We start from the raw sequence: 120,000 nt of genomic DNA, 5'->3' as shown, positions 1-120,000 counted from the left end.
ATTCATATAGCAATACGATCTCACTGCAAAGCAGGCCAGCAGTTAGCCGAGTCCGCAATCCATGTTGAGGCACAAGTGCCTCAACTGGCTGCTGATCACCGCACCGTCTCTTCTCAGTATTTGAACGGCAAATGTGAAAATTCAGCGTTTTTGAATAAAAATAATCTAAAACTGGTGAAGTTAAATGGAAAATAACTATATAGTATAATCACTTAATACATATAACAATTTAATTAATTTTTTTTCTTTTTACATTTTTTTTGTATAATATATATATATATATATATATATGCCTCTATTGACATATATATATATATATATATATATATATATATATATATATATATATATATATATATATATATATATATATATATATATATATATGCCTCTAGTGACCGCACGTCACTGATCTACACACACATATTTTTATACTCTTTGACTCCATGATATTACATGCGGAAGTTTTGGAGTAATACGAATACATAGGAAACAATTTGTTAAAACATTTTTTATGTGCAAAACAACAAAATTAACAGAATACAATAAATGTTTTTGTTCTAGATAAGATTATGTTCCTTTTTATATTAAGAGAATACAAAGCTGATTGTCAACAATGGGCAGGAGTGTGAATTAGCACTCCAAACAGGAATCGGCCAAAATAAGGAGGCAGTAGGGCTGAAACACCAATAATTGCAAAAACACAATAAACTAATCATAAAAAAGTTTTGGCGGCGTTGCAGGTGACTTAACTGGAGCCGAACGGAATGGTGGTGGCGTTGCAGGTATCAACCTGACAGTTTAGTTACGTTTTGGTTTTTCCTCTGTCATTTCCTGTCAGTGCTCTTATTTTGGTTATTTCCTGATTGTTTCCCTGAGTGCTGCTTCCCCTCAGCTGCGGCTGATTGGCACTTGGGCACACCTGGTGTCAATCAGCCAGCTGCTATTTAAACCTGCCTTCCCCTCCAGTCAGTGCTGGATTATTGTCATTTCTACCTGTCGTGTCGATATCGTTACAGCTACTACCTGTCGTGCTACTACTTGTCCTTGTACCTGTCGTCGTAGCGGTAAACTGTTCCTGTTAGCTATTTGTAGTTTGCTCTCTCCTAGCTCTTTTGTTTCGTGTTTTCTTGTTAGCCATTAGCTGTTTCCAGGTTTTTCTGTTTGCTGGTTCCTGTTTTCAGTTTTTGCTATTCCTAGTTCCTGGTTTGTGTTTTTACCTTTTATTTTATGAACATTAAATCATGTTTTCCTGGACAAAGCCTGCCATCTCTGCATCTTGGGGTTCGTCACCACCAAAATGTGACAGCGGGCAACCTCGCTTGAGCAGGATTTTCAATCAGTCATTTCCATTAGAAAGGTAAAACTCACAAAAGTAGAATAGCCTGTAAAAATTAATTCATTTCAGCATTTCAACTTCAAATGTGATATAAACGAATTGCATGCAAAGTGAGATTCGTCAAAACCCACAATTTCTGAGACTTTAAATTCAAGGTTGTCATAAGCTGTAAACCATAATAATAAAAATTACATCAGAAGAAGGCTTGAAATATCTTGAGTTTGTCATGTATTACAAAACCCAAAACCAGTGAAGTTGGCACGTTGTGTAAATCATAAATAAAAACAGAATACAATTATTTGCATATCCTTTTCAACTTATATTCAATTGAATACACTGCAAAGACAAGATATTTAATGTTTGAACTGAGAAATTTCTTTTTTTTTTTCAAATAATAATTAACTTAGAATTTAATGGCAGCAACACATTGCAAAACAGTTGGCACAGTGGCATTTTTACCACTGTGTTACATGGCCTTTCCTTTTAACAACACTCAGTAAACATTTGGGAACTAAGGAAACCAATTTTTGAAGTTTTTCAGGTGGATTTCTTTCCCATTCTTGCTTGATGTACAGCTTAAGTTGTTCAACAGTCCGGGGTCTCCGTTGTGGTATTTTAGGCTTCATATTGCGCCACACATTTTCAATGGGAGACAGGTCTGGACTACAGGCAGGCCAGTCTAGTACCCGCACTCTTTTACTACAAACCCACGCTGTTGTAACACGTGGCTTGCTGAAATAAGCAGGGGCGTCCATGATAACGTTGCTTGGATGGCAACATATGTTGCTCCAAAACCTGTATGTACCTTTCAGCATTAATGGTGCCTTCACAGATGTGTAAGTTACCCATGCCTTGGGCACTAATACACCCCCATACCATCACAGAGGCTGGCTTTTGAACTTTGCGCCTATAAAATCCGGATGGTTCTTTTCCTCTTTGGTCCGTAGGACACAACATCCACAGTTTCCAAAAACAATTTGAAATGTGGACTCGTCAGGCCACAGAACACTTTTCCACTTTACATCAGTCCATCTTAGATGAGCTCGGCCCACCAAAGTTGGCGGCGTTTCTGAGTGTTGTTGATAAATGGCTTTCGCATAGTAGAGTTTTAATTTGCTCTTACAGATGTAGCGACCAACTGTAGTTACTGACAGTGGTTTTCTGAAGTGTTCTTGAGCCCATGTGGTGATATCCTCTACAAACTGATGTCTCTTTTGATGCAGTACCACCTGAGGGATCGAAGGTCCGTAATATCACCGCTTACGTGCAGTGATTTCTCCAGATTCTATGAACCTTTTGATGATATTACAGACCATAGATTGTGAAATCCCTAAATGCTATGCAATAGCTCATTGAGAAATGTTGTTTTTAAACTGTTCGACAATTTGCTCACGCATTTGTTCACAAAGTGGTGACCCTCGCTCCATCCTTGTTTGTGAATGACTAAGCATTTCATGGAAGCTGCTTTTATACCCAATCATGGCACCTATCTGTTCCCAATTAGACTGTTCACCTGTGGGATGTTCCACATAAGTGTTGGATGAGCATTCCTCAACTTTCTCAGTCTTTTTTGCCCCTTGTGCCAGCTTTTTTGAAACATGTTGCAGGCATCAAATTCCAAATGAGCTAATATTTGCAAAAAATAACAAAGTTTTCCAGTTGAAACGTTAAGTATCTTGTCTTTGCAGTCTATTCAATTTAATATAGATTGAAAAGGATTTGCAAATCATTGTATTCTGTTTTTATTTACGATTTATACAACGTGCCAACTTAACTCGTTTTGAGTTTTGTACTTTCAAAATGTGCTCTTAATTCTTACTACACTCACTGTCACCAAGTTTTAAGAAATGTAATGCCTTGCAGTTAAGTAAAACTTTTAAAAACTTGCTTTGATTGCATTCTGACTACAAAATTGCATTTGCGTCCAAATATTGGGGTATTTTCTTTATCTCTAAATTTTTAAATATGCAAACAAGTAATAACCTGTGATTAATCATGAATAATCACAGCTCAAATGTGTGATTTAAAAGAAGAATCCCTTGACAGCCCTAATAAATATATATATGTTTGATACAAGAACATAACAACCTCCTTTATGGATACACTTACAGTGAAGTTCAGGAGCAGACACTATTAACTAGTTGAAATAAATAATTCAATGAGATGTTACTTAAATTTGAACTGCTGTATTAATGTTCCTTATTCATGTTGACAGTTGAAAGCTCAACACTTCACAAGGAAACTAAAAAACTGAAATAATCAAGATAAAATGAACTTGCATTTCTTGTTTGCCATTAAAGGGTGATCTTGACCTAGATAGGTAGGTTGTAACTGTGAACTACAGTACTATGGGAAACAGAGTCGTATCATGATATTACCCTTGATCTTACTGCAGAAAAAGTCAAACATTGGGACAGAAATATTTGGATTACCAAATAGTGGTAGTGTTTGGAAAAAAGTGCTGTAAAACAGTGAGACCCTGCACATGATTTGCCTGTCATCTAATAAAACTCCGGTAGAGGGTAGCACAGCCAAGCTCACCCAAAATAGCCAGACTGACTACAATATAGATCTTTTCCAAAATAAAATTTTATGTCTAAAACATATGTTTTAGAAATTGAATTTTAGTTCCGTGTATGAGAATTAAAAAACAAATATGTTTTGATTTTGATTTTAAAACACAAAAGTAAAATTAAAAAATAAACTTAACCCCTGAACACAACCGCACACCTCTTTCTCTTATATATATATATATATATATATATATATATATATGCATTTATATATATATATATATATGCATTTATATATATATATATATATATATATATATATATATATATATATATATATATATATATATATATATATATATATATATATATATATATATATATATATATATATATATATATATATATATATATATATATATATATATATATATATATATATGCATTTATATATATATATATATATATATATATATATATATATATATATATATATATATATATATATATATATATATATATATATATGCATTTATATATATATATATATATATATATATATATATATATATATATATGCATATATATATATATATATATATATATATATATATATATATATATATATATATATATATATATATATATATATATATATATATATTTTGCAAAACATAGTTCACGCAGTGGTAGATCTTGCTTTGGTTTTTGGCTGAGACCAGAGATCTTGGGCTCGAAAAGTTGGTGATCACTATAGAGAGACCAAATTATCTAGAGATAGTAATTAGGAGAACTGCGTTTATTTGGAGGACTAGCGACCCCTTTTTAGGAAACCAGCAACAGAAAAACCAAATACGATTGCACAAAATTCAATTGCATCAAGGGTTAAAGGCCTACTGAAACCCACTACTACCGACCACGCAGTCTGATAGTTTATATATCAATGATGAAATCTTAACATTGCAACACATGCCAATACGGCCGGGTTAACTTATGAAGTGCAATTTTAAATTTCCCGCTAAACTTCCGGTTGAAAACGTCTATGTATGATGACGTATGCGCATGACGTCAATCGTTGAAACGGAAGTATTCGGACACATTGTGTCCAATACAAAAAGCTCGGTTTTCATCGCAAAATTCTACAGTATTCTGGACATCTGTGTTGGTGAACCTTTTGCAATTTGTTTAATGAACAATGAAGACTGCAAAGAAGAAAGCTGTAGGTGGGATCGGTGTATTAGCGGCTGGCTGCAGCAACACAACCAGGAGGACTTTGACTTGGATAGCAGACGCGCTATCCGACGCTAGCCGCCGACCGCATTGATGATCGGGTGAAGTCCTTCGTCGCTCCGTCGATCGCTGGAACGCAGGTGAGCACGGGTGTTGAGCAGATGAGGGCTGGCTGGCGTAGGTGGATAGCTAATGTTTTTAGCATAGCTCTGTGAGGTCCCGTTGCTAAGTTAGCTTCAATGGCGTCGTTAGCAACAGCATTGTTAAGCTTCGCCAGGCTGGAAAGCATTAACCGTGTAGTTACAGGTCCATGATTTAATAGTATTGTTGATTTTCTGTCTATCCTTCCAGTCAGGGGTTTATTTCTTTTGTTTCTATCTGCAGTTAAGCCCGATGCTATCACATTAGCTCCATAGCTAAAGTGCTTCGCCGATGTATTGTCGTGGAGATAAAAGTCACTGTGAATGTCCATTTCGCGTTCTCGACTCTCATTTTCAAGAGGATATAGTATCCGAGGTGGTTTAAAATACAAATCTGTGATCCACAATAGAAAAAGGAGAGAGTGTGGAATCCAATGAGCCAGCTTGTACCTAAGTTACGGTCAGAGCGAAAAAAGATGTGTCCTGCACTGCACTCTAGTCCTTCACTCTCACGTTCCTCATCCACGAATCTTTCATCCTGGCTCATTTAATGGGGTAATCGTCGCTTTCTCGGTCCGAATCGCTCTCGCTGCTGGTGTAAACAATGGGGAAATGTGAGGAGCCTTTCAACCTGCGACGTCACGCTACTTCCGGTACAGGCAAGGCTTTTTTTTATCAGCGACCAAAAGTTGCAAACTTTATCGTCGATGTTCTCTACTAAATCCTTTCAGCAAAAATATGGCAATATCGCGAAATGATCAAGTATGACACTTAGAATAGATCTGCTATCCCCGTTTAAATAAAAAAAATTCATTTCAGTAGGCTTTTAATTCTTCCCTTAAAGTACCTTGAAAATTCCTCATATTTGCGTGATGACTTCCCCTTAAATCCTAAAGAAAGGAAGATGTTTGATGGCCTATACTAAAGGACAAGGTTATTGGGTTGCAAATTACCTTCATGGACCAACACTAAGGGCCTGATTTACTAATGGTTTGCGTGCACTAAAATATGTGCAAACCTGATACCACAAGCAAAGCGGATCTACTAAACTTGTGCAATGTGGATAGTGTCTGTTAAGTGAGCAGAACAAGGCATGCCATCCATTTTGCTGTCTTCATTAGTGTGCAAAATATATGCTGATCATCAAAACGGCCACAATACTGAAAGGAGAAAATGCTAATATAAGCATACACAGTGATGGGCAGTAACAAGCTACATGTAGCTAAGCTACGTAGCTTAACTATATTTTCCAGTAGCTTGGCAGTAGCTTAGCGAATTTTTTAACGAGTAGCTTTTCCTGTAGCTTAGGTACTTTTAGACCCATGTAGCTAGGTAGCTTACTTTAAAGCTACAAGCTACAAAGAGAGAAAATCGACTCCTAATCCAGGCCAAAAAAATATGGAGAAAATACAATGACCTGGATGATGAGAACATCCATACATATTGTAGCGTTGGACGGGTTAACATAGGTCTTTAATCGAAGATGTCAAGAAATGCTGATAGGTTGTATGATCTTTTAGCTGGTTTAATGATCACATTAATTTTAAGCACACACACACAAGTGAATGCCACGCATACTTGGTCAACAGCCATACATGTCACAGTGAGGGTGTCCATATAAACAACTTTAACACTGTTACAAATATGCGCCACACTGTGAACCCACACAAACAAGAATGACAAACACATTTTGGGAGAACATCCAATTCCATTTCATGGAAGCTGCTTTTATACCTGTTCCCGATGAGCCTGTTCACCTGTGGGATGTTCGAAATAAGTGTTTGCTGAGCATTCCTCAACTTTCTTAGTCTTTTTTGCCACTTGTGCCAGCTTTTTTGAAACATGTGCAGGGATCAAATTCCAAATGAGCTAATATTTGCAAAAAATAACAAAGTTTACCAGTTCAACCGTTAAGTATCTTGTCTTTGCAGTGTATTTAACTGAATATAGGATTTGCAAATCATTGTATTCTGTTTTTATTTACGATTTACACAACGTGCCAACTTCACTGGTTTTGGGTTTTGTATATAGACCAGATTGTAACTCTGTGGGTTCTGGCACTCTGTCCCAGGTAATGTTACGAGCTGGATGAGGGAGATAGTGGACCCAGTGTCCACAAGGGCTCTGCACTTGGTGCCATCGATGTCACAGTCTACGTACAGTCCATGAGTTTGCCCCAGGTGGCCAAGTTGGAAATGTGGTAGGGCAAGGGAGAACTGGGTTGTTGGGTATGGCAGGTCTGCAGTCGTGCCACCCTATTCTAGTTTGACGGCAGCTGAGGGGCTAGGCTTCTTGGAGCTGGTGCAGGGCAGTAGCGCGTGATGTGACTTGGTATCATCCCTCCGTAGGCTGTTGGGTAACCTGGTTTCTAGTTCTCCATCGGGGTCGTGATGGGGGAGTGCTGATAGCTTGGCAGGTCACCTCCTTGGAGTCACTAACGTCAAAGTCTGCTTGACGAGCTATATGCATCATGTCGGGTGGCGGTCGCTTTGTGCTCAGTATGTGCTCAACCCGCTCTGCTTCAGTAAAGGCCTCAGCTAAAGTGGAACGAAGGCCTGTAGAGCAAGCTCTTCCTGTGCAGCAGCATCAAAGTAGGGGTCCTCCTGACGTGCGTAAAGGCGGAGATCTTTTATTTTAATTTTTTTGTAACCTTTATTTAATCAGGAAAAAAATCCCATTGAGATTAAAAAACTTTTTAAAGGGAGTTGTGGCCAAAAGGCAACAAAGTTACATATAAAATTACATTCACATTACACATTAAAATGACAGGATGGATATCAAATAAAACAGTTACAGATAACTGAAGCTGCTTCAAATGCAGTTTACATTTAAAAGCATTTAAGGATGAAAATTCTGTCAGATTCCAGTCTCTTTGTAACATGTTCCAAGCACAAAGAGCTGTATAGACAAAAGCTTTTTCCCCAGCTCAGAGTGAGCAAAAGGCACAGAGAGCAACAGCTGATCGTTGGATCTCAGAGCATAGGAGTCCGTACTTCTCTGTGTAATCAATGTACGTAAGAGGGTAATAGTCCCAGAAGAGCTTTGTAAATAAAAGTGTACCAATGATACTGTCTCCTAGTGCAGTGTTTTTCAACCACTGTGCCGCGGCACACTAGTGTGCCATGAAATACAGTCTGGTGTGCCATAGGAGATTATGTAATTTCACCTAATTGGGTTAAAAATATTTTTTGCACACAAGTAATTATAATCCGTAAATAATGTGCCGTTGTTAAATGCCTGTACTGTCTAGAGCTCGGCAAAGTAACCATGTTATACTCTTCCATATCAGTAGGTGGCAGCAGGTAGCTAATTGCTTAATAGATGTCGGAAACACGTCGTGTCATGATCCCAATATGCAGACAATGGTGGGAAGCAGCGTGCAGGTACTAAGGTATCTTATCCTTAAACCAAATATAAACAAAAGGCGAGTGCCGCTAAGAAAAAGGCATTGAAGCTAAACTAAAACTGAACTCGCTGCAAAGTAAACAAAACACAAAATGCTGGACGACAGCAAAGACTTACAGTGTGTGGCGCAGAGACGGCGTCCACAAAGTACATCCGTACATGACATGACAATCAACAATGTCCCCACAAAGAAGGAAAGCGTCCGCACAACTTAAATATTCTGGATTGCGAAAACAAAGCAGGTGTGGAGAATAGCGCTCAAGGAAGACATGAAACTGCAGCAGGAAAATACCAACAAAACAGGAAAAACATCACAATTGGAGCGCAAGACAAGGACTAAAACACTACACACAGGAAAACACCAGAAAACTCAAAATAAGTCACGGTGTGATGTGACAGATCGTGACAGTACACCTACTTTGAGACAAGAGCTATAGTAATGCATGCTTGGTTATGGTTTAAATTCATATCCAACAATTGCGAGAACTACTTTTTATTGTCAATATCGGCTACTAAGTTTCGTTTTTTAATGATTTCTGCTTGTGGTATGACCATACTTGCCAACCCTCTTGTTTTTAGCGGGAGAATCCCGGTATTCAGCGCCTCTCCCGACAACCTCCCGGCAGAGATTTTCTCCCGACAAACTCCCGGTATTCAGCCGGAGCTGGAGGCCACGCCCCCTCCAGCTCAATGCGGACCTGAGACTGAGTGGGGACAGCCTGTTCTCACGTCCACTTTCCCACAAACATTTTTTGTCAGACTTCTCCATTGAACACGGTGGCCGAAATGATATACTCATCATGAACGGAGAAGTTAAACAGGACAATACTGCCATCTAATGGATAGCCAACTGAAGATGGATAGCCAAGAACACTGAAATTCAAGTATTTTTTTTTTTTCTATGTAAATAATATATATATATATATATATGAATATATATATATATATATATATATATATATATATATATATATATATATAGCTAGAATTCACTGAAAGTCAAGTATTTCATACATATATATATATATATATATATATATATATATATATATATATATATATATATATATATATATATATATATATATATATATATATATATATATACATATAAATGAAATATATATGAAATACTCGAGTTGGTGAATTCTAGCTGTAAATGATAACTGTAGATGATAATTAATTAAAACACATTTAGGTATTTACATTCATGCACCACTGCTATGATATTCCCTTCAAGAGTGGACACCACCGGTGGAGTTTGCGGCACCTTCTTATGTTTGGAAAACAGCATAAGTTTTGGCTTGTCAGCGTTGAGAACCAGTTTTAAGTAAATAAGATAATTCTGCACAGCAAGAACGGCTTTCTGCAGGGAATTAACAGCTTTTTCAAGAGATGATCCAAAGCAATAAATAATTGTATTGTCAGCATAAATGCATATTAGCATCAGAGAAATCTTGTTTGAGATCATTGATGTACGAGATAAATAGAATAGAATAGAAAGTACTTTATTGATCCCTGGGGGTAATTAAGATGGGCGCTTAAACAGATCCCTGAGGCACCTCCTTATGATCAGTGACAAATTCCGAACAAAGGCCCTCGTATTTTTTACACTGGGTCCTGCTTTCTAAATCATTTGAAAACCAAGCGACCATATGTTCTGACAGTCCAATGAGAAACAGCATGCGTTTTAAAATAGTGACAAACGCTTTAGAGAGGTCAATAAAAAGTGAGGCACGGTGCTGTTTTTTATCAAGCGCTACAATTATGTCATTTACCACCTTCATTGAAGCAGTGATAGCGCTGTGCTGTTTTCTGAAGCCTGATTGATAATTAGAAATAATTTTATTTGAATAGAGGAACTCTTTCAACTGATCGCAATCAAGAGATTCCAGGATTTTTGAAAAGGCACATACATTTGATATTGGTCTATGATTTGTAAGAACTGCTGGATCACCTCCCTTTAACAAAGGGAGGACAAAAGCAAATTTCCAGCAGATCTGCGGCATAGGCGCCAGACGTTCCCCTTCTTTTTTGTGGCGCCGGACTAGCTTGTCCCTAGCATCATCAGCGTACGTGCGGCCACCAAAACGATGCTGTGGTGCTCTCTCGATAGCTGGCCAGTTCAGTCTCTCTTCTCCCTTATTACGTGGCAATTTCATCGCAGGTGAGTTTGAGTTTGAGTTTATTTCGAACATGCAAGCATACAACATGATACATCACAATTTCCAGTGGGCCCCCTTAGTTCCGGCTGTGGAGTCCCGTTGATTCCACTCTGGCTGCTCATGAGCGAGGTTCTAGGCGCGCTTCCAGCTATCACGTTCTTCCTCGCCAAAGCTGGCTGGAGGGTAATTCCTCCCTGGACCTGGAAGCGGCAATCACTCTTTACTGGTCGAAAATCACTGTCTCCATTGGGACAACCAGCCGGCGCTTCCGTGGGAGGAATTCTTCTTGCCGCAATGTCGCTGGCATTTTGGGTTGCATGAATACGTGAGATCAATTCTTCAATCTCCTCCAGCATAGCTGCCATTTCTATCCCACTTCTGACACTAAAGTGACGAGCTTGGGCTCATAATGCAAGAATGCGCAGAGATCCGGAAGCCATAAGAACTTGTTTTTTTCTTCTTCTTCTTTTAGTTTTCTGGCAGGTTGCAGCCGTAACTTAGAGGGGGAATACCACCATCTGTTGTACCGGAGTATGTAGCATGGACTCATTATGCATTATATTCTATACCTTTTATTTATAATTATACTAGATAAAATATATATCTCTCCATCCATCTATAAACATACACACACCCCATAAAATCCAGAATATCCATATACAGTACTTAGATTATGAAAAAACATACATATAATAAATAAATGTATATGTATATATATATATATATATATATATATACACCGTATTTCCTTGAATTGGCGCAGGGAATATAGTATTCGCACGTCTAGAATTACTGCCGGGTCAAACTCGTTTCTCAAAATAATTAACGCATGCTTGGCCTTATCGCCGGTTCATTATTAACGCCGGATCAAATTCGTTTCGCAAAATATTAATTTTATTATCGCATGTCTATAATTTTCGGCGGGTCAAACTCGTTTCGCAAAATATTTAGCATATGTCTAGAACTTCCGCCGGGTCAAATTCGTTACGTCACTAGTGACGATTTACCTGTCCTCATTTTCAAAATGGAGGAAGCTGATTTCAGTAGTTTGCAATCGCACAAAGGAAAAAAGATAAAGAGTTATTCAGTAGGATTTAAGGTCCAAGCTATTGAATACCGATACGGTATGCTAAAAAGAACAGTAAGCAGCTATGTTTTATTAATATACCGTAGCTGCGTGTGTCAAATACGGTATGAGTCATTAAATGATTCCCGCCTCCTGGTGGTAGAGGGCGCTAGTGATCCTTCTTGCGACTTCCGGTACTGCAGAAGAAGTGACAACACGCAGCAACAGATCGTCTTTTTTTTCCTCTCGCCTGAACTTTTAACATGGAGGATTACATACCGGTGTCTAAAATAAAACAGTTTTCTAAACTGGACTTATAATCGAAGCAGGAGGTAATATTTAAAGGAATATCTCCATCGAGACAGAGAGACTTTTAAAACTGAAGAAAGAAAATAAGGAAGACTTCTATAAACAAGTTATCGATGCTTTTGGTCAGAAGGAGCTGCAAATGGACTCCATTTATAAGTACAGGTAAGACCATAATAACGTTTTTTTTATTAAATGTGCTTTTCATGATGGTATGCTTACATCACACTCGAAGCGCACGCCTAAATTTACCGCATTCCTTTTGGTAAACGCCGGAGTGAGAAGAGGTTTTAAAATAATTAGCGCATGCACAGCCATCCCGCAGGCTTCCGGTAAACGCCGGAGTGACAGGAGGTTTTAAATTAATTAGCGCCCCTGCGGCTATTCAAGGAAATACGGTATATATACATTCAGTGTATATGTACCCGAAGGGAATAAGCGGTAGAAAATGGATGGATGGATGTATATTTATATATAGACTTAAACAAACTTTAATGATCCAAAAGGGAAATTTATGATTTATATTCTATCATATAGTCCTGTATCTTTGAGGTATTTAATAACAGCTCTATATTTACTGCAAACCCCATTTCCCACAGTTCCCAATATATGCTATATTTTCCAATTCTTCCCTCCCTTACTAATCTATTCCTTTAACTTCCATCTGTCTTCTGTATACTTCTTGCAGTACAATGTAATTTGTTCTACATCTTCAACAGTTTTACATGTAGCACATATTTCTGTTTGACATTTTCCTGGTATTGCCTTTCTTTTATTTAGCCATGTATGATCGAATCGTAATCTTCTCAACACAACCTTTTCAATTCCATTCCTTCTCCTAATCTCCTGTGCATTAATACATTTTTGTATGTTATAATATGTTTTACCTCTGCAATCATTATCCCTCCTCTGTAGACATTTCATCATTATTTCTTTTTTTAAGCTGCCATCACTTCTCCTTTCCTAATGTCACCTTACCTTCTTCATTTTTTAAAAATCTGTATATAAACCTACATGACTAAATTACATGTTTTTTATGTTTTATTTATTTATTTTTTATTGTGTTCTGTTTGTGTTGTGTTGTGTTTGCTCGGTACTCGTATTATCTTTTAACCTGCCCATTGTACAGCACTTTGGCTACCCCTGTGGTAAATTTTAAATGTGCTTTATAAATAAAGTTGATTTGATTTGATTTAGAATATTTACTTTTAATGTATTTATTTGCCTGATATCCTATCATACTCTCTGACCATTCACTCTTTAATTCTACTATTTTAAAGTCTATGTCTGTTTCTGGAAACAACCAATTGAGAATATTACTGATACGGGTAGGTGAGTTAACAATGATATTACTTATTTTAAATTTCTGTTTTTATCTTTGACTATTCATCATAAACTATTGCCTTTGTATGATTTATATTCCCAACATTCCTGAATCGACTCCCATACATAAGCATTAATTTATCTCTCTGCAGGTCTGAAGGTGCTTCTCCCAACTCAGTTTTGTAGCACTTTAACCGCGGTTGTGTTCATTGCTCCTGTACAGATCCAAAATGCTTTGTTTATGTTCCTCTCTATTTTCATTATGTGTGTTTTAGCTGCCATCCCATGAATAAAGATTTCATAATCAATAGCTTCTCTCATCATATACATTAATGATTGTTGGTTTGAGCCTAAATCTTTCCCAGCAATAGCTCATTAAGCTTATTATCTTTTGACATTTATCGTCCACTTTTTCAGTATGAACCTTGCACGTGCATTTTTGGTCAAACCACATGCCGAGATATTTAAAATAGTATACTTCTTCCATCTTTTGCCCGTATAGTTTAATGATGTGAACTCCTTTTTACCTGGTAAACATCATATAACAGGAATTACTGGGAGAGAGATTAAATCCCCAAACTGATCACTGTTCTATTTTACTTATTGCATCTTTATTGCACATTTACATGATCTCGCCCACCCACCTGAATAGTTCCATCATCAGCATAAAGAGCAGACCCAACTATCCTGTCCATATTCATAAACATATTGTTAATCATCACATTAAACAGAACTGGACTAATGACACTTCCCTGTGGTATACCATTTACAAACTCATATTCATCAAACACTTTAGATCCTACCTTAACTTTGAATTTTCTGTCGGATAGAAAATCAAGAACCCAATTATAAAACTTACCTGTAATTTCCATCTTGTTAAAATTAATTAATAATCCTTCCCACCACATCGAGTCATAAGCCTTTTCTATGTCAAAAAACACAGCAATCATTATTTCCTTCATTCTGAGAGTCTTCTCTATTTGGTCACTCACTTTCACTACAGCGTCCATCGTTGATCGTCCTTTCCTAATACCACACTGATAGTGTTGTATTTTTCGGACTAAAAAGCGCACTTAAAATCCTTTCATTTTCTCAAAACTTGACAGTGCGCCTAGTAAACCGATGCGCCTAATGTACGGAATAATTTTGTTTGTGCTTACCGACCTCAAAGCAATTTTATTTGGTACATGGTGAAATGATAAGTGTGACCAGTAGATGGCAGTCACACATAAGAGATACGTGTAGACTGCCATATGATGGCAGTCACATATAAGAGATACATGTAGACTGCAATATGACTCAAGTAAACAACACCAAAATGTTATATGTCCCATTGAAAATACAGAACATTACTACACACGGTGCTCAAAAATCGATCAAAATGTTTTAGTACAACTTTGGTAAGCTATGAAGCCGCACCGCTTGATGGATTGTACTGTGCTTCAACATACAAGTATTATTATGGTGTGTGTATGAGGTAAGACGTATTATCTGGCGTTTTGTTTCGCAATAATATGCAAAACCAACTTTTCTTACCTTCTGGTACCTGCTAATCTGTATCTGGGATCTGCATAAATCCTGAAAATTTGCGCGCGTCTTCCGTTGTAGTCCACACCGTAGTCGATAAGCTTCTTCTCTTTCTCTATCTTCTTGTTATGGGACATTCATCCTCCGCTGTTGCCATTTCTAATATAAAGTAGTGTAAAGTTCTTACTTATATCTGTCAGTAAAGTCGCCAAGAAAGCGCTAAATCATACCGGTGTAGTGAGTTTACATTATTCACCCAAGGAACTTTAGTTATTAGAGAGTTCCGGTCGGACGGTTTTTCACGGGACACATTTCCGGCGTTGTTATTGCACTAGTGAGCCACGGATGAGAAGATGCTGCTCCGTTATTGATTTAAGTAAAGTCTGAATGTCATTAAAACAGTTAGCTCCATCTTTTGACACTTCTTCCACTCCCCTCCTTGCACGCTACACCGCTACAACAAAGATGACGGGGAGAAGACGCTGCCGAAGGTGAGTTGAGTTGAGTTTGAGTTTGTTTCGAACATGCAAGCATTCAACAGGATACATCACAATTTCCAGTTTCTCTTTTCAACATGTTCGAAAAGGAGTAGGAAGAAGCAGAGCTTATTTAATCCTACCCCTTTTCTTTTACATAACAGTTGCTAAAACCTTTGTTCACTTCCTGTTCTCAATTTATTCACAATATACTCCATAAGTAATCACAATAAGAATAAATAAATAAATAATAATTAGTGAAGTAAGTTATATTTCATATGATGAGATGAGTAGGATTATTTTGAGAATGAATGAATGGATGGATGATATAAATTCAGAATGTTTGTCATGGTTCTTCTTTTTTGTACTTTGTAAACACTTTAAGTTTGAAGAGTTTCTTAAAATGGATCATATTACATTGTTTGATTGCTTTGCTTAATCTATGCCATAATTTAATTCCACATACTGATATACTGAAGGTCTTAAGTGTTGTACGTGCTGTGGAGCATCACAATACCTCCGAACAGGTGAGACTGGGCGGAGGGCCAGCCATCACAGTGAAAACATGCATCAGGGGGTCAAACTACGCCACTCTTTAGGTGTGCCCCAAGGCAGCTGTGTCAGGTTGGCAATCACTGTTTGAGTTAAATAGCACCTCAGTGTTTGACTCATTGTGTGGCTGGCTCCCTCCTGGGAAAGGTCTGCTTCCATCGGGCGGTAAGTGTGTTGCTCCACTGAATATAGTTTGCTAAATGTGTAAGATGTTTCATTCATTTTAATGCAGTGATTTATTGAACTTTGCACTGATCAGTTTTCTCTGCTATATGTTCCAGGCAATTTAGGAGACATGATCAAGACTTGGAAAAAGTGACAATTTGTTTGTTTCAATGGAAGCCCCAATCGGGAAGAACTTTAAGTTAACCTATATTCAGAAAAACTGACTGAATAAAACAACGCTGCGGCGTTTGAACTTTAAACAGAACTGTCTCTGGGAGGTTGGTTTGTGACCGCACATCACAAATTGGTGGAGAATGCGGGTATAGAAGACCCTCCCCAACCACAGTATGGAGCAAGCAGTAATGGCGCTTTTGCAAAGCCAGGCGGAGTTGCAGAATGCGATGAAGGAACTGCTCAAGATGGTCGACAAAGACGAAGCAGTGGTTCGAGCCCCGGGGGGAGTCCTCACCAAACAAGGCCCAGAGGACGACGTTGAAGCCTATTTGGAACTCTTTGAGCGCACTGCTACAAGGGAGCGATGGCCACCCGGTGAGTATGGGTACAGCCTACCAGCTAGGGCTCAGCGATACCACGCCTGGGCCTACTGTGCCAGCCATCCGCCCAGGGCCCAGCTCGCAGAGCTGCTACGTCTTACCAAGGGCTGGCTGATGAGTGGCGGGGAGACACCCTGGATCCAAAGATTGGTGATTGATCGGTGTATTCGAGCTTTGCCGCCCGATGCCAGAAAGTATGCTGCGCAGGTGAGCCCCACCTCCCTGGATTCTCTGGTAGCTCTGTTGGAGAACTACCAAGTTAGCAACGAGATGCTCCGAACCACCAGACCTGAGCCAAGCCGCCCCACCCCTGCTGAAAGGATGGGTCGTGAGCGCCGGCGATCTCCGCCCCGTACTCCTCCACGTAATGCTCCAAGGGATAGTAACCCACCGGAAAGGTTGGCCCGGTCCCCCAGAAGGTGCTATGTCTGCGGGCGAGAAGGCCACATCTCCTGGGCCTGTCCGGAGCGGGACCGAGACGTCTCAATGCCCTCTGCCGCCAGCTCGGGTGCCCAGCGACCTTGCTGGCACACCGGGGACACCGGCCGACCCCATGCCTCCCTGCCGGTGCGGGTGGGAGGTACCGACGCCCATGCCCTGATTGATTCTGGCAGCGTCGTCACCTTGGTGAGGGCTGACTACGCTGGTCCTGTTGGCTCAGACACCGTCCCGGTCACCTGTGTCCATGGTGATGTCCGCCATTATCCGGTCAGCCATATCCGGGTCCAGACCCCCCGTGGAGACGCCGTTGTGGCTGCTGGGGTGGTCCCCAACCTACCTGTCCCTCTGCTGATAGGCACGGATTGTGTCCTCTTCCAGCGGTATTGGAACCCAGGCTGCCGCCGCCCACATCCTCCCCGACAAACAAGACGCCGGGACCGGCGCCCCGCAGCCTCGACCCCGTGGACCGCATTCCCCACCTTCCGAGCACCTAGAGGAACCTCACCAGGAAGTGGAGCATCTGAGAGAGACGCCAGTGGGGGAGAGACCCCTCCAGCCAGTGAAGACCCCTTCTCTGAATTCCCGCTCATGCCGGTCGAGGGGAATCCACCTCAAGGCGAGTACGCCACAGCCCAATGGGCTGACCCGAACCTGGAAATGGCCCGCCAAAGCATCGCCACCATAGACGGTCAACTGGTCGCTGGGGTGAGTGGGGCGTCTTATCCTCATTTTTTGGTAAAAGCGGGTCTGTTGTACCGAAGTGAAAAAACTAAGGGGGGGGGAAGTTGTCGAACAACTATTAGTGCCGAAAAGTTACGTCACCCGGGTGTTGTACCTCGCTCACTCCCACCAATTAGGGGCTCATCTGGGAGCCCAGAAGACTTACGACTGAGTGGTCGCACGCTTTTATTGGCCTGGGGTGAAACGAGCCGTCGAGGACTTTTGTCGCACATGTCCGGAATGTCAAAAAGCGGCACCGCGGCCCTTTCTCCGGAATCCCCTCATACCCCTTCCTATTATTGAGACGCCATTTTCACGGATAGCTATGGACATTGTGGGGCCGTTGCCAAAATCGTCTCGTGGACACCGCTATATACTTGTCATTGTCGATTATGCAACCCGATACCCCGAGGCCATTCCCTTGCGTGTTGCTACCGCCAAGAATGTTGCCCATGAACTACTCATGCTTTTTAGCCGGGTTGGAATAGCAGACGAGGTTTTGACAGACCAGGGTACCTGTTTTATGGCCCGTGTAATGACCGTGTTGTATAAATGGCTTAAGATAAAACAGATCAGAACCTCCATCTATCACCCACAAACTAACGGACTAGTGGAACGCTTTAATTCAACCTTGAAGACAATGTTAAGGAAACTGGTTGAAGTTGACGGGAAAGACTGGGACCAATTAATTCCTTATGTACTGTTTGCTATTCGTGAAGTGCCACAAGCCTCTACAGGTTTTTCCCCTTTTGAGCTGCTCTACGGGCGGAATCCACGGGGTCTGCTGGACCTCGCCAAGCAAGCCTGGGAAAGTCAGCCCTCCCCCCACCGGAACGTTATAGACCACGTGGAACACCTACAGGAGAGAGCCAGAAGGGTATGGCCACTGGTCCGGAACCATATGGAGAAGGCTCAAGCTGCCCAGGCACGAACATACAACAAGGGCTCCCGTCTCCGTGAGTTTAAGGTGGGTGACCTTGTCTTAGTATTGGTCCCGACGGCAGAGTGCAAATTCTTGGCTAAATGGCACGGCCCGTACGAGATCGCTGAGCGAGTGGGGGCCGTCAACTACCGTGTGCAGCAACCCGGCCAGAGGAAAGGTTTGCAGCTGTACCATGTAAATGTATTGAAAAGATGGCACACTGCTGCACCTTTGCCTAGCCCTGCCCTTCTAACGGACCTCTTTTCCCAGAAACCCGCCGTCAATGTAGGCGTAGACCTTGGCCCAACACGAGTCCAAGATGTCCAAGAGCTCTTGGGCCGCTACCGGGACATTTTTGCAGAGATGCCCGGGCGCACCCATGTCATAGAACATGACATAGAGACCCCGCCTGGGAAGGTGGTCAGGCAACGACCATACAGGGTCCCAGAAGCGCGGAGGGAAGCGATAAAAGAAGAGGTAAAAAAGATGCTGGACCAAGGCGTCATTGAAGAGTCCTACAGCCCTGGGTCCAGTCCAATTGTCATCGTCCCTAAACCAGATGGCTCCTTGAGGTTTTGCAACGACTTCCGAAAACTAAACGAAATATCCACCTTCGATGCATATCCCATGCCTAGAGCCGATGAGCTGATTAACCGCCTTGGACCTGCCCGCTTTGTCAGCACCATGGACTTGACAAAAGGTTATTGGCAGGTACCCCTGACCCAGAGAGCCAAACCCAAGACGGCCTTCTCAACTCCAGATGGCTTGTTCCAGTACACTGTCCTCCCCTTCGGCATCCACGGGGCCCCTGCGACCTTCCAGCGCATGATGGACAGAATCCTCCGTCCTCACCAAGCCTATGCCGCCGCCTACCTTGATGACATCGTGGTCCACAGCGCCACCTGGGCCCACCATCTGGAACACCTGGATGCTGTCCTCAGGGCCCTTCGTCAGGCTGGTCTAACAGCGAACGCCAAGAAGTGCCGGGTAGGATGGACCGAAACCGACTACCTCGGGTATACGATTGGGTGTGTGCGACCCCAAGCCCAGAAGGTAGAGAAGATACGGAATTGGCCCCGCCCCGTCACTAAAAGACAGGTGCAGTCTTTCTTAGGTCTGATCGGCTACTACCAGAAGTTTATCAAAGACTTTGCCACAATAGCGGACCCCCTCAACGACCTCACTCGCCAACGGTCAACCCACCGAGTATCTTGGACCACCGAAACGGAAGGGGCCTTCGAGAAGTTAAAGCAGGCTCTGTGTGAGGAACCCATCCTTGTTGCACCTGACTTCAAGAAGCCATTCGTCCTCCACACAGATGCCTCTGGCACTGGGATCGGGGCAGTCCTAGCCCAATTGGTGGGTGCCGATGAACACCCCATAACCTTCATTAGCCGAAAACTGCTGAAGCACGAGAAAAACTACTCGACCGTGGAGAAGGAGTGTCTCGCTGTGAAGTGGGCCATCCACCATCTCAGGTATTACCTATGGGGAAGACGCTTCACTCTGGTGACCGACCACGCCCCCCTCAAATGGATGGCCACCAATAAGGACAGCAACGCTCGGGTGACACGCTGGTTCCTGGAACTGCAAAATTATAAATTCACCGTCGAGCACCGCCCTGGAAAGGATATCCGCCACGCCGATGCGATTTCCCGCCGCTACGAAGATGAGGAACAGGAAGCTCCTTGTACCAACAAGGAGCTTAGGGGGGGGGATATGTGGAGCATCACAATACCTCCGAACAGGTGAGACTGGGCGGAGGGCCAGCCATCACAGTGAAAACATGCATCAGGGGGTCAAACTACGCCACTCTTTAGGTGTGGTCATTGAAGGCAAATACATCCCTAACTTTATCCTCAATCAGGCTGATGTGTGGCCACCTGCCCCAAGGCAGCTGTGTCAGGTTGGCAATCACTGTTTGAGTTAAATAGCACCTCAGTGTTTGACTCATTGTGTGGCTGGCTCCCTGCTGGGAAAGGTCTGCTTCCATCGGGCGGTAAGTGTGTTGCTCCACTGAATATAGTTTGCTAAATGTGTAAGATGTTTCATTCATTTTAATGCAGTGATTTATTGAACTTTGCACTGATCAGTTTTCTCTGCTATATGTTCCAGGCAATTTAGGAGACATGATCAAGACTTGGAAAAAGTGACAATTTGTTTGTTTCAATGGAAGCCCCAATCGGGAAGAACTTTAAGTTAACCTTTATTCAGAAAAACTGACTGAATAAAACAACGCTGCGGCGTTTGAACTTTAAACAGAACTGTCTCTGGGAGGTTGGTTTGTAAACACACATCACAGTACATACAAATGTTTTAAATTAAAGGTGAGCCACGTAAATAAGACCGGCCACAAAACGGCGCATCCTGAAGCGACTGTCAGAAAGCGACTTGAAGATGATCTGTAAAACATAATTTATGCAACATTTTGACCAAAGAACCACCATTACATGTTATGTAGACCACAAGGAAGTGTTTTGAATTTAGAATAAAATAATAAGTGCCATATGTGTGTAATGCGCCCTATAATCCGGTGCGCCTTTTGTATGAAATTAGACCCGCTCATCGGCTGTGCGCCCTATGGTCCAAAATATACGGTAGTCCCAGACTTTCAAGTACTGTATATAATTCAGTCTATACTTCCTCCGTGCATTTTGTTTACTAGTCTTTAAGCTACAGCTTTTTTAAATATAATTTATTCGATTTTCTTGGTTCAAACTGTTTCTTAGTCTTTTTAACGCACGTTCTTTAATAACTTCTGTACATTTGTCACTCCACCATGGGGAAATTTTCTCTTCCCTCAACTGACATAAAAATAATACTTTTTTGTACTGCATTTAATATTTGCTTAGGTATATATATATTGCACATATCTCAATATCTCCCTCTACGGAGATTATTTTAACTGATGTTCTACATTCTTCTCTGAATTTTTCCCAATCAGCTTTTTCAAAGCACCACTTTTTATGTATCGGTCTTCCTTGCACAGTTACTGTATGTCCACATTTCCAATACTTGTTTTTCTGATAACAGTCCACTCACAGGAGCTACCTAATTTGTTTGATGCTAATGTTAGGTCAATATATATATATATATATATATATATATATATATATATATATATATATATATATATATATATATATATATATATATATATTTCATTTAAACGTATATCCATTCTTGTACCATTAGGATCATTTAAGTTGTTCCGCAACCTCTTTATAATTTGTTTCCTTGGTTCCCCATAAGATGTTATATACATTAAAATCACCCCACCAGAACTCTCTATCATCTTGTTTCCTTATTTTACCTGGATTAAATATATTGAACAGTAATATTTCCATTTGTTTGATATATTTCCATGACCACACATTCTATTTGTTTCATTAGTGATTTTCCTAAATGTTATTTGGTCTCTCACAAATGTTGCACATCCTCCACCTAGAGTTTCCTTTCTGTTACATCTCACTGATTCATATCCATACATGACAAACTGTAGGTGACCAAGTTTCTTGTATACATATTTTATCAGGTCTTACTGTATTTTCACTAATGAATCTTTTGACTTCTTGACCATTTGCAATTAAGCTTCTAGCATTCCACTGTAAAAGGTGAAGCACCATTGTGAGTTTAACTATTAGAGGGAAGTTCATACTATTTTATGCTTCCACAGCAGTCTTAATTCTGTCACATTTCCTTTATTGTCTTGTAGTCACATTAATAACCTTATGTGAATGCTACAAAGCTTTTCTTTTTTATCATCATGCTGTCTTCTTCTATGTTACATCTATGATTGCGTGTTTGCTGTGGAGGATCAAACCATGCTGCACTATGCTTCCCACCACAGTTACAGCACTTTAGCTTAGCATCTTGACCACAATTTCCATACTCATGATGACCTCCACACTTTGGACATCTTTGCTTCCACTGGTATTGTTGTATCGTGTGCCCAATTATTTGGCTTTTAAAAAATGGCGGTATATATTCTCTCACTTTATTGTTTATACATCCAATTTTTAGCTTAACAGGCATTGTTGTGTCAAATATGAAAAAGACGGATAATCTGTCATTTTTCACGCCTCCTCGATTTGTCTGAAATCTTTTAGAGCAGAGGTGTCAAAGTTATTTTCACTGAGGGCCACATCGCAGTTATGTTTGGCGCCCGGAGGGCCGATTCTATTATTACACAATTTTTTAATGCATTTTATTAGTAGATTTTTTTTTAACTAAAATGTCAAAAAAATATGGCAAGTTGCAATAATTTCACCTCTAAATTTTGTGTATATTACTGTAAATGGAAAAACAGTACTGCTGTTTTTATGGTATAAAAAAAAGGCAGCTCAGTTGCCAGAATTTTACTCTAAAATGTACATTATTTTTTTTACTGTAAATAAAAAAAACTTCAATTTTACAGTAAAATTTTGGCACCTGAGCTGACAGTTTGTTTGTTTTGTTTTTTGTTTTTTTTACCACAACTCAACAACTGTAGATTTTTCGGTTTAACACCGTAAATGCCAAAACGGCACCACAGTTTATTACGGTAAAAAAAAAAAGGTTCTGTTTTTTTTATTTGGATAAAAATGCTGTAAAAACTACAGTAAATTTCACAATTTTACCATAAAATCTATTGCTACTTTTACATTGCACAATTTGATGGATAACTTGCTTTGAAATCATTATTATTCATATTTATTTCTATTTAAAAAATGGTTTGAATGTTTGATAATGTATTTTTGCATAATTAGATAATATTTAACTTAACATAACTTTCGGTTACATGGAGTACATATATATTTTTTCTCCCAAAATAGAAAGAAAGAATACATTTAGTAAGAAAAGTTACAGTACTTTATGGATACATATTATTTCCAGGCTTTCAAGGGCCAAATAAAATGAAGTGGCGGGCCACATCTGGCCCCCGGGCCTTGAGTTTGACACCTGTGTTTTAGGTATTTAAAACCCCGCCCCCCTCACATACACACACTCTTTTTTCACCTCGTCCATCGACATTTCCAGCGGTACTTTCGAAATTACGCCTCTTAATGCTGCTGATGATCCTGGTGTATGTCCTTTAATCTGTCTGCCATCTGGATAACTCAGTTTCAGTATATTTTCTTGCTGTTTGCTATTACAGTAGGGCAGAGATTCAAAATGATGGAAAATAGCAACAGACGCTGTGGTCAAAGTTGGAATTGCTACAAAAAAACATTTTAAGATATTCAACACCCTACTGTCATCCGGGGGGCTAAAGTGCATCGTGCAACCCACCAATTTGTCACGTTTAACGTGTCAGGTAAACTGCAACAAAAGCGGTCACATGAATGTCACGGTTTGGTTTGTTCTCCCAGGATGCAAACGGACTATTCCGGACAAGGCGTGCAGGTAAAAACATGATTTAATTCTCAAAACTCAAAAAGGTACAAAAACAGAAAACAAGGCGAAAGCACAACGCGCTGATCGCACTTGGAGTTAAAGTAAATACTTATCATAGACTATGGACATAGAGAACTTATGAAACTGTAGCATGAAATAAACACGACTTACATAGTACAGGCATGAGACAAACAAAGACGCCAGGACGACTGACTGGCAAAGGCAGGCTTAAATAATGTCTCTAGATTGGAAACAGGTGCGCGTTCCGAACACCAAAGGCAGGTGAAAATCATTAGTCGCCATGGTAACTAAAACAAACAAGGGTGCACAAAAACAGGAACTATGGTGTCTAAAACTAACAGAACATAACAAAAACATGATCCGGACCACGGATCATGACAATCAATCCCCTTCATACACTAGCTGCAGATATCAGTATTCTTGTATTGTTTAGCATTTTTGTGTATTTCACTTTTCCCATTTCTTTTTCTATTTTTTTGGTCAGATGTACGGTGAAAATGGCTTTTGTCAATGCTAAGTGTAACTATCACTTTCCGTTATTCTTCGTGGCTGTTTGATTTAGCTTTATTCTTCTTCTTGAAATGGCTGCTATCCCTCCCATTGCTTAACTCTGACAAAGACTTTTTCTTTGCCATTTTGGTATGGCCACACTTTATTTCCCCTCCACTACCATCTGAGCCAGAGCTCATGCTACACTCACAGTACAGCTGGCTGCAACCGCCCGTCAGCAACTTTATCATCATTGTGGTTTATGTTCCTTCTGGTTTGTGTTTCCCGCGTCTGTCCGTCTGCCTTGGCTCCTCTGTGCAACTTAACCAACAGTGACACTACCTGAACTTGTGGTGCTAACTAACATATTTTTCTTTTTTGTAAAGTAAATCTGTAGCGCCGATATGGGCATCTACATCAACAATATGATTTGCCTGAGTAGCTAGACAGGACACTTTTTTTTTTACCTGTGGTAGTGATGGGATGGCCATTGTTGTCAGCTGTGGGGTGGTGTGTCCAAATGAGGGCAGCATCACCAGATGTTTGGCTGCCTCATTCTGAGATTTTTGATGTTTAATTTGGCTTTCCGCTCCAGCAACCTGTGCTTTGAGAACAGTGCCTTTTCCTTATCATCCTTGCTGTTATATAACCTCTGAAACAACTTGACATGGTGTATAATGTTGTCTTTCCACAATCCCTCTGGCATACGTAAAAAGCCAACTACCTCTTCACATTTTTCCTGACTCGAGCAGAAAGTGTCTTCATTGAAGCATCACAATAAAGCAGGAGTGAGGTAGGTATGGAGTTAGGAACTACACTTCTGCCATCAACCCCCTTCTCTTCACAACGCTTAATGGGAGTGTCAGCATCCACATTTCATCATGAGTCATGGCTGTCAAAGGAGCTGCATCGGGAGTTGTTTGATACTTTTCCCGCAAATCTGACCAATAATCATGTGAATGGTTTTTCACCATCTACAGTCCGTGATATCATCAAAAGGTTCAAGGAATCTGCAGAAATCACTGCATGTAAGCGGCAAGGCCGAAAACCAACATTGAATGCCTGTGACCTTCGATCTCTCAGGCAGTACTGCTTCAAAAACCGACATCAGTGTGTAAAGTATATCACCACATGGGCTCACTTAACACTTAAGAAAACCACTGTCAGTAACTACAGTTCGTCGCTACATCTGTAAGTGCAATTTAAAACTCTACTATACAAAGCGAAAGCCATTTATCAACAACACCCAGAAACGCCGCTGGCTTCGGTGAACCCGAGCTCACCTAAGATGGACTGATGCGAAGTGGAAAAGTGTTCTGTGGTCTGACGAGTCCACATTTCAAATTGTTTTTGGAAACTGTGGACGTCTTGTCCTCCGGACCAAAGAGGAAAATAACCATCCGAACTGTTATAGGCGCAAAGTACAAAAGCCAGCATCTGTGATGGTATGGGGGTGTATTAGTGCCCAAGGCATGGGTAACTTACACATCTGTGAAAGCACCATTAATGCTGAAAGGTACATACAGGTTTTGGAGCAACATAACGTCTTTTCCGTTTCTTATTTTAGCAAGAAAATGCCAAGCCACATTCTGCACGTGTTACAACAGCTTGGCTTCATAGTAAAAGAGTATGGGTACTAGACTGGCCTGCCTGTAGTCCAGACCTGTCTCCCATTGAAAATGTGTGGCGCATTATGAAGCTTTAAATACGACAACGGAGACCCCAGACTGTTGAACAACTTAAGCTGTAAATCAAGCAAGAATAGGAAAGAGTTCTACCTGAAAAGCTTAAAAATTGGTCTCAGTTCCCAAAGTTAATGATTATTTGCAAAAAAAAAAATGTTTCTCAGTGCGAACAATAAATATCTTGTCTTTGCAGTCTATTCAATTGAAAATAAGTTGAAAATTATTTGCAAATCATTGTATTCTGTTTTTATTTACAAAACGTGCCAACTTCACTGGTTATGTAGTTTTCATGATCAAATATGGAGGTGTGGAAATGTAAAATCACTAATGCTGATCAGTAGCATGTCTATGGCAAATTAACATCAAGCTAGCACATTTGTAAAAGTGGAGCATTTCTGTTTGAATTTGGTCGCTGCCTATAAAAGCACCTAATTTGGTACCCATCCCTGTACGTCAACATCACTGTCAATGTAAACAAAGAAGTAAGGATGTGGGTGGGCAACACAGGCCATTGCAGGAACACATTTGATTGGTTAGACAGTTGGTTAGAAAATAACAATGATTGGCCAAAATATAGGAGAAGTTTTGGTAATTGGGCTAAGTTACAAGGCTGCAAATAGTGTAATGAGAGGGGACTGATTTCATTTGCATGAATTAGTATAATCACAACATCACAAAATCCTGTAAGGCGGGGCTTGTTTTTTAACGTTATTCTGGTTCATTGTAGCAATAAGAAAAAATGCCATTAGAATGTCCTAGACAAATTTAAACTTGGAGAGACATACAAAATAATCAATCTCATCATTTACAAATTCAGAGTGAGTGAAGGAATAACTGCATGCATGTTCACAAAGCCAGAAACACAGAGGTTGAGAGCCTAAACAGCTCGTTTTGAACTCACAAGAATTGTCTGTCCCATTGATTAAAAATCCAGAGTGCTGACTCTGGTGAACTGAAGCCAGTCTAATCAACGTCTGTGTCCGGTCGGCAGCAGCTAGCCAACTCCAAATTCTAGACAATGTTCACCACCCTACCCTACAACTGCCCGGCTCATTTGCTCTTGGCCGAAGAGTATATAGAACCACTAAGCCTGTGTTAACAGGCCAAAGCCCTGCAGGATTAGACTACAGTAATACCACGAGTGGTGAAAAAAGCATGGGCAGTAACCCCTTATTTGGTTTTCATACATTTTGTTAAAAAATGAATGTTACATTTGAGATCTTTTGCCATTTACTTTTAGGTTCAACAGAACGCAAAGGGCCTGATCTACTAAAGGTTTGCCTGTATTAAAAAAATATGTGCAAACTTGATAGCCCACGCAAAGTTGATCCACTAAACTTGTGCACAGAGGATTTTGTCTCTTTAGTGGGCAGAATAAGGAGCGCAATCCGTTTAGCCTGCTTGTCCTCATGAATATGCAACTGATTATCAAAACGGCCACAATACTTGGACAAAAAAATGAAAATACAATTAAAACTCAACTGCGAGTGCTATTTTGCGTCTTTATTTAGCACTTCTGAAAAGTATGTGCACACTGACACAGTTACACACATAGTTGTAAGAAAAGAGGCAATTGCACTGCAGCTCCATTTTATGTATGCTTGTCAATATTTACCATGTATCCAGAGAGTATCCAGTAGGGGTGTCAAATAAAAAATCGATTTTCAGATTAATTGCGATTCTTATTTGGAGCGATAATTAATAGAAAATAAAAAATCAATTTAAAAATGTTTTTTTTCAATCTGTCCTGTCCAGCCACTCAAGCAAACCATATTGTTTATGTAGATGCCCATATTTGCTTTATAGATTTACTTTAAAAAAGAGAAGTGTTGGACACATATCTTGTTGCCTTATTTGTATTTGACTTTATTAAATGTTTGGCAAGCATTTTATTAAACAAAACCAGTTTTCTTTTAAGTAATATAGAAATTGATCAGAGCTAATTAACTGAATGTAGTTAATAATAGAACTGGCATCCAATGTTGTTAAAAAAGTACAGATTTTCAGTCGAGAATAGATTCTGAAACTAATCGTTACCCCCAAGAATCGAATTGAATCGTGTGGTGCCCAAAGATTCCTAGCCGTAGTATTCACAGCGCTTTACTTTTTCTACATTTTGTTATGTTCGAGCCTTATTGCAAAATGGAATACATTCGTTTTTTGGCCTCAAAATCCTACAGACAATACCCCATGATGACTATGTGAAACTTTTTTTTAAAAACAAATTTTGCAAATTTTTTTTTTTTTTTTAAAGAAATCTTATGTACATAAGTATTCACAGCCTTTGCTCAATACTTTCTTGATGCACCTTTGGCAGAAATTACAGCCTCAAGTATTTTTGAATACGATGCCACAAGCTTGGCACACCTATCTTTGGACAGTTTCGCCCATTCCTCCTTGTCCATTCCTTTTTGCGGCACCTCTCAAGCTCCATCAGGTTGAATCGGGAGTGTTGGTTTTCATCCAGGGTGTCTCAGTATATTGCTGCATTGTGATCGGCATAAGTCCCGAAAATCTTGTAATCAAACCTTAGAGGCATTGCAGACATATTTATAAAACAATCTTGCCTTCCTTCATACTAAAACCAAACAAGCCCTTTGGAATTTGCCTCATTTGTGACATTTTTCCCCAGTTATGACGTCAGCGGATATCTCCATATATGGTAGAAATTTAGCCAAAGTGCTTTGCGCGAGTCTGCCATTGACAATATAGTCCACAAGCTCCTTCTTTTTCTCTATCCTCTTATTATGGGCCAGACTGGCTCCCATTGTTCCCATTTCTAATACAAATTAGCGTTTAGTTCTAACGTATATAAAGTACAGGCCAAAAGTTTGGACACACCTTCTCCTCATTCAATGCGTTTTCTTTATTTTTCTGACTATTTACAAAATAGATTGTCACTGAAGGCATCCAAACTATGAATGAACCCATGTGGAGTTATGTATTTAACAAAAAAATGTGAAATAACTGAAAACATGTTTTATATTCTAGTTTCTTCAAAATAGCCACCCTTTGCTCTGATTACTGCTTTGCACACTCTTGGCATTCTCTCGATGAGCTTCAAGCACACCTGTGAAGTGAAAACCATTTCAGGTGACTACCTAGCTCTTGAAGCTCATGAGAGAATGCAAACAGTGTGCGAAAAAGTAATCAGAGCCAAGGGTGGCTATTTTGAAGAAACTACAATATAAAACATGTTTTCAGTTATTTCACCTTTTTTTTTGTTAAGTACATAACTCCACATGTGTTCATTCATAGTTTTGATGCCTTCAGTGACAATCTACAATGTAAATAGGTATGAAAATAAAGAAAACCCATTGAATGAGGAGGTGTGTCCAAACTTTTGGCCTGTACTGTATGTCAGTCACAGTATACTTGCTATGGAAGCGCTAAAAACTACAACATGGATGACGACGCATCCTGAAGAAACTGTCAGAAAGCAATTTGAAGATAGTCTGTAAAAAATAATCTATGCAAAATGTGGACCAAAGAACCACCATTACATGTTATGTAGACCACAAAGAAAATGTTTTAAAAGTAGAAAAAAAAATCTAAGTTGTATTTTATTATATGTATTACAGTGCAGTATTTGTCTTATTTTCTATCATCATCATCTTGTTGTCAATCGATAAAATATATACACCAAGCGGGACTGTGGTATCTGGGTTAAGGCTGAAGCATGCTAACGGTTTAATTTTTCAACTATTTGATAAACTAGACAAAATTACAAGTTTTTCATTTGTGGCAGTTGAAAAAGTTCTAGTTAAAAAAAGAATGCCTCCTGAATACCACCCTCTTCCATGCACGTACATTTGGCTTTAGGGCTTGTACAACCAGAGCTCAGTTAGCTTAGAGTGTTGTCACCCTGTGTGTATTCATTCATATCGTTTCACACTCCGGTTAGCAAGAGATGGATGGAAAAGGATAGCAGGCAGTGAGGGGGAAAAAAAACCCTAACATTTCTCCTGGTTAAGTTTTAACCTGGCTTGCTGCCAGGAATTTTTGGGCTCGATGAAAACTATTACTTTAGACACCAGCAGACGAAAAGTAGTTTTTCCTGATTTTGACCATAAAAATCAAGTGTTAGCCTAATACCTGCGTGGGGCCGATCTGTAGAGATAAGCTGTGGTTCTTCCACTAATCATTAGTTTCTCATCCTCGCCAGAAAATACATACAGTATGTAGCACAGAGTAAAAAACAAATATTAGTATTTATTTGATCAATTATTTGTTTTTCATCAAAATAACAGAGGCTCTGCCTCGCCTGCCTGCTATACCCTGAACACACGTCCCTGTAACCAGAAGTCTTGTCTTATTGATGAATTATACCAGACCTGGGCAAATTAAGGATCGGGGGCCGCATGTGTCCTGTTAAGCTTTTCTACTTGGCCCGCCGGATATTCCCAAATAATTTTTTTAGATCTTTAAGATCGAAACTGTAGCTGCCATTATGATGTGCAGAGATGTTTTTAAATTACCATGAGTCTTGAACTATATAAAGTATTTCAATGGTTGGAATCTGTGCTTTTGCATGATATACTAGTTACTATGGTAATGTAAATCACAGCAGTTCAGACGAGGCACCAAGCAGTGTGGGTGGGGAGCGTTTCCACAGAGTGTTTCCAGAGCGGCCTGCCTGAAATGCAGGTGTCAGGGACAGATGCGGAAGGAGATTTTTACAACAAAGTTCTAAAGCTTAGTGATATATCAGATATATTAGATGGTGGGTTTATTTTTTACCCCTCGCGTTCATATTTCACTGTGTTTGTTGCATTTTTGTTGCGTTTCACTTGATTGTAAAATATGTCAATCAAGAGGGGGTGTGACGTTCATATGTTGTCAATATTCCGTGTTTTATCGTTCATAGTTAATATTGTAAATCACTCATTCTTTATTTTCATGTATATTCTGTGTTTCTCATTCAGTAAAAAAATTTAAAATTCCATTCTGTTTCTTAAGGCGGTGTGTAATAAAAATGTTAGCATTCAATCAGACATTAGTGTGAGGTTTTGTATTAGTGTTCTTAAAAATATATATACCGGCCCCCAGACACATTTTTTTTCTCTAAATTTGGCCCCGAGTCAAAATAATTGCCCAGGCCTGAATTATACTATACTGCTGTACTTTCCAGTGGCTGTAAATTGTGTCATTGAAACAATTGAACATTATTTTTTTCAAACTACAGATACAGAACTAACATTTCAACATTGAAGGCACTAATTGAAATAACCTGTCAGGACTTGGACTATGGGGTGTCTTGTTTTCCTGGAATGCAAAGGAAAGTTGGCGCAGGCAAGGCGTGAGGGTAAGGACATCTTTTAATTATTACTATAAAAAAGGAACAAAAGGCGCGCACGAGGCGGAAGTACAAAAACTTAGCTAATGAAACAAAAACTTGCACAAAGGCAGACACTATGAACATGAAGCAAAATGTCACTAACTGTGGCATTAATAACAAAAACTTACTTGCCATGGAACTATGGAAACATGGGTAGCAGAAGTCATCAGAGGTAAACAGGAGTCACAGAGTGAATGTCGCCAGGCCGACCAACAGAAAATGAAAAGCTTAAATAACACAGACATGATTAACAACAGGTGCGTGAGTGCAAATGAATCAGGTGTGTGACATGAGGACAGGTGAAAACTAATGGGTTGTCATGGAAACAAAACAGGGAGTGAAAAAACAGGAACTGACAAAATCCAAAAAAGCACATGGCCAAACAAAACATGGTCTGGTTGGGCAGGGCCAGGGTTAAGGGGGAGGAGTATATTCATAGCTAATATTCACTTAAATTCAAGTATTTCTTTTATATAATATATATATATATATATATATATATATATATATATATATATATATATATATATATATATATATATATATATATATATATATATATATATACATATATATATACACATATATATACATATATATAAATAAAATAAATACTTGACTTTCAGTGAATTCTAGCTATATATAAATATGTATTTTATTATATACATATATAAACATATAAATAAAATAAATACTTGAATTTCAGTGTTCATTTATTTATTTATTTAAAATTCCTAGTTTGTGAACCCGTTCTCAAACAATGGCAATAAAACTATTCTGATTCTGATATACACACATAACACTCCTCTCTACTCATTGTTGTATTTGAAAGTGCAATGCTTTGCAGCCAGTAGCACAGCCTTTGAAGGAGCATAGGTATGTGCAGTGTAATATTCTGGGTTGGAGTCAATAACCAGGCGAGGTGATGAAGTTACGTCTCTTTACTTCAAACTTCAGAACCGACTCCCACACTTGCCGTCAGGGTGCAAAATACAACGTAAACTGTTGGCCAACCAAAAAGTAACCACAGAACACTTCTGTGGTTACTTTTTAAACCATTGGCACACAAAAAAGTAACTTTTTGGTTGGCCAACTGTTTACATTGTATTGCTCACCCTGACGGCAAGTGTGGGAGTCGGTTCTGAAGTATGAAGTAAAGAGCGGACGTGACGAGAGGCTGTCCTCATTCAGGTCCGCACGGACCTGGAGGGGGCGTGCCTTAAGTCCGGCTGGAAATCGGGAGAAATTCGGGAGGATGGTTGTCCCGGGAGATTTTTTGGGAGAGGCACTGAAATTCGGGAGTCTCCCGGAAAATTCGGAAGGGTTGGCAAGTATGCTCTATACCAGGAGTCACCAACGCGGTGCCCGCGGGCACCAGGTTGCCCGTAAGGACCAGATGAGTCGCCCGCTGGCCTGTTCTAAAAATAGCTGAAATAGCAGCACTTACTAGTGAGATGCCTCTATTTTTTTAATTGTATTTACTGTATTTACTAGTGTGACAGTCCTAACTGTCGTGCGGGTTCTCAGGACCATCCAGGGAAGACATTGTCGTGAGACGGTTTAGACTTCTTTATTATTTCAATCACAGAGTCTTTTGCGTGCTTTTCAGCAGCTGCCTTTTTTCTCACGTGAGCACACGAATGGTTTCCTCCCGTTTGCCGTCTGCTTTTCAGCAGCACGTCGCCGTCGTTCGCGTGGTAGCAGAGGATGGTTTCCTCCCGTCCGCCGTCTTTCTCCGTCTCCTTTCTTGATGTTCATGTCTCTCACCCTTTTATACGGTCCGAGAGGGTGATTGCACTGTCCACAGCTGCGCGCACCACGCACCTTATGCTGATTGCGGCGTCGCTTCCAGCGCGCCCCACCTTGCCGCTCGCTCGTCCACGCCTCCTCGCCGCCATCTTGGAGCGGGCACCGTCGGTCCGCCGGCCCCGCCTTCCCACAACTAGCAAGCTGGTCTCGCTTTGCTCGACATTTTTAATTCTAAGAGAGACAACACTGAAATAGAATTTGAAAATACAAGAAAATATTTTAAAGACTTGGTCTTCACTTGTTTAAATAAATTCATTTATTTTTTTACTTTGCTTCTTTTAACTTTCAGAAAGACAATTTTAGAGAAAAAAATACAACCTTAAAAATGATTTTAGGAGTTTTAAACACATATACCTTTTTACCTTTTAAATTCCTTCCTCTTCTTTCCTGACAATTTAAATGAATGTTCAAGTAAATTTATTTTTTTTATTGTAAAGAATAATAAATCAATTGTAATTTAATTCTTCATTTTAGCTTCTGTTTTTTCGACGAAGAACATTTGTGATATATTTCTTCAAACTTATTATGATTAAAATTCAAAAAAATTATTCTGGCAAATCTAGAAAATCTGTACAATCAAATTTAAATCTTATTTCAAAGTCTTTTGAATTTCTTTTAACATATAGAAATAGAAATAATGATTTGTCTTTGTTAAAAATATAGCTTGGTCCAATTTGTTATATATTTTAACAAAGTGCAGATTGGATTTTAACCTGTTTAAAACATGTCATCAAAATTCTAAAATTAATCTTAATCAGGAAAAATTACTAATGATGTTCCATAAATTATTTTTTATTTTACACGAGTTATTATTTGTACAAACATGGTGCAAAGTAATTCATGATTTGTTAAAAAAATGTAAGTGGCTACTAGTTAAAATGGGATATTGTGATTTCACAAGACTGTCTTAGAAGTAAACATTTGAAAATGTTAAATTTGAAAAATGTGCACTTAGAGAAAATATAAAAATAAAGTGTTGCATATTGATATTTATCTGTTTCTATATATATTTAATGTGAGAAATCATTAAGATGATCAGTGTTTCCACAAAGATAAATATCATTAATTATTAATAATAACATAGAGTTAAAGGTAAATTGAGCAAATTGGCTATTTCTGGCAATTTATTTAAGTGTGTATCAAACAGGTAGCCCTTCGCATTAATCAGTACCCAATAAGTAGCTCTTGGTTTCAAAAATGTTGGTGACCCCTGCTCTACACAAACGACACCTGTAAAGTCCCAAATGATTATTTGCGGCAACACAACCATGTTTTGTTCAGGAGAGATCACACACAAGTCAATAAAAACAGTAACTGAAGAAATTAATAACTTAAAAAGGTAGTTTGATGTAAAAAAAAGACTGTCCTTGAATTTAGGTAAAACTAAAATACTGTTATTTGGTAACAATAAAAAGAAAGTAGACAGGCATTTGACAGGGTAAATGAAAACAATTTTTTTGGCATATTAATAGATTGAAACAAAAAATTAAAAAACGTAAAACAAAAGGTTGCTAGAAATACTTCAATAATTAAGAAAGATACTTTCTACACCAAACATCACTCCATATTCTCTACTCTTCTCTAGTTCACACATGTCAAACTCAAGGCCCGGGGGCCAAATCCGGCTCGACACGTCATTTAACGTGGCCCGCAAAAGCCAGGGAATAATGTGGATACTTCATCTTTCTTACTAAATGTTTTCATTATTTCCTTTTGACAGAAAAAAATGAAATACATGAAATTTCATTAGTTTTAAAGACTTTGATATATATACAAATTGTTATAGGTGTGAATCTTTGGGCATCTCGCCATTCGATTCCGATTCTTGGGGGGAGGATTTGATTTATAATTGACACTCGATTCAACACGATTCAAACTGATTTTTGCAATGTGTTATTTGGTATAATAATAACACCTTAACAAAACAGTTTACAGGTTACAAAGCCTGCTTTTGGTTGCTGACGTATGACACATACGTGCACCAAGTAAGCATAGAGATGGCCTAAATTGTTTTTGTATTTTTCTGAAATCGTCCAAAAAATATATATATATATATTTTTGAAAATGACAACAAAAAAATCGGGATTCAAATGTGATAAACATTTTTTAGCACCCCTAATTATTATATACAATATAATAGTTTGTAAAAAATAACGATAAATACTTAAATATCTGCTTGTCACCTTGACTTACGATTTCAAAGCAAATTATCCATCAATTTGTACGTACAAAAATCAAATAACCAAATGCATAGGCAATAATATAATGAGGCTAATATATATATTTTTATATTCTTACATTCACTGTTACAAGCGGCCCTCTGAGGGCAGCCATGACTACAATGTGGCCCTCGATGAAAACAAGTTTGACACCCCTGCTCCAGTGTCACCAGATCTGAGTTATTTTATTGAAACATGGGGAAATAACTACAAAAGTATGCTTCATTTACTAACCGTGATACAAAGAAGGTCAGTTAGGATAATACATAACATCGGCTATGGAGAACATTTAAACTCTTTATTAAATCAAATGAAATATTGAATTTCAATGATTCACAAGAGCTAAAATCATGCGCAAAGCAAATAACCTGTTAGAACAGGGGTCCCCAAACTTTTTGACTCGGGGGCCGCATTGAGTTAAAAAAAATTTGGCCGGGGGCCAGGCTGTATATATATATATACATATATATATATATATATATATATATATATATATATATATATATATATATATATATATATATATATATATGTATATATACATATATACATTGTCTTTATAATCCGTTTTGTCATTTAACATCTATTAACATTGATGTTCATCAACATTTAACATTGTCACGTTATCGATGGGAAAATTCATTTTTAGACAATATGATTTGCCTGAGCGGCTTGGAGACACCAAGAGTAACAAGCGGTAGAAAAAGGATTAAAAAGGAAAGATTAAAAAAATATTAAAAAAATAAATAAATAAAATAAATAAAAACACTTTTTTTTAAACTTGGGACTTCCCGTGGGCCGGATTTTGGATGCTGGGGGGCCGGATCCGGCCCGCGGGCCGTAGTTTGGGGACCCCTGTGTTAGAATGTACAACAATTCTTCAAAACAAAAGAAGAGAAATATAACCTTGGGAAAAGTTGAACTTAAAACACTTTGAGCACATCAGTATGTGGGATCAAATTAGGGAACCGATTTGTCACGGTTGGGATGAGGCAGGGAGGTGGACCCAAATGCAGATTAGCAAGGACAAGGCAACAGTCAAAAGAGGTTTATTCCAAAATATGGCAGTAAACAAAGTTGAAATTGAGCACATCAAAAACATAAACAACACAGAAAAGCTATAAACTTTAAAACCATCTCGGAGTGAAACTTACCACAAAAGACATTTGACAGCCAGACAAAAAGAATAGACAGAAAACTGAGAACTTAATACACAGATTCATTAAACAACACAATGCACATGGACAACAAAACACAATAAGAAGAAGAGGGCCGATTGGTGAAAACAAAGGTCAGGGCAAGACACAGGTAAAACACAAACGAGTACAGGGGTAACAAAACACAGGACTACCAGGAACAGATATCATGACCGCATCAAAGAAGTCAAACAATGTATTGTAGTTAAAAAAAAAAAAAGCTGTTCAAAGTACAAGGAAGAAGAATCCTGATAAACATTTTGAACCTTATTTATGAAAAAGGCATAATCTATCATGTATTACAAATGTATCTATTTATGTGAACATTTTATAGGGAACTAAACTTTTTTGTAATTTTGCCTTTTATTCACAATCTATTCATGAGACAAGAACACTTACGTCTTTTGTTTTTATGCATTCTTACATGTAATATACAGTAAGTATGAGGTGGCTAACAATCAAGCAAATGGGAGTCATCTATTGCGCCAATAAAGACCCTCTAATAAAACATTTACATGTTGTGACCTTCATATTAACCAAGTATTAGCGATATTATTATAAACTCTAACGCTGAGGAATTGCTTTTAGTAGCGCCATGATCACAGAGAGTTAACCAGCTTATGCAGCTGCAGTGTTGACATACTGAGCTGAGGAGCTGCTGTATCACCGCTGAGTTGGTAAAAGTTTGTGCTGGATTATAAATCATGCCTCTCACTTGTAGAAGCTTGTGGCCATAAACTAGAACTTTGACATTCAACTTAGACCCGGATATAGCGAGAAAGACACAAAAAAACGCTTGTTTGCGCACACTTTTAAAAACATTTTTTAACCTTTGTGAGGCTTATGGTTATTTCTTCATCTAAATAAAAAGACATAAACATCCTGTTAGTCAGCACCCCAGTAAAAGAAAACATTGTACAGTAAGTGATTATTTAATTATGTTTGTATTTTTTGTTTAGCACTGAGCAATAGAGCTACTTGCCGAATCTGCTTATCACTCAGCTTCTAAAACTTTTAGCTCATCCTTCCTATATTCAGGCTCAAAAATATAAGTTTCTGGATCCATCCATCCATCCATTTTTTACCACTTGTCCCTTTCGGGGTCGCGGGGGGTGCTGTAGCCTATCTCAGCTGCATTCGGGCGGAAGGCCTGGACAAGTAGCCACCTCATCACAGGGCCAACAGAGATAGACAGACAACATTCACACTCACATCATCATTCGATATTATTAACCGTACCCACTTGGTATCAATTGCACCCGGTGGGTGGCTCCTTACATCTGTGGTCCCTCCTAAGGTTTCTAATTTTTCCATTGGGTTGAGTTCCTGTCTTTGTGGTTTGCAAAGCCCTTGGAGGCACTTATGATTAAGGGCAATATAAATAAACGTGGATGACTGATTGACATTTGTCCCAAAGTAGTCATCGCTGGCTTTGTAGTCTGTCTGGATTTCATTATTAATTATTTATATTAAGTAGATTGTCGATTTTACTGTAAAAACTACATTTACAAAATGTTATTTTAAAAGTTTTTTTATTTTTATTTTTTTTACAGAATTTTACGGTAAATGAAACAACAGTACCATCCATCCCTCCATCTTCTTCCGCTTATCCAAGGTTGGGTCGCGGGGGCAGCAGCCTAAGCAGGGAAGCCCAGACTTTCCTCTCCACAACCACTTTGTCAAGCTCTTCCCGGGGGGTCCAGAGGCGTTCCCAGGCCAGCCGGGAGACATAGTCTACCAAACGTGTCCTAGGTCTTCCCCGTGGCCTCCTACCGGTCGGACGTGCCCTAAACACCTCCCTCGGGAGGCGTTCGGGTGGCATCCTGACCAGATGCCCGAACCACCTCCTCTGGCTCCTCTTGATGTAAGGGAGCAGCGGCTTTACTTTGAGCTCCCGGATGGCAGAGCTTCTCACCCTATCTCTAAGGGAGAGCCCCGCCACCCGGTGGAGGAAACTCATTTCGGCCGCTTGTACCCGTGATCTTTTCCTTTCGGTCATAACCCAAAGCTCATGACCATAGGTGAGGATGGGAACGTAGATGGACCGGTAAATTGAGAGCTTTGCCTTCCGGCTCAGCTCCTTCTTCACCACAATGGATTGATACAGCGTCCGCATTACTGAAAACGGCGCACTGATCCGCCTGTCGATCTCACGATTCACTCTTCCCTCACTCGTGAACAAGACTCCGAGGTACTTGAACTTCACCACCTGGGGCAGGGTCTCCTCCCCAACCCGGAGATGGCACTTCACCCTTTTCCGGGCGCTAACCATGGACTCGGACTTGGAGGTGCTGATTCTCATCCCAGTTGCTTCACACTCGGCTGCGAACCAATCCAGTGAGAGCTGAAGATCCTGGCCAGATGAAGCCACCAGGACCACATCATCTGCAAAAAGCAGAGACCTAATCCTGCAGCCACCAAACCAGATCCCCTCAAAGCCTTGACTGCGCCTAGAAATTCTGTCCATAAAAGTTATGAACAGAATCGGTGACAAAGGGCAGCCTTGGTGGAGTCCAACCCTCACTGGAAACGTGTCCGACTTACTGCCGGCAATGTGGACCAAGCTCTGACACTGATCGTACAGGGAGCGGACCGCCACAATCAGACAGCCCGTTACCCCATACTCTCTGAGCACTCCCCACAGGACTTCCCGAGGGACACGGTAGAATGCCTTCTCCAAGTCTACAAAGCACATGTAGACTGGTTGAGCAAACTCCCATGCACCCTCAAGGACCCTGCCGAGAGTATAGAAATGGTCCACAGTTCCACGACTAGGACGAAAACCACACTGTTTCTCCTGAATCTGAGGTTCGACTATCCGGCGTAGCCTCCTCTCCAGGACATCTGAATAAACCTTACCGGGAAGGTTGAGGAGTGTGATCCCACTAATAGTTGGAACACACGCTATGGTTCCCCTTCTTAAAGAGATGAACCACCACCCCGGTCTGCCAATCCAGAGGTACCGCCCCCGATGTCCACGCGATGCTGCAGAGTCTTGTCAACCAAGAGAGCCCCACAGCATCCAGAGCCTCTCATCCACCCCCTTGCCACAGAGGAGCTTTTTAACTACCTCAGCAACCTCAGCCCCAGAAATAGGAGAGCCCACTACATATTCCCCAGGCACTGCTTCCTCATAGGAAGACGTGTTGGTGGGATTGAGGAGGTCTTCGAAGTATTCCCTCCACCGATCCACAACATCCGCAGTCGAGGTCAGCAGAACACCATCCTCACTATACACGGTGTTGACTAGGGTTGGGTATCGTTTGAATTCGAACGATTCCGATTCCGATTCCAATTCTTTGTTTCGATTCCAGTTCCTGACGATTCTCGGTTCCGATTCTTTTAAGAGGCGGGGTCAAAAAAAAGTTTAGGATATTTTAAATGAGCTAGCTAACCTACAGTCTTTCTGAATGAAATAGTCTGACATTCTCCATCAATTTTAATTCTATTAACTTTTCATGAACTTTACTATAAATTCCTCACAGGGCTGTTTTCAACTAGAATATAAATATCAAATCTATGAACTTGAATATCCATCCATCCATTTTTTACCGCTTATTCCCTTCAGGGTCGCGGGGGGCGCTGGAGCCTATCTCAGCTACAATCGGGCGGAAGGCGGGGTACACCCTGGACAAGTCGCCACCTCATCGCAGGGCCAACACAGATAGACAGACAACATTCACACTCACATTCACACACTAGGGCCAATTTAGTGTTGCCAATCAACCTATCCCCAACAAATATTATAAATACATTTTCACAGGGGTACACTTTCCTCAAGAGAGCTTTATTTTTGAAAACATCATGAAAACACATTTACACACACAAGTGTATGATGCTGCAGGAAACCTCATGAAAACACATTTACACACACAAGTGTATGATGCTGCAGGAAACCTCATGAAAACACATTTACACACACAAGTGTATGATGCTGCAGGAAACCTCATGAAAACACATTTACACACACAAGTGTATGATGCTGCAGGTACTTAAAAATGTTACCGTGCTCCCACTGATGGGCTAACCTGGTGCAGAAAAGCAAATAAACAATAAGAAACAACTTGCAAAACCCAGTCCAGATTAGCAGCAGGTACAGTATAAAATCAGAGACAGATCTTGTTTAGGAAAATGACCATATCCGCCTTCTCAGGCAGGATGCGTGAGCGTTCTGGACAGATAGTGTCTCCTGCTGTGGAAAATACACGTTCGCTGGGTGTGGAAGAAGCTTGAACGCATAAATAGGAGAAAGCGAGATATGACAGCAAAGGACGAGTCTTTTGTTGGTTCCACCGGACCACCACCATGCAGCAGGGTCGTCAGACATAAGTATCGTTGGAACGTCCTGGTACATCTGCAGCTCTCTCTCCACTCGTTTCTTGATGGACATGGAGCTCTGTTATTTCGCGGTTATTTCTTTTTTTTTTTTGTAAAGTTAAGCCACACTTTCGACCGCCGACGCCCGCTATCCATGCTTGAGTTTGACTGACTCTGCTAACACTTCCGGCGGTGGGCGCTTCTTCGTTGGTGCTCAGCGGCTTCTTCTTCCGGTTCGGCGGACATTTTTATTTTTTATTTTTTTCCGGTCGGCGGACTGGTATCGAAAATAGGAATCGAAATTTAAACTTTTGAACGATTCCGGGAGAATCGGAAAGTTAGTCCCGGTTCCAATCGATACTCGATACTCGATACTCAACCCTAGTGTTGACAGTGCACTGCTTCCCTTTCCTGAGGCGGCGGATAGTGGTCCAGAACCGCTTCGAAGCCGTCTGGAAGTCGTTTTCCATGACTTCCCCAAACTCCTCCCATGTCTGAGTTTTTGCCTCTGCGACCACTGAAGCCGCACACCCCTTGGTCTGTCGGTACCTGTCCGCTGCCTCCGGAGTCTTATGAGCCAAAACAACTCGATAGGACTCTTTCTTCAGCTTGACGGCATCCCTCACCGCCGGTGTCCACCAATGGGTTCTAGGATTACCGCCACGACAGGCACCAACTACCTTGCGGCCACAGCTCCAATCAGCCGCCTCGACAATAGAGGTGCGCAACATGGTCCACTCGGACTCAATGTCCAGCACCTCCCTCGTGACATGTTCAAAGTTCTTCCGGAGGTGGGAATTGAAACTCTCTCTGACAGGAGACTGCTAGACATACCCAGCAGACCCTCACAATGTGTTTGGGCCTGGCAGGTATGTCCGGCATCCTCCCCCACCATCGCAGCCAACTCACCACCAGGTGGTGATCGGTAGAAAGCTCTGCCCCTCTCTTCACCCGAGTGTCCAAAACATGAGGCCGCAAATCCGATGACACAACTACAAAGTCGATCATGGAACTGCGCTAGGGTGTCCTGGTGACAAGTGCACATATGGACACACTTATGTTTGAACATGGTGTTTGTTATGGACAATCTGTGATGAGCACAAAAGTCAAATAACAAAACCCACTCGGGTTCAGATCCGGGCGGCCATTCTTCCCAATCACGCCTCTCCAGGTTTCACTGTCGTTGCCAACATGAGTGTTTAAGTCCCCCAGTAGGACAAGGGAATCACCCGGGGGAGCACTTTCCAGTACTCCCTCAAGTGTATCCAAAAAGGGTGGGTACTCTGAACTGCTGTTTGGTGTGCGTAAGAACAAACAACAGTCAGGACCCGTCCCCCCACCCGAAGGCGGAGGGAAGCTACCCTCTCGTCCACTGGGTTGAACTCCAACGTGCAGGCTTTGAGCCGGGGAGCAACAAGAATTGCTACCCCAGCCCGTCGCCTCTCACTGTGTGCAACGCCCCTGTGGAAGAGAGTCCAGCCCCTCTCGAGAGAACTGGTTCCAGAGCCCTTGCTGTGCGTCGAAGTGAGTCCGACTATATCTAGCCGGAACTTCTCCACCTCGCGCACTAGCTCAGGCTCCTTCCCCTTCAGCGAGGTGACATTCCACGTCCCAAGAGCTAGCTTAAGTAGCCGAGGATCGGACTGCCGAGTGCCCTGCCTTCGGCTGCCGCCCAGCTCACAACGCACCCGACCTCTATGACCCCTCCCATGAGTGGTGAGCCCATTGAAGGGGGGACCCACGTTGCCTCTTCGGGCTGTGCCCATGGGGACAGACCCGGCCACCAGGCGCTCAGCATCGTGCCCCAACTCCGGGCCTGGCTCCAGAGGGGGGGACCTGGTGACCCGCGTCCGAGCGTGGGAAATCGGAGAGTCTGTTTTTGTATTCCCATAGAAGTCTTCGAGCTGCTCTTTGTCTGATCCCTAACCTAGGACATGTTTGTCTTGGGAGACCCTACCAGGGGGCATGGAAGCCCCGGGACAACAAAGCTCCTAGGACCAAGGGGACACGCAAACTCCTCTACCACGATAAGGTGGCAGCTCAGAGAGGAGTGGCAGCTCAGAGACAGTACCACTGTTTTTTTTTTGGGGGGGGTTACAGAAAAGCTGGCAGCTTAGTTGCCAGAATTTTTGTGTTAAATTGACATTGGTTTTTTACAACATTATATTGTTAATGGAAAAACAGTACAAATTATTTTTTTATTCTGGCAACTTAGCTGGCAGTTTTTCTACCGTAAAAACAAATGTACCGTCATAACAACCGTAGATTTTATTGTCAAAAACTGGCAGCTCAATCAACAAAATTTGAACGCAAAAAAACAGTAGTAGTTTTTTTTCAATTCACTATAATATGCTGTAAAGAACAATGTAACATTTATTGTCATATTTATTAATTTCATAGGTAGTTTGCTGTAAAGATAAGTATTTTTATTTAGACAAAACATGTTTGGTAAGTATGATAACATACTGTAATATTTGTTGCAATAATGGATACTATTAAAGTTTAAAAGGCATGCAACTTTAAGCAGTACATATATTTTTTCTGTCAAAATGAAAAAAATCCATTACCTTTAGTGAGAAAATATCAAATACTTTATTGACACATATCAATTCCAGGTGTTTGCGGGCCAGATAAAATGATGTCTCGAGCCAGATCTGTCCCCCGGGCCTTGAGTTTGACACCTGTGCTTTAAATGAACAAAAATGTAAATATTACATGTTCTCATGAATATGCCTGTTACTATATTACATATATACTTACAGCATATATATACATATATATAAACATACATATATATATATATATATATATATATATATATATATATATATATATATATATATATATATATATATATATATATATATATATATATATATATATATATATATATATATATATATATATATAAATATTTTAGAGCACTTTATAGGTGGAATAGACCATTGTTAGCTGACTTTTGCTAGTGTTTATTTACAAGTTTGAATGCATAAAAAAAGGAAAACCATGTGTATGCTTGTCTCACATAAGGATTGTAAATGAGACATTATTTTAAAAAAGTGCACTTCCCATTTAATAACTATCTATTTATGTAAACTTTGATCATTCATTATTATTTGTAATAGCGTGAACACAAGAAGTGAACAAACCTGTTAGTAATCGCTGTGAAATGTAAAACCATATCAATCAAAGTTTACTTACATAGCCCTTAATCACACATGTCTCAAGGGCTGAACAAGCCACAACGACGTCCTCGGCTCAGATCTCACATCACCCTTGGGTGACCGGTGCAATTGATGCCGAGTGGATATGATTAATAACATGACAGTCAAAATAGGTAGAAAAAAATAAACGTTTAATTTTCCTACTCCATTTCGGAATGAAGTGTGAAACTGTAAATATGTTATGTGCCACATTGTAACCTTGTAGTATGTTCGAAAAACACTAAAACCATAACCAGTTTTCAAATCCTCTTTATCCAGTGGCCTTGTCCCTACAGACTCCTGGCAGAGACACCCACCATGAAACAATACAGCAATTCACAGCTTCCTGACCTGATTCCATTTGTCCTGCCGTCCACATGTAGCGTGGTTTGTTTTGGCAGCCCCGAGTGGCGTGTTGGTGACATTGAGTCACATCAGGCTCTCGACTCCGCCCTGAAACCCCACCATCCCAGACCCCATCAGTACATCCTCAACCCGCTTTCTGCTGACGGTGCTAACTCCCCATGACATAATGCCATTCCAGAGGGATCGTGGCTAAAGCCTCTCTTTCTAGTTCTTAGATATATAAAGAGGTAGCTGTTGAGCAAGTTGATCCATTCGCTGTTTTCATCAACGCTCTGACCTCCATCTCTTTGCCTGCTGGACTCTAAGCTGAACAGCCAAATTTAAATACCAGAGTCAAACCAAGCTGTGCCAGACTAAAACCTCTCAACAGTCACTATGGATATTGCCATCCAGCATCCCTGGTTCAGACGCGCTCTGGGTTCGGTCTACCCAGCTCGACTTTTCGATCAGTTCTTTGGAGAGGGCATGTTTGATTATGACCTCTTCCCTTACACTGCCTCAACTCTAAGCCCTTATTACAGACAGTCCCTGTTCCGGAGCTTTCTGGATTCTTCTAACTCTGGAACATCAGAGGTAACAACTGGGCTTAAAGTGTGTAACACGGATGCAATTATTCATTATATCCTGACTCATACATCCTCCAGGTAAGGTCCGACAAGGATAAGTTCACAGTTTACCTGGACGTTAAACACTTCTCCCCTGATGAGCTGAGTGTGAAGGTTACAGATGACTATGTAGAGATCCAGGGCAAGCATGGAGAGAGACAGGTGAGTGCTATAAACATTTATTTTAGAATGTCTAATGATGCAGTTTTAACTTGTCTCTGTTGCAGGATGACCATGGTTACATTTCCCGTGAGTTTCACCGACGCTACCGCCTCCCTTCCAGTGTGGACCAATCAGCCATTACCTGCACACTGTCCGCAGACGCCCTGCTGACGCTGACAGGGCCGAAGCATGGCGGAGGGAGCGAATCTGGTCGTAGTGAGCGCAACATCCCGGTCACCCGTGATGACAAGCCCAATGTTGCTGCCTCCTCCTAAAAGCTTGAGTGGTGGGTGTCGAGCAAAATGGATGACATCATCCATACTCCTCCTTTCTCCATCCCCTTACAAGGACTCCCGAGTCCTCCTTGCTTGACTCTTGCCCCCCATAGATTGTTTTAGCATAATCTCATAGAGCATCACTAGTGAGTTTTAACAAACATGTTCCTGTGAGAATGTTTCGGTCATCTGGCCAAATTTTAACTACTGATTAAGGGTAAAATGTTACACTTGTCACCGATTTTCCATCTGCAAAATTGTCTATACCTGACTGCTTCCATTACTGCAATCACCATGAAACTTCTCTCAAGTCTCCAATATATTCTGTGTTATAGTCTATGCCTTGTTCACTGAATACCCTTATACTGAGAAGTCCATGCTCAAGAAAAAAATAAAGCTGCACTTAGCTGCAATTAACAACGTGCTACTCTTTTGTGCTTCTCTCAAAACCATTAACACAATAATGTACAAACTTCTCCCATCGAGGATCACACACAGAAAAATTGAAGGATGCTTGTGGCCACTTTGACACATTTTGAGCATTAAATGTGCCAAAAACTAATCCAGTGGCAACAAGGTCTGTGAACAAAAACATTGACATCTCATCTTTGTGCTACAGGTGAAACAGCAAAATACTGTAATACAGTATCTAATAGTACAGGGGTGTCGAACACGGTTACACTGAGGGCCATCGCAGGTATGGCTGCCCTAAGAGGGCCGCTTGTAACCATATATAATTGATGAATATAAATGTATAACAATTCACCTCATGATGTTATAAAATTAATTGCTGTGCATTTGATTATTATATTTGTATTACACACTGTAAAAAAAACTGCTGCGTCGCCACAACTTCACTGTAAAATGTACGATGGTTTTAACAGCAACTATAGCGGTACTATAGTTTTTTTTTTACAGTAAAATCCTGGCAACTGAGCTGCCAGTTTTTTTACTGTAAAAATCTATTGTCATTTCTGCAGTGTGCAATTTGATTAATAGCTTGCTTTGATATAACTTAAGCAGATATTTATTTTGTTTTAATTTTAAAAAGGTTGAAATTAATGATAGTATTATATTTGTTGCATTTTAGATAATAAAGTTTAAAATATACTCAATAGCATGCAATACATGTATTTCTGTCTGTCACAATGAAAATATTACATTTAGTAAATGATAAAATGCTTTATTGACTCATTATTTCAGGGCTTTCGCGGGCCGCTTTAAATGATATGGTGGGCCAAATCTGGCTCCAGGGCCTTGAGTTTGACACATGTGTAATAGTATATACCTTTAATTCTAAATAATGTAAGTGTAATTGCACTGAATTATGTACACAGGAACTAAGAACCACATTTTATTGAAACATATTGAAAGTGGGCAAATGCTCTTTGTACAGAACTTTTAATACAATTATTTTCATAAAACTGACACATAAGTCAAACAGTTCTCGTTCTTTAAACAGAAACAGCATTTATGACTAAACATAAATAGTTAAACATCTAACTGCTCAGGTATGTATAAGTACACCAGAACAATTAACACATTTCAAAGGATTGAAAACTACTGAGGCATGTCACAGGTTGTTCTGTTTACATCCTCGACCCTGAAAGCACACAAAGTTGTATGCCATTCAACGTGTGTGATTTGCGGTGAGGTTGAATTAATAAAAAATATATATTTGAATTGTGGTCTGATGGTTTTTGGGGCTCTGGTTATTGTGTTTTAAACACCTAAATTGCAATCAAACTATCTTTGAACCAAATCATTATTCAATAATGTACGGTGTTAAGATATTTTGGAATGTATTACCATCATAGATACCTGTTTGAGTACCTGGATGTCGTTCAAGGTCTGTTGCGCTATCAGTCTCAGACTCGGCTCGACACTGCAGGTAAGTCGGGTAACACGGGCCTGAAAGTCTGACTCAATTACAGCGGCGGCCAGACGGTTGTGCACTCCATCTTCCATCAGCAGCGACTGTAAGAGACGCAGGGAGTGGAGGCACACCTCCCAGGATCTGTCTGTGGACCAAGTAGTTTGGGAGACACAATACTTTGTGAGGTGACAGCGTCCTCCAGTGGCTTTACATGTTATGTGAGGCAAGATCTAGAGCCTAACCGTAGATTTCATTAATGAATAAAAAATAAATTAATTTAAAAAAACTAAATACCGGCATTTAGTTTAAAACTAGTCTGTATAAGTTGTAGTGTTGGTGCATGTATCCAGTGTGTTTCATATTTTCTGCTTTACCTTCAAGAAGAGTCCGAATAAGAGGCAGCAGTCCTGGGTTGTTACTCATGCACTTCAGCCCAGTCACACTGATACTGGCATTATAAAGAGCCATTAGAACCAACCTGCAGCAAAACACCAGCATTTAGCATGCAGAGTGTAAAAACACAACTTAAAAAAAATAAATCTTTAATTGTGTTATTGTGAAGACTGCGAATAAAACATTCACACTATGCCGTTCATATCTTTGTAAGGTAGTAAACTTACAAACACTTATTTTGAGGGTTCCAATTTAATCAAAATTAATAGTGGTTATCATATTGCTTTAAATGATTAGCCCCCTAAGACCTTTTGAATGTTTTTAATTTCTTTCTTACAATGTTTGCAATATTTATATCAGTCTTTAAAGTAAACCATTATACAATAAAATGGCCTCTTTCTGGTACATTTTTAATGTAAAATGGATTTTCAAGAGAGTGAAATCTGACATTGCCAGAATTATTAACCCCCATGTAAGTTTAAGCTTTAAAAACACCCCTGCATATTCAATTTCATTTGAACCACATCTGAGCATTTAATTAACACTGAACCACAGTGTTGTTGCAGGATCAGATAATATTAAAGTGTACAGTACAGCAGTACATATTTGTCAAAATTGAAATAACAATAAAGGCATTTGTTCAAAACGTGCTTCATTATTCCCAGCCTTTTTTGCAAGCCACATAAATAATGCGGCAGGCCACATAAAATAATGCTGCACATCACATACAATGACATGGTGGGCTAAATAAATTAATGCGGCATACCACATAAAATGATGTGGCGTACCACATCAAATAATGCGGTGAACCACATAAAATGATGCGGCGGACCACATCAAATATGTGGTAAAGAGCAATAAAACGATCAGACTGTAAAACAGTTTTTATTCCTATCGCAGTGAACCGTTTACATTCTGCCAAATTTCTCTATAAGTTCTGTGAAATTCTTCAACGGGACCCTACCAAATGTTTCTGTTTTTGCAAATAGTGAACTTTGACTAATGACTATTTGTATTTGTATTGCACTAATGTATGGCACTTAATTTCGTTGTTAACTATGATGACAATGACAATAAAGGAATATTCTATTTTCTATTTTATTCTGTTCTATTCTATTCAGGTAGAGGAAACATTGTTCGCGTGAATGCGACCATTTAAAAAAACAACTATGTTGATATTTTCAAAGCCCATATCTCAATCCTACAGAAAATCTGTAGAGCGAGCTGAAGGTTAGGGTGCATGCTCAGAGGCCAAGCAATTTAGATGGTCTTGAAAAATTTTTAATAGACTGCAATTAGCCAATGACAGTACACATACATTCCACACTACCTCACCGTCCCCTCAGGTCACAGGTACAGGTCTCTTTCAGTCACGACTAAGAAAGCAATGTCCAGCTTGGTACCCACCTCATTTAGACTCATGAACAGTAATTCATACTTGGCATTTGTTTTCTTTTTTTTTTTTTATTAATTATGGATTTTTTTAAATTATTATTAACTCCTGGTGTTTTAGCTCTATAGACCTATTGTATTTCATTGTATCATTGATGTCAAATTCTTGACATTTTTAGCTATCTAACAGATTTATTGTTTATGGGTTATCTATGATATTGGTGCCATGTAGCCTGTTTGTGTTTGTGTGTGTGTGTGAGTGTTTGTGTGTGTGTGAGTGTGTGTGTGTGTGTGTGTGTGTGTGTGTGTGTGTTTGTGTGTGTGGAATTGACGTTTGTTATTGTGCCTTTTTTATGCTCTGTAAACTAACTTAACACTGCTTTACACCCAAAGTTCTTAACAGATGAATAAAGTGAGTTAGTTGAATTTTAAATTGAATTATCAGAGGGCTAATAATTTTGACATGTCATTTTTTAAAACTTTTTTCAATTTAGCAATTGAATAAAAATGATGTCTTTGTTCTCGTGGACACACACGCAACTATGAACATTTTGGGTTATGACATATTTCATAAAAAAGAAAAAAAAAAGTTGTATTTATTATTTTATTTATTGAAATGCTGCGTTCACAATATGTTTCGGTACTCTAAAAGTATCTGCTCTATATAATTTCCAAACGGTTCAAATTCAATTATTACATGTAATACTAATGTGTTAGGCAGCATACGTACACTTTCAGTTTTGGGAAGACATTGGGCTTCATCAGTTCTAACAGTTTTATCAGGGTGTTCAACAGATCATGTGCGAGAAGGAATTCCCGTCCACAGGTTACAGCCGCAATATCTGATTGGCGAGAAACAAGATTAGTTACAAGTTTATTGCTTATAGTGAATGACTGAATTACAAGAAAGCAAGCTCTTCTTACTAGTAATTGTTCCAGCTAGCGCCAAAACAAACTGGGTGTTGTGGTCTTCAGGTGAACTCTTTGCTGCTTCATCCAGAGTCCTAACAAAGCTCTCCAGAGTCTGAGTCGCTACCGACAGAAAGGCCTGCAGGTTTCCCTACACCACAAGCATTTCACACACATTGGATACACAATATGTATACCACATCACAGTAACACACAACAGGCTATACTCACTTCAGTCAGCCACAGTCTAACTGTGTCCTCCCTTGTAGAGCAGTTCCACAGCAGACTGCAGGCTACAGAACCCAGACTGGAGCAGAAGTCGGCCTGCTGCTGCACCTCGGCTTGGCTCTGCCACAGCTGATCATGCAACAGACATTTCTCCTACAGACACAGACAATACATGGGACCTTAACTTATCAAAAGTGTTGTTAACCAATAATATTATTTCATTAATACGATACAAGTAGAGGTTCACACATCAATCGTAATGTTCTGCAATAATTGACATCACACTTTATCACTTCTTTACAATAGAATCTTTCACGTGAGGTATGTTCAAAATCTGCCTTTACTAAGATAAGAGTAAGTAATATACTTCTGTTTGTTAGTGGTTAGGACAAACAGTAAAATACATGTATGTGAAGCTAATAAATCAACACAAATACATGGCCACAACTAGGCAACTAAGTTAAACACCACTGCACATTACATGTACAAAAAATGCATCAGTGTGAAACACAATTAAAGATGACTCAAGTGGTTAATGTGTCTGTAACATATACGTTACAGTTCAGTTAAAAACAATCCTGAGACTAGATATACTACATTTGTCATAAAAATGAAATTAAGTATTCTTCACTCAGTCAAACCTGTCTCTCCTTTTGACATTCAGTTTGTACCGCATCCAGTCTGGACTGAAGATGAAGACACTCCTGACGCAGAAGTTCCGGTTCCTGTGTAAGATGCTCTTTCACTAAAAACAGACACACATGCAAAGAAATAATGAAAGAAGACTAAGAAAATATTTTTGAATTCAACATTAGTTTACTGTATACAAGCCATTCCACCGCATCGGTGCCATTCACATGCCGAGGAAATAAAATGTACAAATGCACAATGAAATTAGTTCTAAAATAATTTTTTGTAAACATTTATTGTATTAATTACTTATTCTGTACATCAATTACAGCACAATTTCATATTAAAATAAGTAAGTTGAGTTAGTAAATAAATATAATTTTAATAAAAAATATTTAAAATAAGTTAAATTACCTTGAACAAGGAAACTGAGCACAGTCCTGTCCTGACCTTTTATCAAATTTATAATCAGATTTAAAGTTGGGGAAAAAAAGACTAATTTAAGTTTATTAAAGAGAGTTGCAAAAATAGGTCACTAAGAGAATTACAAAATCCTCCATATAATTTCAGAACAACAGGGCGGTCACTGCATGTTCTTGCCGCAAATGAGAGTAATTTTTTAGGGCATTACGGCAAATGACTTGCCGCAGTTGCTGTGGTTAAATTCGATAGTGTACGCTTAAGTCCAGAAAGTGCTGTACGCACAAAATAATTCACATGTATAAAAGCGTGCACACATTAATCCAAGCACATTTCTTTTGTACATTCAAGTCAACGTGGAATTGAACGCACATGTTGGAGTGGCTTGTCACTCACCGTCTTTGCCTATTTAAATACGCACATTTTATTCATATTAGCCATTTGCCTGAAATACAGCACTCGGCACAATCAAAAATACAAAGATAATGAGCAAGATAGCAAAATAGAAGAATTTCACCAATACTGAGGTGGAAGTGCTTCTTCCTGGAGTGGAAACAATTACTCTATTCCACTCTTGTTGCACGTTAGTGCAGGACTGCATGCGCAAGGGGTGGTTTAGTATTTAACACTTTATAAAGACATGTTTAATATGAGTACAATTTGCACAAAGTTGTTCCCAATCATGCTGTTACTTAGAATTTAAGAATCACACGTTGAACCAGGCCACATTCTGTTATCATGTTATGTTTCCCGTAAAAACATATGCATGACAACGATTTGATTATTCACAGAAACGTATTTAATGCGTTCAGGTAGGACATCAGCTATTGACATACACCTGGTGGTTTGTTCTTCGCTGTATACAACTAAAGCAGTCACCCAGACACATGATCTTAAGAGTGCCATCCAGTGGCTCTATCGTGTACAACAACTATCACCACAGCTACAATGTTGAATGTGCATATGAAAGCAACACATTATAATTATTATAAACAAAGTAATATGGCAGAAACAAAATAATACTATAAATAAATACAAATAAATGTGAACATTTCGCAAGATGGCACCTTATGGACATAAGACGTAATTGCACTTATGTCCAGACAGATTAAAATAGTGTTCATATATGAGGTCTAGTCTTACACATATGACTGCATGATTACGGGCAAAATAACAATTAAGATACTTTTTTACAAATTTGAAATCATGTTTATTAATCAGGATTATTCACTATGTTAGGTAAAACAGTGTTGGGGTGTGAACGCGACGCCACAGTGTAATTTGTAATATCTAATAAAAATGCTCTAGATAACGTTATCTGTATATTTAAAGACAAATATTTGTGTTTTTGTTCATTAATAGTATCAGCGTGTCAGCTTTTTTATTACATGATGCCTTTGTCTCTATTTTTACATTTTCATAGAGAGAGGTATTTTTTAAGTTATGTACATACATTTACATGTACTAAAGTGCATACATGTACATGCTGTATCTGGACAGATCCGTTGAGAGTTTGACCAGAAATATGTCGTACAGGCATTAATTACACACCATAAAACATTAACAAAATGCTGTGTCACATGAATGTTTTTTAAAGTAATTACTTTGTGGAATGAAAAAAAACACAAGTAATGTAAAAAACATGGTGTTTACGTTTTGATATCAATCTAAATCACAAAGCAGTTTGGCTAATGAAGATCAAGTCAAATAAACAAGCTTTGTTCTTCAACAACAACCATGTACTTCAGTGCAATAGTTTGGCCAACAAAAATACACAGGAGTGATACTTCTCACATCTAATACACAATCTTTGTGCCTCACTGACAACTCAGCAAACGTTCAATTCAATGAAATGACAAACCATTTTAGCTAGTATTTTTGTTATTGGAACACTTACAAAGTTAGCAATGAAATAAAGGACGAGTACACTTTGTAAACAAGTTTTGCAATGTTGCTGCATGGTAACTTTCAGTGCCAGCAGCTGATGGAAGGACGCTAGTTGCAGTTTCAAAATGAAACATCTAATATTTTTCTGATGAATTGAAGCAAAGCGATCGGCTCCGTTAGCTCGAAGGGAACATTTTCAAAGCAAAGTCTTTGAAGTCGCCGCCATGTTTCGCGAGCCGAACGGCTGTAGTAGTCATGCGCAGACGCTGAGGCGCTTCAGTATTCAGGAAGTAAGCAGTGTTGCCTAAAATGCATGGTTTAATTTAAACGGTGTTACTAACCGTCTGGAATTTTTACGCGGTTTATCATTATACCGTTTATCGTTACATCCCTATATGCACATTGATTGAATTAAAATGTTTTTGTTGACATATACATATTCGTCATATGATGGCGAGCAATATAGTTGCAGTTGATAGCTCCGATTACATTAGGAAAAAGGGCTGTTGCTTTAAATTGCGCTTTAATTCCCACCTGTTCAGCTGCCTTGTACGGTAATTTAATATACCTGGCTAACATGCCGATAATTCAAGGTGTTTTTGTACTACTTTGCCTGTGCTTTTATATGCATTGATGTAATTGCGCACACGGGGGTGTGTTAATTGTTGATATGCCTCTGATCCTTGTGAGTAGGGCTGTACGATTAATCGCCATCGAATTGACAACAAGGTTTTAATTAGTGCGACTAATAACCTCAACAGTTATTTTTTTTCCCTCCGCCGTCACCGGGATTTAAGTGTCAGACATGTTTGTTAATCAGAATTGTTGTGCCTCGCGTTTGTTCGGCTCTTGAATCAAACAGGGGAAAAAGACGTCTCACTCTGTGTATCCCACTATCTATCCACCATGAAAACGTACTTGGTATGACCACATTAATTTCGTCTTAAAGTCCAGTTTAGAGAAGTATTTGATCTTGAAAATATATCATCCTATGTATTTACACATTCATTCAGTCATTTCATTCCATTTAATTCAAATTAGTAAAACTACACTTTTGGATCTGACAAAAAAACACAAACGCTGGCTTCCTGCGATACAAATGCCATGTTTGTTATAAATAAAATTGTGTGAAAAAGATGCTGGCTTACATTGCGTCTGCTAGCTGGAGCACCCCCACTTCTCCCAGTGTGGCGAGTCAGAATACTGCTTGCTTACTATTGTAATTTGAAATGCTTTGGCATTGGAGGACCTAAGCCTCCAGCTTCTCTTTTCTCTATTTTAGTGTTCGATTATCAAGAATAATGATGTCACACTTACATTAAAAACATTTAACAGGCTGTAACGTCCAAACTAGAAATGCATAGTGCAAACAATATTTTAGCGACATTCTGCAAGCAGACCAGCAGTAAGCCATGCCAGCTTCCTCTTTCTCTTCCACACACACAAGTGAAGTGGCAACACACGCTGAAGACCCATTAATGGTTTGTGTGCAAATGTAATGATTTTTACTCAAGTCAATGTTAAACAGTGATTTTATTCATATATAAATACATTTATAACATGCATTTAATGAACAAATACAAATATTTATTTTCTGGTTATTATTCAGCTTTTTGTTTTGTTTTTTTTCCATCATAACAAGTGAGGCTGTGCCTCACCTACCTACCCTGACCGGACGTCCCGGCAGAGGCGTTATGCCCTTAAGGCTTTTCCTGACGAAATGTGCATGACAGCGGGTGTATGCATGACAGCGGGTGTATGCATTTGCACGTAGACAGAGACTACTATGAAACTACACTTGTGTGGATGGAAATCGTTTTAAAGTACCCGTGTTCTTGTGGACATGGCCTTAATTATTACAAAGGTTGATTGTTTAAGTTCAGAAAGCTGACCTGTTTTTTGTGCTTGAGTTTTGTGAAGTATGTCAATCATCTTCCCATTCACAACTCTGGGCAGGAACTCCCTCAGCTGCATGACCTCTGTAGTTAACTTTTCTAAGTCTCTTTTTCTCACTTTAACAAAACCATCCTGTGGAGAAGAAGAAAATACAATACATCAGTTGGAAATCAGAAAAAATATCAGGAGGGCATATGAAGTTACTAGGGGAGTATAGAAGGCCTACATGTCTTATCTGAATCTTTTGGTGCGGAACCTTCTGTTTGGTACATATTTCCCAATCGGTACAGGAAGAGCCATATCTACCCAGTAAATAAATGCAATACAGCTCACTGCCCAGCCTGTGGCTATCAGGAGTCATGGCTAGCATACCGGGTAATATAACAATAAATGTAGGTCATTATTATTGAGATATATTATTATACAGCACCAGGTCTCGAATTTTAACTTAAGGAAGGCTCATATTTTAATATATATATATATATATATATATATATATATATATATATATATATATATATATATATATATATATATATATATATATATATATATATATATATATATATATATACACATATACATTATATATATATATATATACACATACATATGCATATACACATATATAGCTGCTCCGGGGGTCCCACAAGCGAGCTATGCTCGGTAAGATTCCTTCTTCATAAACAGTACAGGCCAAAAGTTTGGACACACTTTCTCCTCATTCAATGCATTTTCTTTATTTTCATGACTATTTACATTGTAGATTGTCACTGAAGGCATCAAATCTATGAATGAACACATGTGGTGTTATGTGCTTAACAAAAAAAGGTGAAATACCTGAAAACATGTTTCTTCCGCCTATGTGCAGCTAAGATAGGCTCCAACACGACCCCCAAAGGGACAAGCGGTAGAAAATGGATGGATGGATGGATGTTTTATATTCTAGTTTCTTCAGAATAGCCACCCTTTGCTCTGATTACTGCCTTGCACACTCTTGGCATTCTCTTGATAAGCTTCAAGCATACCTGTAAAGTGAAAACCATTTCAGGTGAGTACCTCTTGAAGCTCATTGAGAGAATGCCAAGAATATGCAAAAAAGTAATCAGAGCAAAGGGTGGCTATTTTGAAGAAACTAGAATATAAAACATGTTTTAAGTTATTTCACCTTTTTTTATTAAGTACATAACTCCACGTGTTCATTCATAGTTTTGATGCCTCCAGTGACAATCTACAATGTAAATAGTCATGAAAATAAAGAATATGCATTGAATGAGAAGGTGTGTCCAAACGTTTTGCCTGTACTGTATATGAAGAAGGAAACCTACCGAGCATGGCTCGCTTGTGGGACCCCCAAAGCAGCTGACAGGTACCGACAAGCCAAGTGAGCGGTGGCGGAAGCAAAAACTCGGGCATGTGAGGAGTTCGGTGAGACCATGGAGCAAGATTTTCGGTCGGCCTCAAAGAGATTCTGGCAAACCATCAGACGCCTCAGGAAGGGGAAGCAGTGCCCTGTTCACACTGTGTATAGTGGGGGCGGAAACCTGCTGACCACTACTGGGGATATAGTTGGGCAGTGGAAGGAATACTTTTAGGATCTCCTTAATCCTACAGACACACCCTGTGTAGAGGAGGCAGAGCCTGAGGTCACAAACGCGGACATGTCCATCACTTGAGCCAAAGTTGCTGAGGTAATAAAAAAAACTGCCCAGTGGCAAGGCCCCAGGAGAGGACGAGGTTCGCCCCGAATACCTCAAGGCTCTGAATGTTGTAGGACTGTCGTGGCTGACACATCTCTTCAACATAGCGTGGAAGTCTGAGGCGGTACCTCTGGATTGGCAGACCGGGGAGGTGGTCCCCCTTTTCAAGAAGGGGGACCGGAGGGTGTGTTCCAATTATAGAGGAATCACACTTCTCAGCCTGCCGGGGAAAGTCTATTCAAGGGTGCTGGAGAGGAGAGTCCGGCCGTGAGTCGAGCCTTGGATTCAGGAGGAACAATGTGGTTTCCGTCCTTGTCGTGGAACACAGGACCAGATTTACAGTATACCCTCGCTAGTGTACTGGAGTGGGCATGGGAGTCTGCTCAACTAGTCCACATTTCTTTTGTGGATTTGGAATGGCCTTTGATTGTGTCCCTCGTGTTGTCCTGTGGGGGGTGCTCCAGGAGGACGGGGTCCAGGGTCTGTGGATACAGGCCATACGGGCACTTTTCACAAACGACCAGCTGGGGTATCCACAGGTTTTGAGGGGTTCCCTCAAATGCCTATGCTCTTCCTGGCCTGTGGGCTGGTAGGAACATTATCAGCTCTGTGTTGTAGGATTCTGATAACGTCCAGTTATCAGAAAACGGATCATCCTTCGCTATGAGATCATCCATCGTGTTTCAATTCATTAGGAGACATTATTCAGGAAAAATAGGAAGTAGGAGAAGAGGAAGACATATCTGTAAGATGGTGGGACTGTTTTATATCTGCAAATAAAATATCACAAATGATTAAAATCATATTCTTACACTATGGAAAAACAATGGGGTTTTTTTTAGAGACCGAATACATAATGTCTGTAAAAAGTGCTCATTAGCAGCTCCACATGTCAACACATGGGATTGTAAAAGACCAGTGTTTGGGGCTATAGATCATCTCATTGTCTCATCCATTTGTTATATCATCACCAAAATCTGTCTGATGTTGCCATGCTGCCAAATAAATTTGTAAACTATACAAAATATCAGGTATATTCTACACATACTCATCCTAAGACTCTTCATTCCTATTTTCTAGGGATTTATTATTTATAATCCTACTAATTTTTGTTACAGGAATCCCCATTGCCAAGAACACTAACAAGACATCTGAGGAAGGGTGCCAAGGCAAAGTGTCCACAAACTGGGACTATGCCAACAACGAACCAGCCTATGTGCCTACCTACATACATCTGCTCCATTATTCCGATGTGACACCTGTTGAAAATCCTGAAAGCGAAACAAAATTCCGTGCCGACATCATCAAGCTCTTCCGAGTATTATTGAAAAAAATGCCTGAATCACGCTGCGTGGGAAGCGTCACATTCAAATTGTAATGGTTGCATCACTAGTCATCCCAGTCAACTCCAACATACATGTGTGACTGAACATGGTGGTGTGATCTTCAACACTCACCACCAGGCTATAATTGAGAGGATTTTTACACTAGCCTTAAAAGATGCGCTCCATCATCTTTCATATGCTGAACCATGCAGCAGTAATGTAAGCACAGAGAGAGCTCTCGGAGCTGCCAAAGCTATTGTTAGGGATGATGTTTGATAAGAAATTATCGAGGTCGAGCCTATTATCGAATCCTCTTATCGAACCGATTCCTTATCGATTCTCTTATCGAGTCCAGATAGGTTGTTGTATATGAAAAAAAACACTATATTTGGTTTAACAAAAGCTCACTTTTATTACATAAGAAAAAAATAAAATCTAAAAAATAAATAAATATTGACTGTTACCCCCCCTAAAAAAATAAAATAAAATAAATAAATATTGACTGCTGTTACCCAAAATATATTAAGTGGGATTTTTCAGAAAAACAAATATGTACAGTAACACAAAAACAACCTGTCTCTGTGATCACTATAGGTGTATAAATAATAATATAGTGTTAAATAAAATCAGTCCCCTGTGCACAAAACTGAAAATAATACAGCTCTCCAAAAAGTGCACTTCTGCTGCTATTTGACATAACTGTTTGTTATGATGCTTTGACATTTTTGCACTTTATTTCTTTATTGAAAGACAATTCTATGAAGAGAAAAGTTGTTTGCAAATGTGGTTACAATACTAAAAAATGAAAAGTTAAAGCTAAAAAAATAAATACACTTTATTGAGTTAACATTATTTTTTTATAGGGGGAAAGATGTGATGTTATGAGCTAGGGAATATAACAACTACACTACCCAGCATGCAACGGGAGTGACGAGCATGCGCGGTAGCCCCGAAAAGTGTTGTTGCATGTCGCCACCCGGCAGCTAAGAATGAGGTTATGAGCACGCTGTGAAAGTAAACGTCAAGAACTCAGCCAACATGCCTCGTCTGCATTATTTATAATTAAACAGACAACACATACTGTATACAGTGTGATTTTGTTTTGTTTACAAGGAAAGAAAAACAAAAGTTAAAAAAGGGAGATGTCATATATGTTGTATATATATGTATGTGCTGCGGTTGCTTTAAGAACATTGCGACAGCTGCCGTAAAGGAGGTGCGTTGCTAGCCTGGTTGCTATGTTTCCGGTTGGTCGTAAAAGTGTTCGTCATGTGTTTGTACCCTGCTCAAATCTCTCAGTAAAGTTATTCATTGGATTAAACCTTTTGTTTTGAACTTTATTACACCTTGGAGCGCTTTTTCCGGTGCATTTTTTTCCTGCTTTCTCCATCTGCGCCTAATGACTGAGCTACGTGACGTCATTTCTTGTGATGTCACACGGAGCATTTCTGGTCGGGACGGCATTCGTTCCCAGGGATTCGAATAAAGAACCAACTCTTTTTCTTTACTATAGTGGTCTCGATAACGGGTACCGGTTCTCAAAAAGGGATTCGAGTCCGAGGACTCGGTTCTTTTCTTATCGAACAACCGGGAAAACCGGTTTCGAGTATCATCCCTAGCTCTCGTGTTTGATCCTATGGAGAAAGTGTGTGCCGAAAGATGAAGACGAGTAGGATTTACAGGATAGTATTCTCACATACCAGACACGTAGGAAAATAATCGCAGCACAACACATGTGGATAAAAAATGACATCTTATTGTTCTCTGATGGTTTTCTGTCGCTCTCTCTCTCTCTCTTTCTCTCTCTCTTTTTTCACCAATTATAATTTTTCAATAAACACATCACAACATCAAATTTCATTGATTTTCGTCATCATCACATAGTGGAACACACCTTAAGAAATTTGTACTATAATCCTGCTCACCTGGAAGCCCTCAGAAGGGTGAATCAACTTTGTCAAACTGTAAAAGATTCTACACAATATAAATCCAAAATATTCAGAAGTAAAACAATTTTTACTTAAACAAGATGTCTACACGTTACATGCAAATTCACGCAAGAACTTTCCCAGAAATATTAAAAAAAAAGGTCGCAAGCACATGCTCCATGTAAAGTGGTTAGGAAAAGTTCAATAAATGTATATCTTCCAAACACGTCTGCTCAGCCATCCCTTAATCTATGCCTATGACAAAAAAGCAAGGCATACTACACTAGACAATTCCAAATTAATAATGCACGCATAAACATGGATCAGAAAGATTTTTACGTCACTCTGCCGAGCAATTCATGTCATGATGTGTATCCTACAAAAGATATGTAATTATATAACAAAATTACATACCCCAATCACCCTAAATCAACCATATCAGGTTGGATTCAATTCCTACGCACATCTTTTTCAAAACAGGATGAAAGGATTATAACCCATAACAGTATGTTGTTTGATAGGCATACCATTGAAGAATTTATGCTCCCAAATGGACATTATCAAGACATACAATAAATTCTCTACAAGAAATTGTAGATCATTTAAATGATAGGTTTCGAGAGAGTAAATTAAGTAGCCCAATACAGTTTGGATACAACAATGTTCAGAATATGTTTACGTAAAATCAACAAATAATGTGTATTTAGGGGTTTCCACCCTCAGAACCGTTACAATCCCTATCAGGTGTAAAACAATTTGTACCACATCCAGCTGATATTCATGCCGGTTCTTGTAATATTTAAAAAAAACTCTGACATTGTAGACTACCAGCTAACAGAGGATCCTAGTGTCAGATTGCTGAGGTGTACAAATACCACATCGGACACCGGTCGCATTGCCACTCTATACTTTGATCGACCCAATACGTACCTCTCTCCAAGAATACTATTTATGACATTAATATTGCTCAGAAAGACGATCAAGATCAACCCATATTCTTTGAATACGGAAAAGTTGTCGTCAAATGACACTTTAAGCCAGTAAAAGCCACTGGGTCTGGTTCACCATATGTCAGGGATCAAGCCATTTATGTCAATTAATATCTAAATCAGACGGGCAGTAAATTAAATTGATTTTCAGGTGTTTCAACAGAAGTTAAGCATGGATTGGGTGGGATATTCTGTAATTTGTTCAGAATGGTGCTACCTTTGATTAAAAAAAAAGGTTTTATAATTGCTAAACTTCGTCTACAAACAGCAGCTAGTGGAATTTTTGGGGATGTAGTCTCTATTGGAAAGTCAGAATCATCATCATCATCATCTAGCAAACAGGATAGTGATGGCTATTCTGTGTATATTAGAAGAGCAGCAAGACGCCCCCATCACCCAGGGGTGTCCACACTTTCAGCAGGCGAGCTACTTTTAAAATGACCAAGTCGAGGTGATCATCCTCATCTTCATATATAAATGTATATATATATAAAACTTTTATTTATTTATTTTAACGTTTTTGTTAACATGTTAAAGGCGTTTTAATAATAATACGGCTATGTTTAAAGGCCTACTGAAACCCACTACTACCGACCACGCAGTCTGATAGTTTATATATCAATGATGAAATCTTAACATTGCAACACATGCCAATACGGCCGGGTTAACTTATAAAGTGCAATTTTAAATTTCCCGCTAAATTTCCGGTTGAAAGCGTCTATGTATGATGACGTATGCGCGTGACGTTAATCGTTGAAACGGAAGTATGCGGACACATTGAATCAAATACAAAAAGCTCTGTTTTCATCTCAAAATTCCACAGTATTCTGGACATCTGTGTTGGTGAATCTTTTGCTATTTGTTTAATGAACAATGAAGACTGCAAAGAAGAAAGTTGTAGGTGGGATCGGTGTATTAGCGGCTGGCTCCAGCAACACAAGCAGGAGGACTTTGACTTGGATAGCAGATGCGCTATCTGACGCTAGCCGCCGACCGCACGGATGATCGGGTGAAGTCCTTTGTCGCACCGTTGATCGCTGGAACGCAGGTGAGCACGGGTGTTGATGAGCAGACGAGGGCTGGCTGGCGTAGGTGGATAGCTAATGTTTTTAGCATAGCTCTGTGAGGTCCCGTTGCTAAGTTAGCTTTAATGGCGTTGTTAGCAACAGCACTGTTAAGCTTCGCCAAGCTGGAAAGCATTAACCGTGTATTTACAGGTACATGGTTTAATAGTATTGTTGATTTTCTGTCTATCCTTCCAGTCAGGGGCTTATTTCTTTTGTTTCTATATGCAGTTAAGCCCGATGCTATCACGTTAGCTCCGTAGCTAAAGTGTTTCGCCGATGTATTGTCGTGGAGATAAAAGTCACTGTGAATGTCCATTTCGCGTTCTTGACTCTCATTTTCAAGAGGATATAGTATCCGAGGTGGTTTAAAATACAAATCCGTGATTCACAATAGAAAAAGGAGAGAGTGTGGAATCCAATGAGCCAGCTTGTACCTAAGTTACGGTCAGAGCGAAAAAAGATGCGTCCTGCACTGCACTCTAGTCCTTCACTCTCACGTTCCTCATCCACAAATCTTTCATCCTGGCTCAAATTAATGGGGTAATCGTCGCTTTCTTGGTCCGAATCGCTCTCGCTGCATTGAAAACAATGGGGAAATGTGAGGAGCCTTTCAACCTTTGACGTCACGCTACTTCCGGTACAGGCAAGGCTTTTTTTATCAGCTACCAAAAGTTGCGAACTTTATCGTCGATGTTCTCTACTAAATTCTTTCATCAAAAATATGGCAATATCGCGAAATGATCAAGTATGACATATAGAATGGATCTGCTATCCCCGTTTAAATTTAAAAAATTTATTTCAGTAGGCCTTTAACATATACAGTATATGTCCTTCTTTCATGAAGACAAGAATATAAGTTGGTATATTACCTGATTCCGATGACTTGCATCAATTGGAGTCAGACAGGATTCACAGTAGTGCTGATAACTTCCACAATTTGGAATTTACATGTGGAAGAGAAAAAAGTCCTCTTTTGTGTCCATACCACATGAAAGAGGTTGGTTTTTGGCATCTTAATTGTCCACCTTCCATACTCGTTTATACACTTTACAAAAAAGACATTGACAGCAAACGCAGTAGCTTGCTAGCTTTTGTGCGCTAGCTTTCTGAGACTCTTATTTTGTTAGCGCAGGCAGGATGGAGCAGCACTTTTATTGTGAAGGCAGGAACTGTGCGGTCGGTCTTTAGGCTTTTGACGGCAGGTACGGCGCGAGGGACTGCTGAAATAAAAAGTGTTTCTCGCCTTCCTACCGGTCTTTTTTTCCTTCACACTAAACTTGCAGCAGCCAGCGTCATCTCACGAGATCTTTGGGTGCCTTGAATGTCACATCATAGTGAAGATTGATGATCGCTAATTTTTAGGTTTATTTTTTCAATGCCTGGCTGGCGATCGACTTACACACCCTCCACGATCGACTGGTAGCTCGCGATCGACGTAATGGGCACCTCTGCCGTAGACAAACAAAGAAGCGTAAAAAGCCTGACAAGAGAAGAAAATGCATCAAAAGGAGAAAGACCTCAAAGGAACTTGGAGAGTGACTGCAAAAACAATATTCTAACAAAGGGAGAAATGGGTCTGCTACACCAGTGGTCCCCAACCACCGGGCCGCAGCTCGATTGGTACCGGGCTGGAGAAGAATTTTTAATGAATTTTTTAAATGATTTTTCAAAAAAAAATTAAATCAACATAAAAAACACAAGATACACTTACATTGCTGCACCAACCCAAAAAACCTCCCTCCCCCATTTACACTCATTCACATATCAATATAGATCAATACAGTCTGCCGGGATGAAGTCCATAAGCACACATGATTGTGCGTGCTGCTGATCCACTCAATCTAACTTTAATCGCCAATATTTCCATAGCAATAATAAATAAGTATGGAGACAAAGGGCACCCTTGTTTCCATTATTGATCATTCTACAGCTAGTTTTATTATATAGCGTCTTGATCCAGTGTAATAAGGAGTTGCCAAAATTAAAAAAAACTAAGCTTTTACAAATAAGAACAAGAAATAATTAGTTATTTCTGTTTTATGTCGTTAAAGTTATTAACCACATCAAAACACACGCACTTAACTCGCGCCTGTTTGAGCAGCTTTGTGAGGAGATGGACGTGGAGCACAGACGCCTTCTCTTATACACAGAAATAAGATGGTTATCCCGTGGGAAATCACTGGCCAGAGTATTTGAATTACGAGAGCCACTGCAAAGATTTATCTAAGAAAAGAAGTCACCGCTGGCAGAACATTTCAGTGACGAGGAATGGGTCGCAAAACTGGCTTACTTATGCAACATACTCAGCTTGCTCAATGAACTCAATCTGTCATTTCAGGGAAAAATGCATTTTTCCCTGACAACTGTATTTAAATTGGCAGATAAAGTAGCTGCATTTAAAATCTAACTGCATTTGTGGGCATAGAGGCATATTGGACATGTTTCAAACATTGGCGGGGATTTTACATGAGACTGAGCCTGCGCCTTAATTCAACCAAGCTGCTGCACGATCACCTGTCTGTGCTTTTAAAAGAGTTTGAGCGCTACTTCCTAACTTCAAAAGACCCACGAACTGCCAAGGGATGGATCCGCGACCCATTTGTCAACAAAGCAGATGAATCCAGCATGTCTGTGCAAAAAGATCAACTGCTGGAGATTGCAAATGACGGCAAATGACAAAAAAAAAAACAAAAAAAAATTATACTCATGTTATGTTGTTGGCGCAATGTGCTAATAAAGGTCCATATGAGTACACAGTGGATTCACGTTTATTATTTTAATTTTTTCATGACCAAAAAAAAAATCCATCCATCCATCCATCTTCTTCCGCTTATCCGAGGTTGGGTCGCGGGGGCAGCAGCCTAAGCAGGGAAGCCCAGACTTTCCTCTCCCCAGCCACTTCGTCCAGCTCCTCCCGGGGGAACCCGAGGCGTTCCCAGGCCAGCCGGGAGACATAGTCTTCCCAACGTGTCCTGGGTCTTCCCCGTGGCCTCCTACCGGTTGGACGTGCCCTAAACACCTCCCTAGGGAGGCGTTCGGGTGGCATCCTGACCAGATGCCCGAACCACCTCATCTGGCTCCTCTCGATGTGGAGGAGCAGCGGCTTTACTTTGAGCTCCCCCCGGATGGCAGAGCTTCTCACCCTATCTCTAAGGGAGGAAACTCATTTCGGCCGCCTGTACCCGTGATCTTGTCCTTTCGGTCATAACCCAAAGCTCATGACCATAGGTGAGGATGGGAACGTAGATCGACCGGTAAATTGAGAGCTTTGCCTTCCGGCTCAGCTCCTTCTTCAACACAACGGATCGATACAGCGTCCGCATTACTGAAGACGCCGCACCGATCCGCCTGTCGATCTCACGATCCACTCTTCCCCCACTCGTGAACAAGACTCCTAGGTACTTGAACTCCTCCACTTGGGGCAGAGTCTCCTCCCCAACCCGGAGATGGCACTCCACCCTTTTCCGGGCGAGAACCATGGACTCGGACTTGGAGGTGCTGATTCTCATCCCAGTCGCTTCACACTCGGCTGCGAACCGATCCAGCGAGAGCTGAAGATCCTGGCCGGATGAAGCCATCAGGACCACATCATCCGCAAAAAGCAGAGACCTAATCCTGCAGCCACCAAACCGGATCCCCCTCAACGCCTTGACTGCGACTAGGAATTCTGTCCATAAAAGTTATGAACAGAATCAGTGACAAAGGGCAGCTTTGGCGGAGTCCAACCCTCACTGGAAACGTGTCCGACTTACTGCTGGCAATGCGGACCAAGCTCTGACACTGATCGTACAGGGAGCGGACCGCCACAATCAGACAGTCCGATACCCCATACTCTCTGAGCACTCCCCACAGGACCTCCCGAGGGACACGGTCGAATGCCTTCTCCAAGTCCACAAAGCACATGTAGACTGGTTGGGCAAACTCCCATGCACCCTCAAGGACCCTGCCGAGAGTATAGAGCTGGTCCACAGTTCCACGACCAGGACGAAAACCTCACTGTTCCTCCTGAATCCGAGGTTCGACTATCCGGCGTAGCCTCCTCTCCAGTACACCCGAATAAACCTTACCGGGAAGGCTGAGGAGTGTGATCCCACGATAGTTGGAACACACCCTCCGGTTCCCCTTCTTAAAGAGAGGAACCACCACCCCGGTCTGTCAATCCAGAGGTACCACCCCCGATGTCCACGCGATGCTGCACAGTCTTGTCAACCAAGACAGCCCCACAGCATCCAGAGCCTTAAGGAACTCCGGGCGGATCTCATCCACCCCCGGGGCCTTGCCACCGAGGAGCTTTTTAACTACCTCAGCAACCTTAGCCCCGGAAATAGGAGAGCCCACCACATATCCCCCAGGCACTGCTTCCTCATAGGATGACGTGTTGGTGGGATTGAGGAGGTCTTCGAAGTATTCCCTCTACCGATCCACAACATCCGCAGTCGAGGTCAGCAGAACACCATCCGCACCATACACGGTGTTGACAGTGCACTGCTTCACCCTCCTGAGGCGGCGGATAGTGGTCCAGAATCGCTTCGAAGCCGTCCGGAAGTCGTTTTCCATGGTTTCTCCAAACTCCTCCCATGTCCGAGTTTTTGCCTCCGCGACCGCCGAAGCCGCACACCGCTTGGCCTGTCGGTACCTGTCCGCTGCCTCCGGAGTCCTATGAGCCAAAAGAACCCGATAGGACTCCTTCTTCAGCTTGACGGCATCCCTCACCGCCGGTGTCCACCAACGGGTTCTAGGATTACCGCCAAGACAGGCACCAACTACCTTGCGGCCACAGCTCCAATCAGCCGCCTCGACAATAGAAGCGCGGAACATGGTCCACTCGGACTCAATGTCCAGCACCTCCCTCGTGACATGTTCAAAGTTCTTCCGGAGGTGGGAATTGAAACTCTCTCTGACAGGAGACTCTGCCAGACGTTCCCAGCAGACCTTCACAATGCGTTTGGGCCTGCCAGGTCTGTCCGGCATCCTCCCCCACCATCGCAGCCAACTCGCCACCAGGTGGTGATTGGTAGAAAGCTCCGCCCCTCTCTTCACCCGAGTGTCCAAAAAATGAGGCCGCAAATCAGATGACACAACTACAAAGTCGATCATGGAACTGCGGCCTAGGGTGTCCTGGTGCCAAGTGCACATATGGACACCCTTATGTTTGAACATGGTGTTCGTTATGGACAATCTGTGACGAGCACAAAAGTCCAATAACAAAACACCACTCGGGTTCAGATCCGGACGGCCATTCTTCCCAATCACGCCTCTCCAGGTTTCACTGTCGTTGCCAACATGAGTGTTGAAGTCACCCAGTAGGACAAGGGAATCACCCGGGGGAGCACTTTCCAGTACTCCCTCGAGCGCATCCAAAAAGGGTGGGTACTCTGAATTGCTGTTTGGTGCGTAAGCACAAACAACAGTCAGGACCCGTCCCCCCACCCGAAGGCGGAGGGAGGCTACCCTCTCGTCCACCGGGTTGAACTCCAACGTGCAGGCTTTGAGCCGGGGGGAAACAAGAATTGCCACCCCAGCTTGTCGCCTCTCACTGCGTGCAACGCCAGTGTAGAAGAGAGTCCAGCCCCTCTCGAGAGAACTGGTTCCAGAGCCCTTGCTGTGCGTCGAGGTGAGTCCGACTATATCTAGCCGGAACTTCTCTACCTCGCGCACTAGCTCAGGCTACTCTCCCCCCAGCGAGGTGACGTTCCACGTCCCAAGAGCTAGCTTCTGTAGCCGAGGATCGGACCGCCAAGTGCCCTGCCTTCGGCTGCCGCCCAGCTCTCAATGCACCCGACCTCTACGGCCCCTCCCATGAGTGGTGAACCCATTGGAGGGGTGACCCACGTTGCCTCTTCGGGCTGTGCCCGGCCGGGCCCCATGGGGACAGGCCCGGCCACCAGGCGCTCGCCATCGTGCCCCAACTCCGGGCCTGGCTCCAGAGGGGGACCCCGGTGACCCGCGTCCGGGCGAGGGAAATCTGAGTCTTTGTTGTTTCATTCACATAGAAGTCTTCGAGCTGCTCTTTGTCTGATCCCTCACCTAGGACCTGTTTGTCTTGGGAGACCCTACCAGGGGGCATGAAAGCCCCCGGACAACATAGCTCCTAGGATCATTGGGACACGCAAACTCCTCTACCACGGTAAGGTGGCAGCTCAGAGAGGACAAAAAAAAAAAAATCATCCGTTAAAAAAATTAGTGCCATTATTAAAATGTATAGTTAACGCGTTATTTATGCGTTAACTTTGACAGCCCTAATATATACATACTATATACAGGTATATTATATATTATTATCGAAGACCACTATGAAAAATAAAAACGAAGGACCCAGATTTCCCTCGCCCGGACGCGGGTCACCGGGGCCCCCCTCTGAAGCCAGGCCCGGAGGTGGGGCACGATGGCCCCACCTCCTGTCCCCATGGGGCCCGGCCGGGCACAGCCCGAAGAGGCAACGTGGGTCCACACCAAAAACTCGGACATGGGAGGAGTTAGGGGAAACCATGGAAAACGACTTCCAGACAGCATCGAAGAGATTATGGACCACCATCCGCCGCCTCAGGAAGGGGAAGCATTGCAATGTCAACACCGTGTATGGTGGGGATGGTGTTCTGCTGACCTTTACTGCGGATGTTGTGGATCGGTGGGGGGAATAATACTTCGAAGACCTCCTCAATCCCACCAACACGTCTTCTTAAAGGCCTACTGAAATGAATTTTTTTTATTTAAACGGGGATAGCAGATCTATTCTATGTGTCATACTTGATCATTTCGCGATATTGCCATATTTTTGCTGAAAGGATTTAGTATAGAACAACGACGATAAAGATTGCAACTTTTGGTATCTGATAAAAAAAAGGCTTGCCCCTACCGGAAGTAGCGTGACGTAGTCAGTTGAACATATACGCAAAGTTCCCTATTGTTTACAATGATGGCCGCATGAAGTGAGAGAGATTCGGACCGAGAAAGCGACAATTTCCCCATTAATTTGAGCGAGGATGAAAGATTTGTGGATGAGTAAAGTGCAAGTGAAGGACTAGTGGGGAGTTGAAGCTATTCAGATAGGGAAGATGCTGTGAGAGCCGGGGGTGACCTGATATTCAGCTGGGAATGACTACAACAGTAAATAAACACAAGACATATATATACTCTATTAGCCACAACACAACCAGGCTTATATTTAATATGCCACAAATTAATCCTGCATAAAAACACCTGCGTGTTTGTTATGCTAGCTCCTAGCTCCTCTGCTAGCTCCTAGCTCCATAGAACACGCCAATACAATTCAAACACCTGATCAACACACACAATCACTCAGCCCAAAAGACCGTTCACCTAACCCAAGGTTCATAAAGCTTATATATTTTTAAAAAGTTACGTACGTGACGCGCACATACGGTCAAGCTATCAAATGTTTAGCAGCCAAGGCTGCATACTCACGGTACCTGATATTCAGCTGGGAATGACTACAACAGTAAATAAACACAAGACATATATATACTCTATTAGCCACAACACAACCAGGCTTATATTTAATATGCCACAAATTAATCCTGCATAAAAACACCTGCGTGTTTGTTATGCTAGCTCCTAGCTCCTATGCTAGCTCCTAGCTCCATAGAACACGCCAATACAATTCAAACACCTGATCAACACACACAATCACTCAGCCCAAAAGACCGTTCACCTAACCCAAGGTTCATAAAGGTTATATATTTTTTTAAAGTTACGTACGTGACGCGCACGTACGGTCAAGCCTTAAAATGTTTAGCAGCCAAGGCTGCATACTCACGGTACCTGGTATTCAGCTGGGAATGACTACAACAGTAAATAAACACAAGACATATATATACTCTATTAGCCACAACACAACCAGGCTTATATTTAATATGCCACAAATTAATCCTGCATAAAAACACCTGCGTGTTTGTTATGCTAGCTCCTAGCTCCTATGCTAGCTCCTAGCTCCATAGAACACGCCAATACAATTCAAACACCTGATCAACACACACAATCACTCAGCCCAAAAGACCGTTCACCTAACCCAAGGTTTATAAAGCTTATATATTTTAAAAAAGTTACGTACATACGCAAAAAAAAGTTGTGCACATACGGTCAAGCGATCAAATGTTTAGAAGCCAAAGCTGCATACTCACAGTAGCACGTCTGCGTCTTTGTCATCCAAATCAAAGTAATCCTGGTAAGAGTCTGTGTTGTCCCAGTTCTCTACAGGCGTCTGTGTATCGAAGTCAAAAGTCCTCCTGGTTAGAGTCTCTGTTATCCGAGTTCTTCCATCTTGACTGCATCTTTCGGGAATGTAAACAAAGAAGCGCCGGCTGTGTACTGTTGTTGCTGACTACGTTCGAAAAATACGTCCATTTCGCACCGACAACTTTCTTCTTTGCTTGCTCAGCTTCCTTCTCCATAATGCAATGAACATGATTGCAACAGATTCACGAACACAGATGTCCAGAATACTGTGGAATTATGAAATGAAAACAGAGCTTTTTCGTATTGGCTTCAATGTGGAAGGCATACCCGTGTTCCCCGGTCTACGTCACGCGCATACGTCATCCGCAGAAGCGTTTCGAACCGGAAGTTTAGCGGCAAATTTAAAATGTCACTTTATAAGTTAACCCGGCCGTATTGGCATGTGTTATAATGTTAAGATTTCATCATTGATATATAAACTATCAGACTGCGTGGTCGGTAGTAGTGGGTTTCAGTAGGCCTTTAAGAGGAAGCAGTGCCTGGGGAATCTGTGGTGGGCTCTCTTATTTCTGGGGCTGAGGTTGCCGAGGTAGTTAAAAAAAAAAAAAATGTATATATATATATATATATATATATATATATATATATATATATATATATATATATATATATATATATATATATATATATATATATATCCATCCATCTTCTTCTGCTTATCCGAGGTCGGGTCGCGGGGGCAGCAGCTTAAGCAGGGAAGCCCAGACTTCCCTCTCCCCAGCCACTTCGTCCAGCTCCTCCCGGGGGATCGCGTGGACATCGGGGGCGGTACCTCTGGATTGGCAGACCGGGGTGGTGGTTCCTCTCTTTAAGAAGGGGAACCGGAGGGTGTGTTCTAACTATCGTGGGATCACACTCCTCAGCCTTCCCGGTAAGGTCTATTCAGGTGTGCTGGAGAGGAGGCTACGCCGGATAGTTGAACCTCGGATTCAGGAGGAACAGTGTGGTTTTCGTCCTGGTCGTGGAACTGTGGACCAGCTCTATACTCTCGGCAGGGTCCTTGAGGGTGCATGGGAGTTTGCCCAACCAGTCTACATGTGTTTTGTGGACTTGGAGAAGGCATTCGACCGTGTCCCTCGGGAAGTCCTGTGGGGAGTGCTCAGAGAGTATGGGGTATCGGACTGTCTGATTGTGGCGGTCCGCTCCCTGTATGATCAGTGCCAGAGTTTGGTCCGCATTGCCGGCAGTAAGTCGGAAACGTTTCCAGTGAGGGTTGGACTCCGCCAAGGCTGCCCTTTGTCACCGATTCTGTTCATAACTTTTATGGACAGAATTTCTAGGCGCAGTCAAGGCGTTGAGGGTATCTGGTTTGGTGGCTGCAGGATTAGGTCTCTGCTTTTTGCAGATGATGTGGTCCTGATGGCTTCATCTGGCCAGGATCTTCAGCTCTCGCTGGATCGGTTCGCAGCTGAGTGTGAAGCGGTCCGAATCCGGTCTATACATATATATATATTATGTATATAGTAGGTACGGCGCGAGAGTCTGTTTAAGTGTTTCCTGACGATTGTTATTTTTTTTGTTCATCATACCGAACTCGCAGCAGCCAGCGTCATCTCACAAGATCCTCGAGTGCCGTGAATGTCAATAAAGTGACGTCATAGTGAAGATCGATGATCGCTAATTTGTAGGTCTATTTTTGTAGTACCTGGCTGGCGATTAACTGTCACACCCTTCGCAATCGACCAGTAGCTCACGGTCGACTTAATGGGCACCCCCGCTGAACAGGAAGTAAAAGTCGTAACAAAGTTTCTATATATGAACCTGCGGAAAGATAATTTCCTTTTTTGAGAGGAAAGCTACACCTCTGGGGTTTTACTGGGACTGACTGCGGGATTTGACCGGCCACCTTCGCGCAATTACAAGTCAAGCTCCGTGTCTGACAGCAGCGCATCCCGACGAGCCTCAATCATGTCCTCCATGTCGAAACATCCTCTCAACACAAATGGATTATATATAATAAGAGATGTGGAAGGCCAAACCACAGCCAGCTGATTTTGGAGAGTTGACATCATACCAGGAAGGCTGAAGAGACAGTTGAAACTAAGATTTATTTTTTACTCTTTAAAAACTATTTGTCTGCACACAATAATCTCTTTGTAATTATCAAAGAAGACATGATGATGAACGCAATGAATTTTATCTTCCCAACACACTTGCTGAACGTGGTCCTCAGCTGGTATTAATTTGTCTCACATACTTTTTCACAAAAATCTTCGGATACTGGTCAGTGGCCCAATCAATGAGCACATCTCTATAGTGATTGTCAGAATGAACCCTGTAAGATACACAACAAAACAACTGGTCCCGCTCGCCAGCAAAGCCCCCAGACAGATATCGACAAAACCCTACACTCCAGCCATCACAACGGAGAAAGTGATGGCAAAGGATAATGCTGGGCACAACACCCTCCAAATCAAACAAACAAACCATCAAAAACATGACATGCTGTGTAGCCGACCCAGCGAGGCAGCCTGAGCACAGCACTGTCAGTCCAGCATTACTACCCTTGCTTACTGGGTCTTTTGATCTACACAGACATACATATATGTTGCTGTCAATTTTGAACTCCAATACTTGATGACATCCGTGTGCAATGTAAACAATAACAATTCCTATTGTTCCCCGACAGAGAAGCATCCAAAAGCATTTGACTCCTCCCCAAGGTAAATGCTGTACATTATTATTACATAACTTTATAACACTACTTTAAAGTAATTATTTATAGTAAATTCTATTGTATTGTTTTTCAAACATTATTTCTTACCTAAAAGTGAATTTTTCTTCTTAAAAGGCATGGTACATTTTCAAATTGTGGTACTTTCAGGGGAGCCAAGCACCAATTAATTGATTCTAATTTATTTATTTATAATACAATTCTTTCTTGGATTTTCAGGTTGACATACTGTCTCTCTACCAAAATAAAGGTACCAAAAATGATGGACTATTCACATCTTGATAAGGGAATAATCCTACAAATTCAGCACGTGATCATATCCCCGCTGCAAATAAAATTAGTGTGCTAGACTTACTGCACGAACATACAATATGCAATGTTAGACTGGCTTGATATTTATTAAATAGTTTGCACAAAAATTTAAATTTGCTCTGTAATTCATTTATTTTTTCATGCCACCCATTGGTTTTAAAATATTTCACATTCTTGACGTAACATCTTTATGTGAGCATAGGCATATCGTTGCTGTAATTACAGTACTACAGTATGTCATTAATAATGATTACAAAGTATCCAAATGGATTGATCTGATTCCATCTCAATCCTGCCCCATAACAGATACTGTTGTAGTAGAATTTCTGACCTTTGAATTATATTTCGTGTCTATTAAGAATGTCTGCTCATTTCATTTCTGGTCTATTCAATAGTATAGAATAGAAGAGAAATGAAATGAGCAGACATTCTTAATAGACACGAAATATAGTTCAAACCCAGGTAACACCTAACGTTAACGTAACGTTACTGTATGGTTCTCTTTTGGTTATGCAAGATGAGAATGTTCTAAGAACATTCTTAGAACATATCAAAAACTATCTGACACACACTACCAAATATAATTTGCCTGCAATGGAAACAGCGACTGTTAGGCTTTTAGAAGTGTTTTTTTCGCAAATTTACTTTTTATACAGTATGTTGTAACGTTTCCCTAACGTTCTGCGAACGTGTTGTGTTTTGTGAACAATCTGACGTCAGCTGAGTCAAGGCTGCACGCACAGTAGGTGGCGGTAATGCACACCACAAGGTTGCTTGCCAACCGCCATAAAAAATCAAAACAAGAAGAAGAAGAAGGCTGCACGCATGCGCGTTGAAGCTGTTCCGTGAGACAAAGAAGGACGAAGGCTAAGCTGCAAATTCCAGGATCCCCATATTCAGGCAATTGGGTGCGCCATCCATTTATCACATGTAAGTAGATAGAAAGAGTGAAATATGAAGCACGTTTTTGTATAACAATTTCCAACCTACATGATTAATTTCAGACCATTTTACGGTTTTAGCATTGTGTCAAATGTGCACCATGCTCAACGGCCGGCGCTAACTAGCATACATTTCTCGTGCAGGTTGGCTGTTATAAAGTTTCCAAACTGACCAGAGACCAACGAATGACTTCTGAAGAAGGGTGGATCTATCTGTAGCCTAGTTAAACAATAATTTGCCCCGTCAGTGTCATGGTTTGAGGTCCATATGGCACGAATGCTGCCTGAACGTTCCGTGAACATTATAGTTCCGTGTGGCCGATAATAGGGCAACCCATTTTCCTTGGGGTTTTTTTTATAGAATAAACACAATGAAGAAGTTTCAACAGAGGGCTTAAGCGTAGATGGGCTGCCACAACTAGGCATTTGAAGAAGCAATGCCGACAGTCAACTTTAGAATTAGAGAGTGATGATAGCGAGCAAGAGAATGACACGACAATCTTATCAACTCCAGAAACAGTGACAACTCTTCAGTACATGGATGCTGCAGAGACTGCTTCCTGCACTGCCGCGGGTGCTGACAATGCCACCTACAGTGGCCCTGATAGTGATGAGCCTGATGAAAATTATGCTGATTGGAGACTAATCGACCATCATGTCACCTTGTCATCTGATTCAGAAAATGAGAGTGATAGTGACTGCTTTGAAGATCATTTGAGTTTGTTGGCAACCGAATATCATGTCAAACATAATGCATTGGATAGCCTTTTGAAGCTACTCAAGAAAGTTTTCCAGATGGCTCCTTCTTTTGTGGTCGTTGAGTTCCTTGGTGAACGTTCAGTCGCTGTTGTCCCAACCATATGGACAGAAGATGATGGAAAGGTTTCTGAAAAGTACTGTGCATAGGCATAATATTGTAGCTTATTATTAATTATTATGTCATTCATCATGACTGGATTATTTTATCTTCAGAATAGCTTCTGCTATTGGCCAAGGCCAAATCCTACCCACTCCAGAATCCGGAAAGCTGAGATTCCTGACAAAGAAGTCTGGGATAGGCTGCCAATTCGGGTTTTCAGGAAAACATTGACTGGTAAGGGAATATTGTCAAAGTCATATCATGTATATTTTAAACAACATAAGTTAGATTCATCTTGAGTCATCAGCATACTTTGAAATTTTGCAGAAGACTTTGACAAGGCCCTTCAATACGAAAAACAAGCTGAAATGTTTTCGAGCCCAGAAGAAGAAGTGTCAACCAAACGGAGCCACATCACCCCTGAACGTTATAGAAACGATGAGGAAGATGTGTTTGATGCTGACGGTATAGTCACTTTTCAAAGACTGTTTACTTACAATACTCAAACACTACTTAGTGGTGCATACATTTTATTGTCCTTGTTGGTTTAGACGAAGAGGAAATTCGGCCAAAAAAGAAGTGCAGAAAAGAGAAACCACAGATCCTCGTCCAGGCACCCCCACTGCCAGAGCTCCCACCATTTAACTTTCCAATCTCCAGCGAGTACCAGACAATACCAGACCACTCCAAGGCATCCAGGCCGACCTCACAGCCCAGCGAGAAGCAGCACTTCCAGGCTCAGTCCAGACAGGAATAATGCATCCAGCTCAAGCCAGTACCAGACCACTCCAGCCAGTACGAGTCAGTACCAGACCGCTCCAAGAAGCAGCAGGAATGCCCTTGACAGTGAACGTTGGCTATTTAACTGTGGATAGGTGGTGTTAAACAGGCTGTTAAAACGGGCAGTAATACGAATTACCTCTTTGACTTTTGTTGTCTTTGCAGTTTTACAGTTGAACATGAAAGTTCAAAATATACTTGAGAACCAGGGAGAAATTATGCACATGCTGAGAGGGCTGGCAGCACAGTCTGTGGGGCCAGAAGCTGTGGACGTTCAAGATCTCATTGAGAAGCCTTTCGAGACTCTTGAGCAGCTGAAGGCCTTCTGTGAACGGCTCGACACTGATCTTCTGCTTAGAAAGCAGCTGGTAATTAGTTTTAATTCCCCACTGCAAAATTATCTTGCTCGGTTATCAAAAAACATGTTCTAATCAAGTACAATATTGTTGTTTATTTATTTGTATAGGTGAAACCTCTTACTGCTCTTGGTGGGCAGAATTTGGCAGACACGGTGAGGACAATGCTGAGGAAAATTGCCACAAACAAAGTCCTGGAGCAGCTTGGCCTCCGTGGAAAGACAGGAAAAGTGGCGTTTGAGGACTTGCCCCTTTACAGAATAATAAATAGTAAGTGTTAATAATAGGTTTGCATCTTTGAACATATGTTGCATGTATGCTCACAAGGTCGATCTAGATGTTATTATTACAGTATTTATTCTGAAGGGAATTCTAAATTGTGCTGGTGATTCCAGAGGCATGCAGGGGTGTTTACAAGCAGACGACCACAGCTGAAGTGGATTGTGAGCTTGGAGAGGTCCTGAAACTGGCCACTTTTCGAAAGGGAGGTTCAAAATTTGAAGTACGGAGAAGATAAGATATCCCAATTTTGAATTCCATTTTATTGAAGTTCCACTGCATGTCTTTTGAATTTGCAATTATAACTACTTGCAGGAGAAGAGGAGGAAATAAGAGGGAGGACAAAAAAGGAAAAAGAAACAAGCAAAAGAACAGCGTGAGATGAGTGACCAGGTAAATGATAAAGTAATTATGCCAATGTTTTAATTCAATTCATGAAGATCGCAGTTCTGTGTTGAATTTGCAATTATAAATACTTGCAGGAAGCGACGGCGAAGAACAAGGATAAAGCCAAAGAAACGGACAGTGACATATCACTGTCCGTTTTCTTGGCTTTTTGCAGGAAGCGACGGCGAAGAAGGGCAAGGGGAAGTGTACAAAGGAAAGGGACAGTGAGAGTGGCCAGTTAAGTAACTATGCCAATTTTTTAATTCAATTCATGAAGATCCCAGTTCTGTGTTGAATTTGCAATTATAAATACTTGCAGGAAGCGACGGCGAAGAACAAGGATAAAGCCAAGAAAACGGACAGTGACATCTCACTGTCCGTTTTCTTGGCTTTTTGCAGGAAGCGACGGCGAAGAAGGGCAAAGGGAAGTGTATAAAGGAAAGGGACAGTGAGAGTGGCCAGGTAAATGATAAAGTAACTATGCCAATTTTTTTATTCAATTCATGAAGATCCCAGTTCTTTGTTGAATTTGCGATTATAACTACTTGCAGGAAGCGCGAAGAACAAAACAGGGAAAGGGAAAGAGAAAAGAACCAAGCAAACGGACTATAGTGAGACCAGTGAGCATTGAGCAGGTAAACAAGGAGTAAATTATGCCATGTTTTAATTGAATTCAATTAATCTACATTCCAGTGCTGTCTTTGTTGTATTTGTGAATAGCTATAATTATTTACTTCCAGGAAGAGAACCAACAAGAAGGGGCAGGAGTACACTGACGCGCACGACCAAGACCACTGCATTCCATTTTTATTGTATTATAATTATCACTAATAAAGAATTAATTCTGTTGAAATCACTAATCACTATCACTAATAAAGAATTACCGGTAATTCTGTTGAAATTTCTGTTTGAGTGTTATTCCTGACAATATAGCATAAAAACATATGTAAATAGCATGTTCCTAAACAGTTCCCTAAACGTTCTAGCCAAACGTTCTTGGCTAACGTTCTGCTAACCAAGCAAGAACTCCACAACCTCACGTTCTTTGAACGTTATAAACTAACGTTCCCAGAACAATGCCACTACGTTCTCCTAACGTTCACATAACGTTCACTTGTTACCTGGGAAGACCTTTGAACTATATGCTATATATATATACTATATATGTTGTAGTAGAATTTCTGACCTTTGAACTATATTTCGTGTCTATTAAGAATGTCTGCTCATTTCATTTCTGGTCTATTCAATGGTATAGAATAGAAGAGAAATGAAATGAGCAGACATTCTTAATAGACACGAAATATAGTTCAAAGACCTTTGAACTATATTTCGTGTCTATTAAATGAAATGAGCAGACATTCTTAATAGACACGAAATATAGTTCAAAGGTCAGAAATTCTACTACACTGTATACAGTACTTGTATAGTATCTAGGAATTGCTGTTATCTGCTGTAATGTAATAGACCTCAATAAATGTTTTAGTGTAGAATCTCAGCGACTTCAAAATATGCACACAATTCTAAGGAAACGGCAACTTGATATACGTGTCCAATGTTTAAGTAAAAATAATTAAATAACTGAGGAACTCACCAATGCAATAGACAATTAAGCATAATATCTTAATCAACAAATTAGAATGGTATAGCATCAGAGGGTTGGTCTTGAACTGGGTAAGAAACTACTTAACCAACAGGAAGCAATATGTGAAGCTAGGTGAACATACATCAACAGCACTAGATATATCTTGTATCCCAGAGATCAGTACTGGGGCCAAAATGTATCAATCTCTATATAAACGACATTTGTAAAGATACAAAGGACTTAAAAGTTAGTATTGTTTGCAGATGACACAGCTGCATTTAGTTCAGGAGAGAACACACAGAAGCTAATACAAATAATAACAGAAGAAATTAACCAATTAAAAATATGGTTTGACAAAAACAGACTATCTTTGAGTCCCAGTAAACTAAACAAATGCTAGTTGGTAACAGTAGAAGAGAAAGTCAACAACAAATACAAATAGACATAGTAGACATTGACACGGTCAAAAAAAACTAAATTTTTGGGTGTATCGCTAGATGAAAAAATGAACTGAAAATCTTATATTAAAAATGTACAATATAAGGTGGCAAGAAATATTGCTATAATGATAAATAAAGCAAAAATAAAGCAAAATATGTAAATGCAAATTCTTTACTGCTCACTAGTGTTACCATATCTGAGTTATTGTGTAGAAATATGGAAAAATAACTACAAAAGTGCATTTCATTCACTAACCGTGTTACAAAATAGGTCAGCTAGAATAATACATAATGTTGGATGTAGAGAACATTCAAACCTTTTATTCATTGAATTCAAAATATTGACATTTAATGATTTTGTGTATTTGCAAAGAACTAAAATTATGCACAAAGCAAAGTATAACCTGCTACTCAAATATGTACAACAATTATTCTCAAAAAAAAGAGAAGAAACATAACCTTAGAGGAAAATCACACTTAAAACATGTGTATGCACGTACACCACTTAAAACCTTTTGCATATCAGTATGTGGAATTAAATTATGAAATGGATTAAGCAAAAAATGTCAAGCACTAGTGTGATCTAGTTTAAGAATTTATCAAACTGAAAGTGTTTAAAAAATACAGAGAAAAATAATTCTGATAAACATCTTGAACCTTATTGAAAATTACATCATCTTATTCATCTTATTATGTGAATCATACCTGACTTAAAGGGGACCTGCACTTTTTTTGGAATTGTGCCTATAGTTAAAGGCCTACTGAAACCCACTACTACCGACCACGCAGTCTGATAGTTTATATATCAATGATGAAATCTTAACATTGCAACACATGCCAATACGGCCGGGTTAACTTATAAAGTGCAATTTTAAATTTCCCGCCACACTTCCGGTTAAAAACGTTTTATTATGCTGACGTATGCGTGTGACGTCACGAGGACAAGGGAAGTATTCGGAGCCCGTAGAAAAAGCTCTGTTTTCATTTCATAATTCCACAGTATTCTGGACATCTGTGTTGGTGAATCTTTTGCAATTTGTTTAATGAACAATGGAGGCTGCAAAGAAGAACGTTGTAGGTGGGATCGGTGTATTAGCGGCTGGCTGTAGCAACACAACAAGGACTACTTACCCTGATAGCAGACGCCTAGCCGATACTAGCCGCCAAACCCACGGATGAAGTCCTTCGTCGCGCCGTCGATCGCTGGAACGCAGGTGAGCACGGCTGATGAGGAACAGATGAGGGCTGGCTGGCGTTGGTGGAGCGCTAATGTTTTTATCATAGCTCTGTGAGGTCCGGTTGCTAAGTTAGCCTTAGCGTCGTTAGCAACAGCATTGTTAAGCTTTACCAGGCTGAGAATTATTAACCGTGTAGTTACATGTACATGGTTTAATAGTATTGTTGATCTTCTGTCTATCCTTCCAGTCAGGGATTTATGTATTTTGTTTCTATCTGCATTTGAGAACGATGCTATCACATTAGCTCAGTAGCTAAGTGTGTCACCGATGTATTGTCGTGGAGATAAGTCACTGTGAATGTCCATTTCGCGTGCTCGACTCTCATTTTCAAGAGGATATAGTATCCGAGGTGGTTTAAAATACAAATCCGGCGGCGTGGCGAAGTTGGTAGAGTGGCTGTGCCAGCAATCGGAGTGTTGCTGGTTACTGGGGTTCAATTTCCCACCTTCTACCTTCCTAGTCATGTCCGTTGTGTCCTTGGGCAAGACACTTCACCCTTTGCCTCTGATGGCTGCTGGTAGCGCCTTGCATGGCAGCTCCCGCCATCAGTGTGTGAATGTGTGTGTGAATGGGTAAATGTGGAAATACTGTCAAAGCGCTTTGAGTACCTTGAAGGTAGAAAAGCGCTATACAAGTACAACCCATTTATTTATTTATTATAAATCCGTGATCCACAATAGAAAAAGGAGAGAGTGTGGAATCCAATGAGCCAGCTTGTACCTAAGTTACGGTCAGAGCGAAAAAAGATACGTCCTGCACTGCCTCTAGTTCTTCACTCTAACGTTCCTCATCCACGAATCTTTCATCCTCGCTCAAATTAATGGGGTAATCGTCGCTTCGTCGCTCCGAATCTCTCTCGCTCCATTGTAAACAAAGGAAAATTGTGAGGAATATTACCTCCTGTGACGTCACGCTACTTCCGGTACAGGCAAGGCTTTTTTATCAGCGAGCAAAAGTTGCAAACTTTATCGTCGATTTTCTCTACTAAATCCTTTCAGCAAAAATATGGCAATATTGCGAAATGATCAAGTATGACACATAGAATGGATCTGCTATTCCCGTTTAAATAAAAAAAATTCATTTCAGTAGGCCTTTAACAATCCTTATGAGAAACAAGAAGACAAAGCTTTTTGTTTTTTTCCCGCATTATAACATAGACATCGGCTCGTTGTAGGTGGCCAGCAATGCAGCTAATGGAACAATTCATTCTACCTCTGAATCACTTTAAAAATGCATTCAAAAATGTCAACAATATTTTATTTAAGTTTGGCAAACTGTATAATAACCAAGCTGTAGCAACGTTGTTATTGTAAGCACAAACACCCAGGAACTCTTTTTTTTAGCGTACTAACGCATCGGCGTGCTACGGTATTAGCCGTAGGAGCTAACTACGGCAAGAGATAAGCTAGCTTCTACATCAGCACGAAACACGTTTGAGTTTGTAATGCACAACACTGCGATAGAACACCAATTGTACTCACTGAAAAACATGAACAATCATAATACAGTATCTGTAAAGTATTAGCCCACATTTCATGTTTTGTTTGTACACAGCTAGCTTGACAGCGTATCCACTGTAGTGTACGGTAATGTGCTGCATGTATCATGATCAATAGTACAGTGACTTAATCGATGGACAGTTGTCCGTTAGGTCTAGCTGGCTGGGGATGTTTCCAGTTGATTTTGGTTAGCAATCCATTAATTCGGCATAGCTTGGCTCAAAGTTCCAGATTTGCAGCGTGAACATGCACATGCTTGGCCCCCCTGAAAGCACTCTCTTGATTTCCGTCTGCTCCAGCATTTGGGCCTCTTCTTTGTGCTCGCTTCCATAAGCAGTTCATCCTCCGTATATTTTGTTCCAAAAAGATAAGGTTGTGAATCCTCATTTGTCCAAAAATAGTTGTCTTTGTTGTTTATTACCAAGTCTGCCATGATTAGAAAACACATTTGCGTTTGATTCCGGGAGTAGGAACACATTTGTTGCAGGAAGTCGGAAGTGCGCTGCTATGAAAACGGAAATAAATGCGCCGAAGAATTAGTTACGGCTGAGCATAAAATTACCAAAATACGGTAGATATTGTAAATATTACATATTTTTATGAACATGTCCGTTACTACATTATATATAGACTTGCAGTGTGTACAACGGTAATGGGGGGTTTTGAAGTTGTTTTAGGGGACTTTGAAAGCTACAACGGTGACTCCCATTAGCCGCAGGTATATGTGTATTTATGTATAAAAAAAAAAAAGAAAAAAGACGTGTGTCCTTGTCTCTCATAATGATTGTGAACGATAGGCAAAATTCCAAAAAAGGGCAGTTCCCCTTTAGCTATTTCTTTAAGATAACTACAGTATGAGAACAAACTCAACTCAACTCAACTCAAGATGTTAATTGCTATGAATTGGAAAAGGGTAAGGATTAAATAAGCTTTGCTACGTCCTACTCCTTTTCGGACACGTTCTAAAAAGGAATGAAAATATGTGACATATGTGCTGTATCCTAACTGTAACTAAATGCACGTTCGAAAGAAACTTAAACCACAACCATAATATTGAATCATTCATATTTAAAAAAAAATATCATATAAGCACCAACAAAAGATCTCCTAGAATTGTGATACGGAAAATGTATGTGTACAAAAGGGGGGGAAACCGTTTAGATTGATGAGCAGAAGTGTTTAGTGTTTTTACCTTAGCTCCATGACACAAGTGTCGGGACGTCCCGCCGACTGACGCAGACATGTTTTGCTAGGTTAATTTGTTTGCTAGTCGTTTATCTAACTTTATATGAATACAGTACAACATAAGTAAAACAACAATATGGTTGATTATTGTTGTTGTTAAAACAATGTATAAACCACCAAAACTATGCACAAACCACCAAAACTATGCACGGACCTTTTTTAATATATTTTAGACCGGTGATGCGAGATTTATCTTCTTCCGGTTTCATTTCCGTAGGAAACGACTCTCGAAGAAGCATACAGAATTGCCAACATAACAACCGGCAGATAGTTCCCCCGTCCCCGTATTATACATGTACATTTTTAAAAAATGATAAGTTAAGCAATTGTAAAAAAAAAAAAAAAAGTAAACCAGGTTGAACAGAGATTGCCGTGAAATGAAATATTACAGTGTACATAAATTTATCAAGGCACAGAGGAAGGCAGAAAGTTTTAAATGTGGGGGTTTAAAGGCGCACATAGAGAATCTATAGAATATTTGAAAGACACATGATTATATATAATACAATTATTTATTTTTTAGATTGATGTAAAAGCTGTTTGTTAGATACTGCAATGTGCGACTGCATACAGTAGGTGGCGGTATGTACCTTTGAAGTCATTGCTGCAACCCGCCATCAACACCAAAAGAAGACGGACAATGCCGCAATTCGCGTTTTCTCTCCTACCGCCTGATAGAAACAGACCTGGACGAAAATTCCAGTCCGGGTTTTCTTCATTTCCAGGTAGGTTGAGACTCGAAGATTATCTCTTCTTCCTTTGTGTTTGAAATTAGTTCAGACGGGACAATTTGACCAGGAAACAGAGCTTTCAGACTTTACAAATGTCCCTAGAACAAGAAGTAGACGTTCTTAACGATAATGAGGTGTTCAATAGATTATTCCCCATTCATCGCGCTTGTCGGGATGGAGATGTTGGGGCTTTGCTGTCATTTCTCCAGGAACACACTCGTCTGACAACTGAGGACTCTTACTACGGCTGGACCCCCATTCACTGGGCAGCTCACTCTGGACAGGTGCGGACTAAGTTTAAAAAACCCTAAAGGAAGCTTCGTATGTTTTGGATACGATCAAAAATCTACGCTCAACTTTAGTGCTTCGTCTACTTTTCTGTGGGAGTAGTTTTTGGAGGGAAACAGAAACATTGTGAGCGAATAGTTTTCCTGATTTGAGCGTCAACCACAATTGTTTAAACAATCAGTTTTGTAAACTAAATGTGTATGGTGGGGAAAACATCCCAATAACGTGCTGTTAACAATGGACGATACTGCATATTTTTGTATCAATTATATACCAAATATACAGGACCAGAATTGTCGATGCTGATATTTTTACTTAAATTGGAGCTGCACTTTTTTTAAATTCCGCCTATCGTTCACAATCATTATGAAAGAAATGACGACTGATGGAATTTTCAATGTTTTATAGTGCGGAAATAAACGTAAATAAAAGCCTCTTACAGCGGAGCCAATGGGTTATCTGTTTCGCCCCTAAATCCAATAAATAACCATTTAAAAACCGCCAACAATATTCCATTTACATTTCGTGATTTGAATATTAACCAAGTATTAGTGATATTGTCATACTTGCCAACCTTGAGACCTCGGATATCGGGAGGTGGGGTGGGGTGCGTGGTTAAGAGGAGAGTATATTTACAGCTAGAATTCATAGAATTCACCAACTCAAGTATTTCATACATATGTATATATATATATATATATATGTATGAAATACTTGAGTTTCAGTGAATTCTAGCTATATATATATATATATATATATATATATATATATATATATATATATATATATATTTATATATTTATATATTTATTTTATTATACATATAAATAAAATAAATACTTGAATTTCAGTGTTCCGTAGGCTATCCAGTAGATGGCAGTATTGTCCTGTTTAACTTCTCCGTTCATGAATGAGTATATCATTTCGGCCACCGTGTTCAATGGAGAAGTATGTTCTACAAAATGTACAGGCAACATAATTACATACTCCTTCCACTTCGAACTGTCCTGGATGAACGGAAATTCTTGTTTCCATTCGTTTTGGAACTTGCAAGCGTATTTCTTCATCTTGCTCGTCGACGGCGTCGCCATGTCTGTAACTTCCTCGTTCTTCTGCTTCGTCTCCTTGTTGTGTGCGCAGTTTTGCACTCTACTCTCTAAAAGCCGTAGATTTTATGACGTCATTGGGCAGGCAAGCTGTTTATATTGTAGGAAAGCGGACGTGAGAACAGGCTGTCCCCACTCAGGTCCGCATTGAGCTGGAGGGGGCGTGGCCTCCAGCTGCGGCTGAATACCGGGAGTTTTTCGGGAGAACATTTCTGCCGGGAGGTTATCGGGAGAGGGAGTCTCCCGCTAAAAACGGGAGGGTTGGCAAGTATGGATATTGTTATTATAAACGCTAACGCAGACTAACTATTTATAATGGCACTGATCATCTCACCTGGACAGAAGAAGTCCGAGGATATATTCCGACAAGTTGGTACACTTCGACAGCCATTTAGGACCCGGAAATGGCGAGCACAGCACATAAAGACGCTTGGTCCCCCCACCACGTTTCTTCACAAAGATTATGGTAATTCTTAATCTAAATGAGAATATATGAACGTTTTAGCAGTTGGCATCCTAATGGCTGCAGACATTGCACAGTAAGTGATGTTTTATTATGTTTGTTGGCTCTCATGAAGTCTGCGGTGAGCAATAATCAATGATGAAGGAAAAAATAAAGTTGTGATGTGTTCTTTTAAATTATTGCGCTGCGTATGCCTAAAGTGATCAAAATATGTAAATATAAAAATATTAATGAAAATGTGCCCGGTACTACATTACATATATATACTGACATCATGTATATAAAACCTCAGTGGAGGTGTTTGGATGTTTTTATAAAGTCTTTATATGCAGAATAGAACGGCTCACATAGGCTCCAATGTAAGCAGGCTCCAATGTAAGCAGACTTTTGATCACATTTATTTAATATTTAAAATGCAAAAAAAAAAAAACATCCATCATAATAATGATTGTGAACGATAGGCAAAATTCCAAAAAAAAGTGCAGTTCCCCTTTAAGAATGTTCAAGATTATTGACAGATAAATTGATTGTGATCATAATCAGAAAAAGAACATAAGACAGTAGTTTAGGCAAACCAAACAATATTTATATCATCATACTATATGTGAAAGGTTTAAAAATATAAAAAAGCTAAAGTATGTCACTTAAAATTATATATTTTTTTAACCTAAAACAACACCACCGGCTGGCATATTTCCTGTGTCCAAGGGCTCATAAATCTTTGGGCACCTCATGATTCGATTACAATTATGATTCAGGAGCCACGAGTCCATTAAAAATCAACTATTGATACATCTTTAAGTATATTGATCCAGTTTTACATTTCTTTTCGTTTCACTAATTAAGTGTTTATCATTTGCAACTTAAAAAGAAAAAAAAAATAGTTTGGAATAAAAAACATTTCAATTAATTCACACATTTATCAAATTAATGAATATGTGTGCAAAACTGGACCATAAGTGCCCTAAAATAAAAGAGCTGGTCGGATCTTTCGCTGAGATGGCTCACAACAGTCACATTTTAGAACGGCCTGCATTACTTTCTTTACAATAAATACATCTATTATTGGGGCTTCACAGTGGAACAGGGGTTAGTGCATGTGCCTCATAATACGAAAGTCCTGAGTTCAATCCCGGGCTCGGGATCTTTCTGTGTAGAGTTTGCATGTTCTCCCCGTGACTGTGTGGGTTCCCTCCATGTACTCCGGCTTCCTCCCACCTCCAAAGACATGCACCTGGGGATAAGTTGATTGGCAACAATAAATTGGCCCTGTGTGTGAATGTGAGTGTGAATGTTGTCTGTCTATCTGTGTTGGCCCTGCGATGAGGTGGCGACTTGTCCAGGGTGTACCCCGCCTTTCGCCCGAATGTAGCTGAGATAGGCTCCAGCACCCCTCGCGACCCCGAAAGGGACAAGCGGTAGAAAATGCATGGAAATCTATTATTGATTATTACTAATCGATTCTATAATTGTCCATGTTCGAATTGCGATGCATCTAAAAATCGATTATTTCCCCCACCTCTAATACTAACAGTGTAACAATATGAATAACACAAAAAACTATTTTTTTGGTGGATATTATTATTATAAAAAAACAGTAAAATATCAATCTCATGTTGATCAAATACTGACACTGTCCTTGGTATCGATATTTAGATCTAACCTACTTTGATCTGATGTGTTTGGGAGGAGCCCACAAACTTAAAAACCAGTGTGCAAATTAAATTTTTTGGTTAATTTGTACATGAACAAATTTAAATTAAAATTTAAATATGCAATTCCTATTAACATATTCTAACATACAAATTGGAAAATATTACACTTTTATTTATCTGTTTCAGCGGTAGATTATTTTGGAAATAAATGTATGCTGTAAATTACATTGCAATTTTACTAAATACTGTATTACTGTGTTTATGCATTACAAAAATACATTATTTTAGAATTTATATAATTGATTGTTCTCTCGCCCATCTGTCCTTATGGAGTTTTCTTATCCAATGCTAACAGTGTATTTTGCATACAGTTGGAGTGTGTCATACGCCTGGTGCAGATGGGTTGCGATGTGAACACGGTGTCAAGTCGCTTCAACCAGACCCCAACACACACAGCGGCATTTGGCGGGCATCCTCACTGTGTGTTGTGGCTATCACGGGCAGGTGCGGACATCAACCATCAGGTCAGCAATTATACTGTAAATGTGTAAATTAGAGGTGGGAATCTTTCGGCACCTCACAATTCCATTACGATTTAGAGGTTACAATTTAATTATAAATAAATTATTTATATATCTATGATTATTATATTGTATATTATTATTAAATTGTATGATGATAATCAGGGTTTCCACAGGTCATTAAAAAGCATTAAAAGTAATTAAAGGCCTACTGAAATGATTTTTTTAAATTTAAACGGGGATAGCAGATCCATTCTATGTGTCATACTTAATCATTTCGCGATATTGCCATATTTTTGCTGAAAGGATTTAGTAGAGAACATCGACGATAAAGTTTGCAACTTTTGGTCGCTGATAAAAAAAGCCTTGCCTGTACCGGAAGTAGCGTGACGTCGCAGGTTGAAGGGCTCCTCACATTTCCCCATTGTTTACAATGCAGCGAGAGCGAGTCGGACCGAGAAAGCGACGATTACCCCATTAATTTGAGCGAGGATGAAAGATTCGTGGATGAGGAACGTTAGAGTGAAGGACTAGAGTGCAGTGCAGGACGTATCTTTTTTCGCTCTGACCGTAACTTGGGTACAAGGGCTCTTTGGATTCCACACTTTCTCCTTTTTCTATTGTGGATCACAGATTTGTATTTTAAACCACCTCAGATACTATATCCTCTTGAAAATGAGAGTCGAGAACGCGAAATGGACAGTCACAGTGACTTTTATCTCCACGACAATACATCGGCGAATCAATTTAGCTACAGAGCTAACGTGATAGCATCGGGCTTAAATGCAGATAGAAACAAAATAAATAAACCCCTGACTGGAAGGATAGACAGAAAATCAACAATACTATTAAACCATGGACATGTAACTACACGGTTAATGCTTTCCAGCCTGGCAAAGCTTAACAATGCTGTTGCTAACGACGCCATTGAAGCTAACTTAGCTACGGGACCTCGACAGAGCTATGCTAAAAACATTATCTCTGCACCTACGCCAGCTCTCATCTGCTCATCACGACCCGTGCTCACCTGCGTTCCAGCGATCGACGGCGCGACGAAGGACTTCACCCGATCACTGATGCGGCCGGCGGCCCGGAGACAGAGGAAGTCAAGGTGAGGACAGCGGTGCGGCGGCGGGCGTTGTAGCTTTCGACGACACCCCGGCCGCCATCAGAGTCGGCAAGAAACATATATTTCCCCAAAGTTACGTACGCGACATGCACATAGCGCCACGCACGTACGGGCAAGCGATCAAATCTTTGGAAGCCAAAGCTGTACTCACGGTAGCGCGTCTGCTATCCATCTCAAAGTCCTCCTGGTTGTGTTGCTGTAGTCCGCCGCTAATACACCGATCCCACCTACAGCTTTCTTCTTTGCAGTCTTCATTGTTCATTAAACAAATTGCAAAAGATTCACCACCACAGATGTCCAGAATACTGTGGAACTTTTCAATGAAAACAGAGCTGTTTGTATTGGGACACAATGGTGTGCCAATACTTCCGTTCACTCTGTGACGTCACCCGCATACGTCATCATACATAGACGTTTTCAACCGGAAGTTTTGCGGGAAATTTAAAATTGCACCTGGAAATTGCAAATGTTAAGATTTCATCATTGATATATAAACTATCAGACTCCGTGGTCGGTAGTAGTGGGTTTCAGTAGGCCTTTAAATGGATTTTGCGAAAATTAAGGCCTTAAACGGTATCAAAAGCATTACAATTCAATGTCCAGTGGCTTTAAAAAAATTCATACAATTATCGTCCGGGGCTGATAGTCAATAAGTCAATTCATGGAATGATAAATAAAAATTAACTTAAGAACTTTTCCGCCATCGCTAAAGTGCTATGTTCATACGTTTATTTATTTGTTTCTGGCTTTCAAACTGAATACAGAAGTCTCACTCTGTGGCCCCTCAATATAATTAAAAATTCATCGCACAAATGTATATTTATGAGGGCATTTTTTAGTTTTGCTTAACAGACTTGTTAATAACTTCGTAAAGTTTTGAGCTACCCTAACCCACTCTAGACTTTACCTCCCTCTTTCTCATCTCCTCTTACTGCTGCACAGTCTCTGTTTCAGAGGAAACATTTTTTGATACCCACCTACAGAAGTCATGTGATGCAGCTGCCCGACTTTTAACAAACACAAGAAAAAGAGAGCACATTACTCCTGTTTTAGCCTCCCTCCACTGGCTGCCTGTGTCTTTTAGAGTCCATTTTAAAATTATCTTACTTGTTTTTAAATCCTTACATGGTCTTGCCCCACCTTACCTCTCTGAGCTGCTCCACCTCTATGCCCCCACCCGGTCCCTCAGGTCAGCTGATCAGCTGATCCTGGGGGTACCCAAATCCAAGCGTAAGCTCAGGGGGGACAGAGCCTTCTCTGTTGCGGGCCCCAAACTCTGGAATGATCTTCCACTCCATGTGAGACAGGCCCCTTCTTTGGCTATTTTTAAGACCCTTCTTAAAACCCATTTTTATTCACTGGCTTTTAACCCAGCATGAGACTTTAAACTGTTTTTAACTTTTAACTTTTTTAACTGTTTTTAACTTTTAACTGCTTTTTATCTAACAAAATTGTTCTCAGGGTAATTTTGTATTTGCTTTTTTAATGTGTATTTTATTTCTGTTTTAAATTTTATTTTTTAGTCTGTCCTTTGCCTTTATTTCTTTGTGGTGTACAGCCCTTTGTTTTTCAACTGTGGTTGTTTTTAAAGGGCTTTATAAATAAAGTTGTTATGGTATGGTATGTGATAATGTTTCAGAACGTCATTTGATTTCAAGGTGTGTTGTGTTTAATTGCTGCTCGAAACACAAAGATGATCTAAGAGCGAGATTATGGAGGGGGAAACGTGGCTCAGTCGGCAAAGCGGCAAGGTTCCAGGTTCGATGCCAGCTTCCCCCATCCAAGTCACTGCCATTGTGTCCTTAACCAAGACACTTCACCCTCCTTTCTCCCAGTGCCCCCCACACTGGTTTAAATGCAGCTTAAAGATGTAGATAATAGGTTTCACGATGTAAAGCGCTTTGAGTCTCTAGAGAAAAAGCGCTATATTTATATATATTATTCACTTCACTTATTCACAGAGGTCGTAGGTGGTGTTTCCCGTTCATTCAGAGGAGCAGCTTTTAAATAAATGAGTCTATGGAAAACGCAGCGGTGAAGATGACACAAACAATTGGGCATTTTTTTGTTGTTGTTTTTTTACTCTGGCCAGTGTTCAGTCAGTCCCTGATTGTGGGAGACAGCTCATTTATACTGGGGGATGTGCACCTAGTAAAAAGGGTCTGGTGACACCACTACCTACTACCTTGTTAGTTCAGTAATTGTATTTCCCGAGTTTGCATTTCTGGTTTCAGGATTTGACGGGTGAGGCTCCCATCCACAAGGCTGCCAGGGCCGGAAGCTTGGAGTGCATCCAGGTGCTTATGATAGCGGGCGCAAAAACACAGTAAGTACATTGTTTCCCCCAAACTGCCAACATACCTGTGGCAATGGGGGCATGGTCAAAAATGACATCATCATATAATTTGCATAATCTGCTATGATGCACATATTTTCTTTAAAAAAGTTATACATACCTAAAAAAAAATCTGTAAATATTAATTAGTATTAACATTTTTTTAATATTATATTGTTTTGCTAAATTTTTCAATTGTTGCTGCTTATTGTACAATGTGCTTTGTTTTGGTTATTTTTCAAGTTTCTAAAGACAATAATTTTAGTGCCTTTTTTTTAAAAACGTCTATTAACAAATCCAGCAGCTTTTTTGGGTGTTATTGGAGACAATACTCGTATTTAAAAACCCTTTACTTCCGTCGCTCGATGTCTGCGACAAACAGCGAGCTGACATCATTATGGTCCGTACCTGATCTTAGGGCCCCGGTTTTGCTTCTTTTTTGGTAATTTTTGTGGGGGTTAGGAAAACAACTTTTTTGTCTCAAGTTGTTTTGTTTTTTGTCTTGTCATCACTAACATTCTGCAGTAAACGAAGTATAATTGGTGTAGTGAATACGATAAGACATTTAGTTCAAGTTAACATTTACTAAACAATGCTTTCAAATGGTAGATTATTATTTGTATTCTTTAAAAACTTGTATACATTAGTGCTTTTCACCATTGCTTTGGTAAACAAAAAGCGGCGACCCAGATTGTACAGTTTTTAAAACCCTAATTCTGTATCTTATGTTGGATGAAAATACATTACAGTCCTGTTTGAATGTGAGGTACTGTAAAATAATAGAAACCAACACATTAAGCAAATGTGTTGGTTTATATAACATAACAAGTTAGATTATTTCAGGAACAAAATGTTTTTTTTTTAATCCACAAACAATCAAAATGAACACAGAGTATCTGTCAACAAAGGTTTTTTTAGAACATGTTATGTCAGAGGAGTGGAATCTTTGCAGACACATAAAAAGTCTGATGAAAAAATATTTGGATATAAAAATGCCTTTTCTGATTTAATTAGTGGGTGTGTTGATTCTCTCAGTCGGACCAATACAGTCACATAGATGTTCTGAGTGCCTGCAAGTCCCCATTCAGGGCAGGATTACTGGCGAGCTGCAGCAGATAGTGAAAGTCAAGTGTGTCAATAAAGTCGCTGCTCCTTCTCAATGTTGTGTTTCAACTTATATGCTAGTGTTACTCATATTTCTTTATTTTGTTCTTCTGGGTTGCACTTCCAGCTGTGTAAGGGGAAGAGGCCCAATGCTGAATGAACATTAATTTTGTCGTGATGAGCCTCACTTTCGCGACGGTGGAACGGGAGGTCACACATGCACACACGAACGCACAAAGAGACACACACAGACACAGACACACACAGGATCACGGTCAATAAAGGTGTATTGTTCTGTGCAGGAATATACCAAGCATCGTTGCTTCCCTACTGTTTACTACGGCGGTAACTTCTAACTGACAAATCCACCACGTTTGATCAAAGAAATATGCTACCAGTTGATCACCATGATCAAACTCAAATTAATCACGATCATATAATTGCCCAGCCCTAATGTATATATTGTAATTTTCGGACTATAAATCGCTCCGGAGTATAAGTCGCACTGGCCGAAAATGCATAATAAAGAAGGAAAAAAACATACATAAGTCGCACTGGAGTATAAGTCGCATTTTTTGGGGAAATTTATTTGATAAAACCCAACACCAAGAATAGATATTTGAAAGGCAATTTAAAATAAATAAAGAATAGTGAACAACAGGCTGAATAAGTGTATGTTATATGACGCATAAATAACCAACTGAGAACGTGCCTGGTATGTTAACGTAACATATTATGGTAAGAGTCATTCAAATAACTATAACATATAGAACATGCTATACGTTTACCAAACAATCTGTCACTCCTAATCGCTAAATCCGATGAAATCTTATACGTCTAGTCTCTTACGTGATTGAGCTAAATAATATTACACATACTGTAAGTCGCTCCTGAGTATAAGTCGCACCCCCGGCCAAACTATGAAAAAAACTGCGACTTATAGTCCGAAAAATACGGTATATATTTATATTTATTAGGGATGTCACGGTATAAACATTTCTTATCACGGTTATTGTTAGCAAAATTATCACGGTTATCATTATCGCTGTATTTTTAAATGTGCTCAAATTTTTAAAAAATTACTTGTACTGAAATCTTTTCACCAAGTTATATTTAAAAAAAACACAAACAACACATTGAAAATTATTTCCTTTGTAGAAGAAACATTATTGTAGATAAAAACACTGTTTCATCGACCTCAAGTAGAAATTGAATGTGCATATGAAAGCAACAAAAGCATAATATGGCAGAAAAAATAATAACATAAATAAATAAAATAAATGGGGAAATTGTGCAAGATGACACTTTATGGAAATAAGAGATCCAAAAATATAAACAATTGTAAACATTTTGAAAGATGGCCCCTGATGGCCATAAGACGTAACTGCACTTTTTGTCCATATAGATCAGGGGTCACCAACCTTTTCGAAACCAAGAGCTACTTCTTGGGTACTGATTAATGCGAAGGGCTACCAGTTTGATACACACTTAAATAAATTGCCAGAAATAGCCAATTTGCTCAATTTACCTTTAACTCTATGTTATTATTAATAATTAATGATATTTATCTTTGTGGAAACACTGATCATCTTAATGATTTCTCACAATAAATATATATAGAAACAGATAAATGTCAATATGCAACACTTTATTTTTATATTTTCTCTAAGTGCACATTTTTCAAATTGAACATTTTCAAATGATCACTTCCAAGACAGTCTTGAGAAATCACAATATCCCATTTTAACTAGTTAGCCACTAACATTTTTGAACAAATCATGAATTACTTTGCACCATGTTTGTACAAATAATAACTCATGTAAAATACAAAAGTCAACTCTCAAATTTTTAAATAAGTCATGTCACACTTTGAACTGGACACCAAATCTGTTCTGTTTCTTTGTCAGTTAGTGAAGACCAAGTCTTCAAAATATTTTCTTGGATTTTACTTTTTTTTTTTAGTTTTGTCTCTCTTAGAATTAAAAATGTCGAGCAAAGCGAGACCAGCGTGCTAGTAAATAAATAACGTTTAAAAAATAGAGACAGCTCACTGGTAAGTGCTTGTCAAGGGTTTTGCTTTTTTCACTGTGCTTATCCCACACTTGAAGGGATGTACCAATGCTGAATGTGGCTTCTGGATTTCACTCAAAAGACCAGACCGTAGTTACTTTTTTCCTTTTATTTTCCTTTAGTTTGCAACAGTTTTTCCAATGAAAAAACAGCTTATTTTTTCTTCTTTAGTCTTTTTAGCAGTCTTTAGCAGTGTTAGTAGACTTTAGTTTCTTTAGCTGTCATTAGCTGTCTTTAGTAGCCTTTAGCTTCTTTAGTAGGTGAAAAACCTTTAAGGACAAAAGACCACAAGATTAACATGCTGTAAAAAAAAAACAATCAATTATCAATCCCATAATTTACAATTATTAATTAGGCTATCAAACACTTAACAATTAAACAAGTGCAAGAAAATGGATTAATATTTTCCCTTTAAGTTAATTCAGATTTTAAATAAATTGTCTCAACATAAATGCACCAAGATAAATATAAAATACATTTAACACCAGAAACACAATAGATAAATGCAGCAGAAAACCCAATATGCAAATACATAAATACCTAACCAATTAACCACCTATTTTAGATACATATTTAAAATCCATATCCAATATAAATATATTATTAATTTATCAGTGAAACACTCAATCTTAAACGCTGTCTACTGGTAGAAAAATACCCATTTTCTATGCCCTCACTAGCAGCCAATGATCCAACACAGTTAAATCCAACACTTTAAGTTGAGCGACTTCACCCTCCTGATGAAGCAAACTGCTCCAACATTTATCAAACTAAGCAAAGAATCACAACACTTCCTTACTAAACAACAGTTACACAAACCACCATGTGTATTTAGCCTCCAGACTAAGCACGCTACATGCACACAAACCCCCCACCCCCCACCAGCGCAACAGGTGCGCCACACCCACAAAGAGAAATAAAGTGCAATCTTACCGGCTGTCCATTCAGCTTTTGGCTTTGGTACACTTTTGGCACAACTCTGTGTTATCTGTAATGAACTAAACCTTTCTCCACTCTGCGCTGGCGTCTTTTGTACTCCTTGATTTGGCACAGCTGTCTAATTACCGGGCTCGCGCACCAGCAGACGAGACGGGAGCGCGCCGCGTTATACCTGCGGGTGAACGTAAACTAATAATAATGCATTTCCTGGGGTTGCCTAGGTGAATAGGGATGTGGATGTGCTCTAAAATAAAATATAATTTTATTAAGTGGGGTTTGGCTGGTTGCCAAGCAGCCGCAGTTACGCGCTCGCGCATCAGCTGACGAGACAGCTGTTCGCCGCTACAGTGCTGCTATTTGAGCTATGTTTAGAACAGTCCAGCAAGCGACTCATCTGGTCATTACGGGCTACCTGGTGCCCGCGGGCACCGCGTTGGTGACCCCTGATATAGATAATAGTGTTCATGTATGAGATCTAGTCTTATACATAGGGTTGCATGATTATGGCCAAAATAATAATGAAAATTATTATTTATCATTATAAATTATGATTATTGATTATGTTAGCTGAAACGGTGTGAAGGCGACGCCATCGTGTAATTTGTAATTTCTATAGGCTATAGATAAACGTTATCCATATATTTAAAGACAAATATTAGTTTTTTGTTCATTAATAGTATAACGGGTAATCTTTTTCTCATTACATGATGCCTTTATCTCTATTTTTACATTTTGATAGAGGGAGGTATTTTTTTAAGTTATGTACATTTATATGTACATGTCGATGCTGTATCGGGACAGATCCGCCAAGAGTTTGAACAGGAATTAACTATACACAATAAAACATTAACAAAATGCTATGACACATGAATGGTTTTTAAAGTAATAACTTTGAAATTTAAAAAAACACAAGTATTGTAAAAAAAACAAAAAAACATGGTGTTTAATTTTTGATATCAATATAAAACTCAATGCAGTTTGGCTAATGAAGATAAAGTATAATAAACAAGCTTTGTTCTTCTCTAACAACACCTATGTGGCTTCATAGTAAAAGAGTGCGGGTACTAGACTAGCCTGCCTGTAGTCCAGACCTGTCTCCCATTGAAAATGTGTGGCGCATTATGAACAATAGCTATAATCTGGTACAGAACATATCTGTCTTTGAGCTTAATGTTTCTGTACATTGTCCCTTCAAATAAAGACTAAACTAAACTAAACTAAAATGTGTGGCGCATTATGAAGCCTAAAGTACCACAACGTAGACCTCCGGACCAAAGAGGAAAAGAACCATCCGGATTGTTATAGTTGCAAAGTTGAAAAGCCAGCATCTGTGATGGTATGGGGGTGTATTAGTGCCCAAGACATGGGTAACTTACACATCTGTGAAGGCGCCATTAATGCTGAAAGGTACATACAGGTTTTGGAGCAACATATGTTGCCATCCAAGCAACGTTACCATGGACGCCCCTGCTTATTTCAGCAAGACAATGCCAAGCCATGTGTTACATCAACGTGGCTTCATAGTAAAAGAGTGCAGGTATTAGACTGGCCTGCCTGTAGTCCTGTGTGGCGCATTATGAAGCCTAAAATACCACAACGGAGAGGTACCGTGAGTATGCAGCCTTGGCTGCTAAACATTTGATAGCTTGACCGTATGTGCGCGTCACGTACGTAACTTTTTAAAAATATATAAGCTTTATGAACCTTGGGTTAGGTGAACGGTCTTTTGGGCTGAGTGATTGTGTGTGTTGATCAGGTGTTTGATTTGTATTGGCGTGTTCTATGGAGCTAGGAGCTAGTAGAGGAGCTAGGAGCTAGCGTAACAAACACGCAGGTGTTTTTATGCAGGATTAATTTGTGGCATATTAAATATAAGCCTGGTTGTGTTGTGGCTAATAGAGTATATATATGTCTTGTGTTTATTTACTGTTGTAGTCATTCCCAGCTGAATATCTGGTACAGTGAGTATGCAGCCTTGGCTGCTAAACATTTGATAGCTTGACCGTATGTGCGCGTCACGTACGTAACTTTTTAAAAATATATAAGCTTTATGAACCTTGGGTTAGGTGAACGGTCTTTTGGGCTGAGTGATTGTGTGTGTTGATCAGGTGTTTGAATTGTATTGGCGTGTTCTATGGAGCTAGGAGCTAGCAGAGGAGCTAGGAGCTAGCGTAACAAACACGCAGGTGTTTTTATGCAGGATTAATTTGTGGCATATTAAATATAAGCCTGGTTGTGTTGTGGCTAATAGAGTATATATATGTCTTGTGTTTATTTACTGTTGTAGTCATTCCCAGCTGAATATCAGGTCACCCCCGGCTCTCACAGCATCTTCCCTATCTGAATAGCTTCCACTCCCCACTAGTCCTTCACTTGCACTTTACTCATCCACAAATCTTTCATCCTCGCTCAAATTAATGGGGAAATTGTCGCTTTCTCGGTCTGAATCTCTCTCACTTCATGCGGCCATCATTGTAAACAATAGGGAACTTTGCGTATATGTTCAACTGACTACGTCACGCTACTTCCGGTAGGGGCAAGCCTTTTTTTTATCAGATACCAAAAGTTGCAATCTTTATCGTCGTTGTTCTATACTAAATCCTTTCAGCAAAAATATGGCAATATCGCGAAATGATCAAGTATGACACATAGAATAGATCTGTTATCCCCGTTTAAATAAAAAAAAATCATTTCAGTAGGCCTTTAAGGTTTTACTACTTACTTATAAAATACTACACAGTTTAGCTCCAGCCTATCTCGCCGATTGTATTGTACCATATGTCCCGACAAGAAATCTGCGTTCAAAGAACTCCGGCTTATTAGTGATTCCCAGAGCCAAAAAAAGTCTGTGGGCTATAGAGCGTTTTCTATTCGGGCTCCAGTACTCTGGAATGCCCTCCAGGTAACAGTTAGAGATGCTACCTCAGTAGAAGCATTTAAGTCCCATCTTAAAACTCATTTGTATAATCTAGCCTTTAAATAGACCCCCCTTTTTAGACCAGTTGATCTGCCGTTTCTTTTCTTCTCTCCTCTTCTCCCCTGTCCCTTTGGAGGGGGAGTTGCATAGGTCTGGTGGCCATGGATGAAGTGCTGGCTGTCCAGAGTCGGGACCCAGGGTGGACCACTAGCCTATGCATCGGTTGGGGACATCTCTGCGTTGCTGACCCGTCTCCACTCGGGACGGTTTCCTGCTGGCCCCACTATGGACTGGACTCCCGCTGATGTGTTGGATCCACTGTGGACTGGACTTTCACAATATTATGTCAGACCCACTCGACATCCATTGCTTTCGGTCTCCCCTAGAGGGGGGGGGATACCCACATATGCGGTCCTCTCCAAGGTTTCTTATAGTCATTCACCGACGTCCCACTGGGGTGAGTTTTTCCTTGCCCGTATGTGGGCTCTGTACCGAGGATGTCGTTGTGGCTTGTGCAGCCCTTTGAGACACTTGTGATTTAGGGCTATATAAATAAACATTGATTGATTGATTGATTGATTGAAAAATGTGTCTCCTCAGTTCCCAAATGTTTACTGAGTGTTGTTAAAAGGAAAGGCCATGTAACACAGTGGTGAACATGCCCTTTCCCAACTACTTTGGCACGTGTTGCAGCCATGAAATTGTAAGTTAATTATTAATTTACAAAAAAAAAAAAAAAAAGTTTATGAGTTTGAACATCAAATATCTTGTCTTTGTAGTCCATTCAATTAAATATGGGTTGAAAAGGATTTGCAAATCATTGTATTCCGTTTATATTTACATCTAACACAATTTCCCAACTCATATGGAAACGGGGTTTGTAGTTGTGTCATCGGATTTGCGGCCTCATGTGTTGGACACTCGGGTGAAGAGAGGGGCGGAGCTTTCTACCGATCACCACCTGGTGGTGAGTTGGCTGCGATGGTGGGGGAGGATGCCGGACAGACGTGGCAGGCCCAAACGCAGTGTGAGGGTCTGCTGGTAGTCTCCTGTCAGAGTTTCAATCCCCACCTCCGGAAGAACTTTGAACATGTCACGAGGGAGGTGCTGGACATTAAGTCCGAGTGGACCATTTTCCGCACCTCTATTGTCGAGGCGGCTGATTGGAGCTGTGGCTGCAAGGTAGTTGGTGACTGTCGTGGCGGTAATCCTAGAACCCGTTGGTGGACACCGGCGGTGAGGGATGCCGTCAAGCTGAAGAAAGAGTCCTATCGAGTTATTTTGGCTCATAGGACTCCGGAGGCAGCGGACAGGTAGACAGGCCAAGCGATGTGCGGCTTCAGCGGTCGCGATGGGAAAAACTCGGACATGGGAGGAGTTCGGGGAAGCCATGGAAAACGACTTCCGGACGGCTTCAAAGCGATTCTGGATCACCATCCGCCGCCTCAGGAAGGGGAAGCAGTGCACTGTCAACACCGTGTATGGTGAGGATGGTGTTCTGCTGACCTTGACTGCGGATGTTGTGGATCGGTGGAGGGAATACTTCGAAGACCTCCTCAATCCCACCAACACGTCTTCCTATGAGAAATCAGTCTTCCTATGAGGAAGCAGTGTCTGGGGAATCTGTGGTGGGCTCTCCTATTTCTGGGGCTGAGGTTGCTGAGGTAGTTAAAAAGCTCCTCGGTGGCAAAGGCCCCGGGGGTGGATGAGATCCGCCCGGAGTTCCTTAAGGCTCTGGATGCTGTGGGGCTGTCTTGGTTGACAAGACTCTGCTACATCGCGTGGAAATCAGGGGCGGTACCTCTGGATTGGCAGACCAGGGTGGTGGTTCCTCTCTTTAAGAAGGGGAACCGGAGGGTGTGTTCCAACTATTGTGCGATCACACTCCTCAGCCTTCCCGATAAGGTCTATTCAGGTGTACTGGAGAGGAGGCTACGCCGGATAGTCGAACCTCGGATTCAGGAGGAACAGTGTGGTTTTCGTCCTGGTCGTGGAACTGTGGACCAGCTCTATACTCTCGGCAGTGCTTTGTGGACTTGGAGAAGGCATTCTACCGTGTCTCTCTGGAAGTCCTGTGGGGAGTGCTCAGAGAGTATGGGGTATCGGACTGTCTGATTGTGGCGGTCCGCTCCCTGTACGATCAGTGTCAGAGCTTGGTCTGCATTGCCGGCAGTAAGTCGGACACGTTTCCAGTGAGGGTTGGACTCCGCCAAGGCTGCCCTTTGTCACCGATTCTGTTCATAACTTTCATGGACAGAATTTCTAGGCACAGTCAGGGCGTGAGGGGATCCGGTTTGGTGGCTGCAGGATTAGATCTCTGCTTTTTGCAGATGATGTGGTCCTGATGGCTTCACCTGGCCAGGATCTTCAGCTCTTACTGGATCGGTTTGCAGCCAAGTGTGAAGCGGCTGGGGTGAGAATCAGCACCTCCAAGTCCGAGTCCATGGTTCTCGCCTGGAAAAAGGTGGAGTGCCATCTCCGGGTTGGGGAGGAGACCCTGCCCCAAGTGGAGGAGTTCAATTACCCCGGAGTCTTGTTCACGAAGGAGGGAAGAGTGGATCGTGAGATCGACAGGCGGACACGGGTACAAGCGGCCGAAACGAATTTCCTCCGCCGGGTGGCGGGGCTCTCCCTTAGAGATAGGATGAGAAACTCTGCCATCCGGGGGGAGCTCAAAGTAAAGCCGCTGCTCCTCCAAATCGAGAGGAGCCAGATGAGGTGGTTCGGGCATCTGGTCAGGATGCCACCCGAACGCCTCCCTGGGGAGTCCGACCGGTAGGAGGCCACGGGGAAGATCCAGGACACGTTGGGTAGACTATGTCTCCCGGCTGGCCTGGGAACGCCTCGGGATCCCCGGGAAGAGCTGGACGAAGAAAGTCTGGGCTTCCCTGCTTAGGCTGTTGCCCCCGCGACCCAAGCTCGGATAAGCGGAAGAAGATGGATGGATGGAAGTTGTCCAAAATTACACACTACAGATTCAATTACCGTGTGGCGTTCCACTCAATTGTGTTCACTCGCTTGCAGTTTAAGGAACGCCAGCGGGCAGACTGTGGCTGACCTGGCAGGCAGTCACGGCTTAGACGACTGCCTTCGCCTCATCTCCAACCTTCTGCAGCTCAATGAAAAGCCTATCTGTGGTCCTGGTCTGCTGGGCAGGAAAAGGCTGCATTCTGCTTTTGAGAATGGTCACATAAAAAAGGCAAAGAGAGGTAATTAATTTATATTCAATAGCAATATACCTTGATCAATAATTCAAAACGTCTGGATGATGGTATCTTGTATTGCAGATGAGTTTCTGCAGATAAATAATGCTGGAGTTGATGACTGCATGGATTCCAACCCTTCAGGTGAGTTGACCACATAAGCAAGTACATGTGGGTTTGGACACGTGTGCAATGCATTTTGAAGATGTTTAACACGCACGGTATTGATGCTTCTTTTCACTGCACAGTGCTTGCCTTTTTTATAGTACAAACCCCGTTTCCATATAGTTGGGACATTGTGTTAGATGTAAATATAAACGGAATACAATGATTTGCAAATAATTTTCAACTCATATTCAGTTGAATATGCTACAAAGACAACATATTTGATGTTCAAACTGATAAACATTTTTTTTTTTGCAAATCATTAACTTTAGAATTTGATGGCAGCAACACGTGACAAAGAAGTTGGGAAAGGTGGCAATAAATACTGATAAAGTTGAGGAATGCTCATCAAACACTTATTTGGAACATCTCACAGGTGAACAGGCAAATTGGGAATTGGTGGGTGCCATGATTGGGTATAAAAGTAGATTCCATGAAATGCTCAGTCATTCACAAACAAGGATGGGGTGAGGGTCACCACTTTGTCAACAAATGCGTGAGCAAATTGTTGAACAGTTTAAGAAAAACTTTTCTCAACCAGCTATTGCAAGGAATTTAGGGATTTCATCATCTACGGTCCGTAATATCATCAAAGGGTTACCATGGACGCCCCTGCTTATTTCAATGCCAAACCACGTGTTACATCAACGTGGCTTCATAGTAAAAGAGTGCGGGTATTAGACTGGCCTGCCTGCAGTCCAGACCTGTCTCCCATTGAAAATGTGTGCCGCATTATGAAGCCTAAAATACCACAACGGAGACCCCCGGACTGTTGAACAACTTAAGCTGTACATCAAGCAAGAATGGGAAAGAATTCCACCTGAGAAGCTCAAAAAATGTGTCTCCTTAGTTCCCAAACGTTTACTGAGTGTTGTTAAAAGGAAAGGCCATGTAGCACAGTGGTGAACATGCCCTTTCCCAACTACTTTGGCACGTGTTGCAGCCATGAAATTCTAAGTTAATTATTATTTGTAAAAAAAAAAATAAAGTTTATGAGTTTGAACATCAAATATCTTGTCTTTGTAGTGCATTCAATTGAATATGGGTTGAAAAGGATTTGCAAATCATTGTATTCCGTTTATATTTACATCTAACACAATTTCCCAACTCATATGGAAACGGGGTTTGTATAATGGGAGTCTTCAAAAGCACATTAGTGTGAACATAATTAACAACAGAGGAGTAGTTTGTTTTTGTCATTCCTACCGTCATCCACGAGTTACAATGATGGTCAAGCAATGAGTGATTAACGAATGTTATCATATCAACAAGCTTGGAACCAGCTGCTACCAAATACTACAAGCAGCATAATACCTGGTTGTGCAAACTCGTCAATAGAGAGTAGAGCTACTGACTAATTTGTAATGCAGTGGAAAGGGGGTAAAAGTGCATAATGGTCGGTAATGGGACAAGTCAAGGAAGTGTGTAGTACATCAGATAACATAGGAAAGAGATGAGAAGTTTTTGGTGCAGATCTGCCAAGCAGGACTTTTTTGATATGTGCTACATTCCAGAATACAGTGTTACCTTGGTTTTGTATGCTCCACTTTTCAGATGATTCGGTTTTTGGCTGACATTTATAACGCACAAAGTGATTTAAACCTGTCATTTTTGTTAATGCTGTATGGGCATTGGGGGTGGGCAACACATCTGAGTGGTAGTAATCTGTCTATCACAGTTGCTAGTGATGCTTTGAAAAATATGATCACTTGAAAAAGAATACAGGTCAAGAAATGTGTGGTACACAGGGGACCTGCGGGTTCTTAGAAGGTCTAAAATCCAATAATTAAAATCTTAAGGCCCAAAAATCTAAAATGTTATCAAAATCTCTACGAAAGGTCTAAAAATATATTAAGGTTATATTCAAAACAAAAGCATAAACGTCAGTCTCGCTTATAAATGTTTTGATTTTTGAGGGTGCTGTTCATGAACTCAAAACTGAACATTTAAGTACCTCCCAGTCCAGTCAGAATTGATCAAGCACAACAGTGGCGCTTAGCTGGCAGTGGATATTACCAAAGCCCACAGCAAACCTATGTTATTTGTGTAAGTTTGATTCAGTGAGTGCAAGTTCAACCATTTGTGACTCCCAAACAAATGAATGCATGATTAAAGGAGGAGATAAAAATGTGTAGAGCAGGGAGTGGCCAAAGTGGGCTTCCCAAGTTTAACACATTTTCATCATACATTGATGAAATCTCTGCAAGGCTAACTAGTTGCCATCTATAAAACGTAACTATCTCCACTTCAGTACCTTTATATATGTCGTATGCGGTTAAACTCCTTAATCATGGTGCTGCTGTACATGAAAAATATGCTCTGTTTGCACGAGGACCATTGACACATTTTCACTTCAGCCCTTGGAGGCAAAAAGTTGAAAATATAAACTGTGTCTGTGTCAAACGGCACAAACACCTGCACAACTGTACAGAGATTGACTTGTTAGATTTTTTTTTTTTCCATCATGGTCTGAAAAAAAAAAGTCTGAAATTTGACATGTTGAGACCTGCATAGACACTGGGTTCTGTGACTGTACACATAATTAAATTCCGGATCAAATATTTTACATGCCAAGAGATTCAAACTTTTTTTCCAACCTGCAGATTCCAGCACCATCATAAACCGCTCTCATCCACTGCTGCCGCTGTCTCCTCTTGACCAAATGAATGGGGAACCAATGCTTCCCAACCAGGATGAGGATTCCACTCCACTGTCTTGGCAGCAGGTTGGTGGTCCACACTGTCAGCACAGATCAGAGGACATGTGCGGCTCCCTGCATCGAACAGCAAGTCCCAGCAACTGTGTGTCCCATCGGCCGATGTTGCCCGGCCTGTCGGAAGCGGACTGCAGCGACTTTCTAAATTATGGACATTATCACGGGTTCGGGGACACAGCAGAGGAGCTGACCCAAAGAGGCCTTCAAGAACAGAAGTCACTTTAAAGGCATTGGAAGTGACATCCATCTGTGCCAGGATTTATAATCTTTTTTTCTCACAGATTAATTTTTATTTCACCAAATAGTCCCAAAATATTTTTAAGAGTACTTGGGGATTTTTTGATAACACTCAGCAGTTTGGGAATGTGCATTCGGTGCTGCATATAAAATACTTGCTTTCCTAATAAACACATTTTTGAAGTTTTACAAAGAAACTTGTCATTGTGTCAGTATTTTTTCAGATTTTTTTTAACGTAATCTCTGTTGGTTAAATTGTAATGTTAAATGAAGTGTGCAAAGAAACAGTGATCATCATCAAAATGTAAATAAGCAAAAGAAATACAAAAGGGTTTGGGTTGTTCTAACACAAATAGATATACGATACGCAGATGACACCACCTTGATCTAGTGATCCAGAAATGTTATTAGCTCAAGTCAAGAATGAAAGTGCTAAGGCGGGCCTATACTCGAATGTGAAAAAAAACAAGATAATGACAACAGAAAAAATCAGAGAGTTCAAGTTGGATCAAGAAAACAAAGAAGTAGTGCAGTCGTTCTGTTCCTAGGCAGTGAAATATATGATGAAGACGGTGGGTGTTCAAAGGAAATCAAAATACGATTAACAATGGCCAGAGCATCACTGATTAAACTGAATAATATGCTCAAGAGCAACCACATTCTTCTAAGCACCAAGATCAAAATGATAGAGACTTTAATATTCCCAATATCAATTTATGGATGTGAAAGTTGGACACTGAAAAAACAAGACTCATGAAAAATACTTGCTTTTGAGTTATGGTGTTGGCGCAGAATCTTGAAAATTCCATGGACCAAACAAATCTCAAAGAAGTGCTAGAGAAAATTAAACCAAGCATTTCATTATTAGACAGGATTATTAAACAACAGCTAGGTTACTTTGGCCATATCAGAAGAAGAAATAACATCATGTTTGGAAAATGTGAGGGGAAACTTCTAAAAGGAAGACAAAGGCAAAGGTGGATGGAAGGAATTACAAAAACAACAGGAATGACATTAGCTGAGCCAAGAGATCGAGTGGTGGAAAGAACAGAGTGGAGAAGACTGGTGCATGATATCATCCAAGGTCAACATCGACTAGACAGAACCTAAGAAGAAGAACACAAATATGTTAGAACACCTGTTATAACAAGAAAACACATTTTTTGAAATAATTTATTTAACTAAAAACGGTCTACTGCAACATCTTTGTTGTAGCGATACCTCTCTAAATGTTATTGTTGGAAAGCTTGTTAATTACCTTGTTTGTCAGGGACATACTTGTAGTGTGAGCAACAGTGTATTTTGCCCATTTAAAAAAATTGCCAAATCTTCTCTGCTAGTGCCAAACATTGCTGTTGCTTTTGACTCTTCTTTTTAGCTTTTGTTACCCCCAGGTGCTTCAAATCATATTGGCATGTGACCTGCTGCAGTGGTCCAAGAACCAGCCTAACATGTTTGAAAGTTTTGGGTACGGGCCTGTGAAATAGGGCAGTGTTTGTTTCTTAACCATAAGGCCAGGGCCCATTGTTGTGCCAAAAAATATCTGTTTCTCAGCTGTGGTCCATATCGGCAGCAGCGGTGCTCATTTGTAATTCACTGTTTCACCACTTGTGGCAATAATGACAATATCAGACAAAAAATTAATCTGGAGTTAATATAGAGAAGTTTCTTAAAGGGCAACTGCACTTTTTTAAATTGTGCCTATTGTTAACAATTATGAGAGACAAAAAGACAAAAGTTGTTTTATACAGTCGAACATGTAAAAATCGGCTCGTTCTAAGTGGCTAGCAATGCAGATAATGGGAGCAATCAGGTCTTCCTCCAAATCACTTTAAAAATGCATTCAAAGACCTTCAACATTACTTTGTTTACATTCCGTAACCTGTATAAAAACCAAGTTGTAGCAACATTTTTTATAAGAGTCAACATGGAGTAACTCTTTTTGTAGCATACTAACACATCGGCATGCTTCGGTATTAGCAGTAAAAACTAGCTAAGGCAAGAGATAAGCTAGCTTCTACGTCTCCACGAAACGCGTTTGAGTTTGTAAAGCACAACACTGCGACAGAACACCAATTGTACTCACTGAAAAACATGAACAATCATATTACAGTATCTGTAAAGTTGTCATGTCTGTGTTAATCATGTTTTTGTTTTGCTTGGGTTTTGGGCTCTTTTTTTAGTTCCTGGTTGCACTTGTTTGGTTTGGTTTCCATGGTCACCCATTAGTTTTCACCTGTCTTGTCATGCACCTGTTTCACATCCTCATGTCACGCACCTGTCTCACGTTTTCACTAATCATGTCACCAGTATTTAAGGCCATTGTTGCCAGGCAGTCGGCCCGGCGACATCACTCTGTTCACCTCTGCGCACTTCATGCCTGGTCAAGTAAGTTTTTTCTATTCATGCCACAGTTAGCGACTTTTGTTCATGTCCTTAGTTTTTTGCCCACGTGCAAGTTTTTGTTTCATAGTCAAGTTTGTACCTCCGCCTTGTGCGCGCCTTTAGTTTATTTGGAAACAATTTAGTTCCTGGAAGTAGGAACACACGATTGTTGCCAGAAGTCTGAAGGGCGTTGCTTGCTTTTCCAAACATTTTTAAAGGCCTACTGAAATGAATTTTTTTTATTTAAACAGGGATAGCAGATCCATTCTATGTGTCATACTTGATCATTTTGCGATATTGCCATATTTTTGCTGAAAGGATTTAGTAGAGAACATCGACGATAAAGTTTGCAACTTTTGGTCGCTGATTAAAAAAAGCCTTGCCTGTACCGGAAGTAGCGTGACGTCGCAGGTTGAAGGGCTCCTCACATTTCCCCATTGTTTACAATTCAGCGAGAGCGATTCGGACCGAGAAAGCGACGATTACCCCATTAATTTGAGCCAGGATGAAAGATTCGTGGATGAGGAAAGTGAGAGTGAAGGATTAGAGTGCAGTGCAGGGCGCATCTTTTTTCGCTCTGACCGTAACTTAGGTACAAGCTGGCTCATTGGATTCCACACTCTCTCCTTTTTCTATTGTGGGTCACGGATTTGTATTTCAAACCACCTCAGATACTATATCCTCTTGAAAATGAGAGTCGAGAACGCTAAATGGACATTCACAGTGACTTTTATCTCCACGACAATACATCGGTGAAGCACTTTAGCTACGGAGCTAACGTGATAGCATCGTGCCTAAATGCAGATAGAAACAAAAGAAATAAACCCCTGACTGGAAGGATAGACAGAAAATCAACAATACTATTAAATCATGGACATGTAAATACACGGTTAATGCTTTCCAGCTTGGCGAAGCTTAACAATGCTGTTGCTAACGACGCCATTGAAGCTAACTTAGCAACGGGACCTCACAGAGCTATGATAAAAACATTAGCTGTCCACCTACGCCAGCCAGCCCTCATCTGCTCATCAACACCCGTGCTCACCTGCGTTCCAGCGATCAACGGAAGGACGAAGGACTTCACCTGATCATCCGTGCGGTCGGCGGCTAGTGTCGGCTAGCGCGTCTGCTATCCAAGTCAAAGTCCTCCTGGTTGTGTTGCTACAGCCAGCCGCTAATACACCGATCCCACCTACAACTTTCTTCTTTGCAGTCTTCATTGTTCATTAAACAAATTGCAAAAGATTCACCAACACAGATGTCCAGAATACTGTGGAATTTTGAGATGAAAACAGAGCTTTTGTGTATTGGATTCAATGGTGTCCGAATACTTCCGTTTAACAATTGACGTCACGCGCATACGTCATCATACATAGACGTTTTCAACCGGAAGTGTAGCGGGAAATTTAAAATTGCACTTTATAAGTTAACCCGGCCGTATTGACATGTGTTGCAATGTTAAGATTTCATCATTGATAGATAAACTATCAGACTGCGTGGTCGGTAGTAGTGGGTTTCAGTAGGCCTTTAATAAACTGCTAATGTTAGAATGCTAAACAGGAAGTGCTTAAAGTTTGATGGTTTTGTAAAATCGCTGAGACAAAGTGTTAAGTTCATTGTGTTCTTCATGGTGTTTTTGAAACCTTATAAAAAATAATTCCTCAGAGTTTTCAATTTACATCAAGTGTTTTGCCAAGAGGATTATTTGTGATTTGTACATTTTCAGAAAGTACTTGTTCTATTTAGGCCAAAGTGAGACAAAGAAAATAATCTGAAGTTGTCTTTATTTTGAAGTTATCATGCCATGATTTTACCAGTCCGGCCCGCGTGGGAATAGATTGTCCTTCATGCGGCCCTTGAGCTAAAATTAGTTTGACACCCCTGCCCTACAACTACCTCTAGGGGTCCACACACCCCACTGTATTTATTTATTTTACTTTGCCTTTCTTTGGCCCACCCCTGTAATGTTATCTGTTTTCTCTACTTACAGTAAAAAAAAAAAAAACAGCATAGTTCTTGACAAAAAAACAAACAAATTTGTGTTGTTTGGGAACAGTTGGTAATGGTTATGTGCGGTAAAAATTTTCACGAACTCAACTCACCTTAATGTGTGTTCCTGCATTTGTGTTGGACGTCTTGGATGAAGCTAATGTTTTGGGCATTGTTTTCTCTAAACCATGGGTGTCAAACTCTGGCCCACGGGCCAAATTTGGCCCGCCGTGTAATTTCACTTGGCCCTAGAGGCGATATCAAATTAACACTAGAGCTGGCCCGCCGATTAGATATACAGCGGCGGTGCTGCAGTAACACCGCATTCACCGCTTATTGTCATACTTGCCAACCCTCCCAGGAGACCCCCATATTTCAGTACCCCTACAACAATCGTCACATCCCTTTTTCATCCAGTCCAACCAGTGCTGCCCCAGTGATACAATATGTGCAGCTTTGGCACGCAATCACAATTAAATGCAACGCATACTTGATCTTCATTGATACAGGTTACACTTAGGGTGCCCGTATACATTTTTTTAATAATGTTAGAAATATGCGCCACACTGTGAATCCACACCAAACAAGAATGACAAACACATTTCAGGAGAACATCCACACCGTAACACAACATAAACACAACAGAACAAATACCCAGAACCCTTTGCAGCACTAACTCTTCCGGGACGCTACAAGGTGTGTGTGTGTGGGAGGGAATACACAAATCCCTCATTGACATCATCATTAGACATTTATAAAAAATAAAAAAAAATTAACAATAGTGTCACAGTGGCTTACACTTGCATCGCATCTCATAAGCTTGACAACACACTGTGTCCAATATTTTCACAAAGATAAAATAAGTCATATTTTTGGTTCATTTAATAGTTAAAACAAATTTACATTATTGCAATTAGTTGATAAAACATTGTCCTTTACAATTATAAAAGCTTTTACAAAAGTCTACTACTCTACTTGCATGTCAGCAGACTGGGGTAGATCCTGCTGAAATCCTATGTATTGAATGAATAGAGAATAGTTTTGAATCGGGAAAATATCGTTTTTGAATCGAGAATCGCGTTGAATCGAAAAAAAATAACGATTTTGAATCGAATTGTGACCCCAAGAATCAATATTGAATCGAATCGTGGGACCAGGGGCGCCGCTAGGGATTTTGGGCCCCATGAAAATAATCTTTACAGGGCCCCCTGTATTATAATTTCATCATCATTAGGGGCCTCTCTGGGCCCCCCTCCATCATGGGCCCCTAGAATCCGTCTCCTTTACCCCCCCCTTTTCGGCGCCCCTGCGTGGGACACCCAAAGATTCGCAGCCCTAGTTCTCAGCGAATATTCTATATTTGTTCATGAAACTCTCCAATCTGTTACTGAGCAGTTTTTTAATGACTTTAGAAAATTGTGCAAGTAAAGAAACAGGTCTATAATTTGTATCCCCAGCCTTATAAATTGGTACAACTTCAGCTATTTTCATTTTGTTTGGAATTGTGCCTGTTTGTAACTATTTTCTTGCATTTAGTTGGATGCATATGTTTCGATTGTTTTCATGTCGATTTCCTTTGACTGCAGAAATGTGACCACTTGCTTCTGACTTTGCAGACTTTCTATGTTTCCCTGCAGACTTCTCAGATCTTCTTTGTATCTGTTACTGCTTTTCTCAGACCTTACTCGTTCCATCTTTGGGATCTAATTTTGCATGTTCTATGTCGTGGACTATTTTCTTTTAGCATCAAGTCTTGCTTCCCATCGTGTCCGCCGCAGGTTTTGGGATTCGAGTTTTACTTTTGGATTTTGAAATCGCAGCAGCTCGCTAACGGAAGTTATTTCTTTAGCGACTTCCGGCACGGCTTCAGACTCTCACCGTAGCTTCTGGTTGCTAGGCAACCTATTTGAACAGCGGTGTGGGGCCGTTGGCTTGAGGCTAACAGCTCTTCCCGCTCGCCTTATTTCAGCGAATTGATGCCTCTCACTGGACCACAATCAGTTGGAAGATGCCAGGTAACTCTCCTTCGGCTGTCATCACAAATCACAAGTTGAAAACATTTTCAAATGTATCAAAACCCCACTAGCAGTCACGGAACCTTTTCCTTTGCGCCTTCTCCCATTGACAGGAAGTGACGTTCCGATGAGCGCTTCTTTATTTACTGTTTCAAAGTAAAGGACCTTTGTGAAGTTGGCCCTGTCACGCCAAATGTCTTCCCTCTACAAAAACCTTCCCTCCCCCATTTACTTCCGTGGTCATGTTTCCTCTTACGTCATTGACAGCGATCGATAGCACTTCGGCTTTGACTGCCCGTCGCTGGAAGGATACTTCGTCTTTGACAGCTGCTGGAATCTGAAGAAATCGATTTATTTTTTTTGTACAGGCGCGAAACAGGACAGTCGCGTGCAGGTTAAGGACCCCCGGCAACTTTGTGATTTTATTGGATGCTGCCCCGGAAGTAAATGGGGGAGGGAAGGTTTTTCGGCAACTTTGTGATTTTATTGGACGCAGCCCCGGAAGTAAATGGGGGAGGGACGGTTTTTGTAGAGGGAAGAAATTTGGCCTGACAGCGTGCTTTCGTTTTCGAGCTATCGTTTCAAAATTCCGGAAGTGACGTCATCGTGAGCCTTGCCACCTGGGGCTCCTCAAATTACGCCAAAATAGTCTCATTCGTTTGTAATGTTGAAATGATCGATTGTGCTGCCATAGTTGATGAATTATTAAGAATAACAGTTTAGGAAGTGACATCACGAATGCGCTGGAATTCTCCGTTTTTTAACAAAACAGTCTAATTTGTGGTCCAAACAATAACGAAATAATCGTGTTTGTTTGTGCTATGTTTTTGCTGGTTTGTGCCGTTGAAACTATCGATTGTGTTGCTATTATTTATGAGTTCAAATAAGCATCATGAACTTCGCTTCACTGCCTCTGGGGGGCAGTAAACAGACACACCTGTGGAATTTAACGATTTAATGCAGCTTTTATATTTTCGCCCCTCAAAATGACACATTTGGCCAATGTAAGCATGTTTAAACACTTAAGTTGCACACAAAACTGAATGCACATTGCAAATGCAGAAATGTAAGGTTAATTAGTCCCACCTAAACTCATCAGACATAAATACAAGTTAATTTGCAAAGGAATGAACATGTGTAAGCTTTACCTATGCATGTAATAAATAGTGTGTACGTGCTTTTCAACTTGTATTGCAATACATGGATGTAAATTCAATTGTTTTCTTAGCATCTGTAAAGTACAAAATGTATACAGTAAGTGACCCCCCGCATTCCCTAATTATTCAGTATGCGGCTGTTGGTGGAAACAGAACACCGCCGTGATAACTACTAGTGTTCTTTGATTTTTTTGGTTTAAATATGTGTAATCTTGAGCACCTTTATTGCACCTCTGGTTGAAAGATAAAAAGTTGTGCGCATCATTGATCATATTACGCTAGTGACTGCATAAATGCAAGATGTATTTATTGGCAGTTTTACGTGATTAAAATGTTTTAAAATAAATCGAAAACTTGCAAAAAAGAGCTGAGCACAATCATCTCAATAAATCCAGTTTCATAGTTTTCTGTAAACTGGCTATGCTGGCATCCAGAGCAGCCAGTCCGTCTCGGAATGCCGCCTCATCTTTGGTGTCAAAGGTCGACATGGACCTCAAACTGCAGTCACATGAGGTAGAATTTGTATCGCGCTGAGAGAGGAAAGAGTCAAACAGTCGCCGGCACTCTTTTTCTTTCGGCTGCGCTGATAATCCAACTCCCTCACAAGTGACACAGTCTGGATGTGTGTACCCTCTTCCAGGCAGGACTGAGCTCATGTTGGCTTCTTCTGGTGCGTTTCCTTCACTTTCTGTGGCCAAATGCACGTTACCACCAGCGTGTGAGCCCTCCAGCTGGCAAAGAGTCATCAAGTACTTAGTGATGATATGTTCAGCGGCGGCGTTCCGATCATAACGTTGTTCCTGGGGCGCTGTGTCTGACAGAGAGAGGCCCACAACTGCGTTGTTGTCATTGAGAATAATCCTGAAACAAAGAGGCAAACACAGCATTGACAAACAATGAACAACAACATTTTCACACTAACAAGACCTACCTTTTGAGGTTTTCTATCTCTTCCAGTCGTTCCTGGGCAAGTGATGCCAGCCTGCTCTTTGCTTGCTCACTGTGGACTAGTTTGGTTCTAATGCTCTCCAAATCTGTGAGTACAAAATGTGGCAAGGAATAACAACGCTGTACAAAGTACATGAGTTCACATTCTAGACTTATATTCAGGGGTGGCAGATGAATAATTAAAAAAAAAAACATTAAATTAATACATGTATTAATATTATAATTATAAATTAAATTAAATTATAAATCAACTACATTTTTTTTAAACAAAATATTTACTTTTTGATTGATCATAAAACAAGTTGAGCTCATAATTGAGGTACTACTGTATTGTTTGAAGTCACAGATGTCAAACTCAAGGCCTGGGGGCCAGATCTGACCCGCCACATCAATTTGTGTGGCCCCCGAAAGCATGTAAATAATGTGTAAATAAAGTACCTTATCTTTTATTAATAAATGTATTGCAAAATAATTGTACTGTGTACAATTACATATATTTACACTTTAATCATCTCTAATAATAAAACAAAATATTATATCATCATAAATTTCAAAAATGTGTTATTGCTCAAATAAAGATAAATACCGGTACTTAGATATCTGTTTGACTTATGATTTCAAAGAAAGTAATCCAACAAACCGTTCATGTAAAAATTTTACAGTAACATTTTTTTTATAGTAAAATCCACTTTCAATAAAGAGTAATAATACCCTATAAAACACAACAACCGTAGATTTTACAGTATAAAAAACGTGCATGAATCGTTGCGTAAAAAAAACAGTTGTACCGTTTTTCCATTTAATTTAATTCCATGTATTTTTTTACAGTACAACCTAAAGATTTGGTACATGGTACATAAAAAAAACCTGACAATTATACACGTTTTATATATACACATTTATATTCATACTGTATATTATTCACTGTTACAAGCGGCCCTCTGAGGGCAACCATATCTGCGATGTGGCCCTCAAGGAAAACGAGTTTGAAACGCCTGGACTAAGTTAATGTTTGCGTTGAGATTAAAAGAAATATTAAACTTGTAAAAAAATAATGCTGTCAAAAAGCACTTTGTTTAACGTTATTGGAAACAAAATGTTACTGCACTTTTGTGAAAAAGCAATTTTTCAAATAAAAGTAAGAAACAACTTCTAAATTAATTATTGAATTTTCAACCATTTGATTAATCACACCAAAAATGATGTGATGAATCGCAATTAGGATTTATAATATCCAATTAAATAATGTAATAACCAGCTTCAGAGATAATTATTGAAATATTTTATACATATTTCTAAGGTAATAAAAACATTAACTAAAGGCTAACTCTGTAGTGCGTTAGCTTGTGTAAGCTGAGCACAGGCAGGTGGGATGTAGCAGGTAGCGCATTTATCGTGAAGGCTGGACCTTTGCGGTTAGTTTTGGGCTCTTGATAAAAGTTGTGTTGTGTCGGAGGTGTGTGTGTGTGAAACATTTTCACGAACTCAACTCACCTTAATGTGTGTTCCTACATTTGTGTTGGACGTCTTGGATGAAGCTAATGTTTTGGGCATTGTTTTCTCTAAACCATGGGTGTCAAACTCTGGCCCGCGGGCCAAATTTGGCCCACCGTGTAATTTCACTTGGCCCTAGAGGCGATATCAAATTAACACTAGAGCTGGCCCGCCGATTAGATATACAGCGGCGGTGCTGCAGTAACACCGCATTCACCGCTTATTGTCATACTTGCCAAACCTCCCAGGAGACCCCCATATTTCAGTACCCCTCCCACAATCGTCACATCCCCTTTTCATCCAGTCCAACCAGTGCTGCCCCAGTGATACAATATGTGCAGCTTTGGCACGCAATCACAATTAAATGCAACGCATACTTGATCTTCATTGATACAGGTTACACTTAGGGTGCCCGTATAAACATTTTTAATACTGTTAGAAATATGCGCCACACTGTGAATCCACACCAAACAAGAATGACAAACACATTTCAGGAGAACATCCACACCGTAACACAACATAAACACAACAGAACAAATACCCAGAATCCTTTGCAGCACTAACTCTTCTGGGACGCTACAAGGTGTGTGTGTGTGGGAGGGAATACACAAATCCCTCATTGACATTATCATTAGACATTTATAAAAAATAAAAAAAAAAGAACAATAGTGTCACAGTGGCTTACACTTGCATCGCATCTCATAAGCTTGAGAACACACTGTGTCCAATATTTTCACAAATATAAAATAAGTCATATTTTTGGTTCATTTAATAGTTAAAACTAATTTACATTATTGCAATCAGTTGATAAAACATTGTCCTTTACAATTATAAAAGCTTTTACAAAAGTCTACTACTCTACTTGCATGTCAGCAGACCCCAGTCTGTAGATCCTGCTGAAATCCTATGTATTGAATGAATAGAGAATAGTTTTGAATCGGGAAAATATCGTTTTTGAATCAAGAATCGTGTTGAATCGAAAAAAAAAAAAGATTTTGAATCGAATCGTGACCCCAAGAATCAATATTGAATCGAATCGTGGGACCAGGGGCGCCGCTAGGGATTTTGGGCCCCATGAAAAGAATCTTTACAGGGCCCCCTGTATTATAATTTCATCATCATTAGGGGCCTCTCTGGGCCCCCCTCCATCATGGGCCCCTAGAATCCGTCTCCTTTACCCCCCCTTTTCGGCGCCCCTGCGTGGGACACCCAAAGTTCTCAGCGAATATTCTATATTTGTTCATGAAACTTTCCAATCTGTTACTGAGCAGTTTTTTAATGACTTTAGAAAATTGTGCAAGTAAAGAAACAGGTCTATAATTTGTATCCCTAGCCTTATAAATTGGTACAACTTCAGCTATTTTCATTTTGTTTGGAATTGTGCCTGTTTGAAACTATTTTCAAACAGCTAACAGCTGTGTTTAAATGAAAAATGCCCCTCGTCTCGTCCTTTCTCTGTACAGAGCATGCACTACATTAGTGGTCATCTTACAAGATTTCCGTTGTCGTGTATGTCAGTCAAGTGACAAATTTTTATAGTGAGGATGGATGTTACTTTAGAATGGATTGTCAAGCCAACCAAGAGTCACATACATATTGGCATTACGAAATTCCCTGTCCAACCTGACAATCATATGAAGTTTAAATAACAGTCATTTTCATTTAGTGAAGCCACAATGTCAATGTTATTATCCTACACCAGTTCAGTTATCTGGCTAACACAATAGCCAGGTTAATGTAACTTTGCAGATATTTAACTATACCAATGACCAATTAAACACTCTTGAAGACTTGTCAGAAATACTTAAATCATGGTTAATTAATGATGGTTTTTGTCAGTCGAACTCAGGTAAATTAGCATTGCACAGTGAAAATTGTTAAGATGATATTAGGCTAATGATCAATAGGTTATAGATAGGTTATAGAGGAGTGTTATGGATTATTTGCATCTGGACAAGTAGCACACATTTTGGTAAAGTTGAGATTGGTTTAGGATTAATTACTTTGAAACTCCAAAATTTTCAGCTAATTCAGTCAAAAAAATATTGTCATGTTGTGAGTATAGGCTACCGATTTTAACATTAAACCCACTCTGTTTAAATAGACATTTTATTTAAAAATACTTTTGATACTTTAGTACAGTAAATGTCACTCAAGTAGGAATTGAAGAATTTCTGCTGGGGTCACGTGTCTCTTTTGGGGGTTCACGGGGCAGATTTGACCATTTTTGGGATGCTTAGCAAGGCATTTCCTACAAAAAAATTATTAGCAATGATTTTGACTATTAGATGCTATCTACTGAAAGCCACACCTCTTGTTTATGACGGTTAGTTAGCTTCAGTTTATTTCGAACATGCATACAATACAGTTACAATGTAATGCTTCACATATTTCCAGTTGTTTCAATACAGCATGTCCGAAAAGCAGTGGGAAGAAGCAGATCCTTTTTGATCCTACCCCTTTTCATACCATAGCAGTTTTATCCCATTTCTTTGTTCTCCGTTTGTAACGGATCAGTGAATAAATAAATGAGTGAATAAATTAATATACAGTGAATAAATAATCAAATATTAAATACATACATAAGTATTAGACGTATAAACATATACACAATAATTAAAGTTGTCATAAATAAGTAGTTAAGTAATTTATGGTTCACCTAGGAGATTAATGAGATTATCTATTATTATTTTTATTTTTTTTAAAGGTTCAAGATGTTTATTGTAATTGTTCTTATTTATCCTTTGTGAACACTTGCAGTTTGAATAGTTTTATAAACTGAATCATATTAATGTTTTTTTTTTATTTCGTTGCTTAATCCGTTCCATAATTTAATTCCACATATGGATATGCTAAGAGTCTTAAGTGTTGTACGTGCATACAAATGTTTTCAATTAGATTTTCCTCTAAGGTTATTGTTCTCCTTATTTGTTGAGAATAATTGTTCTACGTTCTTGGGGAGCAGGTTAAAGTTTGCTTTGTACTTAATTTTTGTTGTTTTTTTATCCTTTTTGTAACACCGTTAGTGAATGAAATATTTCTACACAATAACTCAGATATGGTAACACTAGCAAGCAGTAGAGAATATGGAGTGATTTTTGGTCGAGAACATATTTTGCTCTATTCATTATTGATGTGTTTCTTGCTACTTTATGTTGTATATTTTTTTCCATCCATCCATCAATCTTCTTCCGCTTATCCGAGGTCCGGTCGCGGGGGCAGCAGCCTAAGCAGGGAAGCCCAGACTTCCCTCTCCCCAGCCACTTGGTCCAGTTCCTCCTGGGGGATCCCGAGGCGTTCCCAGGCCAGCCGGGAGACATAGTCTTCCCAACGTGTCCTGGGTCTTCCCCGTGGCTTCCTACCGGTCGGACGTGCCCGAAACACCTCCCTAGGGAGGCGTTCGGGTGGCATCCTGACCAGATGCCCGAACCACCTCATCTGGCTCCTCTCGATGTGGAGGAGCAGCGGCTTTAGTTTGAGCTCCTCCCAGATGACAGAGCTTCTCACCCTATCTCTAAGGGAGAGCCCTGCCACCCGGCGGAGGAAGCTCATTTCGGCCGCTTGTACCTGTGATCTTGTCCTTTCGGTCATAACCCAAAGCTCATGACCATAGGTGAGGATGGGAACGTAGATCGACTGGTAAATTGAGAGCTTTGCCTTCTTCTTCACCACAACGGATCGATACAGCGTCCGCATTACTGAATACGCCGCACCGATCCGCCTGTCGACCTCACGATCCACTCTTCCCTCACTCATGAACAAAACTCCGAGGTACTTGAACTCCTCCACTTGGGGCAAGATCTCCTCCCCAACCCGGAGATGGCACTCCACCCTTTTGAATTATTAAATTTTATCATCTGTCATTACACACACAAATGTGTTTTCTTTTACCTTTTCAATTTCTACTCCGTCTATTTGTATTTGTGTTTGACTTTCCCCTCTACTGTTACCGAATAACATTATTTTCGTTTTACTGAGATTCAAAGATAGTCTGTTTTTGTCAAACCATCTTTTTAATTTGTTAATTTCTTCTGTTATTATTTGTATTAGCTTTTGTGCATTCTCTCCTGAACAAAACACAGCGGTGTCATCTGCAAATAAAACTAACTTTAAGTTCTTTGTAATTGTGGTAGCGTAGCTCAGTTGGTAAAGCGGCCATGCCAGCAACTTGAGGAGTCCTGGTTTGATCCCCGCGTCCGCCATCCTAGTCACTTCTGTTGTGTCCTTGGGCAAGATACTTTACCCACTTGCTCCCAGTGCCACTTACACTGGTTTAAAATGTAACTTAGATAATGTGTTTTGCGATGTATAGCGCTTTGAGTCACTAGAGAAAAGAGCTATATAAATATAATTCACAATTTTACAAACGTTGTTTATAAAAAGATTGAAGAAATTTGGTTCCAGTATTGATCCCTAAGGTACACCACAAGATATATTCAGCTCTGTGAACGTTTGCTATAATTAAGTGTATTCCTGGAGCCCGAGCACCTGACATTTAAGATAATCTTAGGGAGCTGACTCGCAACAGGCCTAGTAAACACATACTACAGGCTAATTGCACCACTAGCTCCGCGAACATAGTTGAAGTGAAGTGAATTACATTCATATAGCACTTTTTCTCAAGTGACTCAAAGCGCTTTACATTGCGAAACCCAATATCTAAGTTACATTTAAACCAGTGTGGGTGGCACTGGGAGCAGGTGGGTGAAGTGTCTTGCCCAAGGACACGACGGCAGTGACTAGGATGGCGGAAGCGGGGATCGAACCTGCAACCCTCAAGTTGCTGGCACGGCCGCTCTACCAACCGAGCTATACCGCCCCACATTGTACACATCGGCTCCAATGCCACTAGGGTGAGACAGAGATTACAAAGGGGAACATAGCTCGGACTTGGCCCTCTTTCTGGGGCAAACTGGGCTTGCTGAGGAGGGACGGCCTTCACCTTAACCGGGAAAGCGGCATCACTCTTTCCAGAAATATAGATTACTATTTGAGTCACACTTGACTAACTACACTAGAGCAAGCTCGGACACAGGCAAC

The 120,000-nt window shown here is 40.3% G+C and overlaps 4 protein-coding genes and 1 long non-coding RNA gene across 12 annotated transcripts in view; 2 read left to right on the top strand and 3 right to left on the bottom strand.

The window, feature by feature from the left end:
• Window positions 1-45,102: 45,102 nt before the first annotated feature.
• cryaa (crystallin, alpha A) lies at window positions 45,103-46,325 on the top strand. The gene is made up of 3 exons (XM_062054122.1): window positions 45,103-45,436; window positions 45,508-45,630; window positions 45,696-46,325. The coding sequence occupies exons 1-3, from the start codon at window positions 45,239-45,241 to the stop codon at window positions 45,903-45,905; spliced, it is 531 nt and encodes a 176-aa protein (XP_061910106.1). The 5' UTR covers window positions 45,103-45,238; the 3' UTR covers window positions 45,906-46,325.
• A 933-nt stretch (window positions 46,326-47,258) lies between these two features.
• On the bottom strand, window positions 47,259-83,602 carry hsf2bp (heat shock transcription factor 2 binding protein). 3 transcript variants are annotated; one of them, XM_062054117.1, is made up of 9 exons: window positions 83,341-83,602; window positions 55,533-55,668; window positions 51,345-51,448; window positions 50,707-50,856; window positions 50,491-50,626; window positions 50,297-50,408; window positions 48,156-48,259; window positions 47,727-47,926; window positions 47,259-47,508 (listed from the first exon to the last, which is right to left on the bottom strand). In XM_062054117.1, exons 1-9 carry the CDS (start codon window positions 83,389-83,391, stop codon window positions 47,479-47,481), a joined length of 1,023 nt encoding a protein of 340 aa, XP_061910101.1. In that variant the 5' UTR covers window positions 83,392-83,602; the 3' UTR covers window positions 47,259-47,478. The 3 variants fall into 3 exon arrangements, with proteins under 3 accessions (XP_061910101.1, XP_061910102.1, XP_061910100.1); XM_062054118.1 differs by having other exon boundaries at window positions 47,739-47,926; XM_062054116.1 differs by having other exon boundaries at window positions 47,259-47,926.
• A 362-nt stretch (window positions 83,603-83,964) lies between these two features.
• Window positions 83,965-105,168, top strand: LOC133654103 (ankyrin repeat domain-containing protein 10-like). 2 transcript variants are annotated; one of them, XM_062054121.1, is made up of 7 exons: window positions 83,965-84,118; window positions 84,305-84,408; window positions 88,008-88,160; window positions 91,521-91,612; window positions 101,676-101,860; window positions 101,939-101,998; window positions 104,623-105,168. In XM_062054121.1, exons 1-7 carry the CDS (start codon window positions 84,034-84,036, stop codon window positions 104,958-104,960), a joined length of 1,017 nt encoding a protein of 338 aa, XP_061910105.1. In that variant the 5' UTR covers window positions 83,965-84,033; the 3' UTR covers window positions 104,961-105,168. The 2 variants fall into 2 exon arrangements, with proteins under 2 accessions (XP_061910105.1, XP_061910104.1); XM_062054120.1 differs by lacking the exon at window positions 83,965-84,118 and having other exon boundaries at window positions 84,127-84,408.
• Window positions 105,169-105,879: 711 nt separating this feature from the next.
• LOC133653144 (uncharacterized) lies at window positions 105,880-111,489 on the bottom strand. The gene is made up of 3 exons (XR_009826668.1): window positions 111,445-111,489; window positions 111,225-111,376; window positions 105,880-106,078 (listed from the first exon to the last, which is right to left on the bottom strand). It is a non-coding gene; the product is annotated as an uncharacterized LOC133653144 (long non-coding RNA).
• A 1,319-nt stretch (window positions 111,490-112,808) lies between these two features.
• The window catches only part of ccdc14 (coiled-coil domain containing 14), a 46,850-nt gene continuing 39,658 nt past the window's right edge, over window positions 112,809-120,000 (bottom strand). For all 5 annotated transcript variants that reach the window (XM_062054114.1, XM_062054111.1, XM_062054115.1 and 2 more), the window contains 2 exons: window positions 113,450-113,552; window positions 112,809-113,379 (listed from right to left, as the gene is read on the bottom strand). In XM_062054114.1, coding sequence (XP_061910098.1) covers window positions 112,896-113,379; window positions 113,450-113,552 — 587 coding nt within the window. In that variant the 3' untranslated portion in view covers window positions 112,809-112,895. The remainder of the gene's footprint in view (window positions 113,380-113,449; window positions 113,553-120,000) is intronic.

The sequence above is a fragment of the Entelurus aequoreus genome, linkage group LG07, assembly GCF_033978785.1.
Source record: "Entelurus aequoreus isolate RoL-2023_Sb linkage group LG07, RoL_Eaeq_v1.1, whole genome shotgun sequence".
Classification (NCBI taxonomy): domain Eukaryota; kingdom Metazoa; phylum Chordata; class Actinopteri; order Syngnathiformes; family Syngnathidae; genus Entelurus; species Entelurus aequoreus.
Note: the sequence above shows the minus strand (reverse complement) of the source record. Positions and strands in the feature narration are given on the sequence as shown.

Bases quoted from the DNA above. Each gene is read 5' to 3' on its own strand.
- cryaa (XM_062054122.1), top strand. From the start codon at position 45,239: ATGGATATTGCCATCCAGCATCCCTGGTTCAGACGCGCTCTGGGTTCG. The intron at 45,437-45,507 runs GTAACAACTGGG...TACATCCTCCAG, and splicing joins CTAACTCTGGAACATCAGAG to GTAAGGTCCGACAAGGATAA. The intron at 45,631-45,695 runs GTGAGTGCTATA...TCTCTGTTGCAG, and splicing joins GCAAGCATGGAGAGAGACAG to GATGACCATGGTTACATTTC.
- hsf2bp (XM_062054116.1), bottom strand. From the start codon at position 83,391: ATGTCTGCGTCAGTCGGCGGGACGTCCCGACACTTGTGTCATGGAGCT. The intron at 50,409-50,490 runs GTAAGAAGAGCT...CTCGCCAATCAG, and splicing joins GCTAGCTGGAACAATTACTA to ATATTGCGGCTGTAACCTGT. The intron at 47,927-48,155 runs GTAAAGCAGAAA...CTTGGTCCACAG, and splicing joins TATTCGGACTCTTCTTGAAG to ACAGATCCTGGGAGGTGTGC.
- LOC133654103 (XM_062054120.1), top strand. From the start codon at position 84,217: ATGTCCCTAGAACAAGAAGTAGACGTTCTTAACGATAATGAGGTGTTC. The intron at 84,409-88,007 runs GTGCGGACTAAG...TTTTGCATACAG, and splicing joins GGGCAGCTCACTCTGGACAG to TTGGAGTGTGTCATACGCCT. The intron at 91,613-101,675 runs GTAAGTACATTG...ACTCGCTTGCAG, and splicing joins ATAGCGGGCGCAAAAACACA to TTTAAGGAACGCCAGCGGGC.